Source organism: Ovis aries, chromosome 12, assembly GCF_016772045.2.
Source record: "Ovis aries strain OAR_USU_Benz2616 breed Rambouillet chromosome 12, ARS-UI_Ramb_v3.0, whole genome shotgun sequence".
NCBI lineage: Eukaryota > Metazoa > Chordata > Mammalia > Artiodactyla > Bovidae > Ovis > Ovis aries.
In genome coordinates this window covers 36,719,045-36,840,940 of record NC_056065.1, presented here as the reverse complement: position 1 = coordinate 36,840,940, position 121,896 = coordinate 36,719,045, and the positions used below count along the sequence as shown (strand labels likewise).

Below are 121,896 nucleotides of genomic sequence, written 5' to 3'. Positions count from 1 at the left end.
ATGTCCATTCACCTAAGCTGCAGGTTATGTCCAAATTATATGGAGAGTAGTGATACTGTGAGCATGAAATTCCCGTGCTGGTAGATCCTGTATCAGTATCATTTATTGCAGCACATGTCGCAGATGCTGATGTTTTGGTATTACTACAATTATTATATGTAGTTCAGGCACCAGGACACAGGGACTCTGCTTCCACCTAAAGCAGCCACAGCAAAAAAGGACCAGCCTGAATACCTGCAAACACACAACTCAGTACACAGAAAACCAAACATCCTAATGGTCATCACAAATGGAGGTTGGGTTACACAACTGGTCATAAACATTGTCATTGTCCCTGAACACAAATGTAAGGCAGTAAATCAATACTGTCTATTGTTACTTTGATCAGAAGCCCTATAGAATCCTTCTACCTTGTTCCCTGGGAAAGGGTATCCTAGGAACACAGTCCTGCATGTGTGCGTGCTAAGTCACTTCAGTCATGTCCATCTCTTTGTGATCCTATGGACTTTAGCCCTCCAGGCACCTCTGTCCATGAGATTCTCCAGGCAAGAATACTGGAGTGAGTTGCTATGCCCTCCATCCAGATCTTCCCAACCCAGGGATCAAACCTGCAGCTCCTGCATTGCAGGTGGATTCTTTACTGCTGAGCCATTAGGGAAACCCCAAGAACACAATCCTAGGACCTGTTTATACTATCCAATAAACTAGGACACCAAATTAGAGTGTATTTCGTTACCTTTTACTAGTTTAGATCCCAATTTGTATGTCAGTTACTTATAAGGGTAAGTGCCGCTTCTCAGAATGTTGTCTAAACCTATCTTCCTAACACTTCCATGAAAAGAATCAGTGAAGGATGGAACGCCTATTGTCTGTTTAGGGTTCAGGTTACACCCTCTGTGTGATTTAGAAACGTCTTCCTTAACAACTGAGTGTCTACACATAACACCATTGCTTGTGATAGTTCCTTTTCCCACAGTGGTTTGTCATTAATTATCTACCCATTTTGTTTTCCTCTACTTGACTATATGGTTCATCCATTAGTTACAGCTCACCAGCCACTTGGCTTCCTGTGCTGCCTGCACTGAGATGGCCTGGAGCTAAGCATATTGTGCTGATTAGCTTAGTCCTTTGACAAGGGACTCATCAGGTGGAAGGAAGAAGCCTAACATTTAACCTAATTCCAGGTTGCCGCGGTGTTGCTCTCCTTGACCCACAAGTAGTCTTTGTGTTTCCTCTGTTAGTGCTGCCGGTGCTGCTGCTTTTTATCGGAAGCCCCACCTTTGATCTCAGGGCACAGAGCCATCCCTCAGAATAGGAGAGGACCAATGTTTGTCTTGCCACCTGCTTGTCAGTATAATAGTTTAGCCCTTTCCTTATTTTAATCAGGTCAGGATCTAGGCCATCATTCTGGATTGTTCAGAGTTTTAACTGATGGAAAGTATAATTAGAAGCTTTGCTGTTATGGCTGTAGACAGCACACCCATGAGGTCTTTGAACTCACATAGGTTCAACTAGATAGAAACTGGCTGTTTTTCTAAGGATATAAATTTGTCTATGTCCCCTGAAATTCCTTGCATCAAAATTCCACTGTTGGCCGCTGCTCTTTTCCTAACCTTTCAGGGATCATCTCAGATCCGAGATCCAAAGCCCACAGTGAGTAATACCACTAAAGAAAATGCTGGGACAGATGGAGTCAGCTATTTTTAATTGGTCTTATATCATTCAGAGTTTGATCAGAAAAACAGAGACACTCTGAGTGATATAGCATATGGAATTTATTACAGGAATTAGACTTTGTATAATTGTGGGACCAGTAGAGAAGTCTGTGAACACTGCTTCTTCTGAGTGTTGTGTGGGGTTTGAAGTTTCTGTAGGTCAGCTGAACTAACACCTGGGAATGGAACAGAGAAGATTCTGCGGTAGCAAATCTAGGCCTTAACTAAGGACTGTTCCCTGACCCCAGAGTGAAAGGAATGAGCAAACATGCCCGGCAGGATTTCAGGTTTGCTATGAACCAGCAGTTCCCACAGCTCCCCTTTTGGCCTGGGATTGTCCTTTGTGGTTGTCCCATCCTTGTCTCATCATTGCATGCTGAGTGGGAGTAGCAGGGTGGGGTGTCGAGCAACTTCTTTCAGTTCACAAATCTCTGAACCAAAAGAAGCTGTAACAGAGGAGAACCTGAAACCCACACCCAGGAGCCTCGTTCTCACCCAAATACGATTTTGATGGCCTTCACATCAAGCCAGAGCCTAAGGGTATAATGGTAGATGACTTGTGGTGGGGGCGGGGGGTGGGGGGGGAATTGAGTATATTCTGCATGTGGACAGAATATAAATAATTGTGGCCATAAGGCCATGTGTACTGGTTGATAAAAGATGTCCGTGGTATTCTTCTGCTCTCCTCATCATGAGACAGACTCTGTTTCTTCACTTCTTGAATCTGGGCTCACTTTGTATCTCGCTCTGGCCAATTCAATGTGGCAGAAATGATATGTGAGTTCTGGGGTCTGCACCTCAAGAAGGCTTATAGCTCCTACCTTTGCCCTTGTAGAATGCTCCCTGAGACCGACATGCTGTGAAAAGACAGAGAAGCCCAAACATCCCGTCTCTCTCAGCTCTGGTGACCCCAATCCTGGGGTGGTCCCAGGATCACCAATATTCTGTTACATAAGTGAGACCAGAAGAAGGACCACCCAGTCAACCAAAAACCTGAGAATGATAAACTGATGTTGTTTCAAGCCTCTAAGTTTTGGGTTGCTATGGTTGATTGTGTTTTCCAGTGATGACCTCCCCAACAGATCCCATCCAACCTGCTCATCTCACAGAGTGATAACTGGCACTCCTCCTATCTGGTAATGGAGTCCACGTCCCTTCTCCTTGAACCAGATTTTCAACCAATAGGGTTAAGCTGAAATGATGCCACATGACATCCTAGACCAAGTCATAAAAATACTTTCACTTCTGCCTTGTTTTCTGGGAACTAGCTGCCATGCTGTGAGGGGGCCCAGCCATATGGAGATGGTCCCACCTAAGGTCCCTGTAGACAGGCAGGATTAACAGCTAGATGTAAATAAGCCTTCAGAAGATTCCAGCCCTCCCCACCCTCAAACCCCCACAGAGGACACCATGGGAACCAAGATGATCTGCCCTGCCAAGCCCTGCCCAAACCCTTACAGATTTGTGAGCAAAAAGAAAAAAAGTTGCTGTTTGAAGCTACTAAATTTGTGATGATTTGTTACATAGCAATTGATAATTGATGTAAATTATATAGAGAACAATATATGTATTAAAGCCTATGCAAATGTTTCAAATTACAGGTACTAAGCCTTCTTTAAACCTTTCACTTTTGCTTCACATCTACCACCACACAAGTATAGGAAGACTGTGAGTTCATGAGTTACTACCTAAGTGAAGAAAAATCAAGAAGAATAACATATCACCCTGGAGAGCAAATACTTTAATTTGTTTCTCAGCAAAATTATCAGTTCCTACAAATCTTGATCTCTCAAGGCCATTTAGAAATAAATATTTGATGACCAGAGTTCCCACACATGGGACTTTGCAGTAAAAAGAAATACTTGTACTTGATCCTCATGACAGCTCAATATAGAAACCCTGCACTTAATTAACTTGTGAGAAGAAGTATTTTGTTTTTTTTTATTATTATTTATTTTTAATTAAAGGATAATTTAGAATATTCTGTTGGTTTCTATCACAAGTCAACATGAATCAGCCATAGATACATGCATGTCCCCTCCCTCTTGAACCTGCCTCCCACCTCCCACCCTGAGAAGAAATGTTTAGCACATACTTTATTTCCACTACTGTTTCCTGTTCCAGGAATCTTAATCTTGCTGGGTTGGTGGTTTGGGGAACTGAAGTAAGTGAATCTGGAATCTAGATGTTGGTAACCGCTACTTCAGAGCAGAATAGACACCTCTTAGGAAGTCAGCTTGCCTGGAAAATCCCATGGATGGAGGAGCCGGGAAGGCTGCAGTTCATGGGGTCGCTGAGGGTCAGACACAACAGCGACTTCACTTTCACTTTTCACTTTCGTGCATTGGAGAAGGAAATGGCAACCCACTCCAGTGTTCTTGCCTGGAGAATCCCAGGGACGGGGGAGCCTGGTGGGCTGCCGTCTATGGGGTCGCACAGAGTTGGACACGACTGAAGCGACTTAGCAGCAGCAGCAGCAGCAGCAGCCACAGCAGGAAGTCAGCTCTTTTTCCTCCTTATCCACAATTTACCGGTGTCTCAAGTCTGCTTGAGCTGCACTGTCATCAGCACTGGGCTAAGGCATGACTGTGAAGTTGAACCTCACAGAGCACAGATGTTATTGTTTGTACCAGATGGGATGTGAAGCTGCCCATTAAGGTCTAGACTCCAGGAGGGCAAGTTAAGGAAGAGCTGAAACTTCTCAGTGATCTTAACTTTCACAGCTCATTGATTTCCAATTCTGGGCTGAAGGAATCCATCTTAATTTTGTGATTTTGGAAAGGAGACCCATGTTTTTGGAGAGGGAGCTCAAACCTGCACACAAATCAGAAATGCAGTGAAATACTTTGAAAATAGAAGCGAAACCTATCAATCTTACCTCATTGAAGTTAAGTCTGACTACTTGTTTGGTTTTTTAACATTCCTAATGTTGTCTTTATGACTAACCCCACTTAATTTTTCTTACACTTGCCTTTTAGTAACATAGAATATGACACAAGGCACCAGTTAATTCAGAGTTCACTTTTGTTACAAATGCTGAACAACAACTTGATAAAGATGATATCCGTGGTCCTTCACGTTCACACACATTACATGGGCTTTTTTATTGATAACTGAGTCTTCTCCAGCACCACAATTTGAAAGCATCAGTTCTCCAGCACTCGGCCTTCTTTATGGTCCAGCTCTCACATCTGTACATGGCTACTGGAAAAAACCATAGCTTTAACTACATGGACTTTTGTTGGCAAAGTGATATCTCTTCTTTTTAATATGCTGTCTAGGTTTGTCAGAGCTTTCCTTCCAAAGAGCAAGCGTGTTTTAATTTCACAGTTGCAGTCACCATCCATAGTGATTTGGGAGGGAGCCCAAGAAAATAAAATCTGTCACTGCTTCCATTTTTTCCCTTTCTATTTGCCGTGAAGTGATGGGACCAGATGCCATGATCTTGTTTTTTTTTTTTTTTCTAATGTTGAGTTTTAAGCCAGCTTTTTCACTCTCTTCTTTCACCCTCAGCAAGAGGCTCTTTAGTTCCTCTACAATTTTGGGCAAAATCATTTAACACAAAGCCTATTTCATAAAGTGTTGAATATATCATGTAATTTATTGAATACTGTACTGAAAGTGAAAAAGAATGGCTGTCTGGGTGCAGAATGGTTGTGTGGCTGATGGAGAGCTGTGGCTGCTGCCATTGCTCAGCATCATGACAGGGTATTACACCACACATCACTAGCCCAGGAAAAGCTCAGATTCAAAGTAACAATTTCTGCTTAATGCATATTGCCCTAGTACCACCATGAAGTTGAAAAATTGTAAGTCAAACCACTGGAAGTCAGAGACAGTCTGTACTTTATTCCTTTCTATGGTCAAATAATATTCCATCCTATGGATAGACCCATTTTCTTGATCCATTCATCATTCCAGTCCCTCTTTGGGCAGCAATAAAATGCTCAGAATGAAAAGTAAATTTCCGAATGCACACATCCACTTGAGCAAACGTGTTTACTACGATGGGGAGCAGAGCACCAGTGAGTCAGCACTGAGACCTGACCAGACTCACACCTCAGCCCTGCTTTTGTTCTGAGCTTAATCTCATGGCATGTCCTGTTTCGGTTAATCTCTCCCAAAACCCTCTTACTGTGATCACATTTTTATTGTACTCCCTAACTTCCCTTCCTTGATCTGATTTCCGGTTATGAATATGACCTGTTTATTTGGTTCAGGGTTACTCTGATTTCAGCACATCCCTACCTGATTCTTTTAGCATTTTCTTGCTTTCTTATTTTCTAGAGAAGGTAAGAAAGGCAAATAAACCCTTGCTCTTCCCCTCCTGTCTCTTATCAAAGTGATGGGAAGTAGCAGTGGTACCATTCCCGGCACTCTTATGACACAGGCATCTTTCCTGTCCACTTGTTTGAACACACTGGTGTGGTCTTTCCTGCCCAGAATGTCTCTGGTCGGAAGACTTCATGCCTCATGGACTTGATTTGCTCCATACAGTGGGAAAAAAAAGTAAATAAAGAAGTAGAAGTTGGAACAGAAAAGTAGATGAAAGAATACAAAGGATTGGTGAGAGAACAGCTGCCAGGAGTAAAAGAAAACATACTTTTTAATAAACTTTAGTAACAATAGTGAGGACAAAAGCTTGCAAAATCTAAAATCCTTAGGATGATTTGTTTATTAAAGTGTTTTCTAACCATTGGACAGACTTTTCACAGAATCCCTTTGTCCTAACTGATTGTGAAAGTGTTACCTGCTCAGTCGTGTCCAACTCTTTGCAACCCCATAGACTGTAGCCTGCCAGGCTCCTCTGTCCATGGATTTCTCCAGGCAAGAATACTGGAGTAACTTATATTACCATATGTAAAATAGATAGCCAATGGGAATTTGCTGTTCTGTCTCAGGGTACTCAAACAAGGGCTCTGTATCAACCTAGAGAGATGCAATAAGGAAGGAGATTCAAGAGGGAGAGAACATATGTGCACCTATGGCCAATTCATGTTGATGTTTGACTGAAAGCAACAAAATTCTGTAAAGCAGTTATCCTTCAATTAAAAAAGAAAGAAAGAAAGAACACTGAAGTGGGTTGCCATTTCCTTCTTCAGGGCATCATCCTGACCCAGGGATCAAACCCAGGTCCCCTGCAATGCAGGCAGATTCTTTAGCATCCGAGCCACCAGGGAAGCTATTTGTCCTAACAAACCTGCTTCTTCCTCCTTGATTTTGAACTTAGACTCGGGTGGATGTTTGCAAGGAGGAGGGGTATAACTCAGGAGACAAGGCAGCCCTGAGATTCTTAGGGGAAGACTCATGGAGTGCTACGGAGAGGAATGGGGACTTTCTGTTTTAAAGGTAACAGAGCAAATAGTTTTTAACTTGAGCTAGAAACACAGCTTTGGAGAGAACTGAGAAACTAGCAGAGAATCATGTGTTACTATTTCTCACCTGAAGTATGTGACAGTAACTTAGCACTTTGTCAGGAAATGTGCGCATGCTGCATCCCTTCATCTTTCCTGTCAGATGCTTCACAGCTGCTCTTTCAGGTTCACGCCAAGATTGTTACCACATAATAAAGAACTATCAGCACAGCTCAGCTAGTAAAGAATCCACCTGCAATGCAAGTGTTGGATTCTTGGGGCTGGAAGACCCCAGGAGAAGGGATAGGCTACCCACTTCAGTATTCTTGGGCTTCCATGGTGCCTCAGACGGTAAAGAATCTGCCTGCAGTGAGGGAACGCCGGGTTTGATCCCTGGGTTGGGAAGATCTCCTGGAAGAGGGCATGGTAACCCACTCCAGTATTCCTTCTTGGAGAATCCCCATGGACAGAGGAGCCCAGCAGGCTACAATCCATGGGGTCAGAAAGAGTCGGACTTGACTGAGCGGCTAAGCACAGCACAGAGCACTGTTTTATTAGCTGTAAGACCACAAGAGCTTCCAATCTAAGTTTACATTTCAGTTCCTTATTCCTTTATTAAGTTATCTTTAAAATTACAAAAGTAGTCTATGCTTAGTGAATCACATAAAGTGTTACTCACTCAGTCGTGTCTGGCTATAGCCCACCAGGCTCCTTTGTCCATGGGATTCTCCAGGAAAGAATAGTGGAGTGGGTTGCTATTTTCTTCTCCAGGGATCTTCCTGACCCAGGGATCAAACCTTGGTCTCCTGCATTACAGGCAGATGCTTTACCATCTGAACGAACAGGGAAGCCCAGTGTATCACATACAGCACACAATGGTCAGGTATATCATGAAAAAAATAATAGTGACTGTTAACAGACTAGTGTCTGTTAACTAGTGCCTGCATAGTTACTGTTAACAGACTAGTGTCCAACTTTCCTTTCACCATTCATCCGTAAATGCTTGTTGACAACCTACAATGAACGTTAGATCAATAAACAAAGCAAAGATTATTTCCCTTGTAGAACTCATATTACAGCAGAGGAGAAAGAGATCATTAAAATATAATTGTTTAAAAAGATAGGATGGGGTCTCTCAGGTAAATGAATCAGAGGTTAGGGCTTTGCATCCCAAAGGCCATGGAAAAGCAAGGGTTCAAAGGTGAAAGGGTTTGAACCTTTGGGTTCAGACCCAAAGGTTGAACCGAGGGTTCAATGACAACTTTGGTGAATAAAGCCAGGCCCCCTGGGGTCTGGACCAGCCACAGAACAGCAGTAACAAGATGTAACAATAATGAAATATTTGGCACGTGGTAGCCCTCAACATGGTTTACCTAGTCTGACCCTCACAGACACAGATAGGTACTACTTTAATCTCTGTTTTGCAGCTGAGAACACAGAGGTTGAGTAAAATGAATTTCCCCAAGAATACTACAGACAGTGAGCAGCAAACGTGTACCCAAACCGAGTTCTGCTAACTTTCAGTTCAGTTCAGTTCAGTCGCTCAGTCGTGTCCAACTCTTTGCGACCCCATGAATCACAGCACGCCAGGCCTTCCTGTCCATCACCAACTCCCGGAGCTCATTCAGACTCACGTCCATTGAGTCAGTGATGCCATCCATCCATCCATCTCATCCTCTGTCGTCCCCTTCTCCTCCTGCCCCCAACCCCTCCCAGCATCAGAGTCTTTTCCAATGAGTCAACTCTTCACATGAGGTGGCCAAAGTACTGGAGTTTCAGCTTCAGCATCAGTCCTTCCAATGAACACCCAGGACTGGTCTCCTTTAGAATGGACTGGTTGGATCTCCTTGCAGTCCAAGGGACTCTCAAGAGTCTTCTCCAACACCACAGTTCAAAAGCATCAATTCTTGGGACCTGCCATATTGGAAGGAAATATACGATGAAGTTGAAAATAGTCTTGAAGCAAAATAGGGAAATAGCTAGAAGGGCTCTGGTCAGAAAGTGATGCTGTGATTTTGAAAACAATGCACAGTGACGACTGTAGGGCGTGATGTGAGAAAGGCTTGCATATTTCCCAGACGCAGCTCTGAAGGGGGGCCACAGGTGATCATGCATACTAGACTCTAGTGTCTGGTCCTCAGTTTTGCTGGATTGAAATGGACAGTTTGGACACCATCATCAGAGATTATTTACATTTGTTATATCTCTATGGGGGTTTCTTACGTGGCACAATGGTAAAGAATTCACCTGTCAATGCAGGAGACACAAGAGAGGCAGTTTCAATCCCTGGGTCGGGAAGATCACCAGAGAAGGAGATAGCAATCCACTCCAGTATTCTTGCCTGTAAAGTTCCATGGACGGGGAAGCCTGGTGTGCTACAGTCCACGGCGTCGCAGAGTCAGAAAGGACTGAGTGATTAAAAAACAAACAACAAACAAACAATCTTTTCCCAACTCTGCGCTCAGTAATGTCATATTGGTACCATATTGGTACCATGGTGGGAGTATTTACACTACAGAATTCAGCAAATGCTGCAAATCAGGGCTTTGTGTAACATTTTGCTGAGTGTCTAGACTTAATGAAGTGATGAAGAATGTTAATAACAATACAAATTAAATTTAAAAGTCCCTCTTGACTGTAGATGTTACATTGTGATAGCAATAAGAATTGAGAAAATATTTTACTGTTAAAAGCTATATTGGATTCAGCACAGAAGATAACTCATATCATTAATTAATGAGTGAAGTTCCAACATATGTCTTTGTTGTTTTGTTTGCATTTTAACTGTTACTATAAATGAAAATAGTAACCTCCATTCATATCAGAACTACACTCATTCACCAACTGCAGCCATAGGTTAACCGTGAACACAAGAGTACCGCAAAACTCAATGAAAGCATATTGTGAGAATTGATTGGCCATGTGGAATCTACAATAGAGAATATTATGTGTTTTATTATTACATTTGTAAATTGTGTGCTGTGTATCTTTGATATAATAAACTTTATAAGCTGTTAACCATTTACCAGCACAGCACTGAATAGTGGAGAAAGAATCTTACACAGAGAGGCAGTAGTCTCTAAATTCATTTGTTCAGATACTGTCTTGTGCTATAGCTGTTTTATTCTTTCTTTTTTCTTTGTTAATGTATTAAGTGTAACTGAATCATACAATATGTCAGGATATTTGCAACCTATGAGAACATGACATCCACTTTATTATCTCGTCTGGAACTTTCCAGTGACTCTTCAAAGCTTTATCAGCCGATTTCACAGTTCCACTGGGATATCTAACAGGTTCTGTGAACTTGTTATGGTTTCACCATGCACCCAATTGCTAGAACCAAACCCAAGGCAGCAACCTTGATCCCTTACTTCACTTCCTCTTACCAGCAGATACCATTAACTCTGTGTATTAGTGGGCTTACACCACCAAACAAAATGCCATAGGTGCAGGGGCTTCACCACCAGACATTTACATCCACGGTCGCAGTTCTAGTGAGAGCGCTCTTCCTGGCTTGCAGACTATTGCCGCTCACCCTGTCCTAACATGGCAGAGACGGAGAGAGAGGGTAAGCCCTCTGGTGTCTCTTCTTATAAAGGCACTAACCCCATTATGAGGATCGCACCCCCATAACCTCATCTAACCCAAACTATTGGCCAAAGGCCCAATCCCCATTTGGGTTAGGACTTCAATCCGTGAACTAGGGTTTAGGATTTCGACATCTAGATGTGATGGTGGGTGGGGGTGGCAGTACACCATTCATTCCACAGCCCTCTACTGCATAATATATTTCTGACCACTTAACTCCATCTCTGTTCCTTGTGCTCTAGCCCAAGTCACTATTATTCCCCGCACAGACTATTGTTAAAGTTGCCTACGCTGTCTCTTTGTTGCCCTTTTCTCTTCTTATGATGGTTCTCCACATAATTGCCAGTGTGTTTTTAAAACTGTAGACTGAATCGTTACTTTCTTGCATAGAATCCTCAGTTCAGTTCAGTTCAGTTCAGTCACTCCATCATGCCCGACTCTTTGCGACCCCATGAATCGAAGCACGCCAGGCCCTCTTCTTATTCCTTAAACACTTCAATTTAGCTCTTGCTTTGGGAACTCTTCCACTGCTGTGTCTGTGCCAGGAATGGTTTACACACTAATCTTCACATAATTGTCATTCAGTGTTCAGATCAAATATCACCTTTACAAAGAGGTCCTCTTTGGAGGGCATGTCCTGTATCCGTACCCCTCCCTGTCCCCCACCCACCCACCACCACCTGTTACTCTCTATCACATTAGGGGGGCAGTATTGCATGGTGGTTAAGAAAATGAAATCTGTAGGCAAACTACTCAATGCTGTTACCACTGTGTGACTTTGGTCGAGTTACCTAAGCTCTCTGCACATAAGGTTCCTCGTGGGAGTTTCCTCATGGGTAAAATAGGATTGATGTACAGCTTCGATGAATTAACACTAAACAGTAACAGTAAATACTCAACATATGTTAGCTGCTATTATTATTTACCTTGTTTCATTTTTTTCAGAGGATTTACCATTATTCAATTATATGCTTATTGTCTCTCTCTCCCCTTATCCCCACCCCATCCCACACCTCCCTTCCAGGATGTGAGGTCTGTAGAAACAGGAAATTTATCTTCTTTTATTTGCCAGGATGTTTCCCCAGTCTCTAGAGCAGAGGTTGGCATATAGTGAGCACTTATAAAGTATATGTTGGCTAACTAAATGAACAAAGAGCAACTGTCAGAAAAGCAAGAGAGTAACCAGAGAATCGTAGAGTCATGTGGCTCATACCCAGCTTTACACACAGTAGTTTGAAACTTATTTGTTGGTGGTGGGGCAGGCACTTCAAAAACAAAAGTAACATTCCTAGCACCATCACCTCAATCACTTAAAAAGTTTAATTTGGGCCCCCTCAGAGAACACACTTTCCTGTAATGACTGTTATCTTCTTTTCTCACTGGTTAGCACAGTTCATGGCTCAGGAAGGTGTGTCTTAAATATCTATGGGATACACATAGTTTGTAACATAAGCTTGTAAGTTCTTTAACATTTGTGTAGTGTTTACAGTTTACAAAGCAGGCCAGTATTCCTTACAACATGGGTGCACAGTGTCTGTGGTTGACTTTAAATTTCTTCTGGACAGTGTAATATTCTTTGTGGTTATTTGGTTTAACCTATGCCCTAGAAGCGGCAAGCATTCTAATAACTATGAATCCGCACTCCAGAAATAGTTAGCTAGCATCATACCAGAAAGGCCACATTCCAGAGATGGAGTTACGAATAATTTAGTCACCTTGATCTCTGATAACACTGGATATTTTGCGAATTATCATAGTGAATGCCAGAAATAGCTTTTTACCAGAAAAAAATAACAGCTTAATAATTTTCATGATGAATACTAGAGATGAAATCTCAAAAGAATGCTCTCCATCCCTGATAAATCAGGGTTTAAAAATTCTAGTCCTCAACCTTTGCAGATGCCATCTGAGGCTTCATCCCTGTTGGTTCTTGCTTTCCCACTCATCTGCAAGATTTTCGGTTGCCCGATGCTGACAGTGGAATCCTGCCTCCGCAGCCCTGTGGGTCTGTTTCTCAACTTGTCAGTACAAGCTGGTGGCCAAACCTAACTACAACTGCACCCTCCAATAGTGTGATCACACTACCTACATGTGAATTTTGAGCATTTATATATGGCTAAACTGTAAAAGATAGATATCAGATTTTGAAGACAGCACAAAAAATGTAAAGTATCTCATTAATAATTTTTTATATTGGGTGCATGTTTAAATCACAGTCTTCTGGCTATGTAACCCATGCCGCTGAAGTGGGAAGTCAGAGCCTTAATCACTGGACTGCCAGGAAAGCCCCTCTTTTTACTATTTCAGATGTGGCTTCTGGAAAACTTAAAAATACATTTGTGGCTCAAATTCTATTTTTATAGGGCAGTGCTGACCTAGGACGGACAGCAACACTTTCAACCAGCTAAGAAGACAATTAAATACTAACTGTGCCTACTTTCTAATAAATATTCATTTCTGAACAAGGGACAAAATTTGGTTTGATATTTGCTTTCACTCACTTAATCTGGTGAAGTAACTGTAGGGTCCTTATCCAAACTGTAATAAGCCAGAAAGAATTTAAAACTTTTAGGTGATTGAATGATTTATGTCAACTGTGAGGTTGTAAAAGTATTACATAGAAGCGATGACTAAGATCATGTGTAAGATACTAGAGAAAATATACTGGGTTTGAGTCAACTAGTTCCAAAAATATCACGTTTACTCACTTTATTTTCACAAGATCCTATTAAGTAGAAACTATCAGTATTAATAATGTGTGTATGCGCGCAAGCCCAGTCGTGTCCGATTCCATCTGATCCCATTGGCCACGGATTTTCCAGGCAAGAATACTGGAGTGGGTTGCCGTTTCCTTCTCCTAGGGATCTTCCTGACCCAGGGACCCACAAACACTATTAATAATCCCAATTTCACTCCCCGCTGATTTAAGCGTAACTTCAGATTCTCTATCTGAAAGGGCTTCAACTAGAATCACTTCCACCTCTGCCAGCTTTAACCAGGGATTGTTAGGACTTCGGCCCACGCAGCACAGCCAATCAGAGCTGCGGGGTTAGCCACGTCACTCTCCTAAAAGTCCTCACCAATTTCCAGATATGCCTCTTCTCCGTCCCGCCCCTTTTCTAATTGTTAGAGGCCACCAGCGGCCATTTTTGATTCGGGCGGAAATCCAGTTAAGACGTGCAGATAAAAGGCTGAAAATTAAAATCAAGGCTGACTTTCACGTTTAAGTCAGAGTACAAGAGAAGAGACATCTTCACAGACCAGCTAGGAGACTAGGGGCAGAGAGTGAGCCGTGGGCCCGCACTGGCGCCCACACTCAAGATGGCACTGGCCTGAGAAACACCTGCGCGGCCGCTCTATCTCGGTTCCGGGTACTCTCGCCCTCGTGGTGGCGTTGGAGGGCTGAAGGCCGGCATTCTTTCCGGCTTCCGGACCCGTCTCTATGGTGCCGGAGAGACCAGACTCAGAAGATTGTGGGTGTAGTGGCCAGAGCGTCACGGGGGAGGCGAGGGTGGTTGGTGTCAACACGGGGCGAAGAGGGGACCGGAGCTAAGACCCTTGGCCGCCTCCCCCACCGCCCATCCGCAGGTAACAGGGAGCCGCCGGCTGCGTCCTGCGTCAGTGCGGGCCTGGGCCGCTGGAGAGGGGGCCGGCCCGGGCCGGGAGCGAGGCGGGGGGCGCGCGCCCCGCTCGCGGGTCCGCGCTTGGGGCCCGCGCGGGGGCGAGCTCGGCGCGGCATCGCTGCCGGTTGATCGCTGCTTGCCGCCTCCGCGCAGCCTCTCTGTGCTCAATGCCGGGGCCCCTGCCAATCTGGGCGTCGCGGACGACCCCCGCCCGGTGGGGCGCTGGAAGGGAGCCGCTGAGCCCGGCCTCGCGGGCAGGTGCGGAAGGTGAGCGGCCAGCGAAGCGGAATCGCCGCCCCGGCCTCTAAGCGAGCCCGAGGAGTCGCGGTCAGATCCCCGCGGACCTCCAGCCTCCGCTCCCGGGCTGGCCCCCGGAAGGGCGAATGTGCGCGGCGGGGCGGGAAGGTGCCGGGCGCTTGGGGCCGAGCCGCGGGAGCCTGGGTTCGCGCCCGCCCTGGGATGCTGCCTTCATTCTCGATCGGAAACCGGTGCGGGGCCCCAGAGGCCCCGCTGGCTCCTGTCTCTGGGTAGTGCATTTTGTTTAGAATAAAGGTGAAACATACATAGGAAACCGTACGAATACTCAGTTGGGTCTTGAATTTTGGAATCCCTGTTACTGTTGTTTTTAAGAACCCGTGCGCATACCCCCAAAACATCCCGTGCCTTAGCTGAAATCACACTTAGTTCTTGAGGTACGCAAAGGCTTCATTATATATTGCTGGACTGAGTTCGTTATAGGGAATGTATACGTGAAACAGATCAAAGCGAAGGGCCTCAAGTAATATTATCACCAGATAACAAAATACCCATCGATACCAGATGTCCTTTGAACTCTTAGTGTAAAACCTTATCGTTGGAACTTCCAGTCTGAGGGAGCTAAAATCACGATCATCCCAATTACTTGAGAAGGAGAGCGAGTTCCCTAAAGAACACTCATTTCTTAGTTTAGTGTATGAGTTGCCCAGTAACATAGACAAGGACTTTTAATCCCACAGGTGGCCTAGAAACCTGATGTGCTGCCCAAGGAAGTAAAAGGATGAAGGAAGATAGGTGAACAGCATTTTAAAGAGAAGACGATGATACCTATACAAGTCAGAAACTACCCAATATTTTATTTTAGTGTCTGTGTGCGCGCGTAGGAGATCAAACGTGTCCAAGTCTGCGACCCCATCGACTAGCCCACCAGGCTCCTTTGACCATGGAATTTTCCAGAGAAGAATACTGGAGCTTGGAAATGGGTTGACATCTCCTTCTCCAGGGGATCTTGCCGACCCAGAGATGGAGTCTGTGTCTCTCGGTCTCCTGCTTTGGCAAGCGAGTTCTTTACCAGCGGAGCCACCAGGTGGTAAATTCTGAAAAATACCTACGCTAATAGAATATCTTTTTCTACCTTTTTGTGACTTTATCATTTCAAAGTTAAATGATTGGGTGCTTTCCCCTTTACTCTTCAAAACAAAAAAGAGCATTTTGGAAGTCCAGGTGTTCTTGTTTACCAGTATTACATTTCAGTAACTCCTTTTTGGCTGAATTGTCATTCTTAAGGCATTTTTTTATAGCAAGTTTTTGTGCCTCTTAGGATACAGAATTGTGAAGCTACAAATTAAGAATTACTGCTTATAAGACATATACAAATTGCAGTCAACAGCGCATCTTTTTATTTCCCTCCTGATATTTATTTCTCAATAGGGCCTACCTGGTAGCTCAGACCGTATTTAATCTTCCTGCAGTGCAGGAGACCGGGTTCTATCCCTGCGTTGGGAAGATCCCCTGGAGAAGGAAATGGCAACCCACTCCAGTATTCTGCCTGGAGAATTCTATGGACAAAGGAACTTGGTGGGCTAAGTCCATGGGCTGGCAAAGAGACACCACTGAGCGATCAACACTAACTAACTAATGAAGTTTTTATTGAAAGTAGGCTGTAATCCAGCTACTGTAAGCACTGCAGAGTGGTATCAGTAGACTGCTGTCAACATTAATCATGCTTTCAAACTAAGAAAATGTCATCCTTTTGAGTTCTCACAAGGAAGGGGTTCATTCCTTTATATTTTCAGGTGGTTTTTCTTTAGGTCATGGACCCACATAAAACCCAGTTTTAACATCTTCCTAGAGCGGTACTTCATGACCTGTGGTTGGTTGGGTCCCCTTTGTTGGTTGAATGCACAGATGTGTGACTGCAGATATGGAGGGTTAGCTGTAAAGTTATTCTCAGGTTTTTGACCAAGAGGGTATGGGTGCCCCTAATTTCCTGTGATTTTAAAGCGTCAGCTCTTGTTGAGATACTTTTTAATACTATTTCTTGTTGTCATTTGGGGTATTTTTTGTTTGTTTGGGGTTTGTTTGTTTTTTTGCCTCTATCGTTCTTCAGTTCAGTTCAGTCGCTCAGTCATGTCCGACTCTTTGTGACCCCATGAATCACAGCACGCCAGGCCTCCCTGTCCATCACCAACTCCCGGAGTTCACTCAAACTCATGTCCATCAAGTCGGTGATGCCATCCAGCCATCTCATCCTCTGTCATCCCCTTCTCCTCCTGCCCCCAGTCCCTCCCAGCATCAGGGTCTTTTCCAATGAGTCAACTCTTCGCATGAGGTGGCCAAAGTATTGGAGTTTCATGGGTAGGTAGGAGCTCAGTGGATTTGTTACAAAGCTAGCTTAGTTCTTATCCTCAGAAACATTCTTGGGTTTAAAAAAAACATCAATTTTAGATAACTTTAGCCCTTATACATGTTATAATCCTTATTCAGGTTTATATGTAGGTCTGTAGCCCTTTGAAACTCTTTGGTTTTAAGCAGTATTACATACTCTGATAACCTAGTAAGTGTTGAATGGAACTTTACCAAAGTGGGGCAAAAAAATCCCAAGTAGAGGGTCTATGTATAATGATTCTTGGGTTTATATTTACCCAAAGGATGAAGATTTTAAAGTAAATTTTTTAAAGATCCACCTAGAATTTTTGGCTGTTACTTAGAGCTCACAACTTGCTTCCCACGCTGCCAGAGTTAGTAAGAACTCTTTTTATCTTGTATTTTTCAAGTTATGGTAAAGCCAGAACTAAAAACTGACTGCTGTAAACTTTTCAGACATGTGTTGTTTGGCCTATACAGGTTTAAAAATGTTGGAGCCAATGTTGAAAAAATATGGAAATTTCCACATAAATATTCAGGCTTTGGGCTCTTTATGGGTAAATCGTGTGACCTGGCAGTTCTGAAGTGGTGGTTCTGGTTGGAACCTTCTGATGGTGGCTCCCTTCATAGTGTAAACCCAGTCACAGTAGGTGCCTGTGTGCACAGTAAGCCCTTTGCTACTCCACCAATACTGCTGAACCTCTGTGTATTGCCTGTTGTAACCATATGAGTGGTTACAACATTTGTATCCTGGAAAGATATGCTCTTATTGTGGAACAGTTGGGAGGTGCTGGCAAATGTGTCTGTGTTTGTGACAAACATAGAATGTGAATTCACATACACTCACATTCGTGTATGTGAATCACCCATGATCTGACATCCACAACAAACCTGTTAATACTTAACACATCTTTCAAATGTGTGTGTGTGTGTAGCTATAGCAGTAGAGCACTCATCGCTATAATCATAATCAAGGTATACTGAATATATCCATTCCCCCCAAAGTTTCCTTATACCCCGTCGTATTCCTGTCCTCTCCCATGGTTCCTCTAACTCATCTCACCCCAGGCAACCACTTACCTGTTTTCTGTCCTTAAAGGAAAGTTTGCATTTCCTAGAATCTCACGTCTTTTTAATGTCTGGGATTATACAGTTTTGCTTTTCCCCCCTTTTTAGCATACTTTGGAGAGCAGTCATGGGATTGTATTTTTTCTTTTATTTGTTGTCATTTGTGTTCAGTGAGTTATCTGTTTCTCTTCCCATTATTCTGCTGGCGTTTTATGTTTTCTTGGTTTATACAAGCTTTCCATTTGTTAACATGTTTTTCAACATTTTTAGAAACATTTTCCAGTTTGTAGTGTTCTCCCTATAATTGTGAGTTGTTTTAGACATCCAGAAGTTTATCATTTTTCAATGATCAAGTTTTGCAGCACTGTATTCTGTGAGACTGGATCTAAGTGGGTTAGGGAGCCAGAGAGCCCTTATTCTGTATTGGATCGCTCTTCCTCTGTGGAAGTTGTGTGTGTGCATTGGGGGTTGGGAACGACAGTAACTGCAAGTGTCTGTATAGTAAAGTGCGTTTTTTTCTAGAGCTATTACTTTTTTTTTGTCAAGCCTTGCAGGTAACTTGCTGAACTTTGACTGTTACTGTTGTCAAATGGCCTAGTTGATGAGGATTGTAGGCAGTGGTAGGAGTTTCTACAGCGGAGTGCCTGGGTCTGGTTACTTGGCTGTCTCTGGCTCACAGCTCAGATACTCAGCGTTTGGAAATGTTCTCTGTTTGCTTTCAGGTCTGCTTGGCTTTGAGAAGGAGCTGCAGCACCCCTGTCTCACCAAATAAGGGATGGGCTCAGAGAACAGCGCTTTGAAGAGCTATGCCCTGAAGGAGCCGCCGTTCACCTTACCCTCCGGACTTGCTGTTTACCCCGCTGTATTGCAAGATGGCAAACTCGCGTCAGTTTTTGTGTATAAGAGGGAAAATGAAGATAAGGTTAATAAAGCTGCCAAGGTACCTTCATAGGTGACAACCTAATAGCTAGTACTTTTTACTGTCTTCCTGTTTTCTATTTTAAAAAATCATGAAATTAATAAAGTTCCAAGGAGGTAGGTCATAGTAATATTTTCATTCATGGCCTTTGAAAATACAGTTGTGCTTACTTCATGGGAACGTCACCAGCTTGCATCACGAGGTCAAATACCATAGATAAGCCAAAAGCTTTATGGAACTCAGCGTAATAGCTCTTCTCATCATATTGTATTTTTTTAGTGAGAGAGTTTGGGAGGGGATTTTACATGGCTCACAGAAGATAAAGGGACTTAATTCTAGCTTAGCAAAAATGCTGTAAGTACTGACATTTTAATTGATGTGTTGATGATGGGATGGACCTGGAAATTATATATTTTAGGAACTGTAACTGCTGTTTTTTCCTTTCCTGAGGCATTGTGGTGCTCCCGGAAAGAATATGAAACTGGAATGTGGGATGGGATGCCCCAGAAAGACTGACCTGGGCCCTACTTCTTGCTGAGGGACGCTAGAGCACTAACCTCTAGCAGCTTCAGCTTTATTGTTATGAAAAAGTTCCTCCCACTTCAGGCCTCCTAACTGCTGCTCCTGTGAAGGGCGCCAGTGAGCTAGCGAGCTGGCTGACCTGCTGGCAGGGGATCCCGGGCTGTCATTAGAAAAAATGACTATCTTGGAATATAATTCAAGAAAATAGCCCTAAGTATCTTTTCAGATTAGAGAAAAGGAAAGTATTAGCTGATATTTCTTTGGCTAGTTAGCCATTTCCTTGGGTGTTCAGGCATTGAGATTATCTTCAGGAAGGTTCTAAAAAGGAAAGCCCTTTCAGGTTGATTCATTATCTTTATTTTGTTAGACGTTATGATCTGTATTACCTTGAGTCTCTTTGTACTAACAATAAGAATGAAACATTGATATATATTTCCTAAGTGTTAGTTGCTCAGTGTTTGACTCTTTGTGACCCGATGGACTGTAGCCCATCAGGTTCCTCTGTCCATGGAGTTCTTCTGGCAAGAATACTGGAGTGGGTTGCCATTTCTCCAGGGGATCTTCCTGACTCAGGGATCAAACCTGGGTGTCCAGAACTGCAGGGAGATTCTTTATTGTCTGAGCCACCAGGGAAGCCCTGTATTTCATGCTGCTGCTGCTAAGTTGCTTCAGTCGTGTCCGACTCTGTGCGACCCCATAGACGGCAGCCCACCAGGCTCCCCCATCCCTAGGATTCTCCAGGCAAGGACACTGGAATGGGTTGCCATTTCCTTCTCCAATGCATGAAAGTGAAAAGTCAAAGTGAAGTCACTTAGTCGTGTCCGACTCTTCACGACCCCATGGACTGGCGCCTACCAGGTTCCTCTGCCCATGGGATTTTCCAGGCAAGAGTACTGGAGTGGGGTGCCATCGCCTTCTCCCCTGCAGTGGCAACCCACTCCTGTATTTCATAGATCTGTTTAAATAGGTTATACCTTGATCATGATTATAAAGGGCTATATTATAATATGTAGTGTTAGGAATATAATTTAGGCATTTTGTCTGTCAAACCAGTTCATTATTTGATATCTCTGATCAGCCTTGAGATGAACAGTTGTAAGATGGTTCCTAAGGAAAATGTTTTACTCAGAATGCATTTTCCATTAATGTGCTCTGATAAAGAGTGTGTCTGGCTGTTGTATCACTAAGTAATTGTGCTTTTTGGTAAGACCACACATTTGTCTCTTCTCCAGCCCATCTGGGAATTGATAATAATTTTTTATTGTGATTTTACAAAAGATACAATGCCTTGCCTCCCTGTCTTTTGCTTAGGTGCAGTTAATATCTGACATACTTCCTGTTATTTTCATCTAATAAGATTGCACATTTTTAAAAAATAACAATTGACTATTACTAGTGAAGTACTAGACATTTATAATCATTTGTAAGACCATAAGATTTTTTAAATCATGTTAATCTTTATGGTGTATGTAGCATGGAAGTTGAACAACCCAAGTCATAAAAGTTTTAAAGGAAAGAAGCAAAGCTCATGCAGTGCTTGACGACTTCCACACTGTAGGAATCGCAAAACTCGAGAAGGAGGATTTTTCCTGCCCTTGGTATCTACACATGCTCTCCTGAGCCGTGGCTCTTCTCAAGTAGCTCATACTTGTGCCTTAGGTTCCTCGGGCTATCATGTGGCTTTGAATACCTGAACCATGAATCTGAGAAATTTGAAATGGCAAAAAAATGATAAGGAGTTTAGATGAAGGTTACAGTACTTGAGAAACGAATGGCATTGCAATGGGTTTTAGAAACTTGGTTTCCTAGATACCTAAAATATTGAAGTACCATCGTTAGCTTGCTTCCTTTCTCTAGAGATCAGGTTCCTAATCCTACCACTGACATTTCTAATAGCTGTCAATGGTAGGATTATTACCATTTCAAGCAGATATACAGTGTTTCCTTGGCCAAACATTGTTAGGTAATGATTATACTCTTCTAACCATGTTGTAATTAAAAAACAGCAGTCTCAGCACACTGTTTAACCTCTGAAGCAAGATGAAATGCAGGTATAACCTTTGGCCACAAAACAGTATCAGAAATACTTCAAGTCCATCATAGCTTCTCATTTTATCCTGAATTCATTAGCTGTTGATACAGCAGTATAATTTTCTCACTGGGATTATGATTCATTTCTAACCAGTAGTCTGCAAGGGGTGGTAAATCCTAAGTCCTAACTAAGTAACTTGGTTACTCTATGGTTTGCTATAATATGGTATAAGTGCTTAGTTAGGGCCTCATGGTGAGTGCAGGCTCAAAGAATGGTTCCTGAGTGTCTTTCTATCAAGCAGCCACATCAGAATAGGTATTTAGATGCTGTGTAGGTGCTCTGTGTAGTGCCTTAGGAGACATGCTCTATCTAATTCCAGGGTAGGTTCACCCTGCTGTTGGTCAACATACTTGAGAACCTACATTGTGTGGGCATGAGAAAGAAATAGAAGGGCCGATTGCTGTGCTTAAAGGAGCTTGAATTCTGTTGGGGAAATGCTTTATTGCTCTTCCTTATACTGACATTTTCTTTTTGTTCCACTCCCTCTTAGCCTTTTTCATGTTATTTACAACCCCCATTCTGGTAAATCAACTTCCCTGTATCTTTTCAGTTTTGAAAAAAAATGATTTCCTTCCCCTCATGATCAAAGTCTGGTTCTCTTACAAGGCTCCCAAGCACCACCCGCTCAGAAGAACTTGGGAAGTGTTATCGCTCCCTCAGGTGTTAGGGTCAGCAGGGGGCACTGGCCCTTGGCCAGTTCCCACCACTGTTCTCAGACTTCACATTCTCACCCTTTGTCTCTAAATAGCTGTCAAAACCTCTTGTCTGAGCTCCAGATCTATTATGTCCCCCTGCCTATTCAGTATCTCCTGAACCCAAAAGCATGCTTTCCAGCATAGAATTCTTTATCCCTTTACCTTCCTACATTTTATTCTTGGTTTATGATCCTGCCTCCAGGCAGTGAACATTTAAAGAGAAGGCTCTTCTGCCTTTTTCTCCAGTTTGCGTTTTAGGGGCAGGAGGAAGAATCTGTCTCCCTGAAGGTTCTTGCTCACTGGTTTAGGCATCTTGTTATTTTGTTGTATTTAGCAGAGTGAAGTAAAGCTTTCTCCCTGTCTGAAAACTTAACAAGTGAATTTAAGCTACAGTTGAGAACTACTTTGTGTTGTTTTCAAAGTGAAGTAGCAAGTTCGAGGTAGAATGGTAAGGAAAAGTCAAGCCCCTGAGGCTTGAATTAATTCTCTGAATGGCTGAGTCATAACTGATTGCTGAATAGTAGGAATCCCACACGCTTAACATCTGTGTGTGGGCACAGGTCGGCAAAATATCTACTACTACTCAAATTTAGTAATATAAAAGTCCTTACTCAGAATTCTCTTACCTGGTGGAGTGAATGAGACGTGATCGATACTTAGTAACTTTGCAACAGATGGTTTCAAATCACTCATTCCACAGCAGTCACTTTTCTCCACCAGAGCAAAACCATTTTCTCTTTAATTGATGTTCATTGAGAAAATACCCTAGTTACACTTAGCAAGTACATCTTGTCATTCCGTCTGTTCTTTGGAACAGCAGAAGTTTAAATCAAGAAGTATTTCTATTTCATTCTCAACTGCTAACCTTTCCTGTGAATTTATGCATAATTTTATGCATAACTACATATGCCGAAGAGGAGTGACAAGGTTTTTGCTAAGTTAAGTGCCTTATTCAGAATCATGCAAGATTTATTCCATTATTTCTTCCTTCATTTAAACAAATAAGAAGCCACTTGGGACACCTAATTAGTTAATGAAAAGAGAAAAGTTTTAAAGATGGTTGAATAATGCGCTGGATCATAAAACAGTTTTGAATGGATTAGTACCCTGATCCATGATAAACTGTTTATAATTTTGTTGATCTTGCTTCCTTATTTTTTGCCTTTTTACTTATCAAACATTTAATCCCCTTAATCATATTCAGTTTAGTCGCTCAGTCGTATCCGACTCTGCGACCCCATGAATCGCAGCACGCTATCTTTAAAGCTTTTCTCTTTTCGTTAACTAGAAAACTGATCATCAAATAAAGAATTTGTATTCTGCAATTGGATAAAGTGTTTTCTAAATCTCAGTTTGATTCAGGTAGTTGATATTATTCAGGTTTTCTAAGTTTTTATTTATTTGGTCTATTTTCTGCTAGTTTTATTGATTTTTTTTTTCTGTCGATTGTTGAGACAGAAGTTTTAAAATCTCCAACTCTGATACTATGATTTTGAAATTGTCTGTTTTTCCCTTTCATTTTCCCAGTTTTTACTTCATATGTATCGAGTTTCTGCTCTTATACATATATACATTTATAATTAGTTATGTCTTTTTAATGAATTATCCCTTTTATTCTTTAAGTAATTGTCCCATTTTATCTCTGGCCATACTCTTTGTCTTGAAGTATATTTTGTCTGATAGGAATATATCCATGTCAGCCTTCTTTTACTTACTGATATCATTTTCCATCAAATTCATTTATTTTCTGTTCATTTACCTATCTCTGTCTTTTGTCTAAAGTATGTCTTCTATAGGCAGCATATAGTTGGATCTTCCTTTTTTATCCACTCTTAATTGGAGTGTTTAGTTTTTTAACATTTAATGTAATTATCATTTGTTTTCTTTTCATCTCCTTCTGATTTTTGTTCTTCTGTTCCCCCTTCTTGTGAATTATTTTAATATTTTTAGTATTCTGTTTTAATGTATCTTGAATGGGGGCTATATATTTCTTTATTTTTCAAAAATAGTTACACTGAGGACTTCAGTATACATGACTTTTAGTTAGTTCTGGTTATTAACTGTGGTTAGTTAGTACTGACCACTCATTGTGGTTAGCATTATACCACAGTCACATAAAATGTGGAAGCCTTGAAATCACATAGATGTCTGCAGCCTCCAACCCTGCTGTCCTTTTGTTACACGTATATTAACTGTGTGCACGCAGGCACACAGGCATACATATACATCGCACACATGGAAAACCTTACCAGGCAAGTGTTACAGTGCTTACTCTGCATAGTCATATATACCTTAAATAAGAGGGAAAAAATGTAACCTTCAGCTTTAACCTGATATTTACTATTTCTGATGCTCTTCTTGCAATCCTTAAGATCCAGGTTTCCCTTTGGTGTTTCCTTTTTAGCTTGAACTTTCTTTAGCATTTTTGTAGAGCAGATCATCTAGCAACAACTTTTCCATTTTCTTGATCAAAAATGCTTTTAATTTGCCTTCTTTCCTGAAGGGTATTTTTGCTAGGTACAGAATTCAGGTTTGATGATTTTTTTTGTTTCATTGCTTTAAAGATAGTTTCCCTTTATCTTTCGGATTTTGTTTTCTTATGAGAAATTAGTATCATTTAGTTTCTTATCTCTCCATCTGTGTTGTTTTTCTCTAGCTACTTCTAAGATTTTTAAATTGATCTTTGATTTTCCGCAGTTTGATCATAATGTGTTTAGGTGTAGTTTTCTCTGATTTATCTTATTTAGTGTTCACTGACATTCTTAAATCTGTAAACTTAAGTATTTGGCCAAATTTGGGGAGTTTTCAACCATTATATTTTTTTATGTCCCGGTTTTCTTTTTCTTTTTAGAACTCCAGTCATGTGCATTAAACTTTTTGTTTTGTTACCCAGGTTTCTGAAGCTCTGACCTTTTCTTTTACTTTTTCTTCTTTGTTCTTTAAATTGGTTAACAACTTTAAGTTCACTGAGTCTTGTCTCTGTCATTATCATTCTGTTATTAAGTTCATCCACTGTATTTTTTTTATTTGTAGTATTTTTAATTTATAAAATTTCCATCTAGTTCTTTTATGTAACATTCATTTCTCTTCCGAGAGTTTCTATTTTTCTACTTATTTTATAACTCTTTTCTTTCTCTCTCCAGGCGGGAATGGTGGTGATAGCTGCTTCAGATTCCTTCTGATAATTTCTAGTATCTGGTGTCTGCTCAGTCTTGGGGTTGGTATTTGTTGGCGGCTTTTTCACATTTCATGATTCTTTGTCTTCTGAGTGATTCTGGATCGCATCCTGGACATTTTGAATGCCCTGTTGCATAGACTCTTGGTTCTGTTATAATTCTCTGAAGAATGTTGATGTTTTTCATTTGCAGATGGTCAATTCCCTTGGGTTCAAGCTTCCCCCCGCTTTTTTTTTTTTTTAAACTACTCTCCTCTTACCCTTCCTGTGCATGGTAGTTCAAACCGTAGTTCATTTTCAAAACTTCGCTGTGCTGATTTGGGTCTGTCCTGTGCGTGTTTGGTTCCGGGGTTGGTCTGAGACCTGTGTGGGCATACAGATAACTGGGGCCTCTTCTTCTCCCTCCCTTGGCTCTCTCTCCTCTGGGACAGCTTCCTCATACTCAAACCTGCTTTGGTTCTCCTGGCCACAAAGATGGCAGAGTTTCCATCTGAGTTTCAGCCACCTTTGCTGCACTGCTCTGCACCTGGGGCCTCCCCTCAGCGCACAGCTGTGAGAAGGGACATCCCCCGAACCAGGAAACTCACCCCCTGGGTGACTGCCGTCCATAGTCTGCATGCTCTTGTTTAGTTTTCAGAGTTCTCAGGTGTTGTTTTCGGTGCTTTGTTCAGAGTTTATAGCAATAATCATTGGAAATCTGGGCTCTTGGGGGCTTACACTCATGGAAATGAAAGTCTCTATAGAGTAATATAAAAGCTGGTAAAGTAAACACTGTCAGAACAAGTCATGGATTTTTCTTTGCCTTCTTTGAAACTTGGGGGTTAGGTGGGGGAGGTAAGAAACTGGAGAAGACCTTGAATTTAAGTATACGTTTTCTGAATTGATTACAATATATTTGAGACTATAATTAATCTTGGGCTTCCCTGGTGGCTCAGATGGTAAAGCGTGGAGTCATTAATTTTACCGACTTTTCTGTTTGTGTTTTTAAAGCACCTGAAGACCCTCCGTCACCCGTGCTTGCTAAGGTTTTTATCTTGCACTGTGGAAGCAGATGGCATTCATCTCGTCACTGAGCGAGTGCAGCCTCTGGAAGTGGTTTTGGAAACATTGTCTTCTGCAGAGGTCTGTGCTGGGATCTATGACATATTGCTGGCTCTTATCTTCCTTCATGACCGAGTAAGTAACCTGGACAGTCTGCCTCACAGCCTTTCATTTAGACCAGGAGTGGGAGATGGAGGCTGATGTATGGGGGTAGTGCTTGTGAATTTTGGTATCTATAGAAATCATAAGTTACTATTCTCATCAGAAAGCTTCCTGAGGGAAAAGAGCACATGAGATGCTATAGACAGACAAGTGGTTTGTGGAGCAGGCAACAAGTTCTTTGTCCCTGGGTAGTTATTTATAGAACTTTATTTCAGTTTACTATATAGTCTGTCTCTAGTTTTGGATAAGTCTTTACCTAAAAATATCTACAGCTGGTATTTGTTATTAGGATGAGATAAAAGTTTAATAACATTAGTGCTGGTGTGGACCATGTTTCTATTTGTTTTCAGGAATTTTTTTTTTTAATGAAAGAAATGATCATTTCTTAGAAAGAGGCATAGTTTTACACACCCTTTCTCATTCAAGTAGGTGGTGCCAAAGATAGGCAGCCCCTTAATACCACGGCAGTATTTACTATTATGGGGATAAAGTGGTATTGTTTACTTGTGGTCTGTTTCTTACCAGTATTATTGAACTACTAGTTTCTTAATGGGATTTACATTCTGAAGTGTAAAGGCCTATGGCAGCCTCCCAAGATTAAGAAACACCAGTTACAGGTTAGAAGCCCTTGCATTTGACTCATCTTAATGTGTTTTTAAAAAATTTTTTCTATTAATGGGAGATAGACTCTCCAAATATCACTTTGAATTTATTGTCTCTTAAAAGTATTTCTAAGATACACATAAGTAGAATTATTAATGCTGCACTGTGGTGGAATATTTTCTCTGTTGGAAAAATGTTTGAATGTAGTAAAAAGTTTGAATAGTATGAGAGTGCAGACAAGGAAACCAGTCCCTGTCCTTGAAGCCGGGGCCCTGCTTCTTGCCATAGACCACCTCAGCGATCAGTGTGTTAGGCCACAGGTGCTCTTTGTGTGTCTTAAGCAAATATCTAAGTGTTTATTCGCCTTTATTTTTCTCAAGCGGAAACACACCCTGATACTATTCTAAGCTTTCCTTTAAAAATATGTATACATACGTTGGAGTGTTTTATATAAAAAATGTGTACCTATTGGATCTGATAGGTAGAGTATTTAAAATGTACTTATCTACTGGAATAATTTCTGGTTTGAGAAAACAACGTACTTCATCCCCGTTCTTGTTTTCTTCTTCCCTCATTTATTTGACTGTACTATTTTTTTACATAGTTTTAAATTTGGCGCTTCTGTGGTCTGTGGGATATTTCTGGTGGTCCTTATCATTCCATTTTCCTCTTCTTCAGGCAGAATTTTTTTTAATGCCTACTGACAAGATTTCAGGTGAAGTGGATCTGGGTTCGTGATAGAATGTAGGTGAGAAAGAATTTAGAAGAGAAAATTAATACAGTAACCTTATGGGAGCAAAGATAAATTTTTCCTTTAAAGGCGTTTGAAGCACACGATGTAGGCTGAAGAGACTTGTAAATTTACCTTTAAGGACCCCTGTATCTCCCAACTCCGATGGAGATGGGGATGTACAGCGTCTTGTGCGGTGGCTTTCATGTCTTTACTAACCTGCCACAGTGGGCAGGGGGAGATAAGCCTTTCCACTGTGTTTTTCATTTTTCCCTAACCTCATAATGCTTAAGCTGGATCATTGAATTTGTCATTTCTTAAAGTTGTAGTTCTGTTTATTATGCCACAAGTAGAAAGACTTGCCTTTTTTTTTTTTTTGAGTGATGAGTTCTTAGTCTTATAAAACTTCTACTCAGAAAATGGGAATGGCAAGCTTCTTCCTGTTCTTTTTTCCCCAGGGACACCTCACACACAACAATGTCTGCGTATCGTCTGTGTTTGTGAGCGAGGATGGGCACTGGAAGCTGGGAGGAATGGAAACAGTCTGCAAAGTTGCTCAGGCCACGCCAGAGGTAAGCCAGGTGCCAGGCCCTCTGTGTCGCTCAGAGTCTGATAGCATTTTGGTGTGTGGTTCTCCCGCAGGGACTTTGCTCCAGCAGTAGTGTGAGCTGAGGTTTGGAGACTTGGCTTTTTTGTCAATACTCACATTCACGGGGTTGTCGGCTTTTACTGTCCAGAGGGGCTAGGCATCATCTATTCTTTTCTCATTTTAGAGCGAAGGTATCTTGAGACTGGAAGAGGCTTGATCAATTTTCCATTAAATACCTACCTGCTGTGCTCCTGTAGTAACCTGCGCTTAGTTTTACCACTGAGTGTTTAATGTCGAATTGCCTCCACGTGTCCACCTTCTTTACCAGTGGCTGAGCTTCTTGAGGGTGATAGTGTTGTATACGTATCTTTATCCATGCACCTGGAATAGGGCCTGGCACATACTAGGCACATTGGACATGCTCATTGAGCACTTGTTCGTGTTTTCCAGAGTCATACATTACGCCCTAAGAGCTGGTGTCAGGGACTGTGCATCGTAGCTCCTCATGGGCCACAGTACTGCTGCCTGTGCTCCGTCTTATAATTTTGTCTGACAGAGGTCTACAAATTCCCCTCCGGAGCTGAGCAGTCTTACTGTTCTCTGTTTTGTTTCTTATTTCCATAATTTTGCATGTTGCCACTAGACTTAGCCTTTTAAAACACACACATCATGATTTCCTTACTGACGAGGGGGCTCCCTGACTTCTGGCTCCACCTCACTCCCCCTGTTCCCTTGTATGCAGGTTTCACAGGGGCCTTGTTGTGTGTGTACCTTCAGGGGCTCTGGCTCAGCGCAAATGCTCCTTCCACCATGAAGACGTTCCTCTGTTATTTCTGTCCCTTTCTTCTCAGAAGTCAGCTTCCAGCTAATCAGTATAACAGCGTAATTCCCTCTGTGAGGTGTATCCCAGATTCTGGACCACGGGGTCCCAGGCCCTTCTCCAGCTCCTCCCCAGCCTGCCGTCAGCTCCAGGTGCCGCTTGGTTATTGAGCTCCACTCCAGTTGCATCCTGTTCCGTGCAGTCCAGCAGGGTTCTCCTCCTTCACCCCCATTTCCCCTTGTGTGCCGTTCTGTCGACTTTCTTCCCCTGGACTCTGCAGGATGTAAGATGAGGCTGACATCTCGCTGAAGTCTAGATCAGGCTAAGTCTCCTCCTTGTGAAGCCCTCCCCGAGGTGTCCCCTGCCCAACAAGAGTAGTCTTCCTCCTGGGCTTCCCAGGTGCTCAACCAGCGCAGTTTGTCAAAGTGCTTAGTTTACATTTTAGGTCGTGAGCTCCTGGCCGGGCACAGGGATTTCTTGCATTCAATATGTATTCCTGGTGCCCTAGATGGCGTTTGGAACATACAAGTTCTTGAGAAATGATCTCTGATGAATCAGTAGATGAATGTTTTTCTGTGGATGCTGGCTCTGTCTCTCTAGTTTATAAGGTCCTCACATAAAAATGTGGCAACCAACTTATGACTGACTTGATTCAGAGAGCAGATTAATGATAGATTTGTCCTATGCTAGAGAAGTCTTTTATTTGTTAATATCTCCAAAGGATGAGGGTCTTCCCTGGTGGCTCAGCTGGTAAAGAATCTACCTGCAATGTGGAAGACCTGAATTCGATTCCTGGGTTGGGAAGATCCCCTGAAGAAGGGAACAGCTACCCATTCCAGTATTCTGGCCTGGAGAATTCCATGGACTATATGGTCCATGGGGTCACAACAGTTGGACATGACTGAGCGACTTTCACTTTCATGTAGGATGAGAAAGAAGTATTTCTAATTGCCTTATAAATTAATCAGATAGAGATGCGTCTGAACACCAGAGGGTGTCTGTTAAACCAGCTGAAAGGAAAAGGAGAGGGAACTGATATTTATTTTCTGCTAAGTCTTGTGCCATACCAGGCACTATATCCCCATTTTTCAGTGATGAAGATTTTTAATTTATGTATTTAGCCTGTAGCATTGGTTTGAAGGTTTCATTGGTGTTGATTGTTTTTTGCTTTTGTAACTTGATGTAAGAGATTGGTTCACCAAACATATGCTTGAATTTACTTTCCTTAATTTATTTCTCTTAGTTTCTGAGGAGTATTCGGTCAGTAAGAGACCCAGCATCTATTCCTCCTGAAGAGATGGTAAGATGATACACTTCAGATGTCACGAAGACTTCTTTCTATAACTGAGTATGAAACTTAAAACAAACAAACAAACAAACCTTTCCTCTGCCCACCTCTTTGCTAAGTCATAGACACTTCCTAATTCTTCTGGCCTTGAAGGCTTCTGAGACTGATCATGTCATCACAGCAGAGAGCCTTTTTTCTTGAAACTCAACTTACATTTTGGTCATGTAGACCCCTGTGATGGTACTGAAAGAGAAGAGGCACCTCGGTGTGAGCAGAGTGGGGGCACCATACCATTCCATGGTGAGCCTTTGTGGAAGCCATGAGAGCTGAGGAAACAAGAGCCCAGCCCTTTCCTGTGCTTCACCCAAGCTGGTCGTCTGCCTATCTGCCGTTAGTTGGGATTCCAAGATGTGAGGAAGAGTGATTATTAATATTATGGTGCTGGTCAAGAAAGATAATATTTAACAATAAATTCAAAAGCACTTGTTCTTTCTAAGTTTGTCCTTAACCACTGTAGACTTTGATCCCAAAAGACGTATTTAGTGTGCTTTGCAAGAAACACAAACTCAACAATAAACTTAAGTATAAACCTAGGACTTGAAATAACTCAGGTTTATTCAAAGCAGTGCTATGTGTATATGCTATTGTCTTTCAAACCAATGACTTGTAGGTTTTGAATCAATTTAGGGGTCCTGACTGGCATTTCAAGGGAGAAAAATAAGGGAGTAAATAGAAAGTATCACCGGACATCTTGAGGAGCAAGACTAAGAACTGTTTTTTGAAACTTCTGTTTTTGTTATGTACTTACACATATATGTGCATATAATGCTGCTGATAATTTTTTTTACTCCAGTTTGTAGTCAGAAATATTTCTGAAAGCCACAAACATATATTATGGCCTTTCCCCACTCCTTATTTAATATTAATATCTTTGATAAATTCTATTCACTAATCATTTTAAGAGCTTAGAAATTTGTGTGTGATACTGCGTAGTTAACTTTGGATACACTAAACACAAAAATGGGAGAAAGTGCTTCAGAGAAGATTAGGAATGGTTTCTGAAGCAGATCCTCTGGTTGTAATGGTCTTTACTGCTTTTAGTCTCCAGAATTCACGACTCTGCCAGCGTCCCACGGACACGCCCGGGATGCCTATTCTTTTGGGACACTGGTGGAAAGTTTGCTCACAGTCTTAAGTGAACAGGGTGAGTTGGACTTGGGCTATCTGCATCCGCAGAATTAGCGGGACAGCCATCCACAGTGGATGCTGCGGCGTTTGATTGTAGTACGGAACCGTTGCTTACCAAGAAACTTTGTGCAGGGCAGATCGTAATAGCAGTGAGGGCAGAAGCTTTGGGCTTCTTCACTTTGAACAGTTAAAAGAGTTTTAAGTAGCAAGCACTTGGAACTATGGCTTTGGGTATCTTATATTATGATCTTATTGATTGGTACTGTATTTATGGTCTAAAGACTATTCCTTATCAAACCAGCCTTTAAATAAATGAATGGTACTGTTGATGTGTATGTAATGATCTGAGGATAAGATTCAGAGTTTTTTACAATTAATTTCTAAATTAAGATGAACATTTCTTTATCTTGATTCTTTCAAAGTCCTTTCGATTCTTTTTTTTTTTTTTTGACTGTGATTTCATTTACTCATTACTGTTTTCTTTGGTTGGCCCTTAAAGGCCAGGCTACCGAGCACACAGTTCTCCTCTGAGTTCTCTGGTGGCGTGCTTGACAGCCCGCTTCCTCTCCTCCACCTGCTCCGGGCCTTCAGATATCCATCCTTTACATGTACTGGGGTCTGTACACATTAAGCCCCTTTACCAGCCTGTATCTCATTTGCTGCAGCTTTGTGCAGTTCCAACGCAGTTTCTTCTGCCTGGTTCATTCCATCCTCTGAAGTTACAAGCACCATTCAGCCATCAGCTCTGACCTGTCCCAGCCTAAACATCTGAGAATTAAGCTCTAGGACATCCTTTGTGGGTGATGAACTCACTGCTCTTCACTGTTTCTAGCATGGTGGCAATTATGTACCATCCTTGAGAGGAAATACAGTCCTTCAAATAACTTCCTGTGTTTTGAGGGTTAGGAGACTTGATCGAAAAGGCCCTCAAACCTGCCACTTACTCAGCTTCCTCCTCTAGGCCTGAGCTGAGCTAAGCTGGCAGTCAGGAAAGGCGGGGGCCTCCAAGGGGAGCAGGGGCGGATGTGTTGGCAGGATGGTTTTCTCCACCTGCCCAGGAGTTTGACTTCAGGGGAGCAGGGGGCGGATGTGTTGGCAAGATGGTTTTCTCCACCTGCCCAGGAGTTTGACTTCAGGCAGGCAGGGAGCTGTTGAGCACCAGCCAGGGCTCTCTTTGTTTGGGCTTTTTCCAGGTTGGTTTTTGCTCCCGTCAGCCTCCAGCTGTAGAGGTCCTAACAGGAGGGAGGAGGCAGTGGGAACTAACTGTCGCTCTGGGTTTCAGTTGCAGCGGATATTCTCTCCAGCTTTCAACAGACCTTGCACTCAGCCCTGCTGAGTCCCAGCCCACAGTGCCGGCCAGCGCTCTGCAGCCTCCTGTGCCACGACTTATTCAGGTGAGGCGCCCGGTGCGGCGCGCTGCCTGCCCCCGCCGGCCCTCCTGTGGGCCGCACTCCCGCGGAGGGGTTCGGAGGACCGGGCGGTGCGGGCCCTCCTGCTGCTGCTGCTGTTGCCCCTCAGTGTTAGGGGAGAGTGAGTCATGTCCACGTGGGAAGTAGAGGGAGACGTGGTCATTGCCTCTCACGTTCCTCTCACAGATACAAGTTCTAGAACCCCTTCACCTTGGACACCTGGGTCTAGACATTATAGCTGGATTCCTTAGGACTTCTGTGAATGTGCAGAAGCTAGGCTGTGTCCAGTGGTGTAGAGTTGGAGAAGTTAACTGAGGAGCTTAATGTTAACACAGCCTCTCTGTTTTGCTGACATTGTATTATTTATACGAGTTTGTTATTGTTGAATTTTACTTGTTGGTGGGGGATGGGCATGGAAATGAGCTTATTTTTCTTCAGGCAGGCAGAAGATTGTTTTCTTTGTTTAGTAATTCGTGATGGAACAGCAAAGAAGTCAATTTAGAGGGAGGGCACAGTATAGCTGTCAATACTGTCGCTGGATTCAGAGAGATTTTTGAACCTCTCTCTTCAAGGTTAGTTTAAATTATGTGTCCTTCATTTTTTAAATTTCCGTGTCTGCAGAACTTCTGCACAGGTTAACTCCTCATTCATCACTTTTATTAGCAAAATCAAACTCATGTCAGTTGTAAAACTAAAAATCCTTTTGGGTTTGCAGTCGGAAAGCCTGAGAGAAATCAGAGTGAAGGGAGAGTTGATATTATCCCTGGAGGGGGCTCTAAGGTAGGATGAGGTATATCATTAAACACAGCAGAGGGGGTATTTTCCTTGTGGTCACATGGGCTTTGTTACTTATGTTCCAAAAGAGCTATTCAAACCTTTCCCATTATGAGTCCTTTAACCAAGGTATCTCCATGTGTTTTTGGGGGGGATGTTTCAGACTCTCTGCGGAGAAGAATCCTTTACAGTAAATAGAGTCTCTCATCACTGTGTGTGGTAGGAGTTCTTTAGTATGACTTGTGGATGAAACAAGGGAGAGGAAGGGGGCGTAGGTATACCTCTGGCTGATTCATGGTGATGTTTGGCAGAAGCCAACACAACATTGTAAAGCTGAATTGAATTATCCTTCAGTAAAAACAGGAGAGGGAAGGCAGAACCACACAGCGGCCCCCTCTTTCATAAACTGTTACATGTGAGGGGATTGTTGCCCATGGGGGATTGTTGCCTGTGAGGGGAAAGCCCAGCCAGGGGCAGCGGGAGGAGGCAGGGCCGAAGCTCCTACCAAGGCAGCTGAGCCATCTGATTCTACTCTCTGGTCAAGGCATTTGCACTCTTTCTGCCATGCCATAGGGAAACAGGTGCAAAGGTGAGGTGTGGAGACCCAGGAGAGGAGGTCAGCCCTGCTGGTGGGGGCTGCTGGCTGCTGCTAAAGCCTCCCTCCCAGGGGCTGCGTTTGCTTGGAGCTGAGCTGGCTTTGGGACTGTCTGCAGGCCCTGCAGGAAACCACCCACTCTTGTCACCCTCTTCCCTGCCTGGCTGGAAAAGTGACCAGACAAAACAGGCGACATGGGAAGATCCCTGTGACTTGTACCAGAAGTGCCTCTTTCTGCAGCCCTCTTTAATAGTTATTACTTCCCCAGAGGAGACTTGAGAATCAGCAACTGTTCTGTAACGGTAAAAGCATTTCTCTGAGGACATTTCATGTAACCACATCCTATTACAACAAAATGTTTGGATGACTATGATGATTTTATTAAAACCACAGCATTTGTTTGCGTTTGTATATGCACACGTGTGTGTGGTTAAGCATGTATCCTCTTCACAGATCTCTTTGATATTAATATTAAATTCCCTATGGGCTTGTCCTATAGCACTTGTCTTCTAAACTGCTTAGTTACAGTAGAATCTTCCACGTGGTCAGGGAGATGTGTCTTTGTTGAGTAGTATTATCGTGTGGTCTGCGATTATGGCTTTGATATTTAATGTGCCTTCTTTAATCTGTTGTCCTGCATGTTTTGTTTTTTTTTTTCTTTTTGGCATTTAGGAATGATTTTCTAGAAGTTGTAAATTTCTTGAAAAGTTTAACATTGAAGAGCGAAGAGGAAAAAACTGAATTTTTCAAGTAAGTTCAGAAAATTCAGGCCTTAAAATTTAGTAACTTGGATTAAGTCCATGTAATCACGTCAGGTGTCCTAGAGAAGGCGAGTCTGTCATTGGGTTTCTCAGACAGAGTTCAGTGACATTTCCTCTATGTCAGGCTCTCTGCTAGACCCTGGGAAGTATAGTTCTGAGAAGGAAACAGATACAGACTGATAATCCGTAGACAGTAGTGGAGCTTGAGGGGGATGTCCTGAGAACACAGAGGACGGGGCAGGGAGGAGGTTAGAGAAAAGCTATCCTAGAGAGGCAGTGTGAACCAGTGCACAAAGGTGAAACGCAGTAGGTCTTGTGTGTGGAGGGATGACCGCTTGAGTCCTGCTGGAGGGGTTAGGGCAGGCACCCTTGGATCTAGCCGAGAGGAGTGCTGATGCTATTGGTAAGCAGTGGGCTTCAGGCCTTGAAACTGTCAAAGGAGTGAAAACAGGCTGTGAGACAGATGCCTCTCACCTTGGGTGGATTACTCTGTTTTCTACGGAGGGGCCACAGCTTTACTTCATGTAAGATTTGGGTTGGTTGGCAGACCATGGCAGGCCAGCAATAGATGGGAGGCCTCATGTAAGGGCAGCGATGGTAGAGTGAAGACACAGATAAGAAATATTAAAACATAAAAACTGGCAAGCCTTAGTGATTATCACTAAACGAGCTGGAAAATACTGCAGGGAAGACGTAGGATCTGGTGTCCGTGTTGGTTGGAAGTGGCTGTGGGCCTCCAGGTAGAGATGGACATGGGCCTTTGGGCAGATGGGTCTGCATCTCAGGAGAGGAGTCTGATGAGGATGAGCTGGAGGTGAATATTAAGGTTCATTAGCCTGTAGTCTTTGACATTTTCCCGGAGAAAGAAGGTAGCATGAAAAGGACTTGGGGCACCCAACTTGTCAGGGGGCTGGTGGGGAGGGAGTGGCTGACAAGTGAGGCTGAAGCAGTGGTTAGGGGAGATTCAGAAACAGGAGGGCTGGTATTCCCAACGGTAGAGAATTTCAGAAAGATAGTAATGACTTTGCCATCAAGAGAGCTTTTGTAACTTTGTCTTAGAAAAACCCATTTCAGCAGAGAGAATTAAACTGCTGTGAATTGAAATGTGAGCAGAAGGTGAGAACATGGACTTTGGGTAAAACCTCCTGAAAAGCTTGGAGGAGAGAAACATGGAATTGCTACTGAATTGCTCAGGGAGTCAAGTAAGGCTGTTTTTAAGGCTGGAAAAGATGGGAGCATGTCTTTGGACTCTCACGATGGAGCTGGTGGGAGTGAGGGAGGAACTGAAGCCCCCCTTGTGCTGGGGGGCTGTTGGCCTGTGGCCCTGGGGTAGAAGGGCATGTTGGAGCGATGGCCCTGTGGCGATGGCCTTAAATAAGAGGAATCCCTCACATCCTTGGTACCTGGAAAAGAGGTGGGAATTATTCTGGCCGTGGACCTGTTTGTGGATAGTGGCTGAGGGGCTTGGAGGAGGTAATGCTTGGTGTGGTCCATTTCCTCATTAGGTAGGAGGCAAGATACTTGCTCAGGATGATTGTATGGTGGCATGTTATTACTGTTAATACCTGATGTCTGTGTATTTCTTAACAAAGTGCTTGTACTTAGCTTCTTCTAACAAAAGCCAGTGTTTTGTTTACCATAGAAACTTTAAGTAATGTAATATCCTATGTGTTTTAAAATGGGCTTCCCTGGTGGCTCAGACTGTAAAGAATCTGCCTGCAATGCTGGAGATCCCGGTTCGATCCCTGGGTCGGGAAGATCCCCTGGAGAAGGAAATGGCAACCCACTCCAGTATTCTTGCCTGGAGAATCCCATGAACTGAGGAGCCTGGTGGGCTACGGTCCATGGGGGTCACAAAGAGTCGGACGCAACTGAGCGACTAAGCACACGTGTGTTTTAAATTTGAGAAAGTACCTTTTATTGACTAAAAAGACTGGGTTATTAGGGGGGAAAGAGGACACTCTTGCTATTATTAATGAGGGGCAATTTGTTGAAAAAAATTTCCTAGCTTGGATTGGAGGTTGTATATGTACTGACTAGCTGGCGTTGTCTCACACCTTCTGTGTTTTTCTTAAGTATCTGGGGACCCACCTGTTTAGTCTCCCTAGCCACATTTCAGATGCATCACTTCGATGATGTGGGCTAAGGCTGCATGTGTCTCAACTGCAAGTAAGCTGCTGCAGTGTCCCAGGCTTTCCTTCTTTGCCCCCAGATTCCTGCTGGACAGAGTCAGCTGCCTGTCAGAGGAATTAATAGCCTCACGGTTGGTGCCTCTTCTGCTTAACCAGCTGGTGTTTGCAGAGCCAGTAGCTGTTAAGAGTTTTCTTCCTTACCTCCTTGGCCCTAAAAAAGGTGAATTTTTTTCCAAAGTATTCTTGGTAATTACGGAGATTGGGAATTATTCGTCCCCATTTAAACAGTGCATGCTTACTGTGTGGTGATCTGAATGACCTGGGGAGCTTTTTCTAAATTTGCCTGTGCCTGGCCCCCTAGGTCTGGAACAGAAGGAAGACAGGTGAATACATATTTTCAAAGGTCCCCAAATGGTTCTGATGCCTGTTTCTGTTGAAGAACCTTCCTTAACTGCTCGGAAGAGAGGACCAGCTCCTGTTGTAGCATTTAACACTTCCTGGCTTTGCAGGAACAATTGCAACAATAATATCAGTTGAATCTAGTATATGAAATTTCTCCTTGATTAGACATGAATGTATTAATACAGAGAGCTATCCACTCAGAATTATATTAAAACATAAGGTTTCTTTGCAGTACGTTAAGTATGATGAGAGTGTATCAGAAACGCTCCTACAAGGTGGAGTGTACTTAAGACAGTTAAGCCTTGAGTAATATGGGGTCAGTGAAGAGCTTGCCTTTGGTTTGGGACACAAGAATTTCGAAGAGTACTTAGGACTGTGTGTGAAGTTCTGGGCTCAGTTTATGCACTAGGCTTCGTGCTCCTTTCACTGAAGTGATGATTTTTTTCCCCGTCTGATCTGGGGGAAGACAACACGCAGGGAGAAGCCCCCCGCCTCCTCTCACCAGCCCTGTTCCAGGCGCGGGTGATCCCTGAGCTGCTGCGGCTGTTCGAGGTGCACGAGGAGCACGTGCGCATGGTGCTGCTGTCCCACCTGGAGGCCTACGTGGAGCACTTCACGCAGGAGCAGCTGAAGAAGGTCATCCTGCCCCAGGTAGGGGTGCTCGGGTCAGCGGCGGGCGCTCCCTGAGTCACCCGGGGAGTGGGCTGAAAGGAAAAGGGGGCTTGGGGGCATTTGGATAAGAGCTGAAAAGGCCTGAGAGAGCTTTTCAGTGTGGAAGCCTCCTGGAACCCGAAGGGTGGAACACGAAAACTGCACTTCCAGGCCAGTCACCCAGGCGAAGCAGTTAAACCAGCATAGTCAGTCTTCGCTTCTTTATAACCGGAAACCTGTAATTCTGCTTGCTAATTCTTTGGAGGAAAACTAACAAGATTCGTTTGTGGGATGCTTTGTGAAGAGAAGCTGCACGTGTCATAATTAACTCACTATAAAATAATTAGGCCATAGCTGAGAGGAGAGGAGATGGTCCCTGTCCATGGGTTTAGCCATTAGATCCAGCATCGGTCCAGCTCTGGTTGCCTTTGCCCACCCTGGGGCTCTGGGTTTGTATTGGTTTCCTGTGACTGATGGAACAAATTACCACAAACTACGTGGCTTAAACAATAGAAATCTATTCTCTTATGATTCTGGAGGCCAGAAATCCGCAGTCAGGGTGTCCGCCAGGCCCCCTCTAAAGGCGCTGGGGGAGAGTCCTTCCGTGCCTCCTCCCAGCTTCTGGTAGCCCTTTGGCGTTTCTTGGCTTGTCGCTGTGTGGCTTCAGTTTCTGCTTTTGTTGGCACATGGCCTTTTTATAAGGACACTGGTCACTGGATTTAAGGTCCACTCTAACCCAGTATGACCTCATTTAAGGTCACATTCTGGTTGGGCATGAATTTTGGGGAGACACTGTTCAGCTCAGTATGAGACTTGGAAAGATTTTGTCTGTTTTGCTATGAGATTAATTTATTTAAAGATGATAAGGCCTGGTTTTAGGCCAGTTCTTATGCCTAAGTACTGGGGCCATAGAGGTGTATAACATACTCCCTGCTTTCAAGAAGTGAGAAGATGGGAGATAATGAATATTTGTTATCTGTGTAGCAAACCGCCCCAAAACTACTTAGTATATTAAAGCAACAGTCATTTTATTTATTTACCTGTTGATTTATTTGGCTGCGTTGGGTCTCAGTTGCAGCATCAGGGCTCTGTAGCTGTGGTGCACACTCTTGGTTGCCCCACGGCATGTGGGATCTTAGTTTTCTAACCAGAGATCAAACCTGTGTCCCCCACCTTGCAAAGTGGATTCTTAATCACTGGACCACTGGGGAAGTCCCACGACACTTTATTAATTCTCATAATTCTTTGGATTGCTTGAGCTCAGCTTGTGGGTTCTGTTGTTCCATATGATGTCAGTGGAGGCAGCAGTCATCTGGGGCCCACATCCACACAGCTCCTTGGCACCTCAGAGGGGAGGGCGGAAAAGCCAGGCTTCTCTGGGGCGCTCTCTCCACAAAGTCTCTGGACATCTCAGGGCCCTTGTTCCCCCATGTGACATCTCCACATGATTTCCCTAGCAAGGTTGGTGGACTTCTTACATGGCTGCCCAAGTGACCACAAGAGCCCAAGCAGCCTTCCTAAGGCATAGATTGGGAACTGACCACATCACTTCAGTGACATTCTCTTGATTGAAGTGAGTCACAGAAGTCAGGCCAGGTTCACTGTGGGGTGGCTTTATACAAGGCCGTGGGTACTGGGGGTGTGGCTCACTGGGGGCTGGCTTTACAGCCTCGTCACTCTAGTTGTTTTGTGTCTGAGAATGTAGAAGGGGAACCAAGCACTCTAACTCTGAAATAGAGGTCCCGTCATAGGTCCTGAGCTGAGATCAGTATCAGGTTTTTGAAAAAGTAATAGTGATTTCAGACTCTGAATTTTAAATCATTATAACTAGCCTCAAACACATCTATATTAATAAAAAGCAGGAACCATTACAGTCAACACATTTTTACCAGTAAGAAATGAGTTTGTTAATTCCTGTAGCAAAAAAATCTGTGCTTCAGGATTCAACGAACGCTTGGAAAGCGATTTTTGTGTCCTGATGGTTGGGGAAACATTTTCTGTGCAAAAAAGTTGCCAAGGTGCTTGAAGAAGTGGTAGTCGGTTGGTGAGAGGTCAGGTAAGGCAAAACTTTGTGGCTCAATTCATTCAGCTTTTGAAGCGTTGATTGTGTGCTGTGTGGTTGAGCGTTGTTACAGAGAATTGGGCCCAGTCTATTGACTGGTGCCAACTGCAGGTGTTGAAGTTTTCATTGCATCTCATCAGTTTGCTGAGCATACTTTTCAGATATAATGATTTTGCTGGGATTCAGAAAGCTGTACTGGGTCAGACTAGCAGCAGACCACCAAACAGTAACCATGACCCCTTTCTGGTGTAAGTTTGACTTTGGGAAGTATTTTGGTGCTTCTGCTCAGTCCAGCCACTGAGCTGGTCTTCGCTGGTTGTCATATAAAATCCACTTTATGTTGTACATCACAGTCCAATTGAGAAATGAGTCATTGTTGTTGGATAGGATAAGAGAAGACGACACTTCAAAATGACAGTTTTTTTGATTTTCGGTCAGCTCATGAGGCACCCACTTATCAAGCTCTTTTACCTTTCCAATTTGTTTCAAATGCTGAAGGACTGCAGAATGATTGACATTGAGTTTTGGGGCAACTTCTTGTGTAGTTGTAAGAGCATCAGTCAATGGTGCTCTCAGTTCATTGTTGTCAGCTTCCTATGGCTGGCCACCATGCTCCTCATCGTCAAGACTCGTCTCCTGTGCACAACTTCTTGAACCACCACTGCACTGGACATTCGTTAGCAGTTCCTGGGCCAAATGCATTTGTTGATGTTGCGAGTTGTCTCTTGCTCCTTGACCCATTTTGAACTTGAATAAGAAAATCGCTCAAATTTGCTTTTGGGTCTAACATCATTTCCATAGTCTAAAATACATATAAACAACAAGTAATAATAATTAGTAAAAAACATAAAGCAATAAATGTGCATCAAAATGATGTGTGACATAACCACATTTAAGAATATATTCCAGTATCAAATGGAAAAGTTCAACAGTGCAAACCAGTGATTACTTCTGCAACAACCTATTAACAAGTAGATATTCAGCACATGAAAAGCAATGAAAACTCTCAGTGGAGTTACTTCCCGTGCAGAGGAATAACTTAGCTGATTTCTAATGTTCACTTGGGTGGCAGTGTAGAAGATGGACTATAGCAAGGAGGTTCAGTGAGGACAGTATAGAATAGTCCTGCTAAGAGATGGCAAGGACTGGGGGAACATGGTGGCAGTGGTTAAGGGTAGAAGGGGGAGGACTCCGTTTTCCACTAGATGGGAGAGTTTTGAGGATGACTGTTGGGTTTTTGGCTTGGGTGGTTTCTTATGATTACCATAATTAGCTGACAGAATTCTAACCATGATTTAGTTTACTTGTACGGCTGTGTTTTGAGACAGTGCCTGGTTTATTAGCACTGGAACTGATACTTCTTTATTGAGTCCTGTTGGAAACCTTTATCTTAGGTAAATGAGGAAACTGGACCAGAAAAATGAAACTATTAATTGGCTAAGTCATATTGCGAATTCCCAGCAAAGATTGAACCAGAACCCAGGATTCCTGAACCCGTGATGCCCCCTCCACCAGGCAGTCCAGTCATCCTGGCCTTGTGTCTGACTGGTGCAGACGCTTTGCCTCTGTCTTTCTTCTAAACACGTTTGCCAATTCAGAGCAAAACCTCTCCTGATAGCTCCGTGTGAATGTCTTAATCAAGGTTCTTCTGGTTGCAAGTAACTGAAACCCACTTAAATGGGCTAAAGCCCAAAAGAGAGACTTTAATCAAAGGATGTCAGTCTACCTAAGAGGGAAATCAAGAGCAACTGGGACTCAGCCATATCGTCTTCATTCCTTTACTTTCTCTTTACATCGATTCACATTTGACTTTTGAAGACCAGCTTTTGTTATTTGGTATACACATGGCCAAGCGTAGTTGACCATAGTAGAGGTGGCAAGAATACATGGAAGAACTGTACAAAAAAGATCTTCAGGACCCAGATAATCATGATGATGTGATCACTAATCTAGAGCCAGACATCTTGGAATGTGAAGTCAAGTGGGCCTTAGAAAGCATCACTACGAACAAAGCTAGTGGAGGTGATCGAATTCCAGTTGAGCTGTTTCAAATCCTGAAAGATGATGCTGTGAAAGTGCTGCACTCAATATGCCAGCAAGTTTGGAAAACTCAGCAGTGGCCACAGGACTGGAAAAGGGCAGTTTTTATTCCAATCCCAAAGAAAGGCAATGCCAAAGAATGCTCAAACTACTGCACAGTTGCACTCATCTCACATGCTAGTAAAGTAATGCTCAAAATTCTCCAAGCCAGGCTTCAGCAATACGTGAACTGTGAACTCCCTGATGTTCAAGCTGGTTTTAGAAAAGGCAGAGGAACCAGAGATCAAATTGCCAACATCTGCTGGATCATGGAAAAAGCAAGAGAGTTCCAGAAAAACATCTATTTCTGCTTTATTGACTTGACTGTGTGGATCACAATAAACTGTGGAAAATCCTTCAAGAGATGGGAATACCAGACCACCTAACCTGCCGCTTGAGAAATCTGTATGCAGGTCAGGAAGCAACAGTTAGAACTGGACATGGAACAACAGACTGGTTCCAAATAGGAAAAGGAGTACGTCAAGGCTGTATATTGTCACCCTGCTTATTTAACTTCTATGCAGAGTACATCATGAGAAACGCTGGACTGGAAGAAACACAAGCTGGAATCAAGACTGCCAGGAGAAATACCAAGAACCTCAGATATGCAGATGACACCACCCTTATGGCAGAAAGTGAAGAGGAGCTAAAAAGCCTCTTGATGGAAGTGAAAGAGGAGAGTGAAAAAGTTGGCTTAAAGCTCAACATTCAGAAAACGAAGATCATGGCATCCGGTCCCATCACTTCATGGGAAATAGATGAGGAAACAGTAGAAACAGTGTCAGACTTTATTTTTGGGGGGCTCCAAAATCACTGCAGATGGTGACTGCAGCCATGAAATTAAAAGACGCTTACTCCTTGGAAGAAAAGTTATGACCAACCTAGATAGCATATTGAAAAGCAGAGACATTACTTTGCCGACTAAGGTCCGTCTAGTCAAGGCTATGGTTTTTCCTGTGGTCATGTATGGATGTGAGAGTTGGACTATGAAGAAGGCTGAGCACTGAAGAATTGATGCTTTTGAACTGTGGTGTTGGAGAAGACTCTTGAGAGTCCCTTGGACTGCAAGGAGATCCAACCAGTCCATTCTGAAGGAGATCAACCCTGGGATTTCTTTGGAAGGAATGATGCTAAAGCTGAAACTCCAGTACTTTGGCCACCTCATGCGAAGAGTTGACTCACTGGAAAAGACTCTGATGCTGGGAGGGATTGGGGGCAGGAGGAGAAGGGGACGACAGAGGATGAGATGGCTGGATGGCATCACGACTTGATGGACGTGAGTCTGAGTGAACTCCGGGAGATGGTGATGGACAGGGAGGCCTGGCGTGCTGCGATTCACAGGGTCGCAAAGAGTTGGACATGACTGACGACTGAACTGAACTGAACTGAAGCGTAGTTGCCCCATAGTTTCCGAGTTTACTGTCCTGCCTTTAAGCAAACCAGAGATAACCAGTTTCTCTAAATTCCAGTTTTTATTACTGGAAAAGAGATCATAATTGGCTCAGTTAGGGACAGGTGTTATATGCATCAGATATCAAAAAAGCTTTCACAGTCCTGTTCTTGTGTGTTAAGCTACAAGGTGAAGGACACAGCTCTTAGTGACCTAGATGAGTGTTTCAAGTGTGCTCTGCAGAACATTGCCTGTCCATGAACTGTTTGTTATGGTCCTGCTACATTGAGCTGAGTACAGATATGGAAAATTAACATTTAAAATCTTTTTTTTTAATTGAGATATATTATGGACATGTAGTTTCAGGTACACAGAATGATTTGATACGTGTATATATTGCAGATGATCACAGTAAGCTTAGTTACCATGTGTCACCATAGTTATGAAATTTCTCATGATGAAACTTCAAAAAATATTCTTTGTGACTTTGAAATATGCAATACAGTATTATAACCTATAGTCACTATGCTGTACATTATATCTGCATGACCTTTTTATTTTATAATGTAGTATATGCCTCTTGACCCATTTTATTTCCTCTCTACCTCCTCACTTCCGCCTGGCAGCCACTAATCTGTTCTCTGTATGTGTTGGGTTTTTTTGCTTGTCCTCTACCCCACCTCCCCTACCACACACACACATGTAAGTGAGCGTTTGTCTTTCTGTGTCTGATTTATTTCCCTTAGCAGAGCATAATGCCCTCCAGGTCCGTCCATGTTGTTGCAAATGGCAAGATTTTATGCTTTTTGTATGGCTGAATAATCTTCCTGTGTGCATACTGCATTTTCTTTATCCGTTCATCAATAGATACTTTGATGTAAATAATCTTGCAGTGAATATGGGAGTGCATATGCCTTTTTGAGTTAGTAAGGTTTTTCCTCAAATAAACACCCAGGAGTAGAGTCACTGGATGGTATGGTCATCGCATTGTTAATTTCTTGATGAACATCTATACTGTTTTCCATAGTGGCTGTACCCATTACGAACATTCCCACCAGCAGCACACAAGGGTTCCCTTTGCTCCACATCCTCACCATCCCTTGATTCTTGTCTTCTTGATAATAGCCATTCTAACAGGTATGCAGTGCTATCTCCTTGTGGTTTTGATTTGTATTTCCCTGATGTTTAGTGATCTTGAGCATCTTTTCGTGTACCTCATGACCATCTTTATGTCATCTTTGGGAAGACATCTCTTAATATCTTCAACTTAGTTTTTAGTCAAATTGTCTTTCCCTTTGAGCTGTATGAGTTTTTTGTATATTTTGAACGTTAGCCCCTTATTAGATATATTATTTGCACATAGTTTCTCCCATTCAGTAGATTACCTTTTTACTTTCTGATGGTTTTCTTTGCCTTGCAGAAGCTATTTAGTTTGATGTAATCCCATTTCTGTTTTGGATTTTGTAACCTTTGCTTTTGGTGTCAGATCCAAAAATTCATCACCAAGGCTGTTGTCAAAAAGCTTACTGCCTGTGTTTTTTTCTAGAAGTTCTGTCATTTCAGGTCTTATGTTTACATCCTTAATCCGTTTTAGGTTAATGTGTTATAAGACAGTTGTCCAATTTTCTCAGCACTTTATTGAATAGACTGTCCTTTCTGCATTGTGTATTCTTGGCTATTTCTGTCATAAATTAATTGACCATATATGTATAGGTTTATTGCCTGGCTATTTTGGTCCATTGACCTATGTGTGTTTTATGCCAATACTATACTATTTTACTGTAGCTTTGTAATATGGTTTGAAATCAAGGAGTGTGAGGCTTCCAGCTTTGTTCTTCTTTCTGAAGGTTGCTTTGGCCATTCAGAGTCTTTTGTGGTTTCATACAAATTTTAGGATTGTTTATGGGACATAGATGGGGAAACAGTGGAAATAGTGTCAGACTTTATTTTGGGGGGCTCCAAAATCACTGCAGATGGTGACTGCAGCCATGAAATTAAAAGATGCTTGTTCCTTGGAAAAAAGCTATGACCAACCTAGACAGCATATTAAAAAGCAGAGACATTACTTTGCCGACTAAGGTCCGTCTAGTCAAGGCTATGGTTTTTCCAGTAGTCATGTATGGATGTGAGAGTTGGACTGTGAAGAAGGCTGAGCGCCGAAGAACTGATGCTTTTGAACTGTGGTGTTGGAGAAGACTCTTGAGAGTCCCTTGGACTACAAGGAGATCCAACCAGTCCATTCTGAAGGAGATCAACCCTGGGATTTCTTTGGAAGGAATGATGCTAAAGCTGAAACTCCAGTACTTTGGCCACCTCATGCGAAGAGTTGACTCATTGGAAAAGACTCTGATGCTGGGAGGGATTGGGGGCAGGAGGGGAAGGGGATGACAGAGGATGAGATGGCTGGATGGCATCACTGATTCGATGGACGTGAGTCTGAACTCCGGGAGTTGGTGATGGACAGGGAGGCCTGGCATGCTGTGACTCATGGGGTCACAAAGAGTAGGACACGACTGAGCGACTGAACTGAACTGATTCTAGTTCTGTGAATAATGTCATTGGAATTTTGATAGGGATTGCATTGGGTCTGTAGATTGCTTAGGGAATTATGGGCAGTTTATTAACAATATTAATTCTTCCAATCCATGACACAGAATATCTTTCCATTTATTTATGTCTTCTTCTGTTTCTTTCAGCAGTGTCCTGTAGTTTTCAGTGTAGAGGTCTTTCACTTCCTTGGGTAAATTTATTTCTGTGTATTTTATTCTTTGATGCAATTACAAATGGGGTTATTTTTTCTTTTTCTGACAATCCATTATTAGTGTATAGAAATGCTACAAATTTCTGTATATTGTGTATAGTTTTACAGTACTTCTTATTTTCTGATTTAAATGTCTTTGCCCTCCCTCCCCCTTCCTTGCTTAATTGCTATGGCTAGGGTTTCCAACACTGTTGGCAACAGTGGGCATCCTTGGCTTGTTCCTCATCTCAGAGGGAAGGCTTTCAGCTTTTCGATGTAATGTTAAGTGTAGGCTTGTTGTATATGGCCTTTATTATATTGAGGTATGTTTCTTCTGTATCCAGTTTGTTGCGAGTTTTTATCATAAATAGATGTTGAATTTTGTCAGATACTTTTTCTGTGTTCATTGAGATGATCATATGATTTTTACCCTTTGTTTTGTTAATGTAGTATATTACATTGATTTGTGGATGTTCCACCATCCTGGCATCACTAGAAAAAATTCCACTTGATCATGGTATATGATCCTTTTAATATATTGTTGAATTTGTTTTCTAATTTTGTTGAGGATTTTGGCATCTTACATTCATCAGGAATTCAGTGCAGTTCAGTCGCTCAGTCACGTCCGACTCTTTGTGACCCCATGGATTGTGGCACGCCAGGCTTCCCTTCCGATCACCAACTCCCAGAGCTTGCTCAAACTCATGTCCATCAAGTTGGTGATGCCATCCAGCTATCTATCTCATCCTCTGTCTTCCCCTTCTCCCACCTTCAATCTTTCCTAGCATCAGTACTTCCAATGAATATTCAGGATTGATTTCTCTTATGGACTGGTTGGATCTCCTTGCAGTCCAAGGGACTCTCAAGAGTCTTCTCCAACACCACAGTTCAAAAGCATCAATTCTTTGGTGCTCAGCTTTCTTACAGTCCAACTCTCACATCCATACATGACCACTGGAAAAACCATAGCTTTGCCTAGACAGACCTTTGTTGGTAAAGTAATATCTCTGCTTTTGAATATGCTGTCTAGGTTGGTCATAGCTTTTCTTCCAAGGAGCAAGCACCTTTTAATTTCATGGCTGTAGTCACCATCTGCAGTGATTCTGGAGCCCTAAAAAATAAAGTCTGTCACTGTTTCCGTTGTTTGCCCATCTATTTGCCATGAAGTGATGGGACTGGATGCCATGAAATTCGTTTTCTGAATGTTGAGTTTTAAACCAACTTTTTCACTCTCCTCTTTCATTTTCATCAAGACTTTTTAGTTCTTCACTTCTGCCATAAGGGTGGTATCATCTGCATATTTGAGGTTATTGATATTTCTCCCAGCAATCTTGATTCCATCTTGTGCTTCATCCAGCCAGGCATTTCACATGAAGTACTCTGTATGTAAGTTAAATAAGCAGGGTGACAATACACAACCTTGACTGTAGTCCTTTCCCGATTTGGAACCAGTCTGTTGTTCCATGTGCAGTTCTAACTGTTGCTTCCTGACCTGTATACAGATTTCTCAAGAGGCAGGTCAGGTGGTTTGGTATTCCCAATTCTTGAAGAATTTTCCACAGTTTGTTGGGATCCATATAGTCAAAGGCTTTGGTGTGGTCAATAAAGCAGAAATAGATGTTTTTCTGGAACTCTTGCTTTTTCTATCATTCAACAGATGTTGGCAATTTGATCTCTGGTTCTTCTGCCTTTTCTAAATCCAGCTCAAACATCTGGAAGTTCACGGTTCACGTACTGTCAAAGCCTGGCTTGCAGGATTTTGAGCATTACTTTGCTAGTGTGTGAGATGAGTGCAATTGTGCAGTAGTTTGAGCATTCTTTGGCATTGCCTTTCTTTGGGATTGGCATGAAAACTGACCAGTCCTGTGGCCACTGCTGAGTTTCCCAAATTTTCTGGCATATTGAGTGCAGCACTTTCACAGCTTCATCTTTTAGGATTTGAAATAGCTCAACTGGAATTCCATCACCTCCACTAGTTTTGTTCATAGTTATGCTTCCTAAGGCCTACTTGACTTCGCATTCCAGGATGTCTGGCTCTAGGTGAATGATCACACCATCGTGGTTATTTGGGTCACGAAGATCTATTTTGTATGGTTCTTCTATGTATTCTTTTCACCTCTTCTTAATATCTTAAGCTTCTGTTAGGTCCATAACTTTCAGTCCTTTATTGTGCCCATCTCTGCATGAAATGTTCCCTTGGTTTCTTTAATTTTCTTGAAGGGATTTTGGCCTGTATTTTTTTTTTGTGGTGTCCTTCTCTGGTTTTGTGTCAGGGTGATGTCAACCTTTTAAAAGGAGTTTTAAAGAAGAAGAAGTTTCTCTTCTCTTCTGTTTTTTTGGAAGAATTTTAGGAGTTGGTATTCATTCTTCAGATGTTCGGTAGAATTCACCAGAGCAGCTGTCTGTCCTAGACTTCTGTTTGTTGGTAGGTTTTTGGTTACTGATTCAGTCTCCTGACTTGACTGTCCAGATTTTCTACTTTTTTATGACTCAGTCTTAATAGGTTGTATGTTTCTAGGACTTTATCCATTTCTAGTTTGTCAAATTTATTGGTACATTAATTGTTCATAGTGGGGCTTCCCAGGTGGCTGGCTCAGTGGTAGGTAATCTGCCTGACAATGTACAAGACGTGGGTTTGATCCCTAGATTTGGAAGATCCCCTGGAGAAGGAAATGGCAACCCACTTCAGTATTCTTGCCTGGGAAATCCCATGGCCAGTAGAGCCTGGTGGGTTACAGTTCATGGGGTTTCAAAAGAACTGGACACGACTTAGGGACTCCACCATGGTTGTTCATAGTAATCTCTTATGACCCTTTGTGTGGTACCAGTTGTAACGTCTCCTTTCACTTACGATTTTGAGTCCTCTTTCAGTGAGTCTTGCTGAAGATTTGTCAATTTTATCTTTTGAATAAATCAGCTCTTCACTTCAGTAGCTCAGTTGTGTCCAACTCTTTGTGACCCCATGAACTGCAGCACGCCAGGCCTCCCTGACCATCACCAACTCCCAGAGTCCACCCAAACCCATGTCCATTGAGTCGGTGATGCCATCCAACCATCTCATCCTCTGTTGTCCCCTTCTCCTCCTGCCTTCAATCTTTCCCAGTATCAAGGATTTTGCAAATGAGTCAGCTTTTCACATCAGGTGGCCAAAGTATTGGAGTTTCAGCTTCAACATCAGTCCTTCCAATGAACACCCATGACTGATGTACTTTAGGATGGACTGTCTGGGTCTCCTTGCAGTCCAAGGGACTCTCAAGAGTCTTCTGCAACACCACAGTTCAAAAGCATCAATTCTTCGGCGCTCAGCTTTCTTCACAGTCCAACTCTCACATCCATACATGACTACTGGAACCAGCTCTTAGTTTCATTGAATTTCTGTTTTCTTTACTGCATTTATTTCTGCTGTTATTTTCTTCCTTCTGCTGACTTTGAGGTTTCTTTTTCTAGCTTCTTGAGATGTAGAATTACTTGCATGGAATTTTTATTTCTTCAGGTATTTCTTTCATTTATTAGTATGAACATTCCTCTTAGAACTGCTTTTGCTGCATCCCATCAATGCATGCATCGATGGTATGTTTTATTTCCATTTTCACTTGTCTCAAGATATTTTTGATTTCTCCTTTGACTCATTGGTTGTTCAGTAGCATACTATTTAATCTCCCCATTTTTGAATTTTCCAGTTTTCTTCTTCTAATTGATTTCTAATTTCATACTCTTAGGGTCAGAAAAGATACTTTATTGATTTCAGGCTTCTTAGATTTATCAAATTTGTTTTGTCACGTGACCTATGAACCATCTTGGAGACTGTTCTGTGTGCCCTAGAGTAGCATGTGTGTTCTGTTCCTTTGGGATGAAATGTTCTTTGTATATCTAAATCCATCTAATGTGTCATTTAAGGCCAACATTTTCTTACTACTTTCTGTCTGGATGATCTATCCATTGATGTAAATGGGATATTAAAGTCCCCTGCTATTAATGTATTGCTCTATTTCTCTCTTTAGGGCCTGTTAATATTTGTTTTAGGGACTTCCATGTAGCTCAGACAGTAAGGAATCTGCCTGGAATGCTGGAGACCTGAGTTTGATCCCTGGGTCGGGAAGATCCCCTGGAGAAGGAAATGGCAACCCACTCCAGTATTCTTGACTGGAGAATCCCATCGACAGAGGAGCTTGGCGGGCTACAGTCAGACACGACTGACTACCAGTGTTTGCTTTAATTTAGCTGCTCCTATGTTTGGTGCATGTGAAGTCGTTCAGTCATGTCTGACTCTTTGTGACCCCATGGACTCTAGCCTACCAGGCTCCTCCCTCCATGGGATTCTCCAGGCAAGAATACTGGAGTGGGTTGCCGTTTCCTTCTCCAGGGGATCTTCCTGACCCAGGGATCAAACTCAGGTCTCCAGCATTCCAGGCAGACGCTTTAACCTCTGAGCCACCAGGGAAGCCATAAAGTATGTATAAATGTTATAAATGTTGGATTTATGTATCATTATGTCATGCCTTCTTTTATTACTCTTTGTTTTAAAGTTTGTCTTGACTAATTTAAGTATAGCTTCCCTAGATTTCTTTTGGTTTTCATTTGCATGGAACATCTTTTTCTGTTCCTTCACTTTCGATCTATGTATGTCCTTATATGAGAAGCCTCTTGTGGTGTCATACAGATGAGTCTTTTTTTTTTTTAATCCATTCAGCAACTCTGTCTTTTGGATGGAGTATTCAGATTCGTCAACAATTTGGGGAACTGCCTACAGCCTTACCACTCTGAATGCATCCATCTCATCTGAGCTCAGATGCTAAGCAGGGTCGGGCCTAGTTAGTACCTGAATGGAAGACCACCTGGGAATACTTGGTGCTGTAGACTTAAAAGGGTTGAGCCCTTGGGAGGACTCTGTGGCGGTGGCTTGGAGGCAAGAGCTGACAGGCATCATAATCTAAAAACTTTTATAGCAACTTAACAGAGTAGTCTTATTTCTAATACATTTCTCATGCATTTATTTGACTTCATTTTTATTGTCTTCAAAAAAGTATCAGGGTGTGCTGGATTGGGAAGGGAAAACATGGTCCTTGACCACAAATAGAGAGCCACTGACCTAGAACACATCTAAGAAATGAAGTTCACTTGAACACACACAGTCTGATTGCAGCCCAACTACTCGCTGGGGTTGGGGGAAAGGGAGAAGAGACAGGCAATATGGTTGTGTACATTTGCTACCCAATTTACTCCTAGGTTTTACTGGGCCTGCGTGATACCAGCGACTCCATCGTGGCCATTACTCTTCACAGCCTAGCAGTGTTGGTCTCGCTACTTGGACCAGAGGTGGTTGTGGGAGGAGAGAGAACCAAGATCTTCAAACGCACTGCCCCAAGCTTTACTAAAACTGTGGACCTTTCCCCAGAAGGTAAGAGTGATTAAAAGGTCCAGTGTTACTGTCTTATTAGATTTTAAACATTATACAAGTAACACAGATAGATTATATTCAAATGATACAGAGAATTAAAAGGAACAAGTTCATTTCCCTTTTTCACCTCCTTCTGGGGCATCTAAGGTAACCAATAAAATTGGTTTAATGGAAATTCTTTCATCCTTTTTGTAAGCCCACAAAGATGCAAATGTATTTTAACACACGCACAGGATTTTTTTAAAAAATACTATGCAGTTCCACAACTTGATTTTTTTCATGTAACAGCTTATCAGGGACCTGTCTCCAGGTCAATACATAACTACCTAATAATGTTTTATTGATAGCTGCCTAATATTTCATTGACTATAATTCATTCAGTGACCTCCCTCCCTGTTGATGGCTGTTGCACTCCTTTCTAAATTTCTTACTGAGTCAAAGAATATACAGAATATTTACATCTTAATAGTGTCAGTTTCCAAAAAAGCTGTAGCAGCTCTTAGTGACACCTTAGGGTTTTAAGTTCTTTTGATTTTGATGGCCTGTTAGGTGACAAGCTGTTGATTTTTACGTACTTAAATCAAGAGAAAAAAATCCTTAATTCTGATGTTCCCATTGAAATATTACCTGGGAAGCAGCAGTAATTTCTGGTCTTTATAGGCTATAAAAGAATAATTTTGTATTGATAGCGCCATTGCTTTTTTGCTCCTTTGTATAACCCTGAAGGATGATGGCCATGTTATGAAGCTCTGAATCTCTGATTCAGTTCTCAGTGATAGTGAGTAGACAGCATGGAAACAGTTATTAGCAAAAAAGAACTGCCAGACTTCTTTAATTTTGCTGCCAAGAGAATTTTTAAAGTAACACTGACTTCCTCAAATTTTGAGGAGTCAGTGCTGCCTTGGTGCTACGGAGTCAATGTTAGTGCGACTCTGAGAAGCTTCAAGAGGGTGATGTAGAAACTGTCGCCGCCTCTTCAGCCATGAAACATCACACCAAACTAAGTGAGGTCTATTGTTACCAGTTTTTCTTTTAGCAGAGCACACAAAGAGCCGATGAAGGGTTTAGATTTCATACTAGACGAATTTCTGGCCAGAGGAGAGGATATGCATAGTTTTGCGATAAGGTTTAGGGGTCAGTCTCTAGGGACAGCTTTACATGTTGAATTAACAAAAGTCCCCACTCCTAACAACTTTATTTATTGGATGGGGTTTTCTGGTTCTAGATATTTTACACACTCTCCATTTGGATCACTCTGTAATCTGAATAGGAAACAGAAAAAGCATCAACAGTGGATTAAGTTCCCACTGACTTGCCATGTTAGACTCTTCATCCAGGATGGCTGAGATCCTGGTGGCAGCTTGTATTCCAGATTTATGGTAAAGAAAGGCCCTCGTCCTATTGGGGAGAGGGGCGTGTGTAAAGGAGGTATTCTTAGATTTTTTTTCCTTCTGTTCTTATAGTTTACCTGCATGATCACACTTAAGAATGAAGGCTGATACTAAGGTTTATGAAAAATGTACCTGAGGGAAATAAGTCTGCATGAACAAGAGTTAGGGAAGACAATGTAGAGAAGGGGACAATTTGTTAGAAAAATTAGTAGGGTTTCAGCATGGAGGATGGTGGTAGAAATATGCAAATGAGGGTAGTGGGCTTGCAAAGATCAGACTGGGGTGAGGAGGAGAGATGCGGCCTGTGATGACTCAGCCCAGGCCACCCCCTCATTTTCCTAAGGCAGACGAAGTAGTCAAAAATTTTGCTAGGATCCTTTTGACCAGTACTCATTCTTAAAAGTATGAACTTTCTAAAAGGTGCTAAAGACTACATTTTCTTAAAACATTTTTCTTTTTCCGGTTGGGAGTTGAATGTCCATAACATAAAATATACTGTCTTCAACATTTTAAAGTGTACAGTTTTGTGGCATTAAGTACATTCATATCCATGTGCTTGTACTCTTTATTCTTAAAAGGAAAGTAGAATCAAGTAGTTTTAAGTCACCACTGAGATGTTTTTGAAGGCTGTTAACTTTTATAACTAGGTATCCTAAAGGTTTTCTCTATTCCAAATGCTTACCTAATGCTTGAATCCTTTGTTTACCACCATGTGGACACTTCCGTAGTAGGTATGATTCTCCAAATATTTGGAGATGTCCTCTCCCAGCAGGTTATTTTTTATCTGTATTAAATATACCCCTCCTCTTAACTGTTGCTCACCTAACATGTGATGGGCAAAGAAGCAATTTACTACTCTTTCATTTTTTGGAGTTTTTATTTATCTTCAGATTCTCCTGTGCATGTCACCTGCAGCCAGCGCAGTCAGAGCTTGCCAATCGTGAAGAACCCTTCCCCTGGCATATTCCCTAAATGTTTTTCTGGCAACATGCCCATCAACAGCAAGAAGCACATACCGCGAGATTACTACAGTACTTTTCTACAGACAGGTAGATTTATTAAATTTATACAGCTGTTCCACTGCTTGGTGAATGTTTTGCTGAGTAACTAAAATCCTGAAACTAAAGGGCACTTTGGGACTATTGAGATTTAATTCTTTTTTTACAGTTATGTAGTCAGCTTGGGTGCATCTTTTTTCCCTGGACTACAGGGTAAATACTTTTCTCCGTAACTGGTAGAGACATTGCTTGCATTCTTTTTTGGACCAGATACTTCACTTTGGGGACTTTCCCCAAATTATATCAAAGTATGATAATTCTGGAAGATGTTATCAGGTATACCATGAAAGAGGAGTTCAGAGGAGTTCTGTGGTTAAATAAGTTTGTGGGATTAAGCACACAGTCAGACCATACTAAAAAGGACTTCATGACTTGACTATGCTAATGAAAATATATTTAAAATGAGGATATGTTAAAGTGAGGCAGCCTACTTGAGCTTACAACACTTCCTCAAGGTGTATACATAATTAACGTCTTGAGGGCATCAGTGCCTGGCTAGAACATTTTTTGTATTTGTTATATAGTATGTTTGAGTATTTAGTAAAGGATTAGGTGCTCCACTTAATTGTTGCTTGGTATGTGCCCATCAAACCACATTTGTTTAACTTGTGTCTTTGTTGGTTTATGTTCTGCTGGGCTATATCACAGTTCAGTGCACATGGGTTATTTCCAAGGAATTGGGTCTATACATTTCTTCAGTGTTAACTTTCTCCTAAATATATTGCATGTCTTAACCAACATTTCTTAATCAACATTTTATGAGAATAACTCTTGTACATATATATCCCCCCACAGATGATCAATTTTCTCAGCCTATCAAATTTCCCATCAATGGCATCTCTGAAGTGAAAATTACCTCAGGAGACAGTGAAAATTTCCCATCAAGTTCTAAAAAGTCTGAGGAGTGGCCTGACTGGAGTGAGCCTGAGGAGCCTGAGAACAAAACTGTCAACATAAAGGTTTGTCCTGCAGATCCCCACGCAGTGGCCCAGTCCCCGCTCACTAACCTGAATGCAGAGGAGGAGCCTTGGGATGACTTTGAGCCTGGCAGCTTAGATACTGAAGTAAACCTGGAAGGTGGAATGATGGCCACAAGACCTGTTACCTCAGGGGAGCAAAAGGCCACTCCTGCTTTGCCTTCGAAATCAAGCCTACCCCAAAAGACCAGTCTTGCACAAAGCAGGGATGACCCAGGCCAAACCAAGCCACCAAAAGTGTTGTCACAAGAAAGGCGCCTTAAAGTTCCATCAGAACTGGGTTTAGGAGAGGAGTTTACCATTCAGGTAAAAAAGAAGCCAGTGAAAGACCCAGAGTTGGACTGGTTTGCTGATATGATCCCAGAAATTAAACCTTCAGCTGCTATTCTTATTTTGCCTGAACTGAGGACAGAAACAGTGGTTCCCAACAAGGATAATGTCTCATCAGTGATGCACTTTTCCTCAAAATTTGCTGCAGCAGAAATTACTGAGGTGAGGATCATTAAATTGTCTTACTAGTTTACATTATTTCCCTCTCACAGGCAGCAGTTATATTGTCCCATTTATAAAGAAAAAAAAATACACTCTTTCCCAGTGAGAGAAGACTGATGTCCACAACTGGTTTATTAACGTGATCAGAAAATGAACAAAATCAATTCCTGTCAATGGCATCTTTTTTTCAGGAAAATGTATTAATAGAAGTGCTTGGGCTAAGTGTTAAATAGTCCTTGTGAAAGTTTTTTTTTAATGCTGTGATTTTGTAATAGCGGAACCAAAGTGACCCTACTTTTCACGTTTCTGTTATAGTAAATTATGTATGAAGAAATGTATTCTGGCATCGAAAGACATGTTGGGCCCGTTTTAAATTCCCAACCTTTCAAATCTGAATGTGACTTGTTTCAGCAGGTTGCCCCTGTTTGCTCTCTTTCGTTGCAGGGAGAGTCTGCAGGCTGGGGGGAAGATGGTGATCTGAACTGGGACGATAACAGCTGGTGACAGTGGCTGCAAGTCACTTTTCAGGAAAAAGGATTTCTTTAAAACAAAGAAAAAATATCAAACTAATACCTCAGGAGCAGGCACTGCAGATGAGAAAGCCCCAGCATCCTGTTTTTCTCATGTCAGGAGCTCTTTATCCAGTCTGCCAATGGAAGTGAGAGACCTGGCTTGCTGGCGGAGAGCCCTGGGCAGTGCAGAGGTTCACAGCCCTTCTCAGAGGAAGAGCCTGTGCGTCTGACGGAGGCCAGTTTCTGTGAAGAGCAAGTGGCTGTGGAAAGGTGGAACTTACTGCTTTCTTCCAGAGCAATTCTGGAAGTAAAGAAAATAAATACAAAAATTCAAGCTGATTAGCTTAATTCTGTGCCATTTCTTTGTCAGAGGAGTAAACTCTATTATGGAATACAACTTACTGAAAAACTTTTAGCTATAAAGTATATAAATGATTTTAAATTGCTAAGGTTTCCTTAGGCAGCTTATTTATTTGTTTACAGAGGTACTATCTGAGTAAGTGGCCCTGTGGAGACCTGGGCAGTTACCGACTGTTCCACTTGTTACCTTGTACCAAAGTCCTTAATGAGAAATATCCCTCACAATCCTGCTCTTTAAATGTCCATAAATAAAGACTTATTTTCACTAGATTCAACTTCAGAAAAGTTTTATGTGTTAGACCATGTACAGATATGTCAATATTTTCATTTACAAAATGTACTATAGGGTAACAAAAAAAATCATTCAACTTATTTACCTAGTTGACAAAATGGTCTAGTCCACTAAGTACCTGACGTTTTAGCTTATCAATCCTTTCCTGAAGTGTCTCCATTTCCATCAGGAGCCAGTCTGGAGGAGGAGACTTCTGGAGTAGTAACTCGATCGCCTCCAAGGCTGCTATTGCTGCTTGCAGTGTTGACCTGTACTCATCTTCTGAGGGGAGCTCGTGACGGGCTCTTTTCACACAAGGCTGACAAATGAGAAAAACATGTAATGCCATGATCCCCATTCCAAATATAACTTTCCTTTTGGACTAAAGCTTACAAGGACAAATTCTAAAATTATAAAGTTTTATATGGAAATTTTATTCTAGTCTTTGGCTCACAGGGGCAGGAGACCCCTACCCCCACCTTCATCTGGAGAGAGACATGAAGGCAGTGTTGATTTGCGACAGGGATTCAGGGTGCTACCACAACTGATGCTCAGGGTCCGAGGAAATGAAGAGGTGCTGCCTTGTCCAGTGACTCCAGGTGAGTGTTCTTTAGCCATATAATCTGTCCTTACAAAAAAGCCCCAAGTATGAATTTTTTTAAATGCCCTTTTCTTTTTAACGCTAAGTTTATAATGATGCTTTCACTGCACCAGGAGGAGGACAAAGGGTTAGAGCCATACAGTTTTTAAAATCATTGTCTTCCTAAAGATGGCCGTAATTATATAAATTCTTTAGGGCTTATTTACACTACTGTTATATTTAACTTTGTAGATTTAAGGCATAAAAGTTACCATGTCTTCAGTTCACTTCAGTTGCTCAGTCGTGTCTGACTCTTTGCGACCCCATGAATCGCATCACGCCAGGCCTCCCTGTCTATCACCAACTCCCGGAGTTCACTAAAGCTCACGTCTATCGAGTCAGTGATGCCATCCAGCCATCTCAACCTCTGTTGTCCCCTTCTCCTCCTGCCCCCAACCCTACCCAGCATCAGAGTCTTTTCCAATGAGTCAACTCTTCGCACGAGGTGGCCAAAGTACTGGAGTTTCAGCTTTAGCATCAGTCCTTCCAAAGAACACCCAGGACTGATCTCCTTTAGAATGGACTGGTTGGATCTCCTTCCAGTCCAAGGGACTCTCAAGAGTCTTCTCCAACACCACAGTTCAAAACCATCAATTCTTCGGTACTCAGCTTTCTTCACAGTCCAACTCTCACATCCATACATGACCACTGGAAAAACCACAGCCTGGACTAGACAGACCTTTGCTGGCAAAGTAATGTCTCTGATTTTTAATATGCTATCTAGGTTAGTCATAACTTTCCTTCCAAGGAGTAAGCGTCTTTTAATTTCATGGCTGCAGTCACCATCTGCAATCATTTTGGAACCCTCAAAATTAAAGTCTGACACTGTTTCCACTGTTTCCCCATGAAGTGATATGTCTTGAAAACCAATTATTAGGTTTTTAACAGTTGTAACACATTTACCATCATGGATTGCCATTCCAAATATACTATTAGTGCTCAAACAATTTTGAATATCCTTAGAAATGTCAGATTTCTGCCTTTTGATGTAATTTCTGCCATAGATGTAATTTCTGGACTGTGATGAATGAGGCCAAGGAGCAAACTAAACATTTAAGAAGGTATGTGAATCAGTTTTCTTCGGTGGTTCAAAAACTACTGCATTTGTAGCATCATTGGTACAAAGACATAACTTTTCCAAAGGTTACTGCAAATAATTTAAAGTTATATTAAAAGTATATTCAGTATGATGTTTAAAACTTTTTTTGGAGTCCAACCTCTGTTCTCTGTGTTGTTAGCCTTCCAGAAAGAAGAAATGTGATTTTTAAGAGAGCAGCTACCATAAAACAATTTCACATGTCTATTCTGTATGAGGCAAAGAACCACACTAGTTCCTGTTTTACTTTTGTAAGTAATAAAGCAAATTTTTTATTAAAGCTTGATCCACAGTGAAGAGCAGTCCATACCTGTAAAGATGGCATCTTTGTTCCTTCTTGAATAACTTTAGCAAAAGGCTCCCAGAAAGTACCTTTTTCCTGTTTGATACGTTCCACTCTTGCAGCTGTAGTTTCATCTACAAACCCTGTCTGCCAGAGATATGAAGAACCAAGTAAATACCAACATTAGCACTCTCAACTTGTTATCAAAATGGTGTGATACTCAGTGAAAAGACCTGTGTGTATTAAATGCCGAATGTTTAACTACAAGGCTCAGCTTGTGAACTAGGCAAATTCTGGAAGTAAGTTGGACTCATCTGTAAAAATTATCCTCAGTGTGATTTGGATAAAAACATTTTAGAGTGTACGTCTTCCCTACAGGAAAAAAAAAAAGATCATCTGCTAGCCTTTACTGAATAGGGTGAGAAATTTTTAAAAGAACCATGTACACACACTTACTTACATCCAGCTTATATGTAATATATGCATATATACAAAAAAGAGACATAGTCCACTTCAATGAGATATTCTTAAAATTAAGTACTTAACCATAATTCACTTTATCCTAGTATTCTAAATTTGTGGTTTAACTGTTCTATTAGTGTTTCAGTTAAGCTTTAACTTACATCCTACCATTGTCCCCAAGTAAGTTTCAAAGCTCACACAAAATATGGGAGCCACTATTTGGAAAAGCCCTGATTGGATTATGGTGGTGAATATGACCCTCTTGGGCCTACAGTTCCACGTGTGAGTCTAATGATGGTGAGTTACTGGTTAGGGATCCGCATTCTTTTTCTCTGGGCCTGGATGATCAAAGCTGCGGTATCCCAGACTACAGCCAGAGTGACCCAAGTCACTTCTGACCTGCAGTGAGGTCCCAACTGTTTAATAAGCTAACAGGATATTCAACCTGGCAATAATTTTTCAAAAAGTAACATAACAAAATATGTTCTGCTACTTGGATGCTATACAAATAAAATACCTTCTCCAAAAAGGATACAACTTTTTCCTTTGTTTCTTCAGAACTGAGACATTGTGGAACTATCTCTTCATGAGTTGTTCCCTATTAAAAGATTGATAAAACTTATTTCAGTACATTTTAATAACCTGCAAAAAGAAGTACACAAGTTTTAAGAGCTACTTTAATTAAAAATGCAACTTTAAAAGAAAAATCGCTCAAAACATAATAAGCTCATAGTTACTTGAGGGTGCACAAATATAAAGTTGTGAGCTGTAACGATTTCTGCCCAATCATCCCAACATTTTTGGGTCCCATTATGATAAAGGGCAGGACTGTACAATGGCGGCTAAGAGTAAAAGCAGCCCAGGGCAGGGTCGCCTTCTCTACAGAGCTGAGCTAACAGGTCTGTGTTCATCAACTTAGCTGCTATGAAAGATGGAGATTAAATATATTATCATTCAACCCCAAACAGCATCTGAATTAGGACACCTAGTCTGAATGCTTGTTCTGATCATTACTACTGAGGACCTTAGGAAAATCACTTCCCCTCTCTGGCCTTCATTTTTAGATCCTATAAAACAGAAGGCTAGTAATATCTCCTCCAGAAATTTTATGGCTAAGATACAAAAAGCAGCTCTATACATGTTTTTGGAATATTTTGCAATATCAGAAAATGTTTTAGACATCACTGTGACAGACTGGCCTTCTAATTAATTACCTCAGCAAACTGAGTAAATGCCTCCAAGGAATGTTGTTCTAGTAGCCAGTTCCTGTCAGCTAGCAGTGAAGCAAAAACAGAAGACAGGCTGGGCAGAATTCTGTCCTACAAAGAAAACCAAACCTTATTAGAGGAGAACCTCAGCAGAGTACATTCGTTATCAGTTTTCCATAATTCTGTCCCAGGGAACACAATAAAACGTGTTAAATTGTGTCCCTCCTTTGCTCTAGCCCCACTGCCTTTGTGTTAGCTCTCCTATCAAATGTGCTTCCAGCTGGGGGGTGTTCGCTTCCCATTTCCCCTGTTCTGGAGATGCCTCCTCAGGTACCTGCCTGGTTTGCTCCCTCAGCGTCAGGTGTTGCCCACATCACTACGGTGAGGACTCCAGTGACCAAGTCTGATTTCAGACTCTACTCCCACATATACATTCTTTCTTCCCCTTCTCTTGCTTTATTTCTCTCCATAGCACTCACCACCAATTTAGTCCTTTTCCTATATCCCCACTTTAGTAGTCTGTTGCTTCTCAACAGGCTGAGGGTATTTATTAGTTTGATTTCCTCAATACTGAATCCCCAGTATTAAAATAGGGATTAAAATAGCACCTGACATATAGCAAGAACTTAACCTTTTCTTGAATGAATAAATGAATCAATATCACATGGGTTAAATGCCTCTCATGCTGATGAATTCCCCCAAATTTCTTTAGATCTTAACTTCACTCTGGGAATATGTAAGGTAATTTCTGCTTTTATTAAACATTTGTTCCGTAGGTTCTGGGCCCATCAGGGTCCATGGCTATGGCACTGATGAAGCAGAATTTCAGAATATATTTACATTCACTTTATGCTAAAAAGATAGCTCAGATGCAAGTATCTTTGAATACTTCTATCCAGAGAGTTGAAAAGAAGCTGTCAAGTCTACACTTACCTCAAGAAACACAACTTTACATGATGAAAACCAAGAGTATGGGATTGTCTCCCTTTGAACAAGAGAGCCCTTTACAAACTAACCAGTTCAAGTTTTGGTTTCAAGGTTTTAATTATTTAACATGTACTGAGAAAACATTCATCATATTTTTGCCCCACTTACATAAAAAGTTCTCAGCACTGAAATCTTCATGGTATGATCTAGAAGTAGGGGGAAAATGTCAAGTGTCTAGAATTGTCTTAACCACAGTAATAAGGAAGGAAAAACTCAATTTAGGAGGAAGACTTCTTTTTGCTGTTAAGTGTGTCTTAAGATTCAGTAGAAGTGTATCACCAGGCCTTTACAGTTTTATAAATAAATAGTTATTTGTCAACTATATATACTTCACAAAATTTTCAAAAATATCTTCTAAAAAAGCAAATAGGCTCCCTTTAGTGGATATAGAAACCAAGAGAATAACTGATAAATCACCCAATACATTGTTCCCTCTCACTATACATTGTTCCCTAGAAGACATATTTTCCTTCCTTAGGAACTTTGTATGCTAGAACCCAACTATCATAAATCTTACTGTAGCCAGTTCTATAAATTATTTGTATGTCAACATATATTTTCCTAAAAGTAAATGACTCGAGTTCTACTAAGACAGTCACCCTCTCTTCACAAAATAGTTTTTCTCTAATTTTCATTTGTCAGCAATCCATAGAATTCCAGAAATTAAAGCCTGAAGAGATTTTGTTAACATGGGAACAACAGGATTAAGAGAGTATTACCTGGATAGTTTGAGGTATAAAAAGTTTTCCCAGAGAAGAGAGAAAATCCAGAAATGCCAATCGAACATGGTCAGGAGGCTCTAATTTAAGCAGTGAGGTCTGCAAAGTTATGACCTGAAGGTGCGAAGACCAAAGAATAGTTACAAGCAGTTATAAAACAAGTGCTTTGTAGAGACACAACTAAGATTTTGATGGATATGCAGGATGGGAAACAAAACCAAACCCAGGACAGTCAAAGATACTACAAAGCCTATATTTCACAGGTGGAATTTGAATAAAACAATAAAATCACTCATTCAGTTACTACCACAATATTAGTCTTACCAACCATTGAAATAAAAAATTAAAAATTCATGTGTTTCTGAAAAACAATACACCAGCATTCTTCCTTTAAATCTTTAAAAATTATTTTTTATTTCAATTTCTAGAGGGAGAAGTTCATTCTTTAAACATGGATTGGCAAACTTTCTATAAAGGGCCAGATGGTAAATATTCTGGGCTTGTTCTTTGTTGCATGCATATATATATATATATATATATATATATATATATTAATAAACCTTTTAAAAATGTAAAAGATTTTCCTTAGCTATGCTGAAAACAGAAGAGCAGAACCTAGTCAGGAGGCCATAGTTTGCCTGGTATAAAGGACACTGAGATAGTCTCTATGGCAGCAATGTCTCAATGAATAATTTACTTATGTTGAAATTTTAAAATGTTATTTAGGATTTTTTTTTAAAGGTAGGTACAATTACATCAGAACTATCAGTATTTTTCAAAAAAGATTAGAATCTTCAGAATCAACATATTTGAGTCAATTATTTTACTATATTCTCTGTAAATACATATATACTAACTAAAAATATACCTAATTAGTAAACATTTTTTGTTTTCTTTTTTATTGAAATTTATTTATTTTAATTGGAGGCTAGTTACTTTACAATATTGGATTGGTTTTGCCATCCATCAATGCTAAGTTCTTCATGTACACAACCAAAACCAGAGCTACTAAATACAAGGTGTTGCTAGCCTCACTCTCTGCAATATGCTGTAACTTCCTAAATAGGAAAGACTAGCTTTACCTCGGAATAGTTTTTTTCTTAAGTGACAGTAAGCTTAAACCAACTGAATTAGGGGATCAGGTCTGTCTATTATGAACTCATTCCAAATCCTCAAATCACTTCAGGTAAGATGAAGGCCTTCTCCCCTTTTCCCTCTTTCCATCACTTAGAACCACCTAAAGTGAGGCATACCTGAGGCCTACAGTCCATGGGGTCCCAAAGAATTGGACAGGACTGAGTGACTAACACAACTTCAACAACACCTTCTGGCATACCTTTGAAAATGCTGTGAAGGCAGGGTTCCCAGTGAACTGACTCCTAACCTCAGGATTTCCTAAGCAGTTACCAGCAACAGCAAAACAGGTCTGACTATTCAGTATCAAAGAGATACGAGAGTAGATAGCTTGCCCACTATTCTTACCTGACTTATCAGCTGAGGATCTAAAGCTTGAATGAAAAATCCCAGCAGTGGAAGTAAAAGGCTGAGTGTCTGCTGAACATAAGGTTGACCTATTACCTTAAATAAGAAGCACAAAATAATTTTGGTGAAAATTTTCCATCACATAAGACTAGCCACATTCACATTTATTATATTCCAGGAAATATGCTAAGCACTTTATATTACTTCACTTATTCCTTATAACTCTACGAAGCAGGTATTATTACCCTCACTTTACTACTAAGAAAAAGGGGTAGAGAGGTTAAATAATTTCCTCTAGACACACAGTTAGGAAAAAGTATAGCCATGTTCTAAACCCAGATTTAATTCAGATGGGCATCTCATTATTTTTATCTGTCTCAGAAAAAGCTTGCTTATTCCTTAGTCGTCTTAAAATTCTCCTCTCCAGAACTCTTGCTTCTATTATATTATAAGCTTTATCACCAGGAAAGATCCTCAGTGAATATTTATTCAATGATTTAATGAGGATCAGGGGAAATAACTTGTTGAAGCTAAAATGCTACAACAGTGAAATCTAACCATATACATAAACTTTAATGATAAAATATCATCTGCAAAACCATTTCTGTTATTTCACAAATGTGAATGGTGCCTTCAACTTCCACTGACTGGGACACCCAGAGGCCAGTATTTCAACTTATCAATAGTTAGATATTTAACTAAATATGATTTTTAAGTTACAATGATCTGTGGGACATATATCATTCTACTTCTAGTCTGATTTTGGCTTTTCTGGAGAAGAGGAATACAAGTTAGCCACATCCATTTACTTGCCCTTTCTACTATTAAGCCAGACCACTCTCACACTGCTCAAAAGATTTTATAAAAGAACTCCAGAATCACAGAAACAGGCCATAGCAAACAAAGAAGAAAAAACAGTAGGAGAAGAAATTTTTAAAAAAAGAGGGTCCAACTGGTCTTGAAAATAGTAGCTAGACTGTCACTGTCACTTCACTAGTTTCTAGTTTTATTAATATAATTCTATCACACTTAAATAGAACTGGCTGAAAGAGTAAAAGTAGGCATTTTTAAGTTCTAATCACAAGTGCTACCAAGAACCTAAAGTAATTACATACATTTTACTCTGTATGGAAATTTCATTCTTTTTCAATATTTTATTTGTTCTTCAGCAAAATTATTACAGTTGCTTTCCTTACCAGTTTAACATTTAAAAGAATTGAAAGCTGACTTCCAACTTCCTTAATTGCCATTTGCTGCCCCATATCCAGAGCTTCACCAGAAGAATTACATACAGCAAGCAGAGCAGAGAGCACGGTGTTCTAAAGGCGAGAGACAGGGAAAGGACCTGAGTGTGGACATCAGTCTAAAGGAGCTGGAACCCAACTACCTGCAGGTTTTGAGTTACCTCTAACTCTTCATAAAAATACTAGAAGTGTATCTCTAAGACCCAAAGCCATCTTTTCAGCGATGTCTTAATACATGTATTATGTTGGCCAAATAAGATGTAAGATGTTATAGAAACACTCAAATTTTTGGCCAACCAATATATTTTGTTAAAACGACTTTTCCTTATACACAGAAACATTTGCTTCATTTTCCTAAATTTTTTTTTTTTCCTTTTAGGTTGAAAATTTAACAAAATGGAAACTATCATATTTTAATAAATAGATTTGATACAAATGGCCAATATGGTCAAGCTAATTCATACTATTTATCAACTAAATTTTTTTCACATTATATACTTAGCAACCTTTTAAAGTTTACTAAATTATTGTTGCTGTTGTTGTATAATTAATCTTTAAAAATTTTAGCAACACTGCATTCAATAAACATAGTACCTAAGTACACTATTTAGAATTTGAAACAAAAGATAATTTTTCCTGGATTCACTCTTAATGATATATCAAATGTCTGTCTCTCTGACTGGCCAGGAATGGGGTTGGTTGGCGTGTGGTAACAATCAGTAATTTTGCCCTTCATCCATTATACTTCAACAACCACACTTAATTTTATGTAATCACCACACAGCTTTTAACTTATTATTTACTTATTTCCTTTTACAATAAACATTAAATAACTTGCTGATCTAGTTTTGGTCATACAGTAAAGATCTGTTGAATTTTAGAAAGTAGGTGCTTTTATTTTATCTAATACAGAAGTTTTTGTCTTTACTTTAGAAATTTGTGTATGAATACAAAACCTGAACAATCTCACCATCTCCTAACTAGGTATTTAATAGGTTTCTTAAAGGCACATAGAAATATTTCCTTTCAATATATGTACATGCTTTAAATTATCTTGATGATTACAGTCAAATGTAATAGAGTATCAGAACATTTACACTCAGTTTAGAAATGTAAGTCTCAAGAAAACCCTGAACTCAATTTAAAATTGCAAATAAGCCCTCACCCCTTCGACTGCTCTGTGCCCAACCTTGCTTGATTTGTCTCTTATCACAAACTGATATATAGTATGTATCTAAGTTTTACATATATATATATATATACATGTTACTTCTTTGTCTACAGCTAAAGAATGTAAGTCCATGAGAGCAGGAATTTTTGTTGGTTTTGTTCTTTGATATATTTTTTATCTCCAATGCCTAAAACAGAGCTTGGCACATATAAGCATTCAAAATATGCTGAATGAATGAATGAATCAAAGAATGTGCAAATAAACACCAAACAACATGTACTATATCCAGTTTTTAAAACTGTATTTTGACTTACAGATCAACTTCTTTTTTATTCCATTATTTTAAGAGGAGCATTCTAAATAGAAAGGTATATAAAGACTCAGAAGAGATTTGCATAAAATGAGGGTTGTACAAAAAGAAGAATCTTCTCTACCAAATCTAGAAATATGTCAGCAAATATACTACAAATAAGTATTTCGCAATGTGTTCCACCCTCCCCTCTCATATTTACATCAATCAAAATAACAGCACATTTCTCACAGACTCTTACAGTGTAAAAATATGAAACTCTTGCTAGATTCTGAGGGCACAAACTGTGTCTTTTTAACAACACATCCCCAGTAACTAAAGCAGCTTCATAAACAGCTACAGAATGAATCAAGGCCATCATAATGCACTTACCAGAGACTCAAGTTCTTCCAGCGTGCGGTTACTGCCTAGCCACTTCATACACCATGCAATGCCTGCTCTGCTGACCTCAAGTGCAGTTTGTTTCCTAAGCTCAGCAGGTAATGCCTGAAAGGAAATATACTGCCACAGAAGCAGATTTTCTGTTTCTTTTGGGGGAAATTTCTGGATAAATTCCACCTGAAATTAATTGTTAAAAAAACAAAAGTAACATAAGACAGTCTAGTGAACTGATACACCAAAGCGAAGTATTAGCTTCGATATTTAATATTTTTTTAAAAGTTCTTGGGATTTCCCCCGGTGGTCCAATGGTTAAGTCTCGGATTCTGCACTTCCAGTGCAAGGGGAGCAGGTTGGATCCCTGGTAGGAGAACCAAGATCCCACATGTTGTGTGGGTGGTATGACAAAAAATAATAGTTCTTAACTGTGTAACAGTATCACAAGGTACCAGATCAATGTAGCCTAAATGAACAAGCATTTTAGTTATTTTTTGTTTTTGCATTTGTTTCCAAATTGAAACACAGGTTAAGTGGAACACTATATAAATGCATTAGTGAGTGAGTGAGTGAAGTCATTCAGTCGTGTCCGACTCTTTGCGACCCTGTGGACTGTAGCCCACCAGGCTCCTCAGTCCATGGGATTCTCCAGGCAAGAGTACTGGAGTGGGTTGCCATTTCCTTCTCCAGGGGATCTTCCCGACCCAGGGATCAAACCCAGGCATTCCAGGCAGACGTTTTAACCTCTGAGCCACCAGGGAAGCTCTAATAAATGCATTAAGAAATGTTAAATTATTAGTCACATCAGCTATTTTAAATGCTTCTACCCAATAAGTCTATTTTTTTCCTAAGAATCGGTGTACTCAACAACTTGTACAGTAATATTACAAAATACACCAACAAGATTGATTTAGCCAACCTTTGTGGCTTACTACTTAGCTATCAGAGAGAAGCAAAGGTCACAGGTTCAGTTTTCCAATGGGCTAGCCAGCTCTGCTCTACTTTAGACAACATATGAAACTCATTCGCAAGTGTTCATAACAGTATGGTTGGCAAAACAATTCTACCACTGAAATAATTCAAAGGGTTTGCCAGGTTAACAGAAAAACAGTACTGTTCTAAAATGCCATGTTAATGGGCTAGATAAAAATGGCAAACAAAGTTATTTTAAGAAAGAGCTAAACTGTTTAAATCAGTTTCTGGTAGAAAAACTGCAAAAGCAATAGTGTACTTAATTACTAATTAAGGTATACTCTAGGAATATTGATGTAATTTTTAAGAAGAATAATTCAATTTATAAATATCCAAAGTCTACTTCATGAAAGAAAAAAATTTTCTTACATCAAAAATGAGAAAAGAAAAAACACACTACTATATTCAATCTGACAGAGAAACTCTTCTACATTATATATCATATTTATATTTGAATTGTATTTGTTTGGAGAAAATACTTAGCTGTCAAAACAAGGGAGAAATTACATGGCTATTTTCTGGGGCAGCTGATAAAGCCAGAAAAATGGATCCCTTCATGAGCTATGCATCAATTACAACAGGCAGCTTTATTCATGAAACCAAACTACATCAGGAAAGCTAAGAGAATTGTGCCAACTAACATCAATTCAAACAAGACCTTTCTTTATAATAAAGTCCAGCGAGTGAATGAGTTCCCTTTCCAAAACAGAACTATAAATAATAACACCCTGGACAACATAGGTAGGTGTTGCCAAGATCTGTTACATATAAGACTGATTTATTTATTTACTATTCTGGGTTTGAAAACCTTGGCCTCAACACAGTTTTCAAGATTTAAAACTGCTTGTGCTGACAGTTCACAAGGAGTGAAATATAAGGGGATCTAATGTGCAGAGCTCATGACTTCCCTCCTTAACACTGAGAAAAATACACCAGTGGGCTTAAAATGCAAATATATAATCTTTCCTTTACATGAAAATGGTAGCACAGCTGCCAATGTGCTTCAACCAGACCATACTAATATCCTTTCCCCTCAGGTAACCTCAGGAAATAAAAAAGCATATTTCCTAGGGTAAAAGAGAGTAAGGAGGCAGAGGCAACATCCCAGAGGAGGCCCCTGAAGCAGCTGCATAAAAACCAGCTAAAAACAATACGGGAGCCATGGAAAGAGGACAGACTTGGGAGCAAAACAGATCTTATCTGAATCCTAGCTCAGTCATTTATTATGTGTGAGCTTGGAGAAGGTCTTTAATTATCCTGAGTTATTGAATCTTCATCTGTAAAATGGACATGATAACACATCATCTATCCCACAAGGCTGAGGTAAGGATTAAAAGAATTAAAGTGCCTATTACAAAACCTGGTCCATAGTATAGTCTGAAAAAATACAGGTTTCCCTGCTGCTTCCTTTAAGATGCTGGATCATGTCTTAAGAGAAAAGGAGAACGCTAACATGACATGACATGACAGAACAACTAACACTTGTTAAACGCTCACCTGATGCATACATACACTATCTCCTTGAGCCTCACAACTGCCATCTAAGTGATAATATTTCAATTTTAGGATTAACTAACTCTGCCAAGGACTCTCAGAACAGGAATTCAAATTCAGGTTTCTCCCTTAATGTTAAGTGTTATCCAGTAACTTGAACACAGCAGGAAAAATCAGTATTTGATAAATGAAGTAAATGAAGGAAAATATTACAAGTAACCCCTCATTTATCTATAACTTCATATCTGATAGTTGCAATTATTTGGAAATTTCAAAATAAACTGAGAAGTATATAAGAGATCTCTAAACATACACTAGAGTTTGTTATAACAAACCTTCTAGAACTCACTTGGGGCTAATTCATTCTGAGTTGTATTATCCTAAAAGTTAAAATTTCTCAACTGTGGGAAAAGAATTTTATTCCTATAAAGTGAGAAAATGGAGGATCTCTTCCAAATCCCACTTCTTCAGGAAGGGCCTGCCAGTGAAACAGGGCTTCTAGGAAGAACCATATACCAGGAACCAAGAGTATGACCTTTAAAGACAGGGGAGTGGAAGGTAGTAAAATTGCATTAGGAGCAGACAACTCTTCAGGAGTTTTAGAGGCAGGAACAGCAACCCTAATATGTTTTCTGGAGGGCGATGAGGTGGGCCTGCTGTGCTTTTCTGCCTTGGAGACACCTAAGGAAGAGGGCCAGAAGGTCAGTGTGGCTCCTCACTGCCCTGCCATCCTCTCTTGGCAGGAAAGCAGGCATGGACTTGGGGTAAACACTCTGGTCAGAAATAACTCAGCCTTTATTGAGTACCCTCTAAACTCGGCACTATGCTAAGTATTTCATATATATTATCTCTAAATCCTTACGAAATTTTTCAAAACAGTTACACATTTCTGTCACTTTGTAGGCAGGGAAACAGTTTCAGAAACAATGACTTGCCCAAGGTCATATTAAGCCAGGATTCACACCAAGGCCTTTAACCCACTTCACTAACCTAGTGTTTCCCCAGCTTGTATCCATGTCAGAATCATGCAGGAATTTAATAATAACAAAAACAAGTTACTAAGCCTCACCCAACAGCCACCACTCCATACCCATTCTATTCACAGGCTTAGGTCCTAGAACCTGTATTTTATAAAAAGCTAATAAGAGCTCCAAAGTGACTAATCCAAGGGACTACACTAGGCTACCAAGGTTCCTGTAACTGGAGAATTTCCTCTGTCACACAGAGCTTGTCTTCCTCACAATGGCAAACAAATAGGGCTCATCATGCTTACAATTTTCCCCAGAAAGTTCAACTTGTTTACTTTGAAAAAGATAAAGATATCATTTTCATTTAGAGCATAAGCAATATTCTAGCTCTTCAAAATAAGTTAAAGGGACAGGGGATACAGAACCATTTCATTCCAAGTATCTTAAATGTATGAGAAAGAAGAAGAAAGAAGACAGAGTTAGATGTACTCAACGTCCACCTACTCCTCCACCATCTTGTTCTCTCAGAAGACAGAGTTAGAATGATTGTCTGTAACTTGCAGTAAAGATACTGACAAGGACTCTCTCTCTGACCAATCTTGAGTCAAGCTCTTCTTAGCTCTCTTCTTGAGAAGCCTTTGACCCTGGGCTTGTATCCATCTTTTCTGGGTCTTGCATTATCCAGTTTTAGCAAGAATCATAACTAAATTTAGAAAGAATCCCTCACCCTTAGTATCTGATCATCCTGGTCTGTGTTCAGCAAGAATCTGGTCAAGCCAGAATGACCCCCTTACCTCTGATGTTTCCTTTTAGGAATTTTTATCCACAAGACTCCTACCCTGCTTCTTGACCCTAGATTCACACTAGTCTATGCTGTATTCAGAACTGAGCCCAGTTCTATACTGAAATCTCTTCTCTCCTATTGCGACAGCTCTGAATAAGATCTATTTTTATCACTTTAACTTAATGTTAAAGTGTAGCTCTGGCTTTTCTTTAACATCAAAATCTAAATCCACCTAAAAGCAATAAGCAAAGCAATCAATATATTAAAATTTTACATTCAGATGTTAACATTTACATGTAGAATAAATGGGGGTGAAAAAGCCTTCAAAAGTATCTGAATCCAATTCTCAGCAGCTGCTCAAAGACAGTGACAAAGATGATATCCTTGCCTGTTGGGGTGGGGCCATGAAGAAGAAGAGACGCCTCAATAGTATTGATAGGTTGGTAAGCTGATAACATTCTCCAGGGCAGGATTTTATCTGAGAAAAGACAGGAGAGAAAGCAGAGATCAAGACTTAAAATCATAGCTTTTACAAGCTTTTATATGCCAAAATATTAACAACAGCTCTTTCTGGGAAATAACATGGAATTTTAATTTCTGATTTGGCACTTTGCTCTAATTTTTTCTCTTCCGTGAACCTACTTTTGTAATATGGAAACAATTTTGATATATTTAAAAACAATACTTTGGAATTTCTATTTCTAATTACCATTTTGATTATAACTTGATATGTTAATCCCCCTACTGAAAGATAACTTGTGAAATTTTTTTAAGTCTAAGCACAAAAGTGCAGAGGTGAATATAAACTGTAAGATGGAAGCATCATTAAAAGAATTTAAAATTCCCATCATAATGTGCTAGGAGAGCTTTTATTTAAAGTAGTTATGAGATAAATAACATAAAAGTCACTGTTTTGTGTAAGATGTGATGAGGATTTAGAAAAAACTTGGGTAAGCACTCCAGACCATTAGCCACGGAGACATAGATGTCAGCTGCCTGGTTACCATGCATCTCAGTGAACTTAGTCTGCAATATCCTTATAGGGTAAACCAAGAAATATACGAAACAAAAAAACGAAAGACACATGGCCCACATAGAATCTTATCCAAACCCAGAGACTAAAAATAAACCAGTCATACCCATCTTATATGGAACACAAACATCTTGAGATTTAAAAGCAAAAGATCAACACTGAAAAGATTAACATAAGTCATCATTAACTTTCTTTGTATCTATTCACATTACTTCTTTACCCAAAAGGCATCAATTACTATCACATTTAGTCCCTCTCAGAAAGAGATACATCAAAATCAAGAGTCAGGATGTCTAAGTCATATTAGAGAGGGGCCTGGGGCAGGAGAGAGGGGCCCGGGAGACGGAGGAAGGAGGCGAGAGTAAGAACTCTGGGTCATCCACATTAAGGCTAACTCCTATTCTCTACTTTGTATTCAATATTAAATTTATCCTAAAACAACCTAATTTTTCTTCCCCAGATCAATGAAACTCCAAAAAATTTTGAAAAAATGAGACAATTTCCCCAGTGTTACAATCTTTCTAATATATCTTTCTCAATAGCATCAACACTGAAAGTGAAAGTGTTAAGTCACTCGGTCGTCTCCGACTCTTTACAACCCCATGGACCGAAGCCTGCCAGGCTCCTCTGTCCATGAATTCTCCAAGCAAGAATACTGGAGTGGGTCGCCATTCTCTTCTCCAGAAGATCTTCCCAACCCAGGGACTGAAACTGGGTCTCCTGCATTGCAGGCAGATTCTCTACCGTCTGAGCTACCACGGAAGCTCAGCATCAGCACTAATGCAGAGCAAAAAACCTAATTTACTGTCAAAATCATGTAGCTAACATGCCATTTCTCCTTTTGATATTCACATTCTTTAAGATTATCAGGTCCCCAAAGGAAATGCATGGAAGTTGAATGTTCTAGGCTTTGTAATTCTACTCACCAGGTGGGCCGTTATGGTCACGTGATGAGCACAGAGTTCAGCAGTCCCGTATCTGTGACAGGAAGAGAAGCCAGTCTCATACAATTATTTATACAGCTATTCAGAAAAGCAAGATGAACTACCATAAAGCACTAAATATTCTAAACTGCAGTTATTTACATGGCAAAGGAATATCACAACATACAAAACGACCTAAGCTATAGGTTCTGTTGATCTGAGCCAAAGAAAGGAAGAGGGAACTCAGTCCCTAATTCAGTGCTGTGATGTGAAATCAAACCATTTTGGGGGGCTGTTAAAGGATTATCAAGATTTAATTTTCTATAAACTTACAACTATAAAGTCATTTACTATCAATCACTACAGTAAATCAACCCCCAAATTTTAAAAAGTATGTTGTACCGAGCAAGGAAGCACCATGCGTCCATAGCCAGCAAAGAGGTGATCATATTAGCACTAAGAACAGCATTCAACAGAGCAGTGTCCTAATGAAAAACAAATGGCTATGGTAAATTATCATTAACATAACATTTCTCAAAACAATAAAATACTATCACAATCCAAAAAAACCCAACAGAGCCTCAATAGGAAAGCTCTACTTTCTAGTGTCTGAAAGAATATATGTTGCCATCCCCTCAACATTTATTATGTTCAGCACTGGACTGGGCTATAGAGATGCAAAGTGATTGTCAATGTGGTAACTCAGTCACTAGGCTCCACAAAAATCCTCTATGTAGGCTGAAGTCTCTAGAACTATATATATAATACACATGCCTATACTTCTGTTTCTGTCTTAACCTATTCAAAGACAATATTTAATGTGTTGAATATTACCCATTTATAATATCATAAATGATATTCATTTTTAAATAAATTTTAAGAATTTTTTCCCTAGAATTTTATCAGAATCTTTTCTAATCTAATTTCAGTAAAAAGGGACTTCCCTGGTGGTCCAGTGGTTAAAAATCCATGCTTCCACTGCAGGGGTTACAGGTTCGATCTCTGGTTGGGGAATTAAGGTCCTATGTGCTGCACGGTGCAGCCAAAAATTTTTTAAAAGCCAAGACAAACAATTCCAGTTTAAAAAAGAAAACAAACACTTTAAGCCTAGGATCTGTAGGAGACTTGGTACTACATTCTGCTATTCTCTGTTTCTTTTTAAGAAACTGAATTAGGTGAAATCATAGACCCATTTTTCTTCTTCTCACACTGTGTTTCCATACCTTTCCACCCCAAATGTTTTCTGAAGTATTTTAGCTAAATATTACATCTGAATACTACAGGACTCTTAAAATTACCATTTCCTAAGACCCAACTGAATTAAAGCATAAAATGTGCAAGCTGAGAGAATGACAGTTAAAAATAAATACACATTTCTGAGTCATATGGTAGTTCTATTTTTAGTTTTTAAGGAACCTCTATAGTGGCTGTATCAATTTACATCTCCATCAACAGTGCAAGAGAGTTCCCTTTCCTCCACACCCTCTGCAGCATTTATTGTTTGTAGATCTTTTTGATTATTGCCATTCTGACTGGTGTGAGGTGATACCTCACTGTAGTTTTGATCTGCATTTCTCTAATAATTGGTGATGCTGAGCATGTTTGTTGCCCATGTGTGTGTCTTCTTTGGAGAATTGTCTCTTTAGGTCTTCTATCTATTTTTTGAAGACATATGCACCCCAACACTTATTACAGCACTATTTACAACAGCAAGGACATGGAAGTAACCTAAATGTCCATCAACAGATGAATGGACAAAGATGACAAGGATATAGATACATATGGATAAGATAATACGAGTCATCTGTGGAGACATGGGTGGGCCTCGAGTCTGCCATATAGAGTGAAGTAAGTCAGAAAAAATATATATATCATCACATCAATGTGGAATCTAGAAAAATAGTAAGATGAATCTATTTGCAGGGAAGGAACAGAGATGCAGATGTACAGAACTATACTCAAGGAGGGCAGTCGGGGTGGAGGTGGGTGAATGAATTGGGAGACTGGGATTAGCATATGTGCACTGCCATGTAAAACTACTAGTGGGAACCTGTTGTATAGTGATGGGAACTCAGTTCAGTGCTCTGTGGTGACCTAGAAGGGTAGGATGGGGTGGCGGCAGAGTTAATAGAGGGAGGGGATATATGCATACATATAGCTGATTCACTTCACTGTACAGCAGAAACTAACCAAATGTTGTAAAGCAACTATTAGTGCTCAGTCATGTTCAGCTCTTTGCGATCCCATGGACAGTAGCCCACCAGGCTCCTCTGTCCACAGAATTTTCCAGGCAAGAATATTGGAGCGGGTTGCCATTTCTGTCTCCAGGGGATCTTCCTGACCCAGAGATTGAACCTGCATCTCTTGCATCTCCTGCAGTGGCAGGCAGATTCTTTACCGCTGCACCACCCGGGAAGCCTGTAAACAACTATGTGCAGTCATGTCCGATTCTATATGACCCGACGGACTACAGCCTGCCAGGCTTCTAAAGCAACGATGCCCCAGTGTAAATAAATACACACACATTTATTATCCCCACACTTTCTTCTGTATCTGATTCACAGTTTCAGTGAAAAGAAAGCAAAAGTAATCTCAGCTTAGCCCTGCAAGTGACAAACTTACCAGTTCAGGGAACAGTGAGGGATGAAGGGAAGCAATAAATGTACACAGATGAATGCAAACGTGCTGATACAAGGTGATGGCAACCTCGGCCTGCCCTTTACTCTTTACTCCCTGTAAATGAACAGGGAGAGAGAGTTCACCAGAACACTGCTCAAAACTGGAGAAAATGGCTTTGAGTAGAGACACCCTGCAGGGAAATTGAGAACATTGAACCCAACGTTATTAACATTTAATAATTAGTGGGTGTAACAACACTACAGAGGGTTATTTTACCAAAGCCAAATGTCTCAAGATGTATATATCAGTAACAGTTTCCAATATATGTGAATATGTATCCTGTATCCATAAAAATAAAATACATTTAGAGAAATTCCTTAAAGGAGAATTTTCCTATACATCTTTTATCGTTTACCAAGTGATTAACAAAATACAGAGCTATACAAAGTCTGAGACAAAATTCATCAAGAACCTGAAACTTAAATAGCTAAACTAGGTATCATATATTAAATAAAAAATAGGCCCTATTATACAGACAGAGAGGGGTCATTGTAAGATTGAAATGGTTTAAGAATTCTTCATAGAGGATTTAAAAATAAATTAAAACTAAGCAAAATATAATAGGTAAAGATGACAAAGCCTGAGTAAAAGGCAGACAGGAATCACCAGTCTGACAGAAGCAAGGTATATGTGTAGAAAAAGAGAGGATAAGGAGCAAAAGTTAATGATGACAATAGCAGGTTTTAAATGCAAAGCTGAGGACATGGGACATTATGCTTCAGTTACTGAGCAGGAGAATTGCAAGCTCAAAAAGCTGGGGTTTAGGAAGACTAACCTGACAGTGGTACATAGGATGCCGCTAAAGGAAAGGATAAAAATCTAGAACACAGCAACAGCCAAGGTGTAGGAACTAGAGCCTGATATTGGCAAGAAGAATGAATGAATACAAGGGAGATTTCCCAGAGGATACCTTATAGTGTCTAAGCATTCTATTTATCAGAGCTCATCTTTAAATGTTATCAACTACATCTCTACTCAATGTTTATAACACTATTAGGCAATATCTTTAAAAAGAGTGAACAAAATTAAAATATTTTCAGCACCTGTCATAGATTTGTGTATTTTATATTTTTATTAAGTAGCAATATGTATGAGGTCTACATAGTAACTATTAATTAGAATATGTGATATAACAAAGAATTTAATTTTAAGGTCATTGCAAACAACAGTGCATTCTAAACCACTGTAATGTGATCGGAGATAAACAACATCGTGTCTGTTACCTGGCCGTAGCTTCTGAGACTTGGCTCTCTGTGCACCACAGGGCCTGCACATCCTCAGACCGAGAGGACAGCTCATCCATAATGACAACCAGCAGTAGACACTGGGGAAACTGTAGTTCACATGGCAGCTCTTCACGTGGTAAAAACACATTAAGTTATAGCAAATTGGTAAAAACATACTCTATTTTTATATAACTCTGATTGCTATATTAAAAAATTATAATTTTTTTAAGTTAGAAATATACTCCAAGAAAAGCAAGTAGAAGAAACTTTAAAGAAAATTTTTAAAACTGAAAAAAAGGATGACTATGTAAGGGAAAATTACCATGTGTCTAACACACTGTAATTAAATGTGTTTTGAAGCTTACCTAATTTACTGTCCAAAACCACATCCACAAAAGGCTGGAATGTGAGAAGCTGACTGATGAGTGGACTCAGTGTAACCAGGAAAGTACCAGCTATTTCCTCCTGCTGTGGTTTAGAAATCCCAGCAGCATACAGGCTTGGAGGAAACTTACTGGAAAGAAAGGAAAAAACTCATTCACTTAATAGCTACCTTCTAATTTTGGCCAGAGGCCAAGTACTGCAAAATGATGTTCTCCTAGAAGTGAAAATATATTTAAAAATTAAGTAGCATGTGTTTTATAAAACAAAACTCAAAGTACTGAATTGATACCAAAATTGTATGAAGAACCTCTGAACTACACGGCTATAATTCTACAACTAAAATTTTATAATCTTAAAGAAAATGTTAGTATTATTTTAATGCATTTTAATACATTGTTGACAATGATACTCTCAAAAAAAGTTATAAAAATATGAACCAAATAATTAGTAAGAATATATATAAGAAATATATATCAGAAAGATACTTCTGATAAATTCTGGATTAATTACTTCTATTGAAAGTTGTTTTCAAATAGGTAGAAGGCTAAACTGACAATGAATTAATGCCTAGAAGCAAGAGCTTTACAAGAACAAACTATACTAACACTGTAGGAAGATTCAAAGACTTGCAGAGAAAATGTCTCAGGAACTGCAGTTTAAACTAAACTTCATCAAAACTTATGTGCAATGAGATACATATTCAGTATATTTTGCAGTGTTAATTTTAACTATGGCAAATTTGACAGAAAATGAGAATATCCTAGGGATGACAGCATTTAAAAGGAAGTCCTTAAGATAAACACTTGATATTTGGAGAAGGAAATGGCAACCCACTCCAGTACTCTTGCCTGGAAAATGCTATGGATGGAGGAGCCTGGTAGGCTATAGTCCATGGGGTCGCAAAGAGTCAGACATGACTGAGCAACTTCACTTTCATGTATTTTATTGAAGTACAGTCAACTTATAATGTTTCAGGTACACAGCAAGATGTTTCAGTTATACATATATATATACACATATATTATTTTTCAGGCTATTTTCCATTATAGGTTATTACAAGATATTGACTATAGTTCCCTGTGCTATACAGTAAACCTTTGTTACTTGTTGCATATCCATTTTTTAAAATTAGAAATCTAGCATTCTATTCATACTAAATCAAACAAGTGGAATCAAAATGTTATAAATTTTTTAGCTAGGCAAAACTTCATAAGTTTTCTAAAATATATATATTATACACACTATTACAAAAGTTTTTTTACTACACTTGATAAAGGCTTGAGTAAGAACATCAAAAAAGAAAAATGGAGACAGAGAAATTGGAAAATATAAAGTAAATGGGAACACTAACTATGATACAGAAAACCCTAGTTTGTTTCACTTTATCTATATACTGCATATATACATATTTATTCTAAAGGTTATATGGATGGAATTTGCTAATGGACTAGATGAGGCATAAGAGAGCAGAGAAACATCAAAGATGACAGCAAGGTGTTTTGGCCTGGTCAATTTGCAAATCCAAGTTACTACTTAAACTGAAATGAGGAAGCTTGGTGGGGGGTGGTGAGGAGGGTCAGAAGACAGGGACTGGAATTAGTCCTGACTGATGGTTAGACATGAAAGGGAAGAGATATACATTTAAAGTCTTGAGACTAAATGACTACAGAGAAGAGAGAAGAGCCTGAAGACTGAGTGCTGGGGCACATCCAACTTGAAGCAGCTGGAGAGACGAGGAGGAACCTGCTGAGAAGGGGGGTGGCATGGGAGCTGACAGAGCAGAGTCTGAATAACAGTGTTACACACTGCTGACAGATTACATAAGATGAGGCCTAAAACTGTCCATTAGACGTAGCAACGTGGAGGTCACTGATGACCTGGACAAGAGCTGTTCTGGTGAAGAGTCAGAATGGAAAGTGACTGGAATAGCTTCAAAAAAGACAGTGGTATAGACAACTGTTTTTAGGAGTCTTATCGTAACAAATGTAGAATAAGGGGAAGGTGCTTATTCGCAGGAGGATGCAGAGCTGAGACTGCTTTATGTTATTCTTAAGATGGGGAGAACAGCATGCTGTATACTCGTGAGAATGATCCAGAAGGCAGGGAGGACTGGTGATCCAAGAAGGAAAAGGAGCAACTGTGATAGTGAGGTCCCTGAGCATGTGAGAGGGTGAAATCCAATGCAGAAATAGTGGCTGGCCTCAGATAGCTGCACAGTCAGTTCACTCTTGGGAACAAGGAAATATGTGGGCCGAGACACAGGCAGAATAGATATGTCAGCAGAAGAATGTGGAAGTTCTCTTTATATTGCTTCCATCTTTCTAAGTGACACAGAGGGAGGACACTGACAACCAGACATGGGGAAGTGGTACTGGACATTTAAGATGTTTGAAGAAGAAGAGATTATGAAAAGCTGTCTAGGAGACTAAATGGATTAAGGAAATATAAGAGGATTGCTGATGAATGAGCTGAGAGTCCTTTAGTGTCAAATCAAGGGTTCTTCTGAGGTTACCATCAATTTTAGATGTCATTCAGCCCTTATCTAAACTATGATACACTTTCTGTAACTCATCATTTTTTTCTAAGATGGAGTCAAGTACTACTTGACTTAAATCTCATAGAAGTAAAATAAAAATTAAGATAAAAACAGTATGCTGATACAAAATATATACATGTAAACATAACCTCTTTTTTTGCCTCTGGTTATTTATCATCAGACCAATTATTCATCACTTGGGTATAAAATACTAGCTAGAATATAAACATAAATATAACTCATATGAAATCTATTCTTGAAAAGCTTCCATCTCCATTAATTACTTTTAAGCAAGCATATAAAAATACACTGAAACATGAAGAAAAATTACTGATACTTGCTTTTAATTTTAATTGAAGGCTAATTACTTTACAACATTGTAGTGGTTTCTGCCATACACTGACATGTGATACTTGATTTCTAAATGACATACACTAAAGGGCTGCATGGCTCAAATGGCTCTATTACATGTTAATGATCATACAGCATTCTTACCTGTATATCTGAAGATAAAGCTGGTGCAACGTACAGCAAGAATCAGAGAGTAAAGGAAGAAACTCCTGAAAATAAAGCAACTCTCTTCACTTCCTTGTACACAATATGCTTTGCTAATATATATATTTTTTCATCAAAGGCATGCAAAATAAAATGAAATCCTACATGTGCCACATAGGGAAAACAAATTTTCTTACATGAAAATAAAAAGGAGAATGAGGGTAAGCACCTAAAATTCTTTACTGTTAACTATCAACACAACCACAATTAGTAACTATCATTTAATGAACATGTCCAAGTGCTCAGTAGACATGAAATGACTTTACAAACATTACTTTAGTTCTCTAAGACAGTAAAGAATCTGCCTGCAATAAAAGAGACCCAAGTTCAATTCCTAGGTCAGGAAGATCCCCTAGAAAAGGGAATGGCTGCCCACTCCAGTATTTTTGCCTGGAGAATTCCATGGACAGAGGAGCCTGGTGGGCTATAGTCCCTGGGGCACAAACTGTCGGACATGACTGAGCGACTAACACTTTGGAGGTTCTCTGGTGGCACAGACAATAAAGAATCTGCCTGCAATGTAGGAGACCTGGGTTCAATCCCTGGGTCAGGAAGATGCCCTGGAGAGGAAAATGGCAACCCACTCCAGTACTCTTGCCTGGGAAATTCCATGGATAGAGGAGCCTGGTGGGTTACAGCCCATGGGGTCACAAAGAGTCAGACACAACTGAGCAACTTTCACTTTTCAAAAACTATAATGACATACTATTGTCCCAATTTTATAGACTAGAAAGGCTGAGGCTAACGTATCAAATAAGCTGAGTCACATGGCAAAAAAACAGTAAGGCTGGGATTCAAGTACAGTTTTGATAGCTTTATCTACTATGGCTATGCTATACCTTAGAATGTCAAAGAAATAAATTGTTATCATAGGGTATAGAAAATAAACTGATAATTATTTTAAAAATTCCCCTGTAAGAAAAGAACTAATTTTAAAAGGGTATGTTGTTATTGTTCAGTTCCCAAGTCATGTCCAACTCTTCGAGACCCCATCAACTGCAGCACACCAGGCTTCCCTGTCCCACACCAGTTCCCAAAGTTTACCAAAGATCATGTCCATTGAATTGGTGATGCCACCAATCTCATCCTCTGTTGCCCTCTTCTCCTTCTGCCTTTAATCCTTCCCAGCATCAATGTCTTTTCCAATGAGTCAGCTGTTCTCATCAGGTGGCCAAAGTATTGGAGCCCAGCTTTACCATCAGTACTTCCAATGAATATTCAGGGTTGATTTTCTTTAAGACTGGCAAGTTTGGTCTCCTTGCTTTCCAAGGATCTTCTCCAGTACCACAATTCGAAAGCATCAATTCTTCGGCATTCTGCCTTCTTTATTGTCCAGCTCTCACATCTATACATGACTACTGGAAAGACCATCAGTTCAGTTCAGTTCAGTCGCTCAGTCATGTCCAACTCTTTGCGACCTCATGGACTGCAGCACGCCAGGCCTCCCTGTCCATCACCAACTCCCAGAGTTTACCCCAAACTCATGTTCATTGAGTCAGTGATGCCATCCAACCAATCTCATCCTCTGTCATCCCCTTCTTCTCTCACCTTCAATCTTTCCCAGCATCAGGGTGTTTTCAAATGAGTCAGCTCTTCGCATCAGGTGGCCAAAGAATTGGAGTTTCAGCTTTAGCATCAGTCCTTCCAATGAACACTCAGGACTGATTTCCTTTAGGATGGACAGGTTGGATCTCCTTGAAGTCCAAGGGACTCTCAAGAGTCTTCTCCAAACACCACAGTTCAAAAGCATCCATTCTTTGGCAATCAGCTTTCTTTATAGTCCAACTCTCACATCCATACAAGACTACTGGAAAAACCATAGCCTTGACTAGATGGACCTTTGTTGGCAAAGTAACTGGGTGTCATTTTTGGTTTGGCTCTCTTTGGAAAGACCATAGGTTTGACTATATGGACCTTTGTCAGCAAAATGTTATCTTTGCTTTTAACACACAAAAAAGTTTGTCATAGCTTTTCTGCCAAGAAGCCATCTTCTAATTTCATACCTGCAGTCACCATCCACAGTGATTTTAGAGCCAAAGAAGAGGAAATACATCACTGCTTCCACCTTTTCCCCTTCTATTTGCCATGAAGTGATGGGGCCAGATGACATATTCGTTTTTTTACTATTCAGTTTTAAGCTGGCTTTTTCACTCTCTTCCTTCACCAGCATCAAGAGGCTCTAGTTCCTCTTCGCTTTCTGCCATTAAAATGATACCATCTGCAAAGCTGAGGTTGTTGATATCTCTACCAGCAAGCTTGATCCCAGCTTATAACTCATCTCACTCAGCATTTCACATGATCTGCTCTGCACATAAGTTAAACAAACAGGGTGACAATAAACAGAACTGTCGTACTCCTTTCTCAATACTGAACCAGTCAGTTGTTCCACACAAGGTTCTAACTGTTGCTTTTTTGACCCACATACAGGTTTCTCAGGAGACAGGTAAAATGGTCTGGTATTCCCATTTCTCCAGTTTGTTATGATCCACAGTTAATGTAGTCAATGAAACAGAGGTAGATGTTTCTCTGGAATTCCCTTGCTTTCTCTATGATCCAGCAAATGTTAGCAATTTGATCTCTGGTTCCTCTGCCTTTTCTAAACCCAGCTTGAACATCTGGAAGTTCTCGGTTCACATAATACTGAAGCCTAGCTTGGAGGATTTTGGGCATAACCTTACTAGCATGGGAGATGAGTGCAATTGTCCAGTGGTTTGAACATTCTTTACTTCTGCCCTTCTTGGGAACTGGGATGAGAACTGAACTTTTCCAGTCCTGTGGCCACTGCTGGGTTTTTCAAATCTGCTGACATACTCAGTGCAGCACTTTAATAGCATCATCTTTAAGGATTTTAAATAGCTCTGCTGGAATTCCATCTTTCCACTAGCTTTAATGGCAGCAGTGCTTCCTAAGGCCCACTTGACTTCACACTCCAGATTGTCTGGCTCTGAGTAAGGGACTACACCATCATGGTTATCCAGGTGATTAAGATCTTTTTTGTACAGCTCTACTGTGTATTATTTCAATCTCTTGTTGATCTCTTCTGCTCCTAATAGGTCTTTACTGTTTCTGTCCTTTATAGTGCCCATCTTTGGACAACATGTTCCTTTGATATTTCCAATTTTCTTGAAGAGATCTCTAGTCTTACCCTTTCTGCTGTTTTCCTCTACTTCTTTGCCTTGTCCATTGACCTGAAGGCCTTCAGGTCTCCCCTTGCTATTGTCCAGAATTCTACAGTTAGTTGGGTGTGCCTTTCCCTTCCACCTTTGCTTTTTGCTTCTCTTCTTTCCTCAGCTATTTGTAAAGCATCCTTAGACAAACATATTGCCTTCTTACATTGCTTTTTCTTTGGGATGGTTTTGTTTGCTATCTCCTATATAATATTATGGGTCTCTGTCCATAGTTCTTCAGGCACTCTGTTTACCAGATCTGATCCCCTGAATCTATCTGTCACCTCCACTGTATATTCATAGGGGATTTAAGTCATACCTGACTGGCCTAGTGATTTCCCCCACTTTCTTTAGTTTAAGCCTGAATTTTGCTATGAGGAGCTGGTTATCTGAGCCACAGGCAGCTCCAGGTCTTGTTTTTGCTGACTGTATACAGCTTCTCCATCTTTGGCTACAAAGAACGTTATCAATCGGATTTTGGTACTGGCCATTTGGTGATGTCCGCGTGTAAAGTTGCCTCTTGTGTTATTGAAAAAGAGTGCTTGCTATGACCAGTGCATTCTCTTGGCAGAATTGTTAGCCTTTGCCCTGCTTCATTTGCACTCCAAGGCCAAATGTGCCTGTTACCCCAAGTATCTCTTAACTTCATACTTTAGCATTCCAATCCCTTACAATGAAGAGGACATCTTTTTTTCATGTTAGTTCTAGGACGTCTTCTAGGTCTTCATAGAACTGATCAACTTTTAGTCTCTTCAGTATAATTAGGCACACTTTACCTCCTACATATCTGTAAATATCAGATGGGTAACTACCCAAAAGTACCACTGGAGCTAGGACCTCCCCATCATGTACCTCTGCCACTGAAATACATACCCTGCAAACTGCAGGGAACCCAGTGTCAGAGCAGCCAATTACGGTAAGTGGTTGTGGCCCAGAGGACAAACTCACCACACTAACCAGGATGGCAAGTGTGTCAGAAGTCAGTGTACCTGTCATGGAATTTTGACTAATAAACAGTCATTGAAGATCCTTCTCTTTTAGTCAAAAAAGGAGGAAGACAAGGGCAAAAACAAATTCAACACGAACAATAGTTTTTTAATTACTAACATTTATTATTAATGCTATTTCTTTCACTGGCTGCTAAGTATCCCCTGCTCTTCTCTCTAAATAATCTTCCTTGACAACTTACCTATTCTGTTCATATATCTTCAACTATCACTATGCTACCCTGATGACTCCCAAATACACAGGTCTTAAAATTATTATAAGCTTGAACATTTAAACTTTAACAACCTACTTTAGAAATAATTTATCAACAGTAAAGATAAACTGAATTATCTTTTAAAAAAACTGATCTGTGCTTCTAGAAATAATTTATACTTACAAAATAAATTTTTCAGAAAATTGAATAAAACTAGTAACAATATGATGGTAGCAACCTAAACAATATAACAGATGCTCAATATTTAACAAACAATATTAAACCAAAAACCCTACAAAATATACTCTTGATAAAATAACTTCAAGAGATTGTTTCTGGCAGGAATTAAAAAACAGGATAACTTACAATGTATTGTAGATTTCACACTCATGCATTATTAAAAAAATAAGTTTTACCTTAGTATAGTGCAAAAGGGAGTTGGCAAAGAAACGACACAATTTGAGTGTTTTCTGAAATAATCTGTAGTCTGCATTATCCTGTTTCGAAAAAAAGTAAGAAACCATAATAAATATGAAAAGAACATGAAATTAGCTAAAACTGTAAATGAGACAGGATTTTCTAAAAATATCTCTTAATAAACACAGAGTGGAAACATTTTCCATGAGAAAATAATTGTTCTCTGAATTACTGTTAGAAGCAATACAAAACACACCCAATGATGATAAAGATATTTCAAAAAATTAGTCTGTATTACTGAAAATTATCTAAAACAGCAAAAGAGGTGATATTTGATTGACCTGACAGTGAAACTAACTTTAATATCTTAATTGTCTCTTGCTATATGGGGAGAAAATGGTCAAAAGAAAAAGGTCTCTGTTGTTGTTCAGTCACTAAGCCATGTCTGACTTTTTGTGACTCCATAGACTGCAAGAAAAAGATCTTACAAACCCATAAAAGAATGAGATATAAAAGAAAACAGATAAAAGACATGAGAAGGCAGTTTGTAGAAAAGAAACTACAAAATTTCCAATAAATATTGAAAACCTCCAAATTACAACCTAATTACATGTCTTTTGAAGCTGGAGGAAAGGTGACTATCTGATTAGCAAAGATTTAAAAGACTGATAATATTCCAGTGTTGATATGGAAGTGTAGTAATAAGCACTTTAACATTTATGGGAGCATAAAATAACACCCTCTTTGCATTACTATTATTATTATTAAAAGCTTGAGCATTAAAACTCCTTGGCCCAGTAGCAATTCCACTTCTGGAAATATATTCTACTGAAATACCAGCATAGATATGCAATGTAACCTTTCTTATGTTGTAAAAATTGAAATTCTCCAGTTAATGGAGAATGGTTAGTAAATCCAAGGTAAATTCATAAACGGTAGTGGCATAGAGCTATTAAAAGGAATTGGGTAGATATACCCTCAGGGATACAGAAAGCCTCAAGATAGATTCAGTGAAAAATCAAGCTGCAAAACAATTTGTATATTATTATTTTTAAATGTGTGCTATGTGTTTAATGTTTCAAAATATTGAGCTATTCTTCCTTTCTTTAAAGTACTGATAAAAGAAAAATACTGATAAAGTCTAAATGTAGTGAGCAATAAATCCAACTATAGGCAACAGATTTAAAATGAGTTTTTCTGAATATAACTTTCTATAAGCATTACATTAGAAAAAGTAGGAATTATAGTACAAATTTATATCTAAGAGCCTTACAAATAAATTTTCCCTGTCTAAATTACTGGTGATGAAAAGCTTGTTACAAAGTCTATATATAATAGTTCATTTTGAAACCATGCTCAAGACTTAGGAGAGAAAACATCCCTTATAGGAGCTGTCGTGGGTTGAACTGTGTCTCCTAAAAAGACAGGTTGAAGTCCTAATGCCCAAAACCCCAGGATGTGACTTTATTTGGAAGTAGGGACGTTGCAGATGTAATCAGTTAAGATGAGATCATACTGGAGTAGGATGTGCATTCAATTTAACATGACTGGTGCCCATTAAAGATAATGTGAAGAGACAAGGAGAGAATACCTTGTGATGACGGCAGCAGAGACTGAAGCTGTACAGATGCAAATCCAGGAATGCCAGTGACACCAGAAAAAGAGAGGATGCAGCGGACTCTTTCAGAGTCTGTAAGTGAACAAGGTCCTGCTGATATGTTTCAGAGATCTATCCTCTAGAACTGCGAGTGAATAAATCTGCCACCTGATTTGCAGTCAGTTGTGATCATTTGTTATATAGCAGCCTCAACTACATAATTCAGGGACTCATACATCTATATGTTTCCATAAACAGCATATTACCTATGAAATCCAGTGGTTTCTTTCTGATATTTTTAAAAACAAGGTGAAAAAACTGCTTGGAAGAGTTTAATGAAACAGTTTGATTCCTCAATAAATATCAATAGTAAACAGCAGAGGGCATTGCTATTTAAAATTTAGAATTAAGAATGGAGAAACTACAGAGATTTTTTTTCAAAGCTCCATTTCAGGCAATGGACAGCAGTAAGTAGTGCTAGTTACTCTTATGAATCCTAAATAAATAAAGAAAAACAAGTAAGGAAAAACATGAAAATCTACTTGGACCGTTAGTAAAGTTTACAATTCTGATTTTCATATACAAGGAGTTTATATGCACTGAACTTATATACTTTATGTACAAACAGCCATCCTGATCAGGTACCCTCAGGACTTCTCTTTCCTCTTCCACTATAGACTGTACGGTGGCTTCAGTTTTCCCCATTTCACTCCTCTCCAAGGAATCTGTCTAATCTTACTCTCTGAATAAGTACTAACTGGGGGATCTGTGGTGTCAAGATAAGCAAGATAGAAACTGGGAAAAGAGGAGGCTGCGGTGGAGGATATAAATGTACAAGATAAAGGAGGAAAAGGGAGCATCCTTTCTGCCACTGACACAGGTTAAGGAAATACCTTCTCCTTTCAGCAAGGTGAGGGGAATCAGAAAGGATAAATGAAGGAAGTGGGGACAGAAAAGGAAAAAAGGGATGGAAGGGGAGGATAGATAAAAAGAAGAGAAGCAAGAAGGCAAGGGTTTGCTTCTTCCTAAAGCTACTCCTCACTCCTCACCAATTTCAGAAGCCATTTTCAAACTTCCCATCCTCCTCTAGGTCTCTCTTTTCAGATCATCCCGGCCCTAGAAGCTGTGACCAATTTTAGGAACTGAATAAATCCTCACATGCCCACCCCCACAGTTGCTGGGCAAAGAACAATGGACAAAGGAATTTCCTATATCCATTCACAGGTCTACGACAGGAAGAGATGTTACTGTTATCCTATGGGAAAATATTTAACTCATTTACCAATGAAAATTTAACTTCTATGCAGAGTACACCATGTGAAATTCCAAACTGGATGAATCACAAGTTGGAGTCAAGATTGCCAGGAGAGATATCAACCTCATAGAACTCTAATGGCAGAAGGCAAAGAGGAACTAAAGAACCTCGTGATGAAAGTGAAAAAGTAAAGTGAAAAAGCAGGCTTAAAACTCAACATTCAAAAAACTAAGATAATGGCATCTAGTCCCATCAGTTCAATTGCTCAGTTGTGTCCAACTCTTTGCGACCCCATGAACTGCAGCACACCAGGCCTCCCTGTCCATCACCAACTCCCAGAGTTTACCCAAACTCATGTTAACTGAGTCAGTAATGCCATCCAACCATCTCATCCTCTGTCGTCCCCTTCTCCTCCTGCCCTCAATCTTTCCCAGCATCAGGGTCTTTTCAAAGTCAGCTCTTCGCATCAGGTGGCCAAAGTATTAGAGTTTCAGTTTCAACATCAGTCCTTCCAATGAACACCCAGGACTGATCTCCTTTAGGATGGACTGGATGGATCTCCTTGCAGTCCAGGGACTCTCAAGAGTCTTCTCCAACACCACAGTTCAAAAGCATCAATTCTTTGGTGCTCAGCTTTCTTACAGTCCAACTCTCACATCCATGCATGACTTTTGGAAAAACCATAGCCTTGACTGGACAGACCTTTGTTGACAAAGTAATGTGTCTGCTTTTCAATATGCTGTCTAGGTTGGTCATAACTTTTCTTCCAAGGAGTAAGTGTCTTTTAATTTCATGGCTGCAATCACCATCTGCAGTGATTTTGGAGCCCCAAAAAATAAAGTCTGACACTGTTTCCACTGTTTCCCCATCTATTTCCCATGAAGTGATGGGACTGGATGCCGTGATCGTTTTCTCAACGTTGAGCTTTAAGCCAACGTTTTCACTCTCCTTTCACCTTCATCAGAAGGCTCTTTAGTTCCTCTTCACTTTCTGCCATAAGGGTGGTGTCATCTGCATATCTGAGGTTATTGATATTTCTCCTGGCAATCTTGATTCCAGCTTGTGCTTCTTCCAGCCCAGGATTTCTCATATACTCTGCATATAAGTTAAATAAGTAGGGCGACAGTATACAGCCTTGATGTACTCCTTTTCTTATTTGGAACCAGTCTGTTGTTCCATGTCCAGTTCTAACTGTTGCTTCCTGACCTGCATACAGATTTCTCAAGAGGCAGGTCAGGTGCTCTGTATTCCCATCTCTTTCAGAATTTTCCAGTTTATTGTGCTCCACATAGTCAAAGGCTTTGGCACAGTCAATAAAGCAGAAATAGATGTTTTTCTGGAACTCTCTTGCTTTTGCAATGATCCACTGCATGTTGGCAATTTGATCTCTGGTTCCTCTGCCTTTTCTAAAACCAGCTTGAACATCTGGAAGTTCACGGTTCACGTATTGCTGAAGCCTGGCTAGTTCCATCACTTCATGGCAAATAGATAGGGAAACAGTGATAGATTTTATTTTATTATGCTCCTAAATCACTGTGGACGGTGACTGCAGCCATGAAACTAAAAGATGCTTGCTCTCTGGAAGGAAAGCTATGACAAACCTAGACAGTATATCAAAAAACAAAGACATCACTTTGCTGACAAAGATCCATGTGGTCAAAGGTATGGTTTCTCCTGTAGTTATGTATGGATGTGAGAGTTGGACCATAAAGAAGCATGAGGAGTGAAGAAGCGATGGTTTTGAACTGTGGTGTTGGAGAAGACACTTGAGAATCCACTGGACAACAAGGAGATCAAACTAGTCCACCCTAAAGGAAATCAACCCTGAATATTCATTGGAAGGACTGATGCTGAAGCTCCAATACTTTGGCCACATGATGCAAAGAGTCAGTTCATTGGACAAGACCCTGATACTGGGAAAGATTGAGGCCAGGAGGAAAAGAGGATGACAGAGGATGAGATGGTTGGATGGCATCACCGAGTCAGTGGACATGAAGTTGAGCAAACTCCAGGAGACAGTGAAGAAGAGGGGAGCCCAGCGCGCTACAGTCCATGGTACCACAAAGCGCTGGATACGACTTAGCAACTTAAAAATAACAACACATTGAAATTATTAGTTATAACTGTTAAGTCATGAGTATGCTTAGTCCTTTAATTTAGGACTATTATGAGTTAAACTTTAAAGAGCTAGTCTGAGAACAGACTATGTATAACAGTTATAGAAAAATAAACTGTAATTCCCAATAAGCAAATTACAAATTTTTAGAATGCAATGTTTTATAAAACTGATGCAAATTCAACACTATTTTTTGAAATCAATATAAATATATATAAGTATAAACCAAGTTTAGAAGACTGACAGATACACACACATACACACAAGTGTATACTGCTTCTCTACAAGTTGCAATGGATTGGTGAAGAAAAGGTTCACTGTGGCTATTTCAAGACAACCTTAAATAAAAATAGCACTAAGGAATTAGACTTCTGCGTAAGAGTAGAAAAGACTGCAAGGATTCTGAGGAGAATGCCTTGACCAACCAGCGAGTATTTAAAAGGCAGGGACAGACTGACTGTAGAGAGAATGAAAGTAGAGGAGTTACAGGAGTCTAATGTAACGTCTGGGTGAAAAGTAATATTGGGCTACAAATAATCTCACAGGTTGAAAACAAAAACAAAAGAAATTAAAACCCATTTTGGTAAACTGATCTATAGATTTAGTAATAACTGTCAGAGGAAAAGGAGCTACTGTTCACAGTGCTGTCAGCCCACATTTTTACCTGTGCATCTGACTGCATCATCTGCTCAGCCAACCGTAAACAAGCATGGAAGGAGAAAAGAATGTCTTCACACAAGCTAGTAATTATATCTTTGTGTTTCAGCTGACTCTTTATAACCGACTGGTGCTTAAGGCTCTGCCTAAATGAAAAAAAAGAAAATATAATCACCACAAGTAACACATTAAATAACTTAAGACCATAATATGATTTGATAGAACACATTAAAAAATCTAAATGCATCATTTATAATAGACATGGCATAATTAAGACGTGCTGACTTTACCTCTGAAGTTGTCATATTAGCTTAAGTTGCTAAGTTTTTATTTCTCCTTATAAAATATTAATTGAACTCTTACTATACACTGGAGTCTGTGAGGGCCTGGAGATAGAGGAGTGAATGAAAAGACACAATCCCTGTCCTGTCTGTATGGAATTTCTGGTCCAACACAAGACAGAAGATTAAATAATGTAAGAATAACTGATTGATTGCAGCTGTGACAAATGCTAAGGTGGAGAAGTTCAGGGTGCTACAACGGAGACATCTACTCTAACTTGGATGGACTTTAAACAGTAGAGTGACATGATTTGATTGAACTTTTTAGAAGCAAATCAGTCTGAATGCAGAATAGAAAATGAATCAGAAGTGGGCAAGAGTAGACGATATTTGATGGTGATGGCGTGTGTGCTCAGTTGCTCAATCGTGTCTGACTCTTAGCGACTCTATGGACTGTAGCCCACCAGCTTCCTCTATCCATGGGATTCTCCAGGCAAGAATACTTAGGTGGGTTGCCATTTCCTTCTCCAGGGGATCTTCCTGGACCAGGGATCAAACCTGCATCTCCTGCATTGTCAGGCAGATTCTTTACTACTGTACCACCTGGGAAGCCCTGATGGTGATGGTAGTATGACTAACTCACTGAGTACTTCACTAGCCTTGCAGAGTTCTAAGCACTTCACACTGATAAACTCAATTAATTCTCACTCAGTTCAGTTCAGTCGCTCAGTTGTGCCCGACTCTTTGCGACCCCATGAATCGCAGCACGCCAGGCCTCCCTGTCCATCACCAACTCCCGGAGTTCACTCAGACTCACGTCCATCGAGTCCATCACGTCAATATACAGCCTTGACGTACTCCTTTTCCTATTTAGAACCATTCTGTTGTTCCATGTCCAGTTCTAACTGTTGCTTCCTGACCTGCATACAGATTTCTCAAGAGGCAGGTTAGGTGGTCTGGTATTCCCATCTCTTTGAGAATTTTCCACAGTTTATTGTGATCCACACAGTATACCCCCATAAAGAAGGTACTTTTGTTATAACTTCCATTTTCAGATGAGCAAACTAAGGCTCAGAGAAGTTAACTAACTTGCCTAGGACTTCCAAAGGGTAAATGATTTCAGAAAGGATTCAAGTATATGCAGCATGGCTGTGAGTTGACACTTTTAACCACTGCACTATTTATTACTTATTGGCAATGTAATGACCTGGTGCAAGAAAAGCATCCAAGTGCTCGCTTCGGCAGCACATATACTAAAATTGGAACAATACAGAGAAGATTAGCATGGCCCCTGCGCAAGGATGACACGCAAATTCGTGAAGCGTTCCATATTTTTCAATGTATGGCAAAACCAATACAGTATTGTAAAGTAAAATTAAAAAAAAAAAAAGAAAAGCACCCAAGACCTGAAAGTATTACACTGATCTTTAATGTTTTATGCATATGTATAAAGTAGAGGTTCTTAACCATTTTTATATCTCAGATATACTCCCTCCACCCTCAAGAATCGGATGAATGCTATGGACATTCTCCCTAGTAACCTCACACAATGTTCTAGTTAAAATTATAAATGGAATTAAACTCAACTCAAAAGCATATAATGAGGGGATTGTATTCAGCTCTAATGATAATTATTAACTTTCCTAAGCCTGGAAAAAGGATAGTTGATAGTTAAACACTAGTAGCAGTTGGCATGGAGAAGGCAATGGCACCCCACTCCAGTACTCTTGCCTGGAAAATCCCACGGACGGAGGAGCCTGGTAGGCTTAAGTCCATGGGGCTGCTGAGGGTCAGACACAACTGAGTGACTTCAGTTTCACTTTTCACTTTCATGCATTGGAGAAGGAAATGGCAACCCACTCCAGTGTTCTTGCCTGGAGAATCCCAGCCTGGTGGGCTGCAGTCTATGGGGTTGCACAGAGTCTGACACGACTGAAGTGACTTAGCAGCAGCAGTAGGCAAGTGGTTAAGACCCATGCCCTATTATTTCAGATGTACTAGCTAACTGAGTAGAACTTTTTTTTAATTTTAGAGATGGCAGGATAAAGAAGTAACATTTAGTTTGGGAGTTACATGTACAATATCTGGATTATCAGAGAGCAGTGTCAGTAAATATTACACGAACCCATACAAAATGTTTTAAATGCAATCTAAGAAAACTTACAAATAATTAAGACTTTGGATATGGAAAATATATTACAAAAAGTAAAAACAAAAACTTACTTAATTATAAATTTCCAAGTATTGGCATGAAATGCATGGTCCATACTGGAAATAACAGAGCAAATATCCAACAATGAATGAATAACTACAAGGAAAGAGAAAAGAACTCTTAGGACATTGAAATATTATATGGAGTGAGTTTAAAAATATCTAATGAATGATCTTAACATTTGTTAAAATAAGTAATATAGTTTTAAAAAATTACATCAAAATAATTAGTGAAAGTGTCACACTTTTGATTTAGAGTTTTTATAAAATATGGAAAATTAAGTTTGATGCTTATAGCTACTCTGTGACCTAAATAAAATGAAAAATGTTCAGTGGAATAAAATTTGTGCCCTATTATAACTGAAATCTGCAGATATTCTAATAAAAAATGATATATTGCTAAGGAAAGAAAACCTAACAAAGAAGAATCAAAACAAATTTGTACAGTACTTATTAAGGTTTCTACTCTGCCTGTAGTAGATAATTTGTAAAAGTAAGCACAATAAACCCCCTTTCTATGTCCACGAGCTTAGGCAGTTCCCTTCCACAGATCCCAGACATAGCCACATAACTTACTTTGGTCAAAAGGACAAAAATAAACGTTTAAGGCAAGCAAAGACTTTAAAGTGCCTGACTACGGGGGCCTACCCTCTCTTGCTGCTCTGACAACACCTGAGGCTATCAGCAGGTAGCTGATCCCAGGCTAACCTGCTGGATGATGGGGTACACATGGCTGACTCAGCACATTATTCCTCCCTCTGCTCACAACCACTCATGAGTAAGGTCAATGGCCACAAACACCCAGGTGAGCCAGTTACACCCTGTGAAGCAGAGAAATCCTGTCCCACCTCAGCCCAGCCTAAAAATACTAACTCAGAACTATGAATAAATGAAACAGTAATCGCTATATTTTTTTCATTTTGGGGGGGCTGTGCCACTCAGCTTGCAGGATTTTCAGTCCCTCACCAGGGACTGAACACAGGCCTTGACAATGACAGCCCCAAGTCCTAACCACTGGACCCCCAAGGAACTCCCTAGTAGTTGCTTCAATACAATGGATTTTGGGGTGGTTTTTCAGAGCAAAAGGTACCTTATAATACTGTACAAAACCAACTTACTCTCCTTATGCTGAAGTTATGAATGCAACCTTTGCCCTTATGGAGTATTGTTTCTTAAACTCTGGGACATGATGCATTTGGCAAGTGATGAAATTAATGAAGGAGCAATCAGCACTTTCTAACAATGAAATCGACTATAATAGAGTACATTATTTCATGTACAATAAATAAATGTAGTATACATATACACAAACACACATACATGCGTATTTATGTGTGTTTCAGGAAGGAATGAAAACTTTCTTACTATGAATTTATGGCTTAAAAATTCTGAAAGCTACTGCTTTAGAAGGTACAAGGCTGCACAGCTTTCTTTGCTAATCATTGTGGAGAAACAACCTACTTTGAACATTGACTAAATATATCAGTTCAGCTCAGTTGCTCAGCTGTCTCTGACTCTTTGCGACCCCATGGACTGCAGCACAGTCCATCACCAACTCCTGGAGCTTACTCAAACTCATGTCCATTGAGTCGGTGATGCCATCCAGCCATCTCATCCTCTGTCGTCATCCTCTGTCTTCTCCTCCCGCCTTCAATCTTTCCCAGCATCAGGGTCTTTTCAAATGAATCAGCTCTTTGCATCAGGTGGAGTTTCAGCTTCAGCATCAGTCCTTCCAATAAATATTCAGGACTGATTTCCTTTAGGATGGACTGCTTGGATCTCCTTGAAGTCCGAGACTCTCAAAAGTCTTCTCCAACACCACAGTTCAAAAGCATAAATTCTTCAGTGCTCAGCTTTCTTTATAGTCCAACTCTCACATCCATACATGACTACTGGAAAAACTATAGCTTTCACTAGACGGACCTTTGCTGGGAAAGTAATGTCTCTGCTTTTCAATATGCTGTCTAGGTTGATCATAGCTTTCTTTCCAAGGAGTAAGCGTCTTTTAATTTCATGGCTGCAATCACCTTCTGCAGTGATTTTGGAGCCCAAGAAAATAAAGTCTCTCACTGTTTCCACTGTTTCCCCATCTATTTGCCATGAAGTGATGGGACCAGATGCCATGATCTTTGTTTTCTGAATGTTGAGCTTTAAGCCAAGTTTCATAAAGAGGCTCTTTAGTTCTTCTTCACTTTCTGCCATAAGGGTGGTGTCATCTGCATGTCTGAGGTTACTGATATTTCTCCCAGCAAAGTTGATTCCAGCTTGTGCTTCATCCAGCCCAGCATTTCATATGATGTACTCTGCATATAAGTTAAATAAGTAGGGTAACAACATACAGCCTTGATGTACTCTTTTCCTATTTGGAACGAGTCTGCTATTCCATGTCCATTTCTAACTGTTGCTTCTTGACCTGCATACAGATTTCTCAGGAGGCAGGTAAGGTTGTCTGGTATTCCCATCTCTTGAAGACTTTTCGAGTTTGTTGTGATCCACACAGTCAAAGCCTTTGGTGTAGTCAATAAAGCAGTGGACATCACCAGATGGTCAATATAAAAATCAGATTGATTATATTCTTTGCAACCAAAGATGGAAAATCTCTATACAGTCAGCAAAAACAAGGCCAGGAGCTGACTGTGGCTCAGATCATGAACTCCTTATTGCCAAATTCAGACTTAATTGAAGAAAGTAGGGAAAATCACTAGCCTAAATATATAAATCTGTTAATGCATCAAATATCAACTCTACAAAACCTAAAAATCGAAAAGATTAAAAGTTTATTGGGTAGGATTTAAATTTTTTATACATTTAATATCATGAATCATTAATTAGAAACAATGATTGGGTTCAATAATTTAGTTGATGCATGGTTTATAATCAATATACATCACATACTAAGTAGTAAGTTTTCCTCACTCACCTACTACCATATTCAAAATATCATCATGCTCATCTATTAAAGGGTTCATGCACACCATATCCAGCAGTTCCATGAGCTGCTTCTGAAGAGAATAGGCTTCCTTAAAAAGAGCCTGCAGAAGGTCTGCGACTAGGTGTAGACGCCCAGAATAGACAGATTCACTATTCTGATCACAAAAAAATAACGAGAGGAAAAAAGCAAATCAGAGAATGCTCAGGAGCCAAATTTATTTTAACTCATTCTATCAGAGCTTATAAATTCAATATTTTTACTGAATGACATATTCATTAAAGAAATGCTTAATGAAATTTCATCGTATATAGTGTACTTTAAGAGATGCAAGCATGTATAAAATACAATCTCTGACTTCTAAGATCTTACAAATATAGAACAAAAAAGGAGATTAATAACATTAGGTCCATGGCATGACATTTTAGTACCCTATCACCAAAGAGAAGGATTAGGTAACTAGAGAGGTACATTCACCCAACAAATAGCATTATCAAAATTGCCTGTGACCCACAAATCTTAAGCCAGCTTTTCTGCTTTAAAGCTACCACAGGACTAAATAAAGGTCAAGGTCCATTTATAGGCACCTAATTGTTAAGGAATTCACCTGAGTCACCAGTGCCACAACAGAACTATTTCAGGATCCCTGTGACTCAACATGAATCCATATCACTTCTTTCCTTACCAAGAGGAAATAGAATAAGACAACAACAAGGAAACTGCAAGAGCCCCCTTTGTAAGATTTCTCTATAATTACTTATTTTGAAACATCTACATACATGCTGTTTGCTCTGTGGAAAAATCCAATGCAATAATATAGGATAAATGTAAGCTTATGAACAAACATAAACACTACCAACTCAGGCCCTTTGCTCATGGATTCTAGGCCATTTAAAGTGTACTTAGACCCATTACTCACCTTACAATGTACAAATGTACTTTTGATTACATGTAGGATAGAGGATGGAAGACTATGAATATTTTCTAGAATGACGGATTCCTGAGTGGCACAGACATGCTGAACACATCCAGTAAGAGCTCCTAATAGCTGTACCATTGTCTGGAAGTAAGGAAAGAAGTTTCACTCAGAACATATTTTCTGTGCATCTGAACTGTATACTAGGGATATAGCAATGAACAAAATGGACTCTCTGTTCCTCCTTACACATAACTTTAGTCTATCTGAATTACAAATATTAAAACTGGCTAGACATTTGGTTAAAAAAGGAAGTTGGCATACTAACCCACACATCAAAGTATACGGCAGGTGTTCTACACATATGCCTTGGAATTATAGATAGGGCATGATATCTTGATTATATTTGTCTTATACTAGTTTATTACTTGTCTAAACTTATACAAGTTTATTAAGATGTTTATTAAGCACGAAATTGTATAAAAATTCATTTATGCCTTCTGCAATATCTTCATATCTTTAATTCTATAAATTTAATTCTAGCATTGGGCTATTATATAAAGAGTATACAGCTAACATTAGTATAAAAATTCTCACACTCTTGAAGTTCTGCCCCACCCCCTTCCTAATATATTTGACATACTTGTAAAATATTTCTTAGAGTGCTCTGGATTTCTAAATTTTGGCTTGACAGTTCTCTGGCTTGACTGGTTAACTCATACATCATGTCATCAAATAATCTCACAGTCTGTGAAAACAAAGCAGGTCATAAACAGCAGTAATAGAAGTCACTAGAAAAGGAAAGACACACCGTTCAAAAAAAAATTGACTTGATTTTGCATTATTAATAGCCACAGGATATTGTCCAGTATAACAACTGTACCTAATAAAGTTAATAATGTGTGTGTATAGTATTTTTTGTATAGTGTTTCCACAATAAAATCTCTTTGAAAAATACAAAGTCTTCAACAAAAATTGATGTCTTCTATTTCTGTAATAACATCCATAAAGAGATCACTCAAAGCTCTGGTGTTGTAACAAAAGTGCTACTCTTACACTTATATAAATAAAAGATGATGCTCTTAACCAATCAACATCCATGTGAACATTAATCGGATATTTTCTGGTCGTGGTAATGAATCTGTGTTGAATTACCTATTTACTTGTTTTCTATCCAGTTTCCATTTTTGACCAACTCAAAACACCATTCCTAGATTAGAGACACAGTACGTGACCTCAGAACAAAGTGTTTTTGTCTGAAAAGTTAGCCAAATTAAGATCTAAAAAAGTTAAGTGGCCTAAACACTGCACTACAAGAACAATCATAGTTGACAACACACTGTAATTAAAGAGGGTACTGTTTCCCTTAGGCCTGTTAACACTCAATATCTCCTTTTCATCCACAGATTAGTTAGACTTTTTTTGGTATCAAGAACAAATTTTAAGAATCTTTTTAGAGAACTGAGTGAATGAGTAAAAGGAGGTTTGATAACTATTTGCTTCAAAACTACACAAAGTCCATTCCAATAAGAGAGAAGTTATTACAAAAAAAAGTCTCATTTTGTCAGCAAAGTACCTTTAGTTCTCATAATAATAAAAAAAAAAGTAATGACACTGCTTTTCAGAGAAAAGGTATACCACATATATCTAAAAGGTAGCTATGCAGTCGTAAATTTGATGCTTCCTCTTAATTTACTTGATTTTACCGATATTCTAGACATTTTTATTCTAAGGCTACTTTGATAAATTCTGGCTTCATTTTTCCAGACAATGAAATTTAACAATTATTAATAAACTGTACAGAGAAGATACAAAAAGAGACTTAACTAACTTCATCATCCATCCTAATTTTCAATGAATAGCTTTAAAAATTATAAGAGTATTTAAAATTAACTACAAATAATAAAAATGCAATTAGTAAAAAATCCATACTCTCTGAAAACATAAGTTGTTTATTCACATAACAGTCACACTAACACCATTATATTCTCACATGAAATCATTTTTAACTGTTTTATTTGTATTTCAAGCATATGATACATTAAGAAATTAAGAATAAATGTCCTAAAACTGAGGCTAGATTTTACTAGCCTTGAAAACATGTATATTAAGATAATAATAGTACTATACCTTTGGCAGCACTTGTGAAAAGAAAGTCTGTTCCAATGTCAGGTGGTTCATATGAGGTAAAAACATTTCCACAATAATTTTCAGAATTTCTATAAAAGAAAATAGTAATATATTTTGTAACAATATTAAGTCACATCAGCCAACAAGATTACTTTCCATTCCCAATGCAAGCATATGTAAGTACTACCAACCAAAAGCTTTGAACAGTTTCAAAATGCCATAGTCTATGTAGGGAAACTATTAACAATTAAATAACCTGAAATAATACCAAAATTAGAAAAAAAAAAAACCAAACAAACAAAAACGTATATGTCCAGTAATTGAGGATCAGTTAATGGATGAGGTCCATCTACTGAATAGGATCTATGATCATTAAAACATTTGTTAGAGATTATGTAAAATTATGATAAAATGTCCGCAATACTTTAAGCTAAAATGAAAAGAGTTTCAAGTGGTATAATTCTGATTTATATATATATAAACATGTATATACAAAAAATAATACACAGATAAACTAGCAGGAATATACAGAATCAAGATGAGGATGTCTTATGCCAAAATCTGAAATAGTTCAGATTCATAATTGTTTCATTATTCTGTTTTTCTGCATGTTAACAAATTTTCTATACTGAATGTGCATAACTGTTAACCTCAGGATAAAAAAATAAATGTGACTTAAAAAAAATTAGACTCCATATGCCCATACACAGCACATAGGTTCAAGATGGTAAGCAAATATTCCACAATCAAGTGAAACGTAAATAGAAAAGAACTCTAAACTAGAAAGGATAGTCTTAATTCTCTACTTCTCCTAAGTAAATAAGTAAATAACATCAAGTAAGAATAATGAAGACAGATGAAGATAAAGTCAACTTTTCCAAATAACAAATTAGTCATGCCCAAACAATCAGCTTTTTGTAACTTAGAAAGTTATTTTCTAACTGACACTACACGAACAAACAGGTTGAGGGTTATTCAGTAGGCTGCAAATTATGTTTTTTATAGGTCTAACCAGCTTAACAACTAATATTTAAAATGTACATTGTGCTTATCACACGTTATCAAATGGAATACTTTTGGTATCTATGCAGACTGAAATTTAAAACTTAATACTATAATTTGAGGTAATTGGTCATTTTAACTAACTGAAGATTACAAAAGTTGTAACCCTACAATAGGAAGAATAAATGTAAAAGGAATATGAAACTGTATTGAGATGTGGGACTCAAGTTTTAATGACATCAAAGCTATCATACAATTAAGACAATTTTACTTACGAATATGCTCGATCCAACTGTCAGAATGCTGATACATAGAGTAAAAAAATTAAGGGAGATACTAGTATTATAGTATTAAGATGTTAAATATCACAGTAATCCAACTCTACGCCTCGACCAGTAACGCTGAAGAAGCTGAAGTTGAATGGTTCTATGAAGACCTCTACAAGACCTTCCAGAATTAACACTCAAAAAAGATGTCCTTTTCATTACAGGGGACTGGAATGCAAAAGTAGGAAGTCAAGAAACACCTGGAGTAACAGGCAAATTTGGCCTTGGAGTACAGAATGAAGCAGGGCAAAGGCTAATAGAGTTCTGCCGAGAGAATGCACTGGTCATAGCAAACACCCTCTTCAACAAAACAAGAGAAGCCTCCACACATGGACATCACCAGATGGTCAACACCAAAATCAGACTGAATATATTCCTTGCAACCAAAGATGGAGAAGCTCTATACAGTTAGCAAAAACAAGACTGGGAGCTGATTGTGGCTCAGATCATGAACAACTCATTGCCAAATTCAGACTGAAATTGAAGAAAGTATGGAAAACAACTAGACCATTCAGGTGACCTAAATCAAATCCCTAACAATTATACAGTGGAAGTGAGAAATAGATTTAAGGGACTAGATTTGATAGACAGAGTGCCTGATGAACTATGGACTGAGGTTCACGATACTGTACAGGAGACAGGGATCAAGACCATCACCAAGAAAAAGAAATGCAAAAAAGCAAAATGGCTGTCTGAGGAGGCCTTACAAATAGCTATGAAGAGAAGAGAAGAGAAGCAAAAAGCAAAGGAGAAAAGGAAAGATATATCCATTTGAATGCAGCATTCCAAATACCAAGGAGCAATAAGATAACCTTCCCCAGTGATCAGTGCAAAGAAATATAGGAAAACAATAGAATGGGAAAGACTAGAGATCCTAAGAAAATTAAAGATACCAAGGGAACATCTCATGCAAAGATGGGCTCAATAAAGTACAGAAATGGTATGGAGCTAACAGAAGCAGAAGATATTAAGAAGAGGTGGCAAGAATACGCAGAAGAACTGTACAAAAAAGATCTTCACGACTCAGATGATCACGATGGTGTGATCACTCACCTAGAGCCAGACATCCTGGAATGTGAAGTCAAGTGGGCCTTAGGAAGCATCACTACGAACAAAGCTAGTGGAGGTGATAGCATTCCAGTGGAACTATTTCAAATCCTGAAAGATGATGCTGTGAAAGTGCTGCACTCAATATGCCAGCACATTTGGAAAACTCAGCAGTGGCCACAGGACTAGAAAAGGTTAGTTTTTATTCCAACCCCAAAGAAAGGCAAAGTCAAAGAATGCTCAAACTACTGCACAATTGCACTTATCTCACATGCCAATAAAGTAATGCTCAAAATTCTCCAAGCCAGGCTTCAACAATATGTGAACCGTGAACTTCCAGATGTTCAAGCTGGGTTTAGAAAAGGAACGAGAGATTGTCAACATCCGCTGGATCATTGAAAATGCAAGAGAGTTCCAGAAAACAAACTATTTCTGCTTTATTGACTATGCCAAAGCCTTTGACTGTGTGGATTACAATAAACTGTGGAAAATTCTCAAAGAGATGGGAATACCAGACCACCTGACCTGCCTCTTGAGAAATCTGTATGCACGTGAGGAAGCAACAGTTAGAACTGGACATGGAACAACAGACTGATTCCAAATGGGAAAAGGAGTAAGTCAAGGCTGTAGATCGTCACCCTGCCTATTTAACTTATATGCAGAGTACATCATGAGAAATGCTTGGGTGGAAGAAGCACAAGCTGGAATCAAGATTGCCGGGAGAAATATCAATAACCTCAGATATGCTGATGACACCACCCTTATGGCAGAAAGTGAAGAACTAAAGAGCCTCTTGATGAAAGTGAAAGAGGAGAATGAAAAAGCTGGCTTAACTCAACATTAAGAAAACTAAGATCATAGCATCTGGTCCCATCACTTCATGGCAAACAGATGGAGAAACAGTGTAAATGGTGACAGACTTTATTTTTGGGGGCTCGAAAATCACTGCAGATGGTGATTGCAGCCATGAATTTAAAAGATGCTTACTCCTTGGAAGGAAAAGTTATGACCAACCTAGATAGCACATTAAAAAGCAGAGACATTATTTTCCAACAAGGTCTGTCTAGTCAAGGCTATGGTTTTTCCAGCAGTCATGTATGGATGTGAAAGTCGGACTATAAAGAAAGCTGAACGCCAAAGAATTGATGCTTTTGAACTGTGGTGTTGGAGAAGACTCTTGAGAGTCCCGTGGACTGCAAGGAGATCCAACCAGTCTCTCCTAAAGGAAATCAGTCCAATGAATGTTCATTGGAAGGACAGATGTTGAAGCTGAAACTCCAAAGTTTGGCCACCTGATGTGAAGAGCTAACTCATTTGAAAAGACCCTGATACTGGGAAAGATTCAAGGCAGGAGGAGAAGGGGACGACAGAGAATGAGATGGTTAGATAGCATCACTGACTCAATGGACATGAGTTTGAGTAAACTCCAGTTGTTGTTGATGGACAAGGAGGCCTGGTGTACTGCAGTCCATGGGGTCACAGAGTTGGACACGACTGAACTGAACTGAGTAAGATATTCACTACTGAGAATAGATTTTCAAAGACCTTTCTTGAAGTTTAAGCAATGATAGTAAGAGACTAAAATTAGACTCAAATTACCGGCTTAATTTTGCTTTTAAAAAAGTAATGCTAATTAGGCTAACAAACAATAGGATGAAAATACTTTAAGTATTTTCAAAACACTCAAGGATAAACTTATCTCTTCAAACTATATGTAATTATGACATATTTCTGACAGATGAGAATACAATCCATAATCATGGTTTCTGCAACAAATTTATTTCTCCTTAGCACTTCTATAGTACTGTATCTACATCTGTCACTGATCATTTTCTACTTTCTTTTCATGTTATTAGCCTATCTATCTTATCACTTTATCAGACTGAAACTCTTCTGCACATAGGAGCTTACAAATACGTGATAATAAACTATCCTATGTGCACTGTAAAAGTTAACAGTAATAACATTATTAACTACACACTTTCAAACCATTAAGAATTGTTAGAAAGTTTTTACTGTAAAAATAATATAAGAATTATTAAAGCATGTGTCAATCAGCAAAATTAAAAAAACACAACCCCATCGCAGTAATATAAGAAGTCATTCTTCTTCTGAAATCTTACTTTGAAATCTTACTTACATATCTTACAGCAGCAATCAAAATGAGGTATGGTCATTAACTCATTTTAGTTCAGTAGAACTAATTTAGTTCAGGGCAGAATCTGCCTCATGCATAAATTTTAGAAAAGGTAAAAAAAAAAAATTTTTACCTCTTCCAAAATTTAAACTTCGTTATGATTATGCAGACATGCAGGGAAAGACTGAAAAATAACATGTAAAATGCAAGAGACAAAAATAATGTTTGGGTGACAGAACTGTGGATTTATAGAAAATTTCTTTCATTTGTTGAAAAGTGCTGTAGTAAAACCAAAAGCTGAAAAACGAAATTATATAATGAGACGTCAGGCCATTTTAAGACATGACAAAGTTTTTTAGCCCTTCACTGAATGCTTACCATGTGCCAGGAACTATTCTAAGTGCTGGAGACAATGCAGTGAAAACAAAATTCCTGCCTTTATGAACTTCACAGTATAGTGAGGAAAAGCAAAAAGGAAACGAAGTCAACAATATAATTTCTATTACCGATCTGACTGCTCTTTAGAAAACTGAACAGAGCAATGCGTTAAGTATTACTGACTGAGTTTGGGGAAACCACCTAAAACTGAAGACTCTGAAAAGGGCTTACCTGAGCAGGTCACATTTGAGCTGAAACCTGAATAATGAGACCTACCAAAGCCTGGGAGAAGAGCTACATGGAACATCAACAAACATGAAGATCCTAAGGTAGGTGAGCTTCATGTAGCTCTGGTTAGAATGTAGTGAGCTAAGTGGGAGAGGACAAGGCTTAGAACGTGAGGAGACTTGAAAGTAAAAGTTTAGATTTTATTCCTAATTTGTTAAGAAGCCCTTGTGGTAAGGGGTGCCTTAAAAAGGAAATTACATGTTTTTCAATATGAACTGTTTTCGGAGAGATTGTAAAAGGACATGAGTAGAAGCAAGAGAACTATTAACTACAGCCCAGATGAGAGGTTATGGGGGTTTGGAGCAGTGACAGGAAACGGGGATGATGGATTCAAAATATAGTCTGAGGGCAGAAATGAAAGAACTTGATTAAAGGTTTTGGCTTGTGAAACCGTTTAAGAAGCCTAGGGGTTTCAGTTCTTTCGAATTTTGAGATGAAACTTAAAATTCCATCAAAAGAACAGGATTTGGTTCTTCTGAATTTTGAGATGAAAACCAGGAGGGAATGCTGACTTTGGGGGGGGTGGGCAGGAATAAAAATATTTACTTTCAATTACTGAAATCCCCTATAAGCTTGAGGGGGGAAAGAGGAACCATGTTCTTTGTTCCCCCTAAGCCTAACACCCTGCCTGCTATGAAGTTTTTGAGGAGAAGGATGGCTATTTGCTGCAGAAATCAAAAATCTTTTAGGACAGAAATTCCATATCTGCACAATAATTAAGAAAGGGTTTTGGCACTAAAGTGGGATTTTGCCAGTGTCCAGGTGAATGATTTCTTTGTGACAGTAATATCTACATTTGGCTTTATCTGTGTGCAGTGCTCAGAATTTCTCAAGCGAAGGTCTTGTTTTTGAGTGCAGTTTTATGTTTAAGTTTTCTGTGCTCCAAGCTGTTTAAAAACAAAAAAAAAAGTTACCCTTTAACATGAAGGCCTGGGCCTCCACATACATTTACAACCAAAAAGGGATTCAGCTACTAAACGGTCTGCACCTGAACAAAGGAGTCATTAAGTACCTCAAACGCAGCACATGAAACCCAATTAGTAAACGAAGCAACTCCTCACCAGCAATAAAACAAGAGGTTTGAAAACCGGACGAGAATAACATTTGAATTTGCTTAACATCTTTTACACACCGGGCACCATGGCAGAACTACGTCCTTTAATTCGATTCTACCACCCATTTTAGAGATGAGCGCTCGGAGTATCTCGGTCTCCACTCCTTCTTCCAGAGTCGGCTCACCTTACAGCTCAAGGCTAAGTTCCTGTCTCCCCCGCTCTCCACCAGGCAAAAGTCATCACACTTAACTGCACGTACAGAGCAACTTGAAGGCCCAGAGGAGTGGAAGAAAACGGCATATCCACTGCCGAAAACCATTGGAAGAACACCCGAGAGCCCTCCCAATGCCAAAGCCAAGCGTAACTTTGGCCTCAGCACCCACGGCTCTCGCTCGCCCTTCATTTCCTCGCTTACTCATCTCACTGTCAACAAAGAGAGGAGAAAGTTGAAGTCGCATGGACCCAACAAGGCCCGCAACGCGTTAGATGAGACAGAAGGTTGGAGACCGGCCCCACAGCCCTCTCCAGGTGGAAATGACAATAAAGGATATAAGGAGCCGAGGCAGGACAGACGGCAATTCCCGGCGGCATAGTTCCTCCGGCCAGCTACTTATTTCTTCCAGTGGAACCGCGCTCGCCGGGACAGCGCGTTCCTGAGACATGCTTTCGTCCAGCACCAAAGCTTCAAAACACTCCCGCCAGAGCCAAGACCGGAAACTCCCAACGTCCCGGCAGGCCTTGCGAACAAAAACCATAGAGAGGAAGGGCGCCGCTTTCCTTGGTGAGCCCGGGCCCCACATGACTGGGAAGAAAGCCGGGCTTGTCTGGCCGTGGGAGGACTCGATTCACTGGTGCACGTTTCCGGTCTGGCGAATCTGGCCGGAGTTCTCCGCCAGGTGAATCGGGAGTCCGACGAGCATCTCCAAGTTTGGATCGCTGTCAACGTTGCTTTGAGACGCTGTGGGAAAGGTGAGGGCCGAGAGTCCCCAGATTTACAACCTTCCATCCCATGGGGCTTTTTGGTTGCACATTTGGGGTTGGGTTTGACCTGGGCACGCGGCCAGGAATGACTGCAAGTCCCGCGGTGAAGTGGGATAGAAACAGACGCCTTCCTACCCGCTTAATGTGTTGACCCTACTCTGTACATCTTGTGTAATGGGGCTAGAGACCCACCTGTCAGAGTTGGTGTGCAGATTGAACTCATGGTATATATTAAGTGTCTAACACAGTAGATACAGAGAAGACCCTCTTGATTAAGTTGCTTCCATTTTCGACGGGCCTCTCCACGCGGTTCAGTACCCTTATTTTGTGTCAAGCTAATCTTTACTAATTACTCCAGAGTTACCTCACTCCCAGTATGCTTAGGGCTGCTGATCTCGGCTAAATGTTTGTAGTTAGGTCATTTGGATGAATTTACACACATCAGCATACCTGTGCATGTTTTTAAAGGGATGCTCATTCAGCAAAATACAGTCCTGAAGTCCTGTTACTTGAAACGGTAACAGAAGTGAAAGGTTGTTGTTGAATCACAATGCCGGATTCTTGGCCCCCGGAGGAGAAGAATTCAATCAGGGGCCAGAGACGAGGCTTGATTGCTCAGAGCTTTTGTGTAATAAAGTTTTATTAAAGCATAAAGGAGATAGAGAAAGCTTCTGACATAGGCATCAGAAGGGGGCAGAAAGAGTACCCCCCTCTGCTAGTCTTCAGCTGGATGTTATATAGTCACTGAAAGTGAAGTCGCTCAGTCGTGTCTGACTCTTTGCGACCCCATGGACTGTAACCTACCAGGCTCCTCCATCCATGGGATTCTCCAGGCAAGAATACTGGAGTGGGTTGCTATTTCCTTCTCCAGGGGATCTTCCTGACCCAGGGATTGAACCTGGGTCTCCCAGCTTGCAGGCAGACGCTTTTACCTCTGAGCCACCAGGGGAAAGGAATGTCTCAAAACTCAGAATGGCACCAGGCCCCTCACCCATAAGATGCATTTTGGGATAAGCTTGGCACCAAATGGTTTATCTTGGTCCATAAAATGATTAACTTGAATCTTGAAGAAGGGCAGATCATCATACAAATAGTTTCATTTACATAGATTAGAGGAACAATATCTGAGTATAACATACTGGTTTATCAAGTAGGTTCTGAGCCAAAAGGCAGAACTGACTTGAAGACAGAGTTTGGGATAAATGAGTAGTACATTAGCATAGCTTAAGATAAATATTTCCATAAGAAAAAGGCATTGGTTATCTCTAGGTTTGAGAGTAGTTAACTTCAGGTGAAACTAGGTGTCATAGCAACACAGAATTTTAAGAGAAACCTCCTTTTAAATTTGTATAGAGAAAGAAAAACTATCGCTAGTTTGTTTCCTCCTGCCGCTTAAGAGAGAGAAAAATGTCTGACACTTGCAAACTATTTCCTCTGTTTGGAGACCCCTGGCCTTCCTGCCTGTTACCCTCTCAGACTGAAGAAATTCTGGCAGTTTAAGAGTTTAAATATTATATGTTTGGGCAGGGCCGTGACAATCGCTAAGCTGAATCATTTTCTGCCCGAGAATTTTGGACTGTATTGTTTTTAATTGTTGCTGCTGCTGCTGGTCTTTTATTTGTTTTTAGAGTTTATTATCTTCAGCTTTTGAACCCTGAAGGCTGTGTGTGTTTCCAAATCTGTCTCCCTCTCTCTCCACAGCTTTCATAGAAAAGCTGTTGGTGGGGGAGGGTGGAATGTTTCAGTTCAGTTTAGTTCAGTCTCTCAGTCGTGTCCAACTCTGCAACCCCATGAATTGCAGCACGCCAGGCCTCTCTGTCCATCACCAATTCCCGGAGTTCACTCAAACTCACGTCCATCGAGTCGGTGATGCCATCCAGCCATCTCATCCTCTGTCGTCCCCTTCTCCTCCTGCCCCCAATCCCTCCCAGCATCAGAGTCTTTTCCAGTGAGTAAACTCTTCACGTGAGGTGGCCGGAGTACTGGAGTTTCAGCTTTAGCATCTTTCCTTCCAAAGAACACCCAAGACTGATCTCCTTTAGAATGGACTGGTTGGATCTCCTTGCAGTCCAAGGGACTCTCAAGAGTCTTCTCTGACATCACAGTTCAAAAGCATCAATTCTTCGGCACTCAGCTTTCTTCACAGTCCAACTCTCACATCGATACATGACCACTGGAAAAACCATAGCCTTGACTAGACGGACCTTCGTTGGCAAAGTAATGTCTCTGCTTTTCAATATGCTATCTAGGTTGATCATAACTTTCCTTCCAACGAGTAAGCATCTTTTAATTTCATGGCTGCAATCAGCATCTGCAGTGATTTTGGAGCCCCAAGAAATAAAGTCTGACACTGTTTTCCACTGTTTCCCCATCTATTTGCCATGAAGTGATGGGACCAGATGCCATGATCTTTGTTTTCTGAATGTGGAGCTTTAAGCCAACTTTTTCACTCTCCTCTTTCACTTTCATCAAGAGGCTTTTTAGTTCCTCTTCAGTTTCTGCCATAAGGGTGGTGTCATCTGCATATCTGAGGTTTATGATATTTCTCCCGGCCATCTTGATTCCAGCTTGTGCTTCTTCCAGCCCAGCGTTTCTCGTGATTTGCATATAAGTTAAATAAGCAGGGTGACAATATACAGCCTTGATGTACTTCTCTTCCTATTGGAATCAGTCTGTTGTTCCATGTCCAGTTCTAACTGTTGCTTCCTGACCTACATACAAGTTTCTCAAGAGGCAGGTCAGGTGCTCTGGTATTCCCATCTCTCAGAATTTTCCACAGTTCATTGTGATCCACACAATCAAAGGTGTTGGCATAGTCAATAAAGCAGAAATAGATGTTTTTCTGGAACTCTCTTGCTTTTGTGATGATCCACTGCATGTTGGCAATTTGATCTCTGGTTCCTCTGCCTTTTCTAAAACCAGCTTGAACATCTTTAAGTTCATGGTTCACATATTGCTGAAGCCTGGCTTGGAGAATTTTGAGCATTACTTTACTAGTGTGTGAGATGAGTGCAATTGTGCAGTAGTTTGAACATTCTTTGGCATTGCCTTTCCTTGGGATTGGAATGAAAACTGACCTTTTGAAAACTAGTCAATCTAATCACATGGACCACAGCCTTGTCTAACTCAGTGAAATTAAACCATGCCATGTGAGGCCACCCAAGACGGACAGGTCATGGTGGAGAGGTCTGACAGACTGGTCCACCGGAGCAGGGAATGGCAAACCACTTCAGTATTCTTGCCTTGAGAACCCCATGTACAGTATGAAAAGGCAAAATGATAGGACACTGAAAGAGGAACTCCCCAGGTCGGTAGATGCCCAATATGCTACTGGAGATCAGTGGAGAAATAATTCCAGAAAGAATAAAGGGATGGAGCCAAAGCAAAAACAATACCCAGTTGTGAATGTGACTAGTGATAGAAACAAGGTCCGATGCTGTAAAGAACAATTTAAATGAAATGTGTCACTTTGCTTCTTAATAACATTTTTTTTTTTTCTCTAGAGCTGCACTGAAAGAAGAGCAAAGACCTCTTAAAAATCATTTGGAAATAGCTCTGAATATTTGTAACTGTATAAGCAGCTAAGGAGAAATAGACCTTCAGCAGAACTAACAGAATAATTAATTGAAGCAGGTTTACATGTGTGTCCTCAGTTCTCTCCAGAAGTTGAAGAAGCTTCCTTAGAGTTTAACGGTTGTGTGCATTTTATGAGAGAATGACTTTTCAATTTAATTTCACTATAGAAGACCATCTGGAAGATGAATTAACATCTCTTGGAGATGGAGCTTTGGCCCTACATTCCTCACAAGAGTCTTCAGTCTCAGAAAGACAAAAAGGTACACACAGAGACAAAAAACATTCCACAGAACAATCTGACTTGCTGCAGGACCATTTGTGGGAACATAAGTCAGAGAGAAATGAGGCTCCCTCTCAAGACCCAGACAGCTCATTCGCTGCAGCTAACAGTTCAAGTAACTTGGAACCACACGAGGAAAAGCCCTGCTTGAGAGTTGCCAAAGAGCATGCTATGCCTAAAGATTTAAAGAAAGTGTTAGAAAATAAAGTCACAGAAACAGTACCAGGTCTCCAACACGTTAACATATCAATAATGAAAACCACCTTGTTGAAAGAGAACTTCCCTGGAGAAAACATCATTTCAAAAAGCTTTTCTTCTCACTCTGACCTGATTTCAGGTGTTTATGAAGGAGGCTTGAAAATCTGGGAGTGTACCTTTGACCTCCTGGCATATTTGACAAAGGCCAAAGTGAAATTTGCTGGGAAAAAAGTGTTGGATCTTGGTTGTGGATCAGGGTTGCTGGGTATAATGGCACTCAAGGGAGGTGCCAAAGAAGTTCATTTTCAAGATTATAACAGTGTGGTGATTGATGAAGTAACCTTACCTAATGTAGTGGCCAACTCCACTTTGGAAGATGAAGAAAATGATGTAAATAAACCAGATGTGAAAAGACTCAGGAGATCAACAGTAGCACAAGAGCTATGTAAATGCCGCTTCTTTTCAGGGGAGTGGTCTGAGTTTTGTAAGCTTGTACTGAGCAGTGAAAAACTCTTTGAAAAATATGATCTCATTCTTACCTCAGAAACTATTTACAATCCAGATTATTATGGTCCTTTGCACCAAACATTCCTTAGATTGTTAGATAAAAATGGACGGGTGCTTTTGGCCAGCAAAGTACATTATTTTGGTGTGGGTGGAGGTACTCATCTCTTTCAGAAGTTTGTAGAAGAAAGGAATGTATTTGAGGCTAGAACACTTGAAATAATCGATGAAGGACTAAAGAGGTGCCTAATTGAAATGACTTTTAAGTACCCCAGTTAATGTCCACTGAGTGTCCTAAGTGAAATAGAATAACCAAAACCTTAATTTGAATTATTTCTGATTTCTATTATTTTATTTCTGAAATTATTATGTTTGTTTAATTTTGTTTAGCCAAATAAGAGACCAACTATATACAACACTTTACTTGCTAGGTGAGACTGAGAGAGTGTTTCTGAAGAGATTTGAAGAGATTTCCTAGGAAGTCATTTTGTGAGAAAGTTTTCTGTTTTCCACTTTCATTCTATTTAACCTTTCTACCACCTTTGGCATATAAATTTGCCATTTCTTACATCATGTTTGAATTTCTTCCCAGTCTTTGTCTGTTTCTGTTCCCATGGAGTGCCTGGTCAGTCACCATGCTGTTCACTTTAAAGGCATGCATGCGTGCTAAGTTGCTTCAGTCATGTCCAACTCTTTGTGACCCCATGAACTGTAGCCTGCAAGACTCCTCTGTCCTTGAGGTTCTCCAGGCAAAAATCCTGGAGTGCGTTGCCATGCCCTCCTTCAGGGGATCTTCCTGACCCAAGGATCAAACCCCCATCTCTTATCTTTCCTGCTTTGGCAGGTGAGTTCTTTACAACTAGAGCCATCTGGGAAGCCCAAAGGTGTACATATGCATTAATAAATGGTTCTGAACCTAAATATTAGAATGGAGGTGTTAAGTAACTAGGAAGAGGTTTTAGGCTTTTAAAATATTGATTTATATAACAAGAATCAGAATGCTGAGCAGTTGAATTCACACTGAAATGGAAGAAATAAAGGGGAATCATGATAGTATAAAAGTGATACAGAAAGCTTACAGTGCTTGTAGCCCTTTTGTAGCCAAGTAAGTAGGAGATCCTAGGGTCTTGGTAGGAAAAAGAATAGGAAACAAAATTTCAGACTCTTAAGGAGTAAACATTCTTCATTCTTTAAGTAATAGGGAAGAGAAGAAGAGATAAAGTATTTTTTATTTTAATGCAAAATTTTTTACACTTAATGTACCTGAAATTGGAATCTACCTTACTGTTTATAACTGCAATGCTAGAGATCCAGGTTCGATCTCTGGGTCAAGAAGATCCCCCGGAAAAGGGAATGGCAATCCACTTCAGTGTTCTTACCTGGAGAATTCCATGGGTAGAGGAGCCTGGCAGGCTACACTCCTTGGGGTAACAAAGGGTCATACATGACTCAGCGACTAACATTTCATTTTTCAACCTTACTATCTATTGTGCAACTGGCAGCATTTTTTGTCTTTCTTGGAGGTAACTAAAATAATGGTACAACCCGGATTCAATGAAATGTGATAGATTAGGCAGCTTGTCTACTTCTTGCTGAATATTTATAATCTTACAAGGTATATATCATCCGTATTTTAATAATGATCATAATAGCTAACAGTTTTCAGCATTTGCTATATGCAGGATAGAAGGGATTTACATACACTGACATTTAATATTCATAACAGCCCTGAATTACAATTACTGTCTCCATTTTATATATAAGTTGACACTCAAGAAGGTAATTTGATCCTTATCACAGTCCTCATATTCAGAACCTGAATCTGAACTAAAGTCTTTTTTAAAAGGTGGTGAAGATTTACTCTTCACCACCCCAGTGCTCTTAACAGTGCCTTACAATGCCAAATATTTTAGGACCCTTTTATTATTCTGAAATGAAAGCCACAGTTAAACTTATTTACATGCATGTTTAGTCACTTCAGTCGTGTCCAACTCTTTGCCACCCCCTGGACTGTAGCCTGCTAGGGTCCTCTGTCCATGTGATTTGCGAGAACACACATGGGCTGTGTTTTTATTTTATTCTCCAGAAGATCTATCCAACCCAGGGATAGAATCTGCATCTCTTAATGTCTTCTGCTTTGGCAGGTAGATTCTTTACCACTAGTGCCACCTGGGAAGCCCCAACTTATTTACATACATCACTAGAAGAATTTTTTTTGTAGTCATAATTTTTCCAGTAGTCATGTATGGATGTGAGAGTTGGACTATAGAGAAAGCTGAGCGCCAAAGAATTGATGCTTTTGAACTGTGGTGTTGGAGAAGACTCTTGAGGGTCCCTTGGACTGCAAGGAGATATAACCAGTCCATCCTAAAGGAGATCAGTCCTGAATATTCATTGGAAGGACTGATGCTGAAGCTGAAGCTCCCATACTTCAGCCACCTGATGCAAAGAACTGACTCACTGGTAAACACCCTGATGCTGGGAAAGATTGAAGGCAGGAGGAGAGGGGACGACAGGATGAGATGGTTGGATGGCATCACCGACTCAATGGACATGAATCTGAGGAAGCTCCGGGAGTTGGTGATGGACAGGGTAGCCTGGTGTGCTGCAGTCCATGGGGTCGCAAAGAGTCAGAGACAACTGAGCAACTCAACTGAAACAAATCCTTAATGTATTTATCACATGTATATATATATGTGTGCATATATACATGTATAAACCTACAATATGAAGGAAGTCATTTATAAACACATAATTTGTGTTCCTTCAGGTAAATGCACAGGTGCTGCTGCTGCTAAGTCACTTCAGTCGTGTCCGACTGTGCGACCCCATAGACAGCAGCCCACCAGGCTCCACCGCCCCTGGGCTTCTCCAGGCAAGAACACTGCAGTGGGTTGCCATTTCCTTCTCCCATGCATGAAAGTGAAAAAAACTAAAGTCACTCAGTCGTGTCCAACCCTCAGCGACCCCATGGACTGCAGCCTTCCAGGCTCCTCCTCCCATGGGATTTTCCAGGCAAGAGTACTGGAGTGGGGTGCCATTACCTTCTCCGAATGCACAGGTATAGCTGCTGAGAAAATATGTAGTAGTAAGATGTTTGTATTTAAGATATGATTACTGTCAGTGTCACAGCTACAACTCCAGACCCACCTACTGGATAAGGCAGGATAGCCCTGACAGCACGTTTGGCTATTTGAGGAGGTACAAAGCATTAGATAGAGTCCCATGACAATGGTCAGCATCAGTGATTTTGAGACAAACAGATATCTTTCAGTTCTCTGTGATGAATTAGACACCCAAAGAGGTGTCATCCAGGAGGCTTCTCCAGAAGTAGAAGAGACACGGCCCTGAACAGGGGCTCAGGGAACAATTTCAGCCCCAAGGGAGGCGGACCTAGTGAAAACAGCAGGAGTCAAAACAGAAGCCCAGTCCTGGGAACTAGATAATCCTGGGCATTAAAGATAATTCTGGAGGTGACCGCTGATCAGGAGCACATCTACCTAAGATAGCTAGCAGCAAAAGAGACTAGAGATAAAATTATGGCTATAAATCCAAGAGAAGGATGCATAGCATAGTACACTTTGTCATGTAAATAGTTGAATCATTTAAAGAAGCATCTATTAATATGTCAAGACAATGAGCTTTGGAGTTCGGTACTTGGGTTAAAATTCAGTTTCCCCGACTAGAGAGCAGGGTTTGTACTAGTATCTCTCTAAGAGAAATCTTTTTAAAAATCATAGTGAATATTGGGAAACTTTCAGGGAGTTTGGAGTTTTAGAGCATGAACCACCCATTCTTGTATTGGTGCCTTACAATAAATGCTGCACTTAACCACATGCACACAAATCAACATGATTACTATGGATAAATGGAAATTATTATGGTCATGAATTCTCATAGTACTTAGTCACCCTGTTTTCTCAGTCAAGTAGGAAGCCTTATTCACTTTTGTTAAAAATTGGGTTTGAGACTTTACAGTTTACAAATCCCAGTTCAGAACCTGGAGAAATGAATAGATTTAAGAACTTTCACTGCCCAAGGCCAACCCTCATTCTCTCCCTCCACAACCCTGCCCCCTACTTTACCTTCAGTTTCTAAGTTGTCTTTTGTTTTGAATGCTTTGGCATTAAGAGCATTAAGCATGAAGAAGAATGGATCTTGGAAACCTGTTTCTAAAAACTCAGTCACATGCAAGTTGTGTTCTGCCTTCAGTTCAGTTCAGTGGCTCAGTCATGTCCGACTCTTTGCGACCCCATGAACTGCAGCACGCCAGGCCTCCCTGTCCATCACCAACTCCCAGAATCCACCCAAATCCATGTCCATTGAGTCAATGAAGCCATCCAACCATCTCATCCTCTGTCATCCCCTTCTCTAGCTGCCCTCAATCTTTCCCAGCATCAGGGTCTTTTCAAATGAGTCAGCTCTTTGCATCAGGTGGGCCAAAGTATTGGAGTTTCAGCTTCAACATCAGTCCTACCAATGAACACCCAGGACTCATCTCCTTTAAGATGGATTGGTTGGATGTCCTTGCAGTCCAAGGGACTCTCAAGAGTCTTCTCCAACACCACAGTTCAAAAGCATCAGTTCTTCGGCACTCAGCTTTCTTTATAGTCCAACTCTCACATCCATACATGACCACTGAAAAAACCATAGCCTTGACTAGAAGGACCTTTGTTGACAAAGTAAATTTCCCATTTGTCAGATTGCCTCTGCCCTTAGCTTCCTTTCTACTGCCCCACAGAGGCTCCCTGCCAGTAGCTCAGAAATTGGGGAGGGTTGAGGAGGAGGCTGTCTCCCTGCAGACCCGGAGCTGACACACTGCCTTTGTCAAACGCAGTCGCCAATGACATGTGTGCTGTTCTGTCCTCAGGGGAGGTGGGTCAGATGGGGTCAGCTGCTCAGCTAGCAGGTACTTCTTAGTACCATCCATAGTGTTTTATTCAGGTTTTATTAGAGCTTCAGTTCAATTCAGTCGCTCAGTCGTGTCTGACTATGCGACCCCATGAATTGCAACATGCCAGGGCCTCCCTGTCCATCACCAACTCCCAGAGTGCACTCAAACTCAACGTCCATCGAGTCGGTGATGCCATCCAGCCACCTCATCCTCTGTCGTCCTCTTCTCCTCCTGCCCCCAATCCCTCCCAGCATCAGAGTCTTTTCCAATGGGTCAACTCTTCACATGAGGTGGCCAAAGTACTGAGGTTTCAGTTTCAGCATCATTCCTTCCAATGAACACCCAGGACTGATCTCCTTTAGAATAGACTGGTTGGATCTCCTTGCAGTCCAAGAGACTCTCAAGAGTCTTCTCCAACAAGACAGTTCAAAAATATCAACTCTTTGGTGCTCAGCTTTCTTCACAGTCCAACTCTCACATCCATACATGACTACTGGAAAAACCATAGCCTTGACTAGACGGACCTTTGTTGTCAAAGTAATGTCTCTGCTTTTCAATATGCTATCTAGGTTGGTCATAACATTCCTTCCAAGGAGGAAGCGTCTTTTAATTTCATGGCTGCAATCACCATCTGCAGTGATTTTGGAGCCCCCCAAAATAAAGTCTGACACTGTTTCCTCTGTTTCCCCATCTATTTGCCATGAAGTGATGGGACCAGATGCCATGATCTTCATTTTCTGAATGTTGAGCTTTAAGCCAACTTTTTCACTCTCCTCTTTCACTTTCATCAAGAGGCTTTTTAGTTCCTCTTCACTTTCTGCCATAAGAGTGGTGCCATCTGCATATCTGAGGTTACTGATATTTCTCCTGGCAATCTTGATTCCAGCTTGTGCTTCTTCCAGCCCAGCATTTCTCATGATGTACTCTGCATATAAGTTACATAGGAGTTTAATGAATAGCTATTTGAATAAAAAGAAATTACAAGAAACCTGTGTGACAACATAACCTTGATTCTTTGCTTACACCCTAGCCAGAATTTCCTGAACTTCTCATCCTATGTTATGGTTGCACTGAATTTGCCGATATTAAATTTTTCTTTGGTTAAGTGCAATTCAAAATTACCATCATAACTTGAGTGCAGCCCAGCAGAGAAAATTCTCTGTGCTATAAAGTCATCCTCACAATCTTAAGGGATTTTGAACTCAGATAACCTTTAAAAGTAACTTCATCCTCTATACAGGAAGTTGTCAAAGTGCTTTTTCAGGAGAAGGAGTAATACTTAAAAGCATAGCCCTCCAGGTCAGATTCAGAGCTACTCAGGTTGCAAGGCAGAACATAGCTGGCATGTGACTAAGTTTTTAGCAACAGATTTCCAAGATGCATTCTTCTTCATCCTTCATGCTCCACAATGTCAAAGCATCCAAAAAGGACGACTCTTATCCCTTATAGAACAAGGTAAGTGACCAGAGTTGTTATGATCTTTTAAAAGATTCAGTAGCGCCTTTTGTAGTAGAATCGGATGTACTGGGTGTCTTGGAACCCAAAGTGCTGTGGGCCATGCTGCTGCTAGACTGTGGTGCCTTTGTGTAAACAAAAAGACACTCTACCCTCCAGGCAGGCTTCCCAGATAGTGCAAGTTTTAAAGAACCTGGGTGCCAACGCAGGAGACATAACAGGCACAGGTTTGACCCCTGGGTCGGAAAGACCCCCTAGAGGAAGGCATGGCGACTCACTCCGGTATTCTTGGCTGGAAAATCCCATGGACTGAGGAGCCTGGCAGGCTACAGTCCATAGGGTCACAAGGAGTTGGACAAAACTGAAGCGACTTTGCATGCCCTCCAGGCAGATTCAGCCTCAGGTTGAGAACAGAACTGGCAAGTGGAATAAGGCTGTTTTCAGCTCCATGTGCCCCTTAACACTTTTTAGTGGCCCTGCGCTTTAGCCTTATAAACTTCCACAACTTCCTGACTCATAAAGGATTGGAAAATGGGCAATAAACTGATGAACACCAAGAGAATCAGGTAACATCCACTAAATACAGGAAGTGAGGAACTGTCAGAGACAGTGCTTTTCTTTTCTTTTATCAAGGTGATTTACAGCCTTCTGTCAGGGGCAACCAGCACAGTTTGATGGCATTAAGGTCTTAGGGATCTAACTGTGCAGCAGGTGAACTCACAGGAAATGTTTGAACAGGTGATGAGCTGCCGAGACAAGAATTCCCATGTGATCTCCCCCTGCACACTGGACACTGCACCAGAGGTTGTCAACATGAGCAATGAAGGCAGACAGCGACTGAAACCTGTCCATATCACCCCATCCAGGAGTGTTAGAGGTTCCGTGGCGGGCTCAGCTGCACAATTCTGAAAGCCTCCTAACACAGCATATCCAGTTAGCCATATAGCATGAGTGTAGCTCTAGCAATTTTCTTACTCTGCTCTAAAATTCAGCAGGTCCCCACCAGCAAGATTCAACTCCTGGTCCCAATATGATGAACAGCAGTCATTCAACCAGCCTGATCATATTTCACATTTGAGACTACAAAGAAATCAATGCCCCTGGACCTGCCAAGAACAAACCCACCCACTGTGAGAAAATTAGTCAAAGAGATAAATAGAAAAATGTATCATCCTCATTCAGTTAATGGAAATCTGAAGTAGACAAGGCCAAGACTTGACAGCATTCTTTAGGGGTGTCTAAAATTTTCTAGAACTCAAAGCTCTTGTAGGTCTTTGCTGTTCTAAGCTAATCATTTCTTGCTATAAACTTGACTCTGAACTTGTTTTTAATAGCCTGAAAAAAGTGTTTGGGCTGGGGAGCAATTTTTAGGAAAGATTTTGTATAAAAAAGTAGAATAGAGAACTTCCCTAATGGCCCAGTGGTCAAGAATGTGCCTTCCAACGCAGGGGACATGGTTGGATCCCTTTTCCGCAAATGGATATCCCACATGCCCTGGGGCAAATAAGACTGCGATGTTGCAACGCTAGAATGCCCTTGCATCTTCAACTCTAAAACCTGTGTACCACAATGAAGACCCGGCATAGCAAAAAAAGAAAAAAAAAAAAAAAAAAGAAGGTAGAATAAAGCCGTAGAAGCTCAAAACAGACCAGTTAGTCACTGGCACACCACATTCTCATTAGCCTATCCCTATGCCGGTTTTGTTTTTGTTTTAAATCATTGCTTCCCCACCTCTGTGTCTAAGGAATCTTCAGAAGGAGCTACATTTTCAGTGATACGCTTTTCTTTCCTTAGCTTTTCAGGAATTGAACTCTGCCTCCAGTCTGCTTTGCTGTTTTCAAGCTTCTCCAAGATTTTTACAATAAGAACCAAAAAGAGTCTCTCTACTAAGGAAAATAGCTCAGAGAAACATTTTCTCGGAAGAGTGGCACACGTTTCTAATGTGCTGACATCTTAGTACCTTTAACAGGGACTTGGTTCAGGCTTTTATTTTAAACATTAAATGTTTTAATGTTAAATTTATTTTAAACATTTTTCATTTTCTCAGAGTAAGAAAAATATCTTATTCTATATACTTCCCCCCAAATACTTCAGAAACTCTTTTGTCCTGTATCCCATAATGTTGTAATTCAGCAGAAAGAGATATAACCTTAGAGTTAAAATCACTAGATATCTTTATGTCTTGGTAATTTTAGTTTCCTAACTTCTATTATCACCATATAAACATTTTACCTGATTCCTTAAAAATGAAGGAAAAAGATAAATGTCAGACCCTGAATGTGAATTGCTCTACCATAATTGCTCTAATGAGGCATTTTGGTTTAATTTATTCCTGGATATTTCATTCTTTTGGATGGAATTGTGAATGGGATTGTTTTCTTAATTTCTGTTTCTGATAGTTCATTGTTAATCTGAAAAAGGAGAGAGACAAAACTCATAGATACAGAGAACAGTTTGTCAGAGGGGAAGGGGGTTGAAGGGGTGGCAGAAGTGGGTGAAGGGGATCAAGAGGTACAAACTTCCAGTTATAAATAAATCATGGGAATGTAACATACAGTAATGATGACTATAGTCAATAATATTGCATTTCAAATTTGAAAGTTGCTAAAAATTAAGTCTTTTAAGTTATCTTCAGAAGAAAAAATTTGTAGCTTTGTATGTTACAGATGGTAACTAGGCTGATTGTGATAATATATACAAATATCGAGTCGTTATGTTGTGCATCTGAAACTAAGATAATGTTGTGTATCAATTATACTTCAATTTAAAAAAAAAGACATCTTAGATGGGCCCACTGTTTGATCACACATAAATATGCACATGATGTTTTGGCCTCTCAGGAGTATTATAGTAATGTTACTGAAAGGTGTGGGGTGCAGCTGCTCACTGCCCAAAAGTCAATAAACAGGCCAGGTTGGTGGAAAGGAAAGTTTGCTTCATTTCAGATGCCGGCAGCTGGGAGGGGAGGGCGGACGTCTGTCCAAAGGCTGACCCCCCTTCCCACCCCCACCCCACCTGACAAGGAGGAGGTGAGAGCTTTATAGGCTGAGGGAGGGGGCTACATGTAGAAACAGTACAGTCAGCTCTGACAGCCATCTTCAGATTGGTCATTGGTGATATGACAAGCACCATCTTGGTTATTTTGCTATGTCGTTCCTGCGTGCTTTGTTGTATCCAACTCTTTGTGACCCTATGGACTGTAGTCGGCCAGGCTCCTCTGTCCATAGGGTTTTCCAGGCAAGAATACTGGAGCAGGTTACCATTTCCTTTTCCAGGGGATCTTCCCAACCCAGGGATCAAACCCCATATTTCCTGGATCTCCTGCATGGCAGGCAGATTCTTTACCCACTGAGCCATTGGGGAAACCCCTGGTTATTTTAGGTACAATTAATCTTCAGTTCCACGGTTGGGTTTTTTCCATTTCTTTGAGGTCAGTTCTCATAACTGGGCAGCTTACCTCATGGCTACAGCCTGGTCATCATGTAATCAACTTCTGCTAGTGGGCCTTTCGGTATCTATCAGACAGCTCACAGGACATGGTTCAGAATATTATCTATAGCCCTTGAGAAGGAACTAAAGGTCCTTGAGATGCTTAATGAGTACATTATTATTATTTGGTCTCCTTTGGCTGTTTTCCTTTGTCTGTGAATGTGCTCATTTCTCTGATTAAAGTTATTTTTTGACTGAAGTTTTCCACAGACAAAAGGCAGGCAGAGGACCTGGGGGGAGGTTCTGGAGGGGGAGGGTCCTGCTCTGGTTCAGTCCCTCCTTTTCTTTGATACTCCTCAATCTTGTGGAGGCACAGAGCAAGAAAGGGAATATTACTTTGTCGTAGTACCTGGACAAACATTTGAAAATTACTAGACATATTACAATGAGGATAATAATCAAAATGCATCTTTGTATTGTTCTCTGAATCTATTTTTCTTAATGGTTAAAGCAAATGTACAACATACGTTTGAAAGTGAAAGTGAAGTTGCTCAGTCATGTCTGACTCTTTGCAACCCCATGGACTGTAGTCTACCAGGCTCCTCTGTCCATGGGATTTTCCAGGCAATAGTACTGGAGTGGATTGCCATTTCCTCCTCCAGGGGATCTTCCTGACCCAGGGATCAA

General features: G+C 40.3%; 3 protein-coding genes, 1 non-coding gene and 1 pseudogene across 10 annotated transcripts; 4 read left to right on the top strand and 1 right to left on the bottom strand.

The window, feature by feature from the left end:
• The first annotated feature begins 14,125 nt into the window (after positions 1-14,125).
• On the top strand, positions 14,126-57,250 carry SCYL3 (SCY1 like pseudokinase 3). Of its 4 annotated transcripts, none has more exons than XM_042257215.2 (15): positions 14,126-14,248; positions 15,279-15,374; positions 18,696-18,913; positions 26,367-26,552; positions 28,371-28,484; positions 30,565-30,621; positions 31,711-31,813; positions 33,080-33,191; positions 35,248-35,325; positions 37,549-37,688; positions 38,337-38,521; positions 52,019-52,190; positions 54,472-54,630; positions 55,435-56,108; positions 56,553-57,250. In XM_042257215.2, the coding sequence occupies exons 3-15, from the start codon at positions 18,749-18,751 to the stop codon at positions 56,610-56,612; spliced, it is 2,205 nt and encodes a 734-aa protein (XP_042113149.1). In that variant the 5' UTR covers positions 14,126-14,248; positions 15,279-15,374; positions 18,696-18,748; the 3' UTR covers positions 56,613-57,250. The 4 variants fall into 4 exon arrangements, with proteins under 4 accessions (XP_042113149.1, XP_060252062.1, XP_004013728.3 ...); XM_060396079.1 differs by having other exon boundaries at positions 15,279-15,625; XM_004013679.6 differs by lacking the exon at positions 15,279-15,374.
• LOC114117358 (5S ribosomal RNA) lies at positions 51,535-51,652 on the top strand (annotated as a pseudogene).
• On the bottom strand, positions 56,223-106,614 carry FIRRM (FIGNL1 interacting regulator of recombination and mitosis). Of its 4 annotated transcripts, XM_012187251.5 has the most exons (25): positions 106,444-106,614; positions 100,937-100,976; positions 99,660-99,748; positions 98,173-98,277; positions 97,533-97,673; positions 96,605-96,770; positions 93,697-93,781; positions 91,200-91,338; positions 85,567-85,647; positions 80,723-80,787; positions 77,673-77,821; positions 77,305-77,434; positions 76,025-76,211; positions 73,805-73,887; positions 73,406-73,457; positions 71,835-71,924; positions 67,226-67,411; positions 65,325-65,447; positions 64,129-64,224; positions 62,647-62,760; positions 60,947-61,051; positions 60,250-60,330; positions 59,298-59,417; positions 57,391-57,570; positions 56,223-56,921 (listed from the first exon to the last, which is right to left on the bottom strand). In XM_012187251.5, exons 1-25 carry the CDS (start codon positions 106,552-106,554, stop codon positions 56,898-56,900), a joined length of 2,742 nt encoding a protein of 913 aa, XP_012042641.3. In that variant the 5' UTR covers positions 106,555-106,614; the 3' UTR covers positions 56,223-56,897. The 4 variants fall into 4 exon arrangements, with proteins under 4 accessions (XP_012042641.3, XP_060252059.1, XP_060252061.1 ...); XM_060396076.1 differs by having other exon boundaries at positions 56,223-57,570; XM_060396078.1 differs by lacking the exon at positions 60,947-61,051.
• On the top strand, positions 92,703-92,809 carry LOC114117391 (U6 spliceosomal RNA). Its single transcript, XR_003591091.1, has one exon. It is a non-coding gene; the product is annotated as a U6 spliceosomal RNA (small nuclear RNA).
• Positions 106,615-106,763: 149 nt separating the features above from the next.
• Positions 106,764-115,267, top strand: METTL18 (methyltransferase 18, RPL3 N3(tau)-histidine). The gene is made up of 2 exons (XM_004013678.5): positions 106,764-106,861; positions 110,377-115,267. Exon 2 carries the CDS (start codon positions 110,589-110,591, stop codon positions 111,708-111,710), a length of 1,122 nt encoding a protein of 373 aa, XP_004013727.1. The 5' UTR covers positions 106,764-106,861; positions 110,377-110,588; the 3' UTR covers positions 111,711-115,267.
• Positions 115,268-121,896: the final 6,629 nt, after the last annotated feature.

Excerpts from the sequence above, each read along its gene's own strand:
- SCYL3 (XM_004013679.6), top strand. The coding sequence starts at position 18,749 with ATGGGCTCAGAGAACAGCGCTTTGAAGAGCTATGCCCTGAAGGAGCCG. Across the intron at positions 28,485-30,564 it reads TTGCTCAGGCCACGCCAGAG|TTTCTGAGGAGTATTCGGTC; the intron begins GTAAGCCAGGTG and ends TATTTCTCTTAG. Across the intron at positions 33,192-35,247 it reads CTGTGCCACGACTTATTCAG|GAATGATTTTCTAGAAGTTG; the intron begins GTGAGGCGCCCG and ends TTTGGCATTTAG.
- FIRRM (XM_060396076.1), bottom strand. The coding sequence starts at position 106,554 with ATGTCTCAGGAACGCGCTGTCCCGGCGAGCGCGGTTCCACTGGAAGAA. Across the intron at positions 85,648-91,199 it reads TGATGCAGTCAGATGCACAG|GATAATGCAGACTACAGATT; the intron begins GTAAAAATGTGG and ends TTTTCGAAACAG. Across the intron at positions 73,888-76,024 it reads CCTCACTGTTCCCTGAACTG|GACACTGCTCTGTTGAATGC; the intron begins GTAAGTTTGTCA and ends GTTTTTCATTAG.
- METTL18 (XM_004013678.5), top strand. The coding sequence starts at position 110,589 with ATGACTTTTCAATTTAATTTCACTATAGAAGACCATCTGGAAGATGAA.